Source organism: Ranitomeya variabilis, chromosome 1, assembly GCF_051348905.1.
Source record: "Ranitomeya variabilis isolate aRanVar5 chromosome 1, aRanVar5.hap1, whole genome shotgun sequence".
NCBI classification, from domain to species: Eukaryota; Metazoa; Chordata; class Amphibia; order Anura; family Dendrobatidae; genus Ranitomeya; species Ranitomeya variabilis.
This window is the reverse complement of record NC_135232.1, coordinates 550259610-550403788: the sequence shown is the minus strand read 5'-3', so window position 1 is coordinate 550403788 and position 144179 is coordinate 550259610. Positions and strand designations below refer to the sequence as shown.

The following is a 144179-nucleotide window of genomic DNA, read 5'->3' as shown; positions in this document are numbered from 1 at the left end:
ACTAAGTCTTGGACCTGCGGAACGCTGAGCCCCCCAGCTTCCACAAGCGACCTTCGACCTGGTAAATTGACCTCCAGCTTTATACCTCTACGCCTTGTCTTACGATTGTTATATTTTACTCTGACTGTAACTCTTGATATATTTTGACTGTATATTTCTTGTAATTACCTAGTGCGCCCTTAAGGCAATTAAATCATAAATTAATTTTGGGCTGATCCTTTTACTCTGATTGCGAATCTTAGAATACCCAGCGTGGGTAACAGGGCAGTCTCCCCGGCGGCCATTTGCTCTAGGTGCAGTTCCCTTACTGACCTGAGAGATAAAGGGGGAGCCGGAGAGCTTTGCCTGTGTAGTGACGTCACGGATTGGTGACGTGGGAGGAACTGGGCTTCCTTCACATTGGTGGCAGCGGTGGGATCAGAGTAATAGTGTGCGTGGGACCCCTACTCCCAGACACTAAAGACTACCAGTGGTAACTTTCACTGCTGGGGTCTTAAGGTCAGCCCAGCACTAGACGGTCAGAGTGTAGATATAATAAGTTGTGTGCAAGGTCAGGGTTACAGCTGTGTCAGTAACCAGAGGTTCCAAAGATGGCGGATGGCACCAGGACTGCAGTGAGGGCGCAGGCCAGTGCTATGGTTGATGAGGTGGTGGTGGTGGACGGTACTGTTCAATGCGAGGGGGAGCTCAGCCCAGACTCCCCAAGGAGCCAGCCACCCGTGCTTAGTCCAGCAAGGGACTACCCACCACCTACCCGCCCCAGCCTGTCCACATCAGAGGCCCTTGTTGCAGCGGCAGTGGCACGTCTCGAGGCGGGTAATGAAGACGCCTAATGAGACTCATGGCAGCCGCAGAGAAAGCAGCGGAGGCCAAGCGTGCAGAACGGCGTGAGGCAGCGGAGCGGGCCGAGAAAGCTGCAGAGCGGGCAGCGGAACAAGCAGCAGCAGAGAGCAGCGAAGCACCGGAGCCGACTGGAGATGGCTCAACATGGGCTCCCGCTGGATGCCCCAGCACCACCAGAGTCCAGGGCTTCCAAAGTCCGGGCCGAGGACTTCCCTCTGCTTGAGAAGGATGGAGACCTGGATTCCTTCTTGCTGGCCTTTGAAAGGACCTGCCTTCAACACCATCTGGCTCCGGCTCAGTGGGCAAGATACCTGACCCCCTGTTTGAGGGGTAAGTCCCTGGAAGTTTGGGGGGACTTACCTGCCGGGGCGGAGCAGGACTACAGCAGCATCAAGCGGGTCCTGATCCAGCACTACAACCTCACCCCGGAGTCCTACCGCAAGAAGTTCTGGAGCCTGCATCGGAGCCCAAAGGACACCTTGACCGACCACATGCGGGCGTTGCTGAGAGCTGCAGAGCACTGGACCTCGGGTCTAGCGCTCACCACCCGCCAGGAGGTCCAGGAACTGTTCGTCACGGAGCAGTTCTTGTGGAACTGCCCAGAGGACCTCCAGCAGTTCCTCCGTGACCGGAAACCGAAGGGGGCTTCTGCTACAGCCGCCCTGGCAGACAAGTATGCCAATAACAGGGCGCCTGAGCCGAAGAAGCCTGCCAGCAGCTCCTGGAGAGGGGGTAAGCCCAATCCTGCCCCGGTTTCCCCAGCCCCCAGAGTGCAAGGGGTGTACCCCCCTGCTGCCCTCTCCAGGCCAGGCGCAGAACCCAGACGTTGTCATCACTGCAACCAGCTGGGACACTTCAAGGCTGTATGTCCCCAGCGTCTTAAGGCCCCATCCCCATCCCCAAAACCGTCCACTGTTTTATGTGTGGGAGGGGGTGGTGGGAGGTCCCTGGACAATTACCAACCCATCACTATCGGCCGCTCAGCGGTCATGGGACTGCGGGACACAGGCGCTGAACGAACCCTAGTACGTCCTGAGGTGGTGTCCCCTCAAGACTTGGTACCGAGGAAAACCCTTTCCATCTCCAGAATTGGAGGCGTGGAACCGGCGCTGCCTGTCGCCAAGGTGTTTTTGGACTAGGGCGCTGGGAGGGGAGTGCAGGAGGTGGGAGTAATGTCAAATATTCCTGCTAATGTATTACTTGGGACCGATTTGGGGCGGCTATTGTCTCAGTATGTGGCCACTGAACCCCCAAGTTTGGCTCCCCAAGAATGTCATGACTCTACTGTGAATGTTGATGTGTTGAATGTGCCTCCAACAGTGGGGGAGGGAGTGGAACCTGAAGGTAATCCATACACTGACACCACACACACAGGGCTCACAGTGAGGACAGGTGAGGAGACTGTAGGGGAGAGCTCAGAGGTGGAGGGAGGGGCTGCTATGGGCAGTGTAGGGCCCCTAAGTGAATCCAGCCTGCTGAGTCTAGGGCCCCTGCAGGAAGAGGAACAGGCCATGGGGGGAGGAGGCGTCCCGGGAGAGGAGCCACCAGGTAAGACCCCAGGGCAAGAGTTCCCCACACCCGGGATGTCAGGAGTGCAGGGAAGTCTGCCTGACCCAGCGACTTGGTCAGGGGCCGGGGGGAAGCAGGCGCTACCCATGGGCACAGGGGTCATGGCCGCTGTCACCCGGAGTGGGAGCGCCGGAGCCCAAGGAGCCTTGCAGAGGTCCGACGGCTTCCCCCTCTCTGACCAAGTGGCTGCCGAGTCAGACAGCGGCCAGGAGACAGATCCCGGGGAGCTGACAGCGGATGTGGAAGTGTCGTCCATTCTCGCCACATCGAGTCAGGGATTTCAGGCAGCGTTAAAAGCTGACGCTAGCCTGAAAGCTCTCAAGGAGCAGGCGGCACAGCCTCCCGGGGAGTCAGACCGCGAGCGGGTGGTCTGGGACCAGGGACAGCTGTACCAGGTATCGGTCCAGCAGGGTTCACCGGAGGCGTGGCCCAGGGACCGACCAGTTAGAGGTACCCTATCCGTTCAGGGCGGAATTGTTGCGGATAGCACACGAGATTCCCATGGCCGGACACCTAGGGATCGCTAAAACCAAGGCCAGGCTAGCGCAGCATTTCTACTGACCTGGAATGAGGACCGAGGTAATTGCCTACTGCCATTCGTGTGACACCTGTCAGAGGGTGGGGAAGGCGGGGCGGCGCCCCAAAGCCCCACTGGTAACTCTGCCCATCATTGAAGAGCCTTTCTCGAGGGTGGCTGTGGATCTTATTGGACCTCTGTCCACTCCCAGTCGCTCCGGGAAATGCTTCATATTAACGGTAGTAGACTATGCCACTCGGTACCCGGAGGCGGTAGCTTTGTCATCCATTCGGGCTGACAAAGTGGCCACTGCCTTACTGGAGATCTTCTCCAGAGTAGGGTTTCCCCAGGAAATGCTCACCGACCGAGGGACCCAGTTCATGTCACAGCTGATGGAGTCTCTCTGTAAGCAGATACAGGTGCAACATCTGGTAGCCAGCCCGTATCATCCACAGACCAATGGCCTGTGTGAGCGGTTCAACGGCACCTTAAAGCAGATGCTTAAGATGTTGGTCGACTCCCACGGGAGAGATTGGGAGCGGTATCTCCCACACCTTCTATTTGCCTACCGGGAGGTTCCACAGGCCTCAACGGGGTTCTCCCCCTTTGAGCTCCTGTATGGGCGACGTGTACGGGGGCCCCTTGCTCTGGTGAAGGAAGCGTGGGAAGGAGATTTGGCCACCCCTGGAGTGTCGGCCATTGAGTATGCTGTGCGCTTCCGGGACAGAATGATGGCCTTGACACGGCTGGTGCATGACAATATGGCCCAGGCCCAAGCTGACCAGAAGCGGTGGTACGACCAGAATGCTTGTGAGAGGACCTACCAGGTGGGTCAAAAGGTGTGGATGCTGGTCCCTGTCCCCCAAAACAAGCTTCAGGCGGCCTGGGAGGGTCCATACCTCGTGCACCAGCAGCTCAACGCCGTCACCTATCTGGTCACCCTGGACCATGCCCGTGGAAGGAGGAAGCCCTTCCACGTGAACATGATGAAGGCACATCATGAGCAGGAGGCTTGTGCCCACCAAGTGTGCAACCTCCCGGAGGAAGGTGAAGTAGAAACCCTCCTGGATCTGCTCACCCAAGCCAAGGCGGGTGGATCCATCGAGGATGTGGGGGTTGGCCACCAGCTCTCGGAGGACCAATGTTCCCAGCTGGGGGTCACCCTACACCCCTTTCGGGAGCTGTTCAGCAGCCTGCCCGGAAGGACTGAGGCAGCCGTCCATGATGTGGACACCGGCAATCACCCCCCGATCCGGCGTTCAGCATATCGGGTCTCTCTCGAGGTGCAGCAGCACATGCGCCAAGAGATAGACGAGATGCTGAAGCTGGGGGTGATCCAAGTGTCCAACAGCGCGTGGGCTTCGCCTGTAGTCCTCGTCCCTAAAAAGGACCGAACTACGCGGTTCTGTGTGGACTACCGGGGGCTCAACACTGTGACGGTCACCGATGCGTACCCAATGCCGCACATCGATGACCTGCTCGATCAGCTGGCCGGGGCCAAGTACCTGACCATCATGGATCTGAGAAGGGATATTGGCAGATTCCCCTGACCCCTAAGGCACGGGAACGCTCTGCCTTTATCACCCCATTTGGACTGTATGAGTCCACGGTGATGCCCTTCGGCATGAAGAATGCCCCTGCCACTTTTCAGCGGATGGTCAACACGCAGCTCAAGGGACTGGAAGGGTATGCGACCGCGTACCTGGATGACATTGCCATCTTCAGTCCCACCTGGGAGGATCACCTACAGCACCTGGCGCAGGTGTTAGGGAGGATCCAGAGGGCAGGGTTGACCATTAAGCCGGAAAAGTGCCAGCTGGGTATGAGGGAGGTCCACTACCTGGGACACCGGGTAGGTGGGGGAGCTCTGAAGCTAGAGCCAGGGAAGGTGGATGCCATCACCTCCTGGCCCTCCCCCAGGACCAAGAAGCAGGTGATGTCCTTCTTGGGGACTGCCGGGTACTATAGGAGGTTTGTTCCACACTATAGCACCCTGGCCAAGCCCCTGACGGACCTCACCAAGAAGCTGCCCATCGCAGTCGACTGGACAGTCGCCTGCGAGACAGCTTTCCAGGCGCTCAAAACCGCCTTGTCTAGCTCTCCTGTACTACAGGCAGCCGACTTCACGCGGCCATTCGTAGTAGAGACCGACGCCAGTGACTTTGGCCTCGGTGCTGTGCTCAGCCAGGTCGACACTACGGGACATGAACACCCCGTTTTGTACCTGAGCCGGAAGCTCCTGCTGAGGGAAGTGGCTTATTCCACGATGGAGAAGGAATGTCTGGCAAATGTATGGGCCCTGCAGCATCTGCAGCCATACTTGTACGGACGCCACTTCACCGTGGAAACAGACCACAACCCCCTCAGCTGGTTACACTCGGTCTCTGGGACGAATGGGAGGTTGCTACGCTGGAGCCTGGCTCTCCAGCAGTATCACTTCAGCATTCGCCACAGAAGCGGCAGAGACCATGGTAATGCTGATGGGTTGTCCCGGCACCCGGCAAGGAGAAGGTGCGGACGGGCGCATGGGGGAACACAGGAATGTGATGCCCCCTAGCACCATCTAAAGCAGGGAGGTGTGATGAGGGAACAGCCGCCATCTTGGACGGGCATACTAACAGAGATTGGCGTGACTCCATTTTGTCTCCTGGTCACAGGTCTGCAGAGAGGAGTGCTCCTGGCCCCCACCTTTTCTAATGAATAAAGTTCCTTTTAGTATGGTAATGGGCTGGGTACCATGTAGCAGGCAATTGGCATTTCAAAGCCTGAGTGAGGAAGCCACACCAGCAGGGGACATAGAGGTGCCTGAGGGGCTTAATTAAAGCACGCATGTCAAGTGGCCACAGGATACACATCTATTATGGCCATCCAGTCAGACCGTCTCCAACATGGAATCGTGAATTATGGACGCATTGACCGAGGTACCGGCTCATAAAAAATATCCCCCTCGCCCTAAAGAAATTGCGCATCTGACAGTGCGACTCCCAGGCCCGTGGGAGCTCTGAAACCTGAGATATAAAGATCAGCCTCCCACAGCGACCGAATGGGTCCAGGTTTGAACCGGCAGAACAAACCACATGCGCTGGTACTGCCCGTGTACTGATCCGATCATCCTGAGAGAAGTTATCCCATTTATCAGATATTGGAATAAATCTTGCAGGGAGGCAGAGGGGTGGAGATTGCTAAGCCCACCCAGCTACAGGGGGAGGGACGCAGCAGGGTTAAGAGCTAGGACACTTGGAGAGTGGGGGAGAACAAAGGAACATGACTAACTAAGGAACTAAGGAACAGGGCATATGCCAGCCAGAGGAGGCAAGCACACGCTTTCTGGGGGCTGCCCGGCAACTAAGTCTTGGACCTGCGGAACGCTGAGCCCCCCAGCTTCCACAAGTGACCTTCGACCTGGTAAATTGGCCTCCAGCTTTATACCTCTAAGCCTTGTCTTATGATTGTTATATTTTACTCTGACTGTAACTCTTGATATATTTTAACTGTATATTTCTTGTAATTACCTAGTGCGCCCTTAAGGCAATTAAATCATAAATTAATTTTGGGCTGATCCTTTTACTCTGATTGTGAATCTTAGAATACCCAGCGTGGGTAACAGGGCAGTCTCCCCGGCGGCCATTTGCTCTAGGTGCAGTTCCCTTACTGACCTGAGAGACAAAGGGGGCACCGGAGAGCTGTGCCTGTGTAGTGACGTCACGGATTGGTGACGTGGGAGGAACTGGGCTTCCTTCACAGTACCTCATTAATCGGTAAAGCATTGTCAGGTAACCCATGCAATATCCCATTGCTATCATCAGCATTCGATCGGGAAGGGGAGTCAGGGACATAGTATGCAACCATCCTCCCCAAATCAGTCCCTAATAATAGAATTAGTTCTTACCGGTAATTCGGTTTCTAGGAACCTTCCACGACAGCCACTTCGGAGGTGGTCTTCCCCGCCCTAATAGGGGACAGGAACACAAAGAGGTTATATACCCCTCCCCAGGGGCTGGCTGGCATTTTTCAGCCTGGGGGGCAATCACAAGGCAGTGGCCCTTCAGTTGCGGTGGCCCTACTTTTCCCTAATAATCTCTGGCCACTGCATAAAAGTAGCAGATATAACAGGCTTTAAAAACAGACTGGTTCATAGATATGGGAACAGAACGGAGCTTGCTGCATAGATATGGTAGCAGAACCAAGCTTGCTCCAGAGATATGGGAGCAGAACCGAGCTTACTCCAGAGATATGGGAGCAGAACCGAGCTTACTCCGGAGATATGGGAGCAGAACCGAGCTTACTACTGAGATATGGGAGCAGATACGAGCTTACTCCAGAGATATGGGAGCAGAACCGAGCTTATTCCGGAGATATAGGAGCAGAACCGAGCTTACTACAGAGATATGGGTGCAAAACAGAGCTTACTACAGAAATATGGGAGCAGAACGGAGCTTACTACAGCAGTATGGGAGCAGAACCGAGCTTACTAGAGATATGGGAGCAGAACGGAGCTTTCTACAGAGATATGGGAGCAGAGCTTACTGCAGAGATATGGGAGCAAAACAGAGCTTACTACAGAGATATGGGAGCAGAACCGAGCTTACTACAGAGATATGGGAGCAGAGTGGAGCTTACTGCAGAGATATGGGAGCAGAACTGAGCTTACTACAGAGATAATGGAGCAGAACCGAGCTTACTGCAGAGATATGGGAGCAGAACGGAGCTTACTACAGAGATATGGGAGCAGAACCGAGCTTACTACAGAAATAAGGGAGCAGAACCGAGTTTAATAAGTCTACTACATGGAACCAAGCCTGCTACATAGAAACTGGAGCAGAACCGAGATTATGGCATACATACGGTACCATAATCTAGATTACTACATTGATACAGTTCTAGAACCAAGTTTACTGCTTAGATATGGTGCCATAACGGAGCTTACTTACAAACATACATACATACAATAATACGGCTACACAGTGCCTACTACTGTCACCACTACATAGCGAATACATAATATTATAATATCACCATTACCTCTATATGAAACTACATTCTATACAAAAACCAATGATACTACCATACACCCTTTACTATGACTGAATTACATTTAGCTGCTACTAAATTTAAAAAAAAAGTTACCTAAAAAGAGCAATATTACAACCTAACAGTAACCGTATATTGGTAGATACCAGTTCCGCAGAACAAGTGATTACAGTACAGTTATATATATAGTAACTTACACATGACGTTCTTTCTGATTCAGATCGTTCACTTTTCTATCTGGCCCAGACCGACATGACAACTTCTCCAGCCAGGACTCGTCTGCACAGATTACAACAAAGGCACATTTGACTTCTCACATTTCTAGCGCCGTCCCCATCTATTCCCAACCTACAAAAACTCCCCACTCTGTGTGCACCTGCAGTGTGGACCACTGACCCCAATATTTAATCAATTGTGTCATTGCTAGGATTACTCCCACCCCCCAAAATTAAAGTATCCCACAGAAAGTAGTAATGCCCCTACTGTGCAACGACATGTATGGGCCTTTGAAGGATATAATATCCAAAGTGCCCCCTTCCAGCAATAAATACCCTTGAGTGCTCACTTAAAGTAACACTGTCCCCCCAAAAAAAAGGATCCCGAGTGCCCCTATCAAAACTAATAATGTCATAATAATGTAATAATGTCATTCATAACAAATAATGTCCTCTGAGCACCCACACAGCTCTGTATATACAGAATGATGGTCCTACAGCCCCCAATACCCCTTTATTATACATTGAGGACCCCAAAACTCCCTATATATAGTAAAATGGCTACGTAGCCCCCTATATACAATATGATGTATCATCATAACTGCCTCCTATATATAGTATGAGGCTTTAAAGTTTCCTATATATACTATAGCTCCCCACAAATTGTATGTCACCAAAACCCCTTATATATAGTATGATGGTCCCCTACAGCTCTCTAATTGCGATGTTATGTACCTCACAGCTTCCTATAGATAGTATGATGATCCTGCGTCCCCTCTATATATAGTATCATGTCCCTATAGCCCCCTATATAGAATATGGTGGCCCCACAGCCCCATATGATGTATGATGATATATATAGTATGAAGGTATCCCACTGCCCCACATATATAGTATGATGGTCCCCACAGCCCAACATATATAGTATGTATATATATATATATATATATATATATATATATATATATATATATATATATATATATATATATAATGATGGCCCCAGTTCGACCCAAATATCTAGAATGATGACCCCAGTTCTCCCCATATATATAGTAGGATGGCCCCAGTTCTCCCCCATATTTTTCTCTTCCGGTCCGCAGAGTGGCATGAGGCAATAATGTCATCGCGCCGCCTGAGTGAGCACACTGAAGTCTCCACCTCCACTGTCCCACTGCTCATTCTTGGAAAAACTCAACTTCTCCACCACATCCTCACCGATCAGATATTAACAGTTCCCATCAAACACCAGATCACATTAATAACCAGCAGCTTTTGTTCTGGCGAAAATAATTTTTAAGTTGACAGCATGACATGGTAGACTCTTTCGGCAGGGCCCTACTCTACTCTAAACTATTAAAAATAAATATATTTTTATGGATTTTTCTTTAAGGGAATGAGTGACATACATTTACATTTTGTTTTAAACAACCATAAATACCACATACAGTACAAGGGACAAATATCATCACCCCATGACCAGACCACACATTACCAGCACATAGTGACTGAATAATACCACTTACAAGGAACAAATATAGCGATGAGCGTATATACTCGTTATTCAAGATTTCCCGAGCACGCTCGGGGGTCCTCCGAGTATTTTTTAGTGCTCAGAGATTTAGTTTTCAGCGCCGCAGCTGAATGATTAACATCTGTTAGCCAGCATAAGTACATGTGGGGGTTGCCTGGTTGCTAGGGAATCCCCACATGTACTTTTGCTGGCTAACAGATGTAAATCATTCAGCTGCGGCGCTGAAAACTAAATCTCCGAGCACTGAAAAATACTCAGAGGACACCCGAGTGTACTTGGGAAGTCTCGAGTAACGAGTATATTCACTCATCACTAAACAAATACGAACGCACCATGTCCAGACCACATATTACCACCACATGATGACCAATAATACCACATACAATGAACAAATACCGCCACACCATGACCAGACCACATATTACCACCACACAGTGACTGAATACTACAATACTGATCATTAATAAAAAAAAAAAACACAATACTAAGTGCTATTTACACGAACTCTGTATTTACTGTCAGTGTACATGTAACACAGTGATCACTGGTGACATTATACACAGGAGCTCTGTATATAGTGTCAGTGTACAGGTAATACAGGGATCACCAGTGACATTATACACAGGAGCTCTGTAAAAAGTGCCAGTGTACAAGTAATACAGTGATCACCACTGCCAGTGACATTATATACAGGAGCTCTGTATATAGTATACAGTGTATAGTGTCAGTGCACAGGTAATACACTGACTCACCAGTGACGTCTCTAGCTGAAGTCCTTCATCTTTGCTTTTCTCATTCATGCAGCACAGACCGCCATCGCTTCTTCCAGCCAGGACTCGCCTCTGCATAAAAAAAACACAGTTATCTAGAGCACCGCTTTCAGAGCACATTCCCCACTTTTTCCCTTTCTTCTACACTACACATCTGAATACAGAGGTCCACCCACAATCAATATATAATTGGTTATTATGCAACCTCATAGATTGCAAGCTTACGAGTCCCCCATCATGTGCAGTCCCCCTTACCTCCCACTTCATGTGCAGTCCCCCTTACCCCCACTTCATCATGTTCAGCCCAACTCCCCCACTTCATCATGTGCAGTCCTCCTTAACCCCCAAATTCCATCATGTGCAGCCTCCTTTAACCCCCTAATTCCATCATGTGCAGCCTCCTTTAACCCCCTAATTCCATCATGTGCAGCCTCCTTTACCCCCCCAAATTCCATCATGTGCAGCCTCCTTTAACCCCCTAATTCCATCATGTGCAGCCTCCTTTACCCCCCAAATTCCATCATGTGCAGCCTCCTTTAACCCCCAAATTTCATCATGTGCAGCCTCCTTTAACCCCCAAATTCCATCATGTGTAGCCTCCTTTAACCCCCCCAAATTCCATCATGTGCAGCCTCCTTTATCCCCCCAAATTCCATCATGTGCAGCCTCCTTTAACCCCCCAAATTCCATCATGTGCAGCCTCCTTTAACCCCCAAATTCCATCATGTGCAGCCTCCTTTAACCCCCAAATTCCATCATGTGTAGCCTCCTTTAACCCCCCAAATTCCATCATGTGCAGCCTCCTTTATCCCCCCAAATTCCATCATGTGCAGCCTCCTTTAACCCCCCAAATTCCATCATGTGCAGCCTCCTTTAACCCCCCAAATTCCATCATGTGCAGCCTCCTTTAACCCCCCAAATTCCATCATGTGCAGCCTCCTTTAACCCCCCAAATTCCATCATGTGCAGCCTCCTTTAACCCCCAAATTCCATCATGTGCAGCCTCCTTTATCCACCCAAATTCCATCATGTGCAGCCTCCTTTACCCCCCAAATTCCATCATGTGCAGCCTCCTTTAACCCCCAAATTCCATCATGTGCATCCTCCTTTAACCCCCCCAAATTCCATCATGTGCATCCTCCTTTAACCCCCCCAAATTCCATCATGTGCATCCTCCTTTAACCCCCCCCAAATTCCATCATGTGCAGCCTCCTTTATCCACCCAAATTCCATCATGTGCAGCCTCCTTTACCCCCCAAATTCCATCATGTGCAGCCTCCTTTAACCCCCAAATTCCATCATGTGCATCCTCCTTTAACCCCCCCAAATTCCATCATGTGCAGCCTCCTTTAACCCCCCAAATTCCATCATGTGCATCCTCCTTTAACCCCCCCAAATTCCATCATGTGCAGCCTCCTTTAACCCCCCAAATTCCATCATGTGCAGCCTCCTTTAATCCCCCCAAATTCCATCATGTGCAGCCTCCTTTAACCCCCCAAATTCCGTCATGTGCAGCCTCCTTTAACCTCCCAAATTCCATCATGTGCAGCCTCCTTTATCCCCCCAAATTCCATCATGTGCAGCCTCCTTTAACCCCCCCAAATTCCGTCATGTGCAGCCTCCTTTAACCCCCAAAATTCCATCATGTGCAGCCTCCTTTCACCCCTCCCCACTTCTTCATTTGCAGTTACCCACCATTTAATTAAAAAAAAAAAAAAAAAAAAAAAGTTTTTTTCATACTTACATCACCACTCGCTCCCTTGCAGCGCCTCTCTGCTAGCGTCCTGGCCGGGACATGTCGGCACGTGCGCGATGACGTCATCGCGCACGCCCGACACCTGACCCGGAAGCATAGAGAGATATCATGGAGGGAGCAGGAGCTGTGCAGCCGTCAAACTGACAGCCGCGCACACAGCTCCTGGACCCGGCGCGGACGTGTGCGCCGACTGTGACTGCTGCCGGCCGCTTCACAGTGCAGCGGCCACGTCACAGTGCAGCGCACACGGCCGCGCACAATTTGATGTACGGCTCTACAGCCACCACCAGGCGGCCGGCCCTGATCAGCTGCAGGAGGAGCGGCCCGGGGGGCATTTGCATCTTTGCCACCCGGCCCAGTCCGCCTCTGCCCCTCCCCTTCCTGCACCGCCAGTGTTTTCCTGGACACAGTAGCATGTATAATTACCACAAAAGTGCAGGAATCATCCCATAAAATATTAGGTAGGGAGGGAAATTAGTGCTGTCGTGGAAGGTTCCTAGAAACCGAATTACCGGTAAGAACTAATTCTATTTTCTCTAGTCACCTTCCACGACAGCCACTTCGGAGTAGTACCAACAGCTAATTTCTCTAGGGAGGGATCACGGCCTGCAGAACACGTCTGCCAAATGTTAAATCCTTATTGAAATTTAGCTGGTAATGTCTGGTGAACGTATGGATGGACGACCAGGTAGCGGCTCTGCATATCTGCTCTGATGAAGCATTTCCCCTCTCTGCCCATGATGTTGCCATCGCTTGGGTAGAATGTGCTTTCAGAGAGGCAGGAGTATCCAGTCCCTGTGATGAATATGCCAAACAAATAGACTGCTTGATCCAGTTTGCTATAGTGTTTTTTGCCGCTTTCTTTCCTTTGTTTCGTCCTGAGAACTGGGTGAATAAATTTTGATCAATTCGCCAGGCTTCAGTCTGTTGCAAGTAAGATAGGACCACCCTGCGAACATCCAAGGTGTGGAAGGTCTGTTCTTTAGGGTTGGAGGGGTTCGGGCAGAATGAAGGTAGTACAATGTCCTGATCTCTGTGGAAATTCGAGACCACCTTAGGTAAAAAGAACGAGTCTAGTTTTAGTATAATGCTATCCGTAGTGAACATTAGATAAGGTTCCTGTATTGACAGGGCCTGTAATTCTCCAATACGTCTAGCCGTAGTGATTGCGACTGGAAAGACTGTTTTAAGAGTTAAGTTCTTTATGGTTACAGCATCCAGGGGTTCAAATGGATCCTGGGTTAGACCGTTAAGTACTGTATTCAGGTCCCAGGAAGGCACTTTACTGCGGAGTGTAGGACGAATCCTGGATGCTGCTGTCATAAATCGCCTAACCCAGCGGTGGTTGGCTAAATTTAAATCAAAAAAGCTACTAAGGGCCGATACTTGCACTTTGAGTGTGCTAGGGGTAAGGCCCATTTCCAAGCCCTTCTGTAAAAATTCTAAGATTCTCGCTACATTAGGATTGAAGGGGTCTGGAATTTCCGGGGAGCACCAGGACGTAAATTTTTTCCAGACCTTATTATAGATGGCATTGGTTACCGCCTTTCTGCTTTTTTGGAGGGTCTGGATTAAGTCATCCGAGAGTCCTCTGGCTTTTAAAATTGTGGCTTCAGTAGCCATGCTGCCAAGTTCAATCTGCTTTGGTCCGGATGTAGTAGGGGACCCTGGTGTAGGAGATCGAGTTTTTGAGGTAGAAGGTAGGGACCTTCCAGGGCCACATCTAATAGGGCACCGTACCAACTCCTCCCGGGCCACAATAGAGCAATCAAGATTGTGGTAACTGTCTGTTCTGATCTTTTGTAGAGTTTTCGCCAGCATGGGAATGGGTGGAAAGGCGTATGCAAGGTTGAACCTCTACTGTTGTGAAAAGGCATCTATCCCCTGCGCCTTGTCTCTGTGATGAAGGGAGAAAAATGTTTCTACCTTCGCATTCTGCCTGGTGGCGAATAGATCCACCTCTGGAGTACCCCATTTTGCGGTTAGGGACTGAAACACTGTTTGGTCTAGGGACCACTCTCCTGTATGAACGTCTTTCCTGCTGAGGAAATCCGCCTGAGTGTTGTCCAACCCTCTCAGATGTACCGCTGTGATCGACAGATTTTTCTCTGCCCAGAAAAATATTCTTGCAGCTACCTCTTTTAGAGAGGCATACTTTGTTCCCCCGATGTCGTAGATAGGCTACCGTTGTCATATTGTCCGAGTAAATACGAACGTGGTGATCTTTGATCAGTGTAGATGACGCCTTTAGGGCTTCTTCTACAGCTTTTAGCTCTCTTAGATTCGAGGAGCTGCTGCTGATATTTGATGCCCATTGCCCCTGAAAGTGGAAACCCTCTACCACTGCACCCCAGCCTCTTTTGCTGGCATCTGAATGGAGTGTCTTTAGGGGAAGATGATCCCAGCTAACTCCTCTCTGGAGATTTTGGTAATCTAGCCACCATTTTAGAGCTGATTTTACATGGCCAGGGAGAAGAATCCTCTGATTCAATGGAGTCTGTCGTCTCCTGGAATGTAGCAGCACGTACGTCTGGAGTGCTCATGTGTGAGCCTGAGCCTAGGAAACTGCTTGGATACATGCAGTCAGGGATCCTAGTACAGACATTGACTCTCTGAGGGTCGGTGCCTGCTGGCCTCTGAACTTGGCTACCTTGCGAACAAGGTTGATCTGATGATCTCTGGGTAGAAACGATGTTCTTTCTTCCGAATCTAGTAGCACCCCTAGAAATTTCCTCCTTGTGGAGTGATGGATCTCTGATTTTTCCAGATTTGGGATCCAACCCAGGGTTTGCAATATTTCCAGGGTCTTTGATACGCATGTTTCCAGACAGGGGGCAGATGGAGCCATAATCAGGAAATCGTCCAAGTACGGGGCGATGCATCTTGTTGACGGATGAAGATTATTGCTTCCGCCATAATTTTTGTGAAAACTCATGGGGCCGATGAGATGCCGAAGGGAGGACATTGAACTGGAAATGTTCGATCTGGTGTCCCTTGGAGACTGCGAATCTGAGGAATTTCCTGTGTTCTGGGTGGATTGGCACATGGTAATACGCATCCCTCAGATCCACAGTCGCCATCATCCAATTTTGACCGATGAGGGGGATTACTGTTTTGATTGTCTCCATTTTGAATCTCCTGTACCGGACTGATTCGTTTAAGGGTTTCAAATTTATAATAATCCTGTTCTTTCCCGACGCCTTGGTTATCAGAAAGAGGCGTGAATAATGACCACGTCCTTCTTCCAGTTTCGGTACCTGCGAGATCACATTTGATTGCAGTAGTTTTTGTAGATCTTATAACAAGGAGTTTTGGAGGTCTGGAGTTTGAAGAGTGGTTATCCTTAGGCATTGAGGGGGTGGTCTCACGAATTCTATTTTTAGTCCTTCTTGTACGGTACGAAGGACCCACTGATTTGTGGAGATGGTCTGCCACTTGGTGAAAAAGAGAGTCGACCCCCGACCGAAGCTCCGTCATTGCTTATCTGGGGTTTGCTGGGCCTGAGGGGCCAGGATATTTTTGCCCCTACCTCCCTTAGGATAACTCCATCTTCCCGTTTTGCCTTTTCCCCTCTGTGAAGACTGGTCACGGGAGGGGCGAAAAAAGCGTTTTTTAGGAATTTTCTGCTCAGGGAGAGATTTCTTTTTATCTGCTGCCTTATCCAGAATATCATCTAGAACAGGTCCAAACACATTATGACCCTGGAAGGGTATGCTACCTAATTTTGACTTGGAGACGAAATCGCCTCCCCAGGACTTTATCCAAAGTGCTCTCCTGGATGAGTTAGAGAGGATGGCAGCTTTCGCGGCTACTGGGACCGATTCAGCAGAAGCATCAGCTAGGAACGCCGTTGCCTTCTGTAGCAGGGGGAGGGAGTCCAAAATGTCCTCTCTTGGGGTGCCCTGTGTTAAGTGATCCTCAAGCTTGCGTAACCAGATAAAAAGAGATCTGGCCACGCAAGTGGAGGCTATATTAGACTATAGCAAATTTGTGGAGGTGTCCCAGGACTTTTTTTATAAACTCTCTATCTTACGGTCCATCGGATCCTTGAGTTGAGAAGAGTCCTCAAAGGGAAGGGCTGTTTTCTTAGCCAACCTGGACACCTGTACATCCACTTTCGGGGTTTTCCATAAGGAGTTATCCCCGTCTAATGGACACCGGTTCTTTAGTTCTGATGGAACAGTCAGACCTTTTTCAGGGAGGTCCCATTCATGTAGAATTAAATCTCGTATATTCTGATGTACTGGAAACCCTTTTTTATCTTTGGGTTTTAGGCCCTCAAACATCTCATCTTGTACTGTGAGTGTAACTTCTTCATCCTCCATCCCCATGGTGCCTCTTACTACACTTATTAGGTCACTCATGTCCTCAGAATTAAAATAATATTTTTAGTTTTCTGGTTTAATGGTGGGGGTAGAAGTAGAGCCTTCATTTTCCCAATCATCCTCCGAACCCGAGGACTGGATTTCTCCCGAGTCTGGGTCAGATTCTACTGGGGCTTTTTTCCTCTTTTTTGGAGGGGGTGGCTGAGGCTCCAACATCTGAGAGAAAGTAGCCATAGAAGAATGGACCTCATCTTTAATGAGGGATCTGATGCTATCCAGCAGAGAGGGTTGCTCAGCACATAGGACCTCATCCGTACAGGACTGGCAAAGCTTTTTCCCGTATGTTGATGGGAGTCTGGCCGTACACACTTTACAGTTGCGGCTTGACCTTTTAGGATCAGAAACCTTTTCTCCCTATAAGAGAGAGAAAAAGGGTTTGCTAAGCCACTTAGGGGTATGTGTACATAGACATATACACATGCATGCATATACGTATATACAGGATAGCTGGGCCTAGCACCTGCTACTTACGGTAGGAGGGGGAACGCTGGCATCTGCAGATGCAGAGCAAGGGGGTCTGTCACCGTCCATGTCCGTCACATAGAGTACTGTCAGACAGCTTACCTTGCTACCCGGATCCTTAAATAGGATCGATCGCCCAGCGTCATGGTGCTCCTCCTCCCCACGTTGCACAATTGGGGGAGGGTCCAAACAGAACGGCCCTGTAATGCTGCCTGTTGCCACCATTGAGCACACTGGCTGGTGTGCGCTCCATTGTGGAACGCACCTGAACGACCCGGAAGTGCCACGCGTTCACCCGGAAGTAACTCCGCCATTTACGGCCGGAGCCCACACCGAGACGCGCGCCACCTCCAGTGCTGCAGCCATGGGAGGAGGAAACCGGGGGGGCTACAGGAGGCCCCCCGGTACGCACGTCACCGCCCCACTTTACCCCCAGAGGAGGCGCAGGAGAGGCGGGATGATCCCGAGTCCTGAGGCCAGGAGAAGCACACGAGGAGGAGAGGCAGGCCCCCGACCTCTGCTGCCCGGCTAGTAAAAGGTAAATCGTGGAGCTCTGATCACCGGCTACGGCAGCCCCTTCAGATCTCTTCATGCCCCATAGGAGACAGGCAAACACTGGCGGTGCAGGAAGGGGAGGGGTTATTTAACCTGTGTTCCTGTCCCCTATTGGGGCGGGGAAGACAACCTCTGAAGTGGCTGTCGTGGAAGGTGACTAGAAAAAAAAACGGTTATCAGACAGCCCCACTTCCTTCACCCCACTCCTGGCACACCATTCTATAAACACCCAGGCCATTGCCAAGGGACAGCGGATGCCCCTAATCCCAGTGACAGACAGGGTTTTCCCCAGAATAACCTCTTCAGGGGCCGCCAGTTCGGGTCGGATGATGGTTAGTTCAGTCCCGGTGTCCTTGAGGCCTGTAGCAACATGGCCCCCCACAGTGATGTGCTGCACGTTGTCACAGACCCGCCCCACCCACAAAAAGAACTGCTGCATTAGGCAATGGGGCCTTGGCTGGGGGGGTTCCTCTGCTTTTCCGGACAAATGGCGCTGATATGACAAGTCCGTTAGTAGGAAAAATACTGGCGAAGGTCAGTGGAAGGTCTGGTGCTGTTGGCAACGGGGACAGGGCCTCTGGTGAGTTGGCTGGCAGGGGCTCCGATGTTGGTTGCAGGCTTACCCCCTCCCAGCTGGTGGTGACTGGCTTTCGCGCTTCTGATTTACGGTTGGCCTCATAGGCATCGGCAATCTGCGCTGCTTTAGTCATGTCTTTGGGCTCTCTGTACATCACGAACTGTCGCACCTCAGATGGACAAAGATGTAAGAACTGGCCTTTGATCATCAGGTCTCCCAGCTGCTCAAAGGTGGTCACTGACAGTCCTTGGATCCACTGGTTAAAGTGAGTCCTGAGTCCATGTGTCACATCGCCATAGCTGTCGTGTGGACCACGTTGGGAGGTTCCGGAACTTTCTACGGTAAACCTCAGATGTAAGCTGGTACTTCGTTATCAGGGCTTGCTTGATAGCCTCATAGCCTTCATCTTGGTCTAGAGGGAGAGCAGCAAACACCTCCAGAGCTTTGCCTCTTAGCCCTGGGGTCAGGTATTGGGCCCATTCGTTCCCAGGCAGGCGATACTGTCTGCAGGCTTTCTCAAATGCCCCCAAAAAAGTGTCCAAGTCCCCGTCTTTTTCCATCAAAGGAAAGTGCTCTGGCCGGGGTTTAGGGGTCTGAGTGCTGTTGGGATCGCCACTGGACTGGGATGACCTTGGCCCCTAGAGTCGGGCTAACTGCAGCTGGCACTCCAACTCTGCTGGCCGCTCGGCTCTCTCCACCTTCCGCTCTGCTCTCTCATGGTATTGCTGGATCAGCTGCAGACGTCCATCACGGTCGTCGGTGGGGAGTTGTTCCAAGGCCACCAGCAGGTTGGAGTCCAATCTGCCCTGGTTGCAAGTAGGGCCAGTATTCAGTGAGGGAGGGGGTAATCGCATTGTCTCAGGACTAGTAAACACTGAGCTTGTTCTCCAAAACTTTTTTGCTCCAAGTCCTCGCAAGAACTGTGCAAGTTTTTAGTGAGAGGAATGCTTGGTCAAATCCAATCACTGATGCTCTATTATCCCACCGCTGCCACCAATGTCAGGAATCCCAGAGTGCTGAAACCAATATGTCACGGTTCACGGGGAAGATACCTTTATCATCCCCACCACTCACACCAATTTATCATGAACCGGGGTTGTTTGGTTGCCCCTGGTTCTTTCTGAAGGGGATTTATCTATATCCCACTTCCCAGTTCCGGTTTGGAACTTGCAGCTCTCTGGCGCCCCTTTACCCTCAGGTCAGATTAGGTACTGCACCTAGGGTAATTAGTCACCAGAAAGGCTGCCTGCTATGTACTGGCTATTGGGTATGCTGCAGCGAGGGAACAATAATTATCAATGCCGCTGGTCGCTGCAAAGACTCCCAATTGCACAGGACAAATTATGCTGACACCAGCTCCAATTATTAACGGGTCCGGAGCCAACCCAGATTAGTAGTGTAATTCATTTCAAGAGGACAGGACAGTTCGTTAAAGAGCAAGGAGAGACAAGCTAGTAATTTTATATTTTACTCCAAAAAAGGTAGGCAGTGTTTACAGAGGTATAAAAAAATATTATAAAGACGACAAATATCATATGTACGGGGGCGTGGCTATGTAATCAAGGAGAGAGGATGCACCTCGTGGGAGCTCCGGTCATCCTGATCCTAATCCTGCCATAAATCCCCCTGACTCACCGACTGCACCGGCTGGAACGGTGCCCTTGGGACCTCGGGAGACCGGCGATCCCCTGAAGCGGCAGTTTTGGAGTCCTGGGACGTCGGGCGGTGAAGGGGCCTGGATGGGTGGCAGAATCCCTGGGCTGCGGCGGCCATCTTTGAGCGCGCGCTCCAACGAGCAGGACACAGCGCCAGCGGTTACCAGAGCCGGGTGCATTCCCCTGGGAGCAGCAGATACCTGCACTGAAGCGGGAGCGCTGTGGAACACTGAAGTACAGGTGCTGGGTCTGGAGCGGCGGGCGGAGCCTGGGGAGACGGCAGCCATCACTGCAGCGCGCTCTCCAGCAGTAAGGATAGCGGCGCTTTACAGCATAACTGCGGTGCAGCTCAGGAGATGAGCACATAGCTGAGATAGTAGAGGGGTGGTGCGGCGTGTGCCCTGGAAGATTGGGTCCTGCACCCCCCTTACCAGGCAAACTCCTGTCGGTACCATAACTCTGGAGGGATTAACCCCCCCTCCCTGCTGCTCGGCCTGTGGAAGCTGTGGGCTGCTCGAAGGCGCAGTGCCTGGGTGAATCCTAAGTTGCTGCTTCTATAAATATCTGACAATCCCTTTATCTGGCTGGCAATCTTCCTGGGATCTACTCCAGTGTTTAACTTTGCCGGGTCTGCTGTTGGGGAGTAGACCAGCTATAACTATAAGTGTGATCCTTCTGTGGGGTCCTTCTGCTGATCGCCATGCAGCATTCCAAAGGAGCGGGGGCTGCTGACAAATTAAAGAAATATGCCAGAGACGACGCCTCTGATAATGTACGCACTCTCAGAAATAATCCCACGCAGAACCAACGCAAAAATCGTCTTTCTGACAGTAATGAGGAGGGAGAACAAGGCAAACTGTCTCTTAAACAAGTGTCTGAGCAATTGATGCAGGCCATATCCCTCACTAGATCTTCTCTTACTGAGAAAAGAGAAGACGTACATACTGAAGTGGGTCGTCTGCGACACGATATGCAAGCTATGGGAGGGCGTATCTCAGAGGTTGAAACAAGTGTCTCAGATAGAGGACACCATCACCCCTATGGAAACTAAGCTGTCAAAGGCCGCCAGTTCCGTGAATGCCTGGAAACAAAAAGCAGACGACCTGGAAAACAGATTGCGCCGTAATAACATTCGTATTATTAACCTGTCAGAACGCTCGGAGGGTCAGCAACCTGAGCAATTTCTGGAGGATTGGCTTAAAACCTCCCTGGGAGATGGATTCTCCTCAACATTTTCTGTGGAAAGGGCCTATAGGGTTCCAACGAGGCCTCTTCCCCCCGGAACTCCACCCCGGCCCTTTTTGGCGCGTCTTCTCAACTGCAGAGACAGAGATGCGATACTTCGCCTGGCAAGGCAGAAGGGCCCTATTAAATTCAACAACACTACTATATCAATTTTCCCGGATTTCTCCATGGAGCTCCAAAAACAGCGAGTTCGATTTATGGAAGTTAAGAAGCAGCACAGGGATAAAAACATCATTTATTCCATGCTTTACCCAGCTCGACTCCGCATTGTCCATGAAGGCTCTTCCTTGATCTTTACAGATCCGGCGGAGGCAGCCGAATGGTTACAGTCATACAAGGTGTCTAGTGTGCCGGACTCCTAAGTAGTTCTTATCTAATGGCAACACAAATTGGAGTACAGGTGCTGAGCTTATCAACAATACCGAACGCGGATTCCAGTGATGGTATCCCCTTTTCTATTTGACTGTAGGAGTGTAGGATTATACTCCTACACTGTTCAAGCTGTTTTGTTTGAGTTTTTACACCAGTTTTGATTGTTTGATATGTTCGTTAGTCACCATTGATAATTCTGTGCTCTGCGTGATGTCCCTGATCTCTACTCAGGCTATGGTGTATATTATTCTTTTTCTTAAAGGGAACCTGTCACCCCGTTTTTTCCGTATGAGATAAAAATACCGTTAAATAGGGCCTGAGCTGTGCATTACAATAGTGTATTTTGTGGACCCTGATTCCCCACCTATGCTGCCGAAATACGTTACCAAAGTCGCCGTTTTCGCCTGTCAATCAGGCTGGTCTGGTCGGATGGGCGTGGTGACATCGCTGTTTCTTCCCCCAGATCTTGCTCATCTTTCCGTTGGTGGCGCAGTGGTTTGCGCATGCCCAAGTGCCGAATCCACTGCACAGGTGAGGAAAAAGAGCGCGATCTGCGCTATTCCCCTGGTGATCGGTGGGGGCGGCCATCTTCCTGTGGCCGCGCGTGCGCAGATGGAGCGCTCTGCTGCCCGGGGCTTCAGGAAAATAGCCGCGGGATGCCGCGCGTGCGCAGATGGAGATCGCGGCGGCCATTTTCCTGAAGCCGAGATGCGAACTCGGCTTCAGGAAAATGGCCGCCGCGATCTCCATCTGCGCACGCGCGGCATCCCGCGGCCATTTTCCTGAAGCCCCGGGCAGCAGAGCGCTCCATCTGCGCACGTGCGGCCTCAGGAAGAAGACCGCGCCCACCGATAAACCGCTGAATAGCGCAGATCGCGCTCTTTTCCTTCAGCTGCGCAGTGAATTCGCCTGTTGGGCATGCGCACACCACTACGCCACCAACGGAAAGATGAGCAGGATCTGGGGGAGAAACAGCGATGTCACCACGCCCATATGACCAGACCAGCGTTGAGTGACAGCCCAAAACGGCGACTTTAGGCTACGTTCACATTTGCGTTGTGCGACGCAACGCACAACGCAGGAACAACGCATGCACAACGCTGCGTTTTGCGACGCATGCGTCCTTTTTTTGCTTGATTTTGGATGCACAAAAAATGCAACTTGCTGCGTCCTCTGCGCCGTGACGCATGCGTCGCAAAACGCAAGTGCAATGCATGTCCATGCGCCCCCATGTTAAATATAGGGGTGCATGACGCATGCGGCGATGCTGCAGAACCCGACGCTGCGGCGCAGAACGCTAATATGAACGTAGCCTTACAAAGGTATTTCGGCAGCATAGGTGGGGAATAAAGGCACAAAAAATACACTAATGTAAAGCATAGCTCTGCCCCTATTTAACGCTATTTTTATCTCATCTTGAAAAAACGGGGTGACAGGTTCCCTTTAAGTGTGGATATGGGGTCTGAGATTATATGCATGATGTGGAATATACGGGGTATTAAGACTCCCCGAAAGAAAATCAAGGTATTTTCACAGATTAAACGGTATCATCCCCATGTTGTAGCACTTGTAGAGACACATCTGACCAGAGACACAGCTAAGTGTACACAAAAGCCATGGGTGAAGTGATACTGATACATAGAAGTGTTAGATGGGAGGCCAAGGATGCACGACGAGATCCCGAAGGTCGCTTTGTTTTTGTACACGCCTTTATTAACACGCGGGAATTCGTGATACTATGCGTTTATAACCCACCCCTGGCTAACATATCGGTTCTCCGCCTGGCAATGCGTTTCTCCCTAAATTATCCTGATGCTAGTGTTATTTGTATGGGAGATTTTAACTTAGTCAATGGATAATTCCATAGATCGATTGAGACTAGACGACGAGATGTCTGGGGGGCCTCCTCCTCAATCCCTCTCAATTGGCACTGTTTATGAGTGGTAGCGGATGGCTGGACCTGTGGAGAATACGTCACCCTGAGATAAGGGATTACACTTGCCACTCATCAACTAGGCGGTCTCTATCTCGTATAGACCACATATTTGGATCTAGTGACCTGGCATTATGGGTGGATAGTGTTGAGCATGGCAATAGGGGGATATCGGACCACAGTCCAGTTATTCTTAAATTTAAATACGGTCAGTCAAATAATAATATACCCTGGAAATTGAATCCCTTCTGGTTGAAATTAATAGACTCTAGCGATAGAACGGTTGATCAGCTGAACTGCTTTATCTTTACCCATCCAGACCCCTCAAACTTTAGTCTGTTTTGGGATACTTTAAAAGCATATCTAAGGGGATGCTTGTCCTCCACAATTTCTTATATCAATGATGAGATGGAGCGACGGCTGAGGGAATCGGAGGCCGCCTATGTAACTAATCAAACTAGTGGCAACAGGGTGGAATGGCTTACTTCCCAAAGGTTATATACTCAACATATAGACACTAAATCAAAACGCAAATTATTCTTTACCCGTCAATCCTATTTCAAATTGGGGAATCAGGCCAGTAAACTTCTGGCTTTTTTAGAACGCCAACATAACACCTCTAATACAGTACTACAGATGCGGGCACTTGATGGTTCATTGGTATCCTCTACTGAGGAGATTCTCCAGTGTCTTCATGATTACTATAAATCATTATACAAATCTGGTAGTGGTCTTGGTGTCCCTGAATGTGTAGACTATTTATCGGATATAACATTCCCCTCACTGAGTCCAACCCAGCAAGCCGTTATGGAGGCTGAGTTTACTCTGGAGGAAGTGGAGCACGCTATAATGGATATGGCCACCGGGAAGGCCCCTGGACCCGACGGGTTTCCTATTGAGCTGTATAGGAAATATCGAGGTCACCTGGCACCACTTTTATTGAAGGTACTCCGGAATATATATGGGAGGGAGAATCCATGCCTGAAACATTTTACGATGCAAATATTATTGTACTTAAAAAGGAGGGGAAAGATCCTTTGGAATGTGGATCGTATCGCCCCATATCACTGGTAAACGTAGATTACAAAATTTTCACCAAAATATTGGCTACTAGACTGAATACGATCATATTAGACCTTATACACCCAGATCAAACCGGCTTTATGCCTGGGAAAAGTACTTCTATCAATATCAGGCGGGTCCAATCGGTGATTCAATATAGCTCTCTAGAGTCGGATAATAATTGGGCACTAGCATCGCTAGACACGGCCAAGGCGTTCGACTCTCTCGAGTGGCCTTTCCTCTCTGCGTGTCTACAGAAATACGGTTTTGGGGATAAATTTATTAGAGGGATAGACACACTATATAGGAATCCCAAGGCGCGTGTAATTGTAAATAACTCTATCTCTGATTTTTACCTTGCACAGGGGAACCCGTCAGGGATGTCCTCTGTCCCCGGCTCTCTTTGCCCTTGCGATAGAGGCTTTGGCAATACGCATAAGGTCCTCCACGGATATCAAGGGAATAAATATTGCGGACCGTGTGGATACCATTGGCCTTTATGCTGATGACATGATAATATTTATGGATAAAATAGAAGAAACACTACCACAAGTAATAGTGACCATAGATAAATTTAGTAAATTCTCCGGTCTTTATATAAATTGGGATAAATCTGCCCTGATGCCTCTGTCTCATGCTTCGATGCCCTGTCTCGAGACTCTCTCATCGCTACCTGTAGTCTCCAATTTCAAATATCTAGGTATCCATAAGTCTCAATATAGTCGGCTAGATCTACAACTTAACATCTATCCACTACTGGATTTGGTCAAATCTAAATTTATAACCTGGAGCAAACTCTCCCTCTCTGTTGCAGGCCGCATTAATCTAATTAAAATGATATTGCTTCCCAAACTTAATTATTGCTTTCAACATAGTGCTGTACCAATACCCAAGTCATTCTTTGCGAATTTAAACTCCTTAATCACATCCTTTATATGGGGGAAGACCAGGCCCAAACTTAAGCTGTCTACTCTACAGAGACCAAAAAAGGGGGGTGGGGCGGCCCTACCAGACTTTTATCTATACTACCTTGCTGGGCAAGCTAAGGCGATAAACAAATGGATGCCTAATAACTCCCTACCTAATTCTGAGAGTCATTTAATTCATTCTGCCCGGATTGATTGTCCACTGGGATTCTTGGAGATGGAAAAAGTTAGTGCTTGTCGTCTGCTGCCTTTACTCCGACTGGCGAGATTAATATGGAGACAAATTAAAAGAGTAATTAAATTTGTAGATATAATAGCCGAAATTCCAGTGTGGAATAATAGTTGTTTCCCAGAACTACTAAACCACCCATCCACTGATTTTTGGATCTCGTGTGGTGTTCTCTCAATGGGCGATGTACATGACCAGGGGGTTTTTGTATCCTTCGAACAACTACAGAATACTTACAACATCCCGAGATCTCAATTCTTTCGTTATTTACAGCTAAGGTCAGCTTTCCAATCGCACATACGAAATGTAGGTACAGGTCGGGCGATCTCATCTTTACCTTTGATAGGCATCCTCAACTCACAGGGTCCTCAAGGACTCATTTCTTTATATACATATTTATTATCCGTGGGAGATGGGTCTACCATCAATTCTATCAAAGGGAGGTGGGAGGAACTTCTTCCCGATGTACTGGGAGAGGAATGGGAAGATATTCTAGAATCTCCAACTAAAGTTTCTCCTTCAGTCAATAACAGGATGACCCAGTTATATATTATATATCAGACCTATTTGACCCCGACACGACTCTTTAAAATGGGCCGCCTCCACTCGTCAGATTGCTTACGGTGTCATACACATGATGCAGATTTTATCCATATGATTTAGAGGTGCCCGGTAGTTCTTCATTACTGGAAAGAGGTCACGACATTAGTAACGTCTTTACTGTCGATCCCTGTCCCACTCGAGCCATTGACCTGCTTATTCGGGGTGTGGGATACGGAGACCTGGGATCATTATACTGGGATTTTTCTCCGAGAGACGCTCTTTTTGGCACAGAAGGTATTGGCGTTGAGGTGGATGGGTGGTTCCCCCCCGACTCTCAGAGTTTGGATTGATCTGGTGAATTCGATTATCCCATATGAAAGAACAATGTACCAAAATAGAGGATGTCCAGGTAAATTCGAAAAGATATGGGGCAGATGGAATTCCTCTTATCATACTCTATAGTCTACACTGACTAGACATTTACACAGGAAGGTGGGTTTGTGGTTTTTGGGGGCATCACTTACAGAGCAGGATTTAAGTCTGTTTTTCCTTTTGGCGACTTACTACTAATGGTTAAAGTTGTTAAAGTTGTATAATAGGTATTTTATAAGGTACTAATGATTTAACATGCACAGTTTATTACCCCTGTAAACTTTGGAAATGACGTTATTCTGCAATTATTTGTATTCCATGGTATAATTAATAATGATAACTGCAAATGTGTGCAATGTTTGTTTTATTCTGGAACTAATAAACAAATTTTTAAAAAAAAGATATACAGTTAGGTCCATATATATTTGGACAGAGACGACATTTTTCTAATTTTGGTTATAGACATTACCACAATGAATTTTAAACAAAACAATTCAGATACAGTTGAAGTTCAGGCTTTCAGCTTTCATTTGAGGGTATCCACATTAAAATTGGATGAAGGGTTTATGAGTTTCAGCTCCTTAACATGTGCCACCCTGTTTTTAAAGGGACCAAAAGTAATTGGACAATTGACTCCAAGGCTATTTCATGGACAGGTGTGGGCAATCCCTTCGTTATGTCATTCTCAATTATTCAGATAAAAGGCCTGGAGTTGATTTGAGGTGTAGTGCTTGCATTTGGAAGGTTTTGCTGTGAAGTAAACATGCGGTCAAAGGAGCTCTCCATGCAGGTGAAACAAGCCATCCTTAAGCTGCGAAAACAGAAAAAAACCCATCCGAGAAATTGCTACAATATTAGGAGTGGCAAAATCTATAGTTTGTTACATCCTGAGAAAGAAAGAAAGCACTGGTGAACTCATCAATGCAAAAAGACCTGGGCGCCCACGGAAGACAACAGTGGTGGATAATCGCAGAATAATCTCCATGGTGAAGAGAAACCCCTTCACAACAGCCAACCAAGTGACCAATACTCTCCAGGAGGTCGGCGTATCAATATCCAAATCTACCATAAAGAGAAGACTGCATGAAAGTAAATACAGAGGGTTCACTGCACGGTGCAAGCCACTCATAAGCATCAAGAGGAAAAAGGCTAGACTGGACTTTGCTAAAAAATATCTAAAAAGGCCAGCACAGTTCTGGAATAACATTCTTTGGACAGATGAAACCAAGATCAATCTCTACCAGAATGATGGAAAGCGAAAAGTATGGCGAAGGCTTGGTACAGCTCATGATCCAAAGCATACCATATCATCTGTAAAACCCGGCGGAGGCAGTGTGATGGCTTGGGCATGCATGGCTGCCAGTGGCACTGGGTCACTAGTGTTTATTGATGATGTGACACAGGAATGAATTCTGAGGTATTCAGAGCCATACTGTGTGCTCAGATCCAGCCAAATGCAGCCAAACTGATTGGTCGTCGTTTCATACTACAAATGGACAATGACTCAAAACATAAAGCCAAAGCAACCCAGGAGTTTATTAAAGCAAAGAAGTGGAATATTCTTGAATGGCCAAGTCAGTCTCCTGATCTCAACCCAATTGAGCAGCATTTCACTTGTTAAAGACTAAACTTCAGACAGAAAGGCCCACAAACAAACAGCAACTGAAAACCACTGCAGTGAAGGCCTGGCCGAGCATCAAAAAGGAGGAAACACAGCGTCTGGTGATGTCCATGAGTTCAAGACTTCAGGCAGTCATTGCCAACAAAGCGTTTTCAACCAAGTACTAGAAATGAACATTTTATTTAAAATTATTGAATCAGTCCAATTACTTTTGGTCTTTTTAAAAACAGGGTGGCACATGTTAAGGAGCTGGAACTCCTAAACCCTTCATCCAATTTTAATGTGGATACCCTCAAATGAAAGCTGAAAGTCTGAACTTTAACTGCATCTGAATTGTTTTGCTTAAAATTCATTGTGGCAATGTCTATAACCAAAATTAGAAAAATATTGTCTCTGTCCAAATATATATGGACCTAACTGTATATACAATAAAATTACAAATAATATGGATTAAGGTTGAAAATAAACACTTACATTTCGTTATGTCATCTTATCTCATGGCTGACCGTGTGCTGTGGAGGAGGGTACACATCTAGACGCATAGCAAATCTGTATAGCAGCTAGACCCCAAAGACACTTAAGATTGCTTGCTTCCCTTACTTATTTCCTAGCCTAAACCCAAGGCACCTCCCCTGTGGTGACCTCACTTAGTGGCTGAAACCTTCCCTTTTTACTTAGTGTTATGGCAACCATTTTTCTACCTAGCTAGCTGTATGAATCTCATATACAAAAGGCACCAGGATCCGGAGGTGCACCACGTTGGGACGATTCTTTTAAGTGTAAACACGGCGTACTTACATGACCAGCTTACGGAGAAACACGCACTTTTTGGGTTTAGCTTCTAGCGAGTTCAGGGAGTTATAGATCCCTCGATGGACATCCGAAATATATAGTTTTTATATCTCTAGCCCTGATTGGTGCCAATATATATAACTAAGGACAACATCTGCAAGGAGTTTGTATGTTCTCTCCGTGCTTGCGTGGGTTTCCTCCGGGTACTCCGGTTTCCTCCCACATTCCAAAGACATACGGATAGGGAATTTAGATTGTGAGCCCCAACGGGGACAGCGACGATAATGTGTGCAAACTGTAAAGCGCTGCGGAATATGTTAGCGCTATATAAAAATAAAGATTATTATTATTATAACCTTGAAAGATCAATAGAAGCTCAGGCTTTCTATACCAGTTGTAACCAGTACCAGATGGGTGGCGGGAATGAGTAGGGTAGGGAGACTTGTCTGCCTGCAGCATAGAGCCATATAGATTGAGGGAGGGGTGAAATTAGTGGTTTAGGATTTACACACACACAGGCAGAGTGAGAAGAGGGGGGGTTGGAAAGGCCCACAGCGTGTGTCTGGAAGCCATGAAACTTTTAAGGTGATACTCAAACACGGTGTCACGATATGGTATGAAATATCATATAAGTTTAGTTCTGTTGCTAGCAAGCTGTGGGCTAAAAAACCCCCCCTTCCCTTTCACTCAGCCAAGAGCTGCCTTGTCAATGTACATGGGGGAAGAGAGTTTTATTGACGAAAGGTATTTACGACCGGCATTTCCTGTAGTAGAAAGTGCTCAGCTTTAACTGGATTAGAAACTTCTAGAATCTTGCAAGTCCTCTGTTCCATTTTTGTAAGATATTAGGCAGACGATGTAAGATAGGAAAATGGTAGATATATCTTCTTATTCTCCATCGGTGGATCTACGCATCACTCTAGACACGGGCGTCTAACTCCATCGGGTGAAGAAGTAGGGATTGCTCTGTACATAATAGGACATATTTGATCTCATTAGAAAGCCCACGGTAATCTGAGATGAATGCTGGGTATGATATGATTCTGACATGTTCTGTAGCGAAGATACCAGCATTAGATATCTTTAGGGGACATTTAGTTACACTGAAGAAAGAGGCGGGTGATCTCAACACAGCCCTGTCTGTGAGGTCACAGGCTGTAGGTTATAAAGTTGCTGGCAGGCTTCCAGGGGGGAGTTGTGAGTTTTTACCTGAAGCGGCCAGACTGCGAGTGCAAATGCACTGGGATAGATGGAAAGTTCTCCTAGCCTGTTGCCTGCAATGCAATGATCTGAGAATATGTGAGTGTTACCTTTTCTTCATTTAATCCTTTTATTTTTATAATTACCTTGTACATATTTGCAATTGTCTCATTTGTAACATCTTTGTAAAATATTTTGATAAAGCACTGCCTAACCTTTCTGGAGTATAATATTTAATACTAGTTCGTTCTTTATGCTCTAAAAACGTACCCTGTCTCTTGAAGGGAAATTACGCTACTGTTTGGGGTTAGCTTCGGACCCGTTTAATCAGAGCTGGTGGCAGCGACCGTGTGCAGGCTTTTGGGTGTTGATTCAGCGACTGCGGCTTGATAATTATTGTTCCTGCCTGAGTGGGAGTAGTTATCGCGTCGCTGCAGCGCGCCCAATAGCCAGTACATAGCAGGCAGCGTTTCTGGCGACTAATCACCCTAGGTGCAGTACCTAATCTGACCTGACAGAAAGGGGGGCGCCAGAGAGCTGCAAGGTTTAAGTGGAACTGTAAGCAGGATACACAAATCCCTGCAGTTCATGGTATATTGAAGAGCAGTGGGATACCTAAAATAAGCCCCTGCTGTAAACTAAGAGGTCAATAGCCTCGTGTGTGTTTTTTCATCACATTGTGGCAGTGGAGGGATAACTAGGATAAGCCCCCTGCACATGTGAGAGCCGTCTGTTGGTCTAAAGTCACCCCAATCCGTGACATATTGCGGGCAGCGGCTAAGGGATCTTGACAGTCACGGTGTGAATCGTGACACACGGCATATTCCCATTATCAGAACAGGGGGCATTAATAATATGTACATAGGGTACGGAAAGTATTCAGACCTCTATAATATTCAGACCTCTTTCATTGCGGCCTTTGTAAATTCAAAATAGTTCATTTTTTTCGAATTAATGTAGACTCTGCACCCCATCTTGACTGAAAAAAAACAGATGTAGAAATTTTTGCAAATTTAATAAAAAAGAAATACCTGAAATATCATAAGCTCAGACCCTTTGCTCAGACACTCGTATTTAAGTCACATGCTGTCCATTTCCTTGTGATCCTCCTTGAGATGGTTCTACTCCTTCGTTGGAGTCCAGCTGTGTTTAATTAAACTGATAGGACTTGATTCGGAAAGGCACACACCTGCCTATATAAGACCTCACAGCTCACAGTGCATGTCAGACCAAATGAGAATCATGAGGTCAAAAGGAACTGGCCAAGGGGCTCAGAGACAATTGTGGCAAGGCTCAGATCTGGCCATGGTTACAACAGAATTTCCTCAGTACTCAAGATTCTTAAGAGCACAGTGGCCTCCATAATCCTTAAATGGAAGAATTTTGGGACCACCAGAAGTCTTCCTAGACCTGGCCGTCCAGCCAAACTGAGCAATCATGGGAGAAGAGCCTTGGTGAGAGAGGTAAAGAAGAACCCCAAGATCACTGTGGCTGAGCTCCAGAGATGCAGTATGAAGATGGGAGAAAGTTCCACAAGGTCAACTATCAAAGTCAACTATCACTGCAGCCCTCCACCAGTCGGGCCTTTATGGCAGAGTGGCCTGATGGAAGTCTCTCCTCAGTGAAAAATAAGATTCTCTGGTTTGTTGAGATGAAGATAGACCTTTTTGGTGATAATTCTAAGTGGTATGTGTGGAGAAAACTAGGCACTGCTCATCACCTGCCCAATGCAATCCCAACAGTGAAACATGGTGTTGGTAGCATCATGCTATGGGGGTGTTTTTCAACTGCAGGGACAGGACGACTGATTGTCATTGAAGAAAACATGCATGCAGGAAAGTACAGAGATATCCTGGATGAAATCCTCTTCCAGAGTGCTCTGGACCTCAGACTTGACTGAAGGTTCACCTTCCAACAACACAATGACCCCAAACACACAGCTAAAATAACAAAGGAGTAGCTTCAGAACAACTCTGTGACCATTCTTGAGTGGCCCAACCAGAGCCCTAAACCCAATTGAGCATCTCTGGAGACCTGAAAATGGCTGTCCACCAACAATCACCATCCAACCTGACGGAACTGGAGAGGATCTGCAAGGAAGAATGGCAGAGGATCCCCAAACCCATGGGTGAAAAACTTGTTGCATCATTCCCTAGACTCATGGCTGTACTAGCTCAAAAGGATGCTTCTACTCAATACTGAGCAACGGGTCTGAATACTTATGACCATGTGATAGTTCAGTTTTTAATTTTTAAATAAATTTAGAAAAATTACTACATTTCTGTTTTTCAGTCAAGATGGGGTACAGAGTGTACAGTAATGAGAAAAATGATCTTTTTTGAATTTACCAAATGGCTGCAAGGAAACCAAGAGTGAATTTAAAGGGATCCGAATACTTTCAGCACCCACTGTAGAAGAGCATTATACTGTGTAGAGGGGAACTGTACAGTGGGAGACTCAGGACATTATTAAAATGTTAAGTTGGCATTTATTGTTATAAGGGAACTCACCGTCCCCCACTGATAGTGTCCACACACCTGCTTCCCCCCCCCTCGCTACTGGTGTTAACGTACCCCCTTTCCCATCCCTATGCCAATGGTGTCCAAGTACCCCCTTTCCCCCGGCTAATGGTTCATGTTCGATAGTAGCTTATAAAGCACAGGACGCCATATTGGTTCCAGTCTTTAATCCCGAGTGGTACAGATGAGGCTTGATAATTCCGTGCCCTCGGAGCAGATGCCGACCGTCTCCACCCCGCCTGTATTACTGGTCTCGGACCACCATCACCTCCTCTCAGGAGGCCATGCAGACTCTCCGTCCTGTGCACTCGCTGCTTCTTGTCACTGATCCTGCAGCTGGCGGGTCCACGTCTCCCGAATGTCCCACACCTCTCACACTGGGGTCAGCCTGCTGAGGATAAAGGCCTGCAGTCCATGAAGCTGCTCATCCAGTGACGCCTGACACCCGTCATTAGTGATGGTCCAATCGTACATCACCCCAGTGTCCAACCCACACTCAGACTCCGCATCATCCACTCCTGGAAATGAAGAGCTCAGGTTAGTGCTCGTGGTACAGGGGGATGAAGACTTACAGGGGAATACATAGCTCATGGGGGACTCACCCGCGGTGTACACCCATCCCCGAGATCTCCGTGCCTCTGGAGAGGCCACCACACGGACTGTCTGCACTGCACCACCATACGTAGTCATGAACCAGTCTACGTCTGTCCGTCGCCGCGTGTCGCTGACAATCTGGGGGGAATCACACACCTCAATATTTTGTGCCATTCAGCCCACTTCTGTAACAATGTGCCACATCACCATGAAGCAGCAGCTGTAGGTGACACGGCGATGGAGAACTCCCTGACCATCATCTCTTACCCACACCGGTTGTGTCACCCCCTCCACTATGAGCCGGCAGAAGAATCCAGGGTCTGTGTTTCTCTTCTCCTCCCCCCAGCGGATCATGTCCGCCCGGTACCTCTCCTTATACTCGCTGGCGTCCAGCAGACGCTCGAAGTCCAGTGCCCGCTCCTGTGAAATGGGGGAGACTGTGGTCACAGCGGTGGCTGGATGGTGCAGGGTGATTACTGATGTACCCCCCATGCATGTGAGTGGCCTTCAGCCTGACCCTCAGGCAGTAACTGCAGTCAAACGGACCCAATGTGTCGGGGCCCCTAAGCATACTGATAGGGTAAGTGCAGGGGCCACATGATGCTGGAGGCTCATCAGGACAGGACAAGACTTACCAAGGCAAACTGTTGCTTTAGGGGTCCGGATAGGCGCAGGATGGCACAGACGTCCCTACCCAAACTTAAACCAGAAAAAAAGGGTCACAAGTCACCCCACAAGTATGATTAATAGAGGGATCAGACACTCTGCAAAGTGCCACCAGTACAACGCCACCACAACTACACTGCTGCCTTCACCACCACCATCACTACTACTAAACCGCCTTCACAACCACTATAGGGCCACACTACCACCACAGTCACCAGCAGTACGCCATCACCACTATAGCGCCACAATACCACCAGCAGTACGCCATCACCACTATAGCGCCACACTACCACCAGCAGTACGCCATCACCACTATAGCGCCACACTACCACCAGCAGTACGCGATCACCACTATAGCGCCACACTACCACCAGCAGTACGCCATCACCACTATAGTGCCACACTACCACCAGCAGTACGCCATCACCACTATAGCGCCACACTACCACCACACTGTCACCAGCAGTACGCCATCACCACTATAGCGCCACACTACCACCAGCAGTACGCCATCACCACTATAGCGCCACACTACCACCAGCAGTACGCCATCACCACTATAGCGCCACACTACCACCAGCAGTACGCCATCACCACTATAGCGCCACACTACCACCACACTGTCACCAGCAGTACGCCATCACCACTATAGCGCCACACTACCACCACTGTCACGTCAGTACGCCATCACCACTATAGCGCCACACTACCACCACACTGTCACATCAGTACGCCATCACCACTATAGCGCCACACTACCACACTGTCACCAGCAGTACGCCATCACCACTATAGCGCCACACTATCACCAGCAGTATGCCATCATCACTATAGCGCCACACTACCACCACACTGTCACATCAGTACGCTATTACCACTATAGCGCCACACTACCACCAAACTGTCAACAGCAGTACGCCATCACCACTATAGCGCCACACTACCACAAGCAGTACGCCATCGCAACTATAGCGCCACACTATCACCAGCAGTACGCCATCACCACTATAGCGCCACACTACCACCACACTGTCACATGAGTACGCCATCACCACTATAGCGCCACACTACTACCACACTGTCACCAGCAGTACGCCATCACCACTATAGCGCCACACTACCACCAGCAGTACGCCATCACCACTATAGCGCCACACTACCACCACACTGTCACCAGCAGTACGCCATCACCACTATAGCGCCACACTACCACCACACTGTCACATCAGTACGCCATCACCACTATAGCGCCACACTACCGCCACACTGTCACATCAGTACGCCATCACCACTATAGCGCCACACTACCACCACACTGTCACCAGCAGTACGCCATCACCACTATAGCGCCACACTATCACCAGCAGTACGCCATCACCACTATAGCGCCTCACTACTACCACACTGACCAGCAGTACGCCATCACCACTATAGCGCCACACTACTACCACACTCTCACCAGCAGTACGCCATCACCACTATAGCGCCACACTACCACCAGCAGTACGCCATCACCACTATAGCGCCACACTGTCATCAGCAGTACGCCATCACCACTATAGCGCCACACTACCACCAGCAGTACGCCATAACCACTATAGCGCCACACTGACCAGCAGTACGCCATCACCACTATAGCGCCACACTACCACCAGCAGTACGCCATCACCACTATAGCGCCACACTCTCACCAGCAGTACGCCATCACCACTATAGCGCCACACTACCACCAGCAGTACGCCATCACCACTATAGCGCCACACTACCACCACACTGTCACCAGCAGTACGCCATCACCACTGTAGCGCCACACTATCACCAGCAGTACGCCATCACCACTATAGCGCCACACTACCACAAGCAGTACGCAATCACCACTATAGCGCCACACTACCACCAGCAGTACGCAATCACCATTATAGCGCCACACTATCACCAGCAGTACGCCATCACCACTATAGTGCCTCACTACTACCACACTGACCAGAAGTACGCCATCACCACTATAGCGCTACACTACTACCACACTCTCACCAGCAGTACGCCATCACCACTATAGCGCCACACTACCACCAGCAGTACGCCATCACCACTATAGCGCCACAGTACCACCAGCAGTACGCCATCAAAACTATAGCGCCACACTACCACCACACTGTCACCAGCAGTACGCCATCACCACTATAGCGCCACACTACCACCACACTGTCACCAGCAGTACACCATCACCACTATAGCGCCACACTATCACCAGCAGTACGCCATCACCACTATAGCGCCACACACTCACCAGCAGTACGCCATCACCACTAAAGCGCCACACTCTCACCATCAGTACGCCATCACCACTATAGCGCCACACTACCACCAGTACGCCATCACCACTATAGCGCCACACTATCACCAGCAGTACGCCATCACCACTATAGCGCCACACTCACCAGCAGTACGCCATCACCACTATAGCGCCACACTACCACCAGCAGTACGCCATCACCACTATAGCGCCACACTACCACCAGCAATACGCAATCACCACTATAGCGCCTCACTACTACCACACTCTCACCAGCAGTACGCCATCACCACTATAGCGCCACACTACTACCACACTCTCACCAGCAGTATGCCATCACCACTATAGCGCCACACTACCACCAGCAGTACGCCATCACCACTATAGCACCACAGTACCACCAGCAGTACGCCATCACCACTATAGCGCCACACTACCACCACACTGTCACCAGCAGTACGCCATCACCACTATAGCGCCACACTACCACCACACTGTCACCAGCAGTACGCCATCACCACTATAGCGCCACACTACCACCACACTGTCACCAGCAGTACGCCATCACCACTATAGCGCCACACTACCACCACACTGTCACCAGCAGTACACCATCACCACTATAGCGCCACACTACCACCAGCAGTACGCCATCACCACTATAGCGCCACACTACCACCAGCAGTACGCCATCACCACTATAGCGCCACACTCTCACCAGCAGTACGCCATCACCACTATAGCGCCACGCTACCACCACACTGTCACCAGCAGTACGCCATCACCACTATAGCGCCACACTACCACCAGCAGTACGCCATCACCACTATAGCGCCACACTACCACCACACTCTCACCAGCAGTACGCCATCACCACTATAGCGCCACACTACCACCAGCAGTACGCCATCACCACTATAGCGCCACAGTACCACCAGCAGTACGCCATCAAAACTATAGCGCCACACTACCACCACACTGTCACCAGCAGTACGCCATCACCACTATAGCGCCACACTACCACCACACTGTCACCAGCAGTACACCATCACCACTATAGCGCCACACTATCACCAGCAGTACGCCATCACCACTATAGCGCCACACAAGCCAGCAGTACGCCATCACCACTATAGCGCCACACTACCACCAGCAGTACGCCATCACCACTATAGCGCCACACTACCACCAGCAATACGCAATCACCACTATAGCGCCACACTACTACCACACTCTCACCAGCAGTACGCCATCACCACTATAGCGCCACACTACCACCAGCAGTACGCCATCACCACTATAGCGCCACACTCTCACCAGCAGTACGCCATCACCACTATAGCGCCACGCTACCACCACACTGTCACCAGCAGTACGCCATCACCACTATAGCGCCACACTACCACCAGCAGTACGCCATCACCACTATAGCGCCACACTACCACCAGTACGCCATCACCACTATAGCGCCACACTATCACCAGCAGTACGCCATCACCACTATAGCGCCACACTCTCACCAGCAGTACGCCATCACCACTATAGCGCCACACTACCACCAGCAGTACGCCATCACCACTATAGCGCCACACTACCACCAGCAATACGCAATCACCACTTTAGCGCCACACTACCACCAGCAGTACGCCATCACCACTATAGCGCCACACTACCACCACACTGTCACCAGCAGTACGCCATCACCACTATAGCGCCACACTACCACCAGCAGTACGCCATCACCACTATAGCGCCACACTACCACCAGCAGTACGCCATCACCACTATAGCGCCACACTACCACCAGCAGTACGCCATCACCACTATAGCGCCACACTACCACCAGCAGTACGCCATCACCACTATAGCGCCACACTACCACCAGCAGTACGCCATCACCACTATAGCGCCACACTACCACCACACTGTCACCAGCAGTACGCCATCACCACTATAGCGCCACACTCTCACCAGCAGTACGCCATCACCACTATAGCGCCACACTACCACCAGCAGTACGCCATCACCATTATAGCGCCACACTACCACCACACTGTCACCAGCAGTACGCCATCACCACTATAGCGCCACACTACCACCAGCAGTACGCCATCACCACTATAGCGCCACACTACCACCAGCAGTACGCCATCACCACTATAGCGCCACTGTCACCAGCAGTACGCCATCACCACTATAGCGCCACACTCTCACCAGCAGTCAGCCATCACCACTATAGCGCCACAATACCACCAGCAGTACGCCATCACCACTATAGCACCACACTACCACCAGCAGTACGCCATCACCACTATAGCGCCACACTACCACCAGCAGTACGCCATCACCACTATAGCGCCACACTACCACCAGCAGTACGCCATCACCACTATAGCGCCACACTACCACCACACTGTCACCAGCAGTACGCCATCACCACTATAGCGCCACACAACCACCAGCAGTACGCCATCACCACTATAGCGCCACACTACCACCAGCAGTACGCCATCACCACTATAGCGCCACACTACCAGCAGCAGTACGCCATCACCACTATAGCGCCACACTACCACCAGCAGTACGCCATCACCACTATAGCGCCACACTACCACCAGCAGTACGCCATCACCACTATAGCGCCACACTACCACCACACTGTCACCAGCAGTACGCCATCACCACTATAGCGCCACACTCTCACCAGCAGTACGCCATCACCACTATAGCGCCACACTACCACCAGCAGTACGCCATCACCACTATAGCGCCACACTACCACCACACTGTCACCAGCAGTACGCCATCACCACTATAGCGCCACACTACCACCAGCAGTACGCCATCACCACTATAGCGCCACACTCTCACCAGCAGTACGCCATCACCACTATAGCGCCACACTCTCACCAGCAGTACGCCATCACCACTATAGTGCCACACTCTCACCAGCTGTACGCCATCACCACTATAGCGCCACACTACCACCAGCAGTACGCCATCACCACTATAGCGCCACACTACCACCAGCAGTACGCCATCACCACTATAGCGCCACACTACCACCAGCAGTACGCCATCACCACTATAGCGCCACACTACCACCAGCAGTACGCCATCACCACTATAGCGCCACACTATCACCAGCAGTACGCCATCACCACTATAGCGCCACACTACCACCAGCAGTACGCCATCACCACTATAGCGCCACACTACCACCAGCAGTACGCCATCACCACTATAGCGCCACACTACCACCAGCAGTACGCCATCACCACTATAGCGCCACACTACCACCAGCAGTACGCCATCACCACTATAGCGCCACACTACCACCAGCAGTACGCCATCACCACTATAGCGCCACACTACCACCAGCAGTACGCCATCACCACTATAGCGCCACACTACCACCAGCAGTACGCCATCACCACTATAGCGCCACACTACCACCAGCAGTACGCCATCACCACTATAGCGTCACACTACCACCAGCAGTACGCCATCACCACTATAGCGCCACACTACCACCAGCAGTACGCCATCACCACTATAGTGCCACACTACCACCAGCAGTACGCCATCACCACTATAGCGCCACACTACCACCACACTGTCACCAGCAGTACGCCATCACCACTATAGCGCCACACTCTCACCAGCAGTACGCCATCACCACTATAGCGCCACACTACCACCAGCAGTACGCCATCACCACTATAGCGCCACACTACCACCAGCAGTACGCCAACACCACTATAGCGCCACACTACCACCAGCAGTACGCCATCACCACTATAGCGCCACACTACCACCAGCAGTACGCCATCACCACTATAGCGCCACACTACCACCAGCAGTACGCCATTACCACTATAGCGCCACACTACCACCAGCAGTACGCCATCACCACTATAGCGCCACACTATCACCAGCAGTACGCCATCACCACTATAGCGCCACACTACCACCAGCAGTACGCCATCACCACTATAGCGCCACACTACCACCAGCAGTACGCCATCACCACTATAGCGCCACACTACCACCAGCAGTACGCCATCACCACTATAGCGCCACACTACCACCAGCAGTACGCCATCACCACTATAGCGCCACAGTACCACCAGCAGTAAGCCATCAAAACTATAGCGCCACACTACCACCACACTGTCACCAGCAGTACGCCATCACCACTATAGCGCCACACTCTCACCAGCAGTACGCCATCACTATAGCGCCACACTACCACCAGCAGTACGCCATCACCACTATAGCGCCACACTATCACCAGCAGTACGCCATCACCACTATAGCGCCACACTACCACCAGCAGTACGCCATCACCACTATAGCGCCACAGTACCACCAGCAGTAAGCCATCAAAACTATAGCGCCACACTACCACCACACTGTCACCAGCAGTACGCCATCACCACTATAGCGCGACACTACCACCACACTGTCACCAGCAGTACACCATCACCACTACAGCGCCACACACTCACCAGCAGTACGCCATCACCACTATAGCGCGACACTACCACCACACTGTCACCAGCAGTACGCCATCACCACTATAGCGCCACACTCACCAGCAGTACGCCATCACCACTAAAGCGCCACACTCTCACCATCAGTACGCCATCACCACTATAGAGCCACACTACCACCAGTACGCCATCACCACTATAGCGCCACAGTCTCACCAGCAGTACGCCATCACCACTATAGCGCCACACTACCACCAGCAGTACGCCATCACCACTATAGCGCCACACTACCACCAGCAATACGCAATCACCACTATAGCGCCACACTATCACCAGCAGTACGCCATCACCACTATAGCGCCTCACTACTACCACACTCTCACCAGCAGTACGCCATCACCACTATAGCGCCACACTACTACCACACTCTCACCAGCAGTACGCCATCACCACTATAGCGCCACACTACCACCAGCAGTACGCCATCACCACTATAGCGCCACAGTACCACCAGCAGTACGCCATCACCACTATAGCGCCACACTACCACCACACTGTCACCAGCAGTACGCCATCACCACTATAGCGCCACACTACCACCACACTGTCACCAGCAGTACGCCATCACCACTATAGCGCCACACTACCACCACACTGTCACCAGCAGTACGCCATCACCACTATAGCGCCACACTACCACCACACTGTCACCAGCAGTACACCATCACCACTATAGTGCCACACACTCACCAGCAGTACGCCATCACCACTATAGCGCCACACTACCACCAGCAGTACGCCATCACCACTATAGCGCCACACTACCACCAGCAGTACGCCATCACCACTATAGCGCCACACTACCACCAGCAGTACGCCATCACCACTATAGCGCCACACTACCACCAGCAGTACGCCATCACCACTATAGCGCCACACTACCACCAGCAGTACGCCATCACCACTATAGCGCCACACTACCACCACTCTGTCACCAGCAGTACGCCACCACTATAGCGCCACACTCTCACCAGCAGAACGCCATCACCACTATAGCGCCACACTACCACCAGCAGTACGCCATCACCACTATAGCGCCACACTACCACCACACTGTCACCAGCAGTACGCCATCACTATAGCGCCACACTACCACCAGCAGTACGCCATCACCACTATAGCGCCACACTCTCATCAGCAGTACGCCATCACCACTATAGCGCCACACTACCACCAGCAGTACGCCATCACCACTATAGCGCCACACTACCACCAGCAGTACGCCATCACCACTATAGCGCCACACTACCACCAGCAGTACGCCATCACCACTATAGCGCCACACTACCACCAGCAGTACGCCATCACCACTATAGCGCCACACTACCACCAGCAGTACGCCATCACCACTATAGCGCCACACTACCACCAGCAGTACGCCATCACCACTATAGCGCCACACTACCACCACTCTGTCACCAGCAGTACGCCATCACCACTATAGCGCCACACTCTCACCAGCAGAACGCCATCACCACTATAGCGCCACACTACCACCAGCAGTACGCCATCACCACTATAGCGCCACACTACCACCAGCAGTACGCCATCACCACTATAGCGCCACACTACCACCAGCAGTACGCCATCACCACTATAGCGCCACACTACCACCAGCAGTACGCCATCACCACTATAGCGCCACACTACCACCAGCAGTATGCCATCACCACTATAGCGCCACACTACCACCAGCAGTACGCCATCACCACTATAGCGCCACACTACCACCAGCAGTACGCCATCACCACTATAGCGCCACACTACCACCACACTGTCACCAGCAGTACGCCATCACCACTATAGCGCCACACTACCACCACACTGTCACCAGCAGTACGCCATCACCACTATAGCGCGACACTACCACCACACTGTCACCAGCAGTACACCATCACCACTATAGCGCCACACTATCACCAGCAGTACGCCATCACCACTATAGCGCCACACTACCACCAGCAGTACGCCATCACCACTAAAGCGCCACACTCTCACCATCAGTACGCCATCACCACTATAGCGCCACACTACCACCAGTACGCCATCACCACTATAGCGCCACACTACCACCACACTGTCACCAGCAGTACACCATCACCACTATAGCGCCACACTACCACCACACTGTCACCAGCAGTACACCATCACCACTATAGCGCCACACTACCACCACACTGTCACCAGCAGTACGCCATCACCACTATAGCGCCACACTACCACCACACTGTCACCAGCAGTACACCATCACCACTATAGCGCCACACACTCACCAGCAGTACGCCATCACCACTATAGCGCCACACTACCACCAGCAGTACGCCATCACCACTATAGCGCCACACTACCACCAGCAGTACGCCATCACCACTATAGCGCCACACTACCACCACACTGTCACCAGCAGTACGCCATCACTATAGCGCCACACTACCACCAGCAGTACGCCATCACCACTATAGCGCCACACTCTCATCAGCAGTACGCCATCACCACTATAGCGCCACACTACCACCAGCAGTACGCCATCACCACTATAGCGCCACACTACCACCACACTACCACCAGCAGTACGCCATCACCACTATAGCGCCACACTACCTCTACACTACCACCAGCAGTACGCCATCACCACTATAGCGCCACACTACCACCAGCAGTACGCCATCACCACTATAGCGCCACACTACCACCACACTACCACCAGCAGTACGCCATCACCACTATAGCGCCACACTACCACCAGCAGTACGCCATCACCACTATAGCGCCACACTACCACCAGCAGTACGCCATCACCACTATAGCGCCACACTACCACCAGCAGTACGCCATCACCACTATAGCGCCACACTACCACCAGCAGTACGCCATCACCACTATAGCGCCACACTACCACCAGCAGTACGCCATCACCACTATAGCGCCACACTACCACCAGCAGTACGCCATCACCACTATAGCGCCACACTACCACCAGCAGTACGCCATCACCACTATAGCGCCACACTACCACCAGCAGTACGCCATCACCACTATAGCGCCACACTACCACCACACTACCACCAGCACGCCATCACCACTATAGCGCCACACTACCACCAGCAGTCCGCCATCACCACTATAGCGCCACACTACCACCAGCAGTACGCCATCACCACTATAGCGCCACACTACCACCACACTACCACCAGCAGTACGCCATCACCACTATAGCGCCACACTACCACCAGCAGTACGCCATCACCACTATAGCGCCACACTACCACCAGCAGTACGCCATCACCACTATAGCGCCACACTACCACCACACTACCACCAGCAGTACGCCATCACCACTATAGCGCCACACTACCAGCAGTACGCCATCGCCACACTACCACCAGCAGTACGCCATCACCACTATAGCGCCACACTACCACCACTGTCACCAGCAGTACGCCATCACCACTATAGCGCCACACTACCACCAGCAGTACGCCATCACCACTATAGCGCCACACTACCACCAGCAGTACGCCATCACCACTATAGCGCCACACTACCACCAGCAGTACGCCATCACCACTATAGCGCCACACTATCACCAGCAGTATGCCATCACCACTATAGCGCCACACTACCACCAGCAGTACGCCATCACCACTATAGCGCCACACTACCACCAGCAGTACGCCATCACCACTATAGCGCCACACTACCACCAGCAGTACGCCATCACCACTATAGCGCCACACTACCACCAGCAGTATGCCATCACCACTATAGCGCCACACTACCACCAGCAGTACGCCATCACCACTATAGCGCCACACTACCACCAGCAGTACGCCATCACCACTATAGCGCCACACTACCACCAGCAGTACGCCATCACCACTATAGCGCCACACTCTCACCAGCAGTACGCCATCACTATAGCGCCACACTACCACCAGCAGTACGCCATCACCACTATAGCGCCACACTATCACCAGCAGTACGCCATCACCACTATAGCGCCACACTACCACCAGCAGTACGCCATCACCACTATAGCGCCACAGTACCACCAGCAGTACGCCATCAAAACTATAGCGCCACACTACCACCACACTGTCACCAGCAGTACGCCATCACCACTATAGCGCGACACTACCACCACACTGTCACCAGCAGTACACCACCACCACTATAGCGCCACACTATCACCAGCAGTACGCCATCACCACTATAGCGCCACACTACCACCACACTGTCACCAGCAGTACGCCATCTCCACTAAAGCGCCACACTCTCACCATCAGTACGCCATCACCACTATAGCGCCACACTACCACCAGTACGCCATCACCACTATAGCGCCACACTACCACCACACTACCACCAGCAGTACGCCATCACCACTATAGCGCCACACTACCACCAGCAGTACGCCATCACCACTATAGCGCCACACTACCACCAGCAGTACGCCATCACCACTATAGCGCCACACTACCACCACACTACCACCAGCAGTACGCCATCACCACTATAGCGCCACACTACCAGCAGTACGCCATCGCCACACTACCACCAGCAGTACGCCATCACCACTATAGCGCCACACTACCACCAGCAGTACGCCATCACCACTATAGCGCCACACTACCACCACTGTCACCAGCAGTACGCCATCACCACTATAGTGCCACACTACCACCAGCAGTACGCCATCACCACTATAGCGCCACACTACCACCAGCAGTACGCCATCACCACTATAGCGCCACACTACCACCAGCAGTACGCCATCACCACTATAGCGCCACACTACCACCAGCAGTATGCCTTCACTACTATAGCGCCACACTACCACCAGCAGTACGCCATCACCACTATAGCGCCACACTACCACCAGCAGTACGCCATCACCACTATAGCGCCACACTACCACCAGCAGTACGCCATCACCACTATAGCGCCACACTCTCACCAGCAGTACACCATCACTATAGCGCCACACTACCACCAGCAGTACGCCATCACCACTATAGCGCCACACTATCACCAGCAGTACGCCATCACCACTATAGCGCCACACTACCACCAGCCGTACGCCATCACCACTATAGCGCCACAGTACCACCAGCAGTACGCCATCAAAACTATAGCGCCACACTACCACCACACTGTCACCAGCAGTACGCCATCACCACTATAGCGCGACACTACCACCACACTGTCACCAGCAGTACACCATCACCACTATAGCGCCACACTATCACCAGCAGTACGCCATCACCACTATAGCGCCACACTACCACCACACTGTCACCAGCAGTACGCCATCTCCACTAAAGCGCCACACTCACCATCAGTACGCCATCACCACTATAGCGCCACACTACCACCAGTACGCCATCACCACTATAGCGCCACACTATCACCAGCAGTACGCCATCACCACTATAGCGCCACACTCACCAGCAGTACGCCATCACCACTATAGCGCCACACTACCACCAGCAGTACGCCATCACCACTATAGCGCCACACTACCACCAGCAATACGCAATCACCACTATAGCGCCACACTATCACCAGCAGTACGCCATCACCACTATAGCGCCTCACTACTACCACACTCTCACCAGCAGTACGCCATCACCACTATAGCGCCACACTACTACCACACTCTCACCAGCAGTACGCCATCACCACTATAGCGCCACACTACCACCAGCAGTACGCCATCACCACTATAGCGCCACAGTACCACCAGCACGCCATCACCACTATAGCGCCACACTACCACCACACTGTCACCAGCAGTACGCCATCATCACTATAGCGCCACACTACCACCACACTGTCACCAGCAGTACGCCATCACCACTATAGCGCCACACTACCACCACACTGTCACCAGCAGTACGCCATCACCACTATAGCGCCACACTACCACCACACTGTCACCAGCAGTACACCATCACCACTATAGCGCCACACACTCACCAGCAGTACGCCATCACCACTATAGCGCCACACTACCACCAGCAGTACGCCATCACCACTATAGCGCCACACTACCACCAGCAGTACGCCATCACCACTACAGCGCCACACTACCACCACACTGTCACCAGCAGTACGCCATCACTATAGCGCCACACTACCACCAGCAGTACGCCATCACCACTATAGCGCCACACTCATCAGCAGTACGCCATCACCATTATAGTGCCACACCATCACCAGCAGTACGCAATCACCACTATAGCGCCACACTCTCACCAGCAGTACGCCATCACCACTATAGCGCCACACTACCACCAGCAGTACGCCATCACCACTATAGCGCCACACTACCACCAGCAGTACGCCATCACCACTATAGCGCCACACTACCACCAGCAGTACGCCATCACCACTATAGCGCCACACTACCACCAGCAGTACGCCATCACCACTATAGCGCCACACTACCACCAGCAGTACGCCATCACCACTATAGCGCCACACTACCACCACACTGTCACCAGCAGTACGCCACCACTATAGCGCCACACTACCACCAGCAGTACGCCATCACCACTATAGCGCCACACTACCACCACACTACCACCAGCAGTACGCCATCACCACTATAGCGCCACACTACCACCAGCAGTACGCCATCACCACTATAGCGCCACACTACCACCACACTACCACCAGCAGTACGCCATCACCACTATAGCGCCACACTACCACCAGCAGTACGCCATCACCACTATAGCGCCACACTACCACCACACTACCACCAGCAGTACGCCATCACCACTATAGCGCCACACTACCACCAGCAGTACGCCATCACCACTATAGCGCCACACTACCACCAGCAGTACGCCATCACCACTATAGCGCCACACTACCACCACACTACCACCAGCAGTACGCCATCACCACTATAGCGCCACACTACCACCAGCAGTACGCCATCACCACTATAGCGCCACACTACCACCAGCAGTACGCCATCACCACTATAGCGCCACACTACCACCACACTACCACCAGCAGTACGCCATCACCACTATAGCGCCACACTACCAGCAGTACGCCATCGCCACACTACCACCAGCAGTACGCCATCACCACTATAGCGCCACACCACCACCACTGTCACCAGCAGTACGCCATCACCACTATAGCGCCACACTACCACCAGCAGTACGCCATCACCACTATAGCGCCACACTACCACCAGCAGTACGCCATCACCACTATAGCGCCACACTACCACCAGCAGTACGCCATCACCACTATAGCGCCACACTATCACCAGCAGTACGCCATCACCACTATAGCGCCACACTACCACCAGCAGTACGCCATCACCACTATAGCGCCACACTACCACCAGCAGTACGCCATCACCACTATAGCGCCACACTACCACCAGCAGTACGCCATCACCACTATAGCGTCACACTACCACCAGCAGTATGCCATCACCACTATAGCGCCACACTACCACCAGCAGTACGCCATCACCACTATTGCGCCACACTACCACCAGCAGTACGCCATCACCACTATAGCGCCACACTACCACCAGCAGTACGCCATCACCACTATAGCGCCACACTCTCACCAGCAGTACGCCATCACTATAGCGCCACACTACCACCAGCAGTACGCCATCACCACTATAGCGCCACACTATCACCAGCAGTACGCCATCACCACTATAGCGCCACACTACCACCAGCAGTACGCCATCACCACTATAGCGCCACAGTACCACCAGCAGTACGCCATCAAAACTATAGCGCCACACTACCACCACACTGTCACCAGCAGTACGCCATCACCACTATAGCGCGACACTACCACCACACTGTCACCAGCAGTACACCATCACCACTATAGCGCCACAGTACCACCAGCAGTACGCCATCAAAACTATAGCGCCACACTACCACCACACTGTCACCAGCAGTACGCCATCACCACTATAGCGCGACACTACCACCACACTGTCACCAGCAGTACACCATCACCACTATAGCGCCACACTATCACCAGCAGTACGCCATCACCACTATAGCGCCACACTACCACCACACTGTCACCAGCAGTACGCCATCTCCACTAAAGCGCCACACTCACCATCAGTACGCCATCACCACTATAGCGCCACACTACCACCACACTGTCACCAGCAGTACGCCATCTCCACTAAAGCGCCACTCTCACCATCAGTACGCCATCACCACTATAGCGCCACACTACCACCAGTACGCCATCACCACTATAGCGCCACACTACCACCACACTACCACCAGCAGTACGCCATCACCACTATAGCGCCACACTACCACCAGCAGTACGCCATCACCACTATAGCGCCACACTACCACCAGCAGTACGCCATCACCACTATAGCGCCACACTACCACCACACTACCACCAGCAGTACGCCATCACCACTATAGCGCCACACTACCAGCAGTACGCCATCGCCACACTACCACCAGCAGTACGCCATCACCACTATAGCGCCACACTACCACCAGCAGTACGCCATCACCACTATAGCGCCACACTACCACCACTGTCACCAGCAGTACGCCATCACCACTATAGCGCCACACTACCACCAGCAGTACGCCATCACCACTATAGCGCCACACTACCACCAGCAGTACGCCATCACCACTATAGCGCCACACTACCACCAGCAGTACGCCATCACCACTATAGCGCCACACTACCACCAGCAGTATGCCATCACTACTATAGCGCCACACTACCACCAGCAGTACGCCATCACCACTATAGCGCCACACTACCACCAGCAGTACGCCATCACCACTATAGCGCCACACTACCACCAGCAGTACGCCATCACCACTATAGCGCCACACTACCACCAGCAGTACGCCATCACCACTATAGCGCCACACTACCACCACTCTGTCACCAGCAGTACGCCACCACTATAGCGCCACACTCTCACCAGCAGAACGCCATCACCACTATAGCGCCACACTACCACCAGCAGTACGCCATCACCACTATAGCGCCACACTACCACCACACTGTCACCAGCAGTACGCCATCACTATAGCGCCACACTACCACCAGCAGTACGCCATCACCACTATAGCGCCACACTCTCATCAGCAGTACGCCATCACCACTATAGCGCCACACTACCACCAGCAGTACGCCATCACCACTATAGCGCCACACTACCACCAGCAGTACGCCATCACCACTATAGCGCCACACTACCACCAGCAGTACGCCATCACCACTATAGCGCCACACTACCACCAGCAGTACGCCATCACCACTATAGCGCCACACTACCACCAGCAGTACGCCATCACCACTATAGCGCCACACTACCACCAGCAGTACGCCATCACCACTATAGCGCCACACTACCACCACTCTGTCACCAGCAGTACGCCATCACCACTATAGCGCCACACTCTCACCAGCAGAACGCCATCACCACTATAGCGCCACACTACCACCAGCAGTACGCCATCACCACTATAGCGCCACACTACCACCAGCAGTACGCCATCACCACTATAGCGCCACACTACCACCAGCAGTACGCCATCACCACTATAGCGCCACACTACCACCAGCAGTACGCCATCACCACTATAGCGCCACACTACCACCAGCAGTATGCCATCACCACTATAGCGCCACACTACCACCAGCAGTACGCCATCACCACTATAGCGCCACACTACCACCAGCAGTACGCCATCACCACTATAGCGCCACACTACCACCACACTGTCACCAGCAGTACGCCATCACCACTATAGCGCCACACTACCACCACACTGTCACCAGCAGTACGCCATCACCACTATAGCGCGACACTACCACCACACTGTCACCAGCAGTACACCATCACCACTATAGCGCCACACTATCACCAGCAGTACGCCATCACCACTATAGCGCCACACTACCACCAGCAGTACGCCATCACCACTAAAGCGCCACACTCTCACCATCAGTACGCCATCACCACTATAGCGCCACACTACCACCAGTACGCCATCACCACTATAGCGCCACACTATCACCAGCAGTACGCCATCACCACAATAGCGCCAGTCTCACCAGCAGTACGCCATCACCACTATAGCGCCACACTACCACCAGCAGTACGCCATCACCACTATAGCGCCACACTACCACCAGCAATACGCAATCACCACTATAGCGCCTCACTACTACCACACTCTCACCAGCAGTACGCCATCACCACTATAGCGCCACACTACTACCACACTCTCACCAGCAGTACGCCATCACCACTATAGCGCCACACTACCACCAGCAGTACGCCATCACCACTATAGCGCCACAGTACCACCAGCAGTACGCCATCACCACTATAGCGCCACACTACCACCACACTGTCACCAGCAGTACGCCATCACCACTATAGCGCCACACTACCACCACACTGTCACCAGCAGTACACCATCACCACTATAGCGCCACACTACCACCACACTGTCACCAGCAGTACGCCATCACCACTATAGCGCCACACTACCACCACACTGTCACCAGCAGTACACCATCACCACTATAGCGCCACACACTCACCAGCAGTACGCCATCACCACTATAGCGCCACACTACCACCAGCAGTACGCCATCACCACTATAGCGCCACACTACCACCAGCAGTACGCCATCACCACTATAGCGCCACACTACCACCACACTGTCACCAGCAGTACGCCATCACTATAGCGCCACACTACCACCAGCAGTACGCCATCACCACTATAGCGCCACACTCTCATCAGCAGTACGCCATCACCACTATAGCGCCACACTACCACCAGCAGTACGCCATCACCACTATAGCGCCACACTACCACCACACTACCACCAGCAGTACGCCATCACCACTATAGCGCCACACTACCTCTACACTACCACCAGCAGTACGCCATCACCACTATAGCGCCACACTACCACCAGCAGTACGCCATCACCACTATAGCGCCACACTACCACCACACTACCACCAGCAGTACGCCATCACCACTATAGCGCCACACTACCACCAGCAGTACGCCATCACCACTATAGCGCCACACTACCACCAGCAGTACGCCATCACCACTATAGCGCCACACTACCACCAGCAGTACGCCATCACCACTATAGCGCCACACTACCACCAGCAGTACGCCATCACCACTATAGCGCCACACTACCACCAGCAGTACGCCATCACCACTATAGCGCCACACTACCACCAGCAGTACGCCATCACCACTATAGCGCCACACTACCACCAGCAGTACGCCATCACCACTATAGCGCCACACTACCACCAGCAGTACGCCATCACCACTATAGCGCCACACTACCACCACACTACCACCAGCACGCCATCACCACTATAGCGCCACACTACCACCAGCAGTCCGCCATCACCACTATAGCGCCACACTACCACCAGCAGTACGCCATCACCACTATAGCGCCACACTACCACCACACTACCACCAGCAGTACGCCATCACCACTATAGCGCCACACTACCACCAGCAGTACGCCATCACCACTATAGCGCCACACTACCACCAGCAGTACGCCATCACCACTATAGCGCCACACTACCACCACACTACCACCAGCAGTACGCCATCACCACTATAGCGCCACACTACCAGCAGTACGCCATCGCCACACTACCACCAGCAGTACGCCATCACCACTATAGCGCCACACTACCACCACTGTCACCAGCAGTACGCCATCACCACTATAGCGCCACACTACCACCAGCAGTACGCCATCACCACTATAGCGCCACACTACCACCAGCAGTACGCCATCACCACTATAGCGCCACACTACCACCAGCAGTACGCCATCACCACTATAGCGCCACACTATCACCAGCAGTATGCCATCACCACTATAGCGCCACACTACCACCAGCAGTACGCCATCACCACTATAGCGCCACACTACCACCAGCAGTACGCCATCACCACTATAGCGCCACACTACCACCAGCAGTACGCCATCACCACTATAGCGCCACACTACCACCAGCAGTATGCCATCACCACTATAGCGCCACACTACCACCAGCAGTACGCCATCACCACTATAGCGCCACACTACCACCAGCAGTACGCCATCACCACTATAGCGCCACACTACCACCAGCAGTACGCCATCACCACTATAGCGCCACACTCTCACCAGCAGTACGCCATCACTATAGCGCCACACTACCACCAGCAGTACGCCATCACCACTATAGCGCCACACTATCACCAGCAGTACGCCATCACCACTATAGCGCCACACTACCACCAGCAGTACGCCATCACCACTATAGCGCCACAGTACCACCAGCAGTACGCCATCAAAACTATAGCGCCACACTACCACCACACTGTCACCAGCAGTACGCCATCACCACTATAGCGCGACACTACCACCACACTGTCACCAGCAGTACACCATCACCACTATAGCGCCACACTATCACCAGCAGTACGCCATCACCACTATAGCGCCACACTACCACCACACTGTCACCAGCAGTACGCCATCTCCACTAAAGCGCCACACTCTCACCATCAGTACGCCATCACCACTATAGCGCCACACTACCACCAGTACGCCATCACCACTATAGCGCCACACTACCACCACACTACCACCAGCAGTACGCCATCACCACTATAGCGCCACACTACCACCAGCAGTACGCCATCACCACTATAGCGCCACACTACCACCAGCAGTACGCCATCACCACTATAGCGCCACACTACCACCACACTACCACCAGCAGTACGCCATCACCACTATAGCGCCACACTACCAGCAGTACGCCATCGCCACACTACCACCAGCAGTACGCCATCACCACTATAGCGCCACACTACCACCAGCAGTACGCCATCACCACTATAGCGCCACACTACCACCACTGTCACCAGCAGTACGCCATCACCACTATAGTGCCACACTACCACCAGCAGTACGCCATCACCACTATAGCGCCACACTACCACCAGCAGTACGCCATCACCACTATAGCGCCACACTACCACCAGCAGTACGCCATCACCACTATAGCGCCACACTACCACCAGCAGTATGCCATCACTACTATAGCGCCACACTACCACCAGCAGTACGCCATCACCACTATAGCGCCACACTACCACCAGCAGTACGCCATCACCACTATAGCGCCACACTACCACCAGCAGTACGCCATCACCACTATAGCGCCACACTCTCACCAGCAGTACACCATCACTATAGCGCCACACTACCACCAGCAGTACGCCATCACCACTATAGCGCCACACTATCACCAGCAGTACGCCATCACCACTATAGCGCCACACTACCACCAGCCGTACGCCATCACCACTATAGCGCCACAGTACCACCAGCAGTACGCCATCAAAACTATAGCGCCACACTACCACCACACTGTCACCAGCAGTACGCCATCACCACTATAGCGCGACACTACCACCACACTGTCACCAGCAGTACACCATCACCACTATAGCGCCACACTATCACCAGCAGTACGCCATCACCACTATAGCGCCACACTACCACCACACTGTCACCAGCAGTACGCCATCTCCACTAAAGCGCCACACTCACCATCAGTACGCCATCACCACTATAGCGCCACACTACCACCAGTACGCCATCACCACTATAGCGCCACACTATCACCAGCAGTACGCCATCACCACTATAGCGCCACACTCACCAGCAGTACGCCATCACCACTATAGCGCCACACTACCACCAGCAGTACGCCATCACCACTATAGCGCCACACTACCACCAGCAATACGCAATCACCACTATAGCGCCACACTATCACCAGCAGTACGCCATCACCACTATAGCGCCTCACTACTACCACACTCTCACCAGCAGTACGCCATCACCACTATAGCGCCACACTACTACCACACTCTCACCAGCAGTACGCCATCACCACTATAGCGCCACACTACCACCAGCAGTACGCCATCACCACTATAGCGCCACAGTACCACCAGCACGCCATCACCACTATAGCGCCACACTACCACCACACTGTCACCAGCAGTACGCCATCATCACTATAGCGCCACACTACCACCACACTGTCACCAGCAGTACGCCATCACCACTATAGCGCCACACTACCACCACACTGTCACCAGCAGTACGCCATCACCACTATAGCGCCACACTACCACCACACTGTCACCAGCAGTACACCATCACCACTATAGCGCCACACACTCACCAGCAGTACGCCATCACCACTATAGCGCCACACTACCACCAGCAGTACGCCATCACCACTATAGCGCCACACTACCACCAGCAGTACGCCATCACCACTACAGCGCCACACTACCACCACACTGTCACCAGCAGTACGCCATCACTATAGCGCCACACTACCACCAGCAGTACGCCATCACCACTATAGCGCCACACTCATCAGCAGTACGCCATCACCATTATAGTGCCACACCATCACCAGCAGTACGCAATCACCACTATAGCGCCACACTCTCACCAGCAGTACGCCATCACCACTATAGCGCCACACTACCACCAGCAGTACGCCATCACCACTATAGCGCCACACTACCACCAGCAGTACGCCATCACCACTATAGCGCCACACTACCACCAGCAGTACGCCATCACCACTATAGCGCCACACTACCACCAGCAGTACGCCATCACCACTATAGCGCCACACTACCACCAGCAGTACGCCATCACCACTATAGCGCCACACTACCACCACACTGTCACCAGCAGTACGCCACCACTATAGCGCCACACTACCACCAGCAGTACGCCATCACCACTATAGCGCCACACTACCACCACACTACCACCAGCAGTACGCCATCACCACTATAGCGCCACACTACCACCAGCAGTACGCCATCACCACTATAGCGCCACACTACCACCACACTACCACCAGCAGTACGCCATCACCACTATAGCGCCACACTACCACCAGCAGTACGCCATCACCACTATAGCGCCACACTACCACCACACTACCACCAGCAGTACGCCATCACCACTATAGCGCCACACTACCACCAGCAGTACGCCATCACCACTATAGCGCCACACTACCACCAGCAGTACGCCATCACCACTATAGCGCCACACTACCACCACACTACCACCAGCAGTACGCCATCACCACTATAGCGCCACACTACCACCAGCAGTACGCCATCACCACTATAGCGCCACACTACCACCAGCAGTACGCCATCACCACTATAGCGCCACACTACCACCACACTACCACCAGCAGTACGCCATCACCACTATAGCGCCACACTACCAGCAGTACGCCATCGCCACACTACCACCAGCAGTACGCCATCACCACTATAGCGCCACACCACCACCACTGTCACCAGCAGTACGCCATCACCACTATAGCGCCACACTACCACCAGCAGTACGCCATCACCACTATAGCGCCACACTACCACCAGCAGTACGCCATCACCACTATAGCGCCACACTACCACCAGCAGTACGCCATCACCACTATAGCGCCACACTATCACCAGCAGTACGCCATCACCACTATAGCGCCACACTACCACCAGCAGTACGCCATCACCACTATAGCGCCACACTACCACCAGCAGTACGCCATCACCACTATAGCGCCACACTACCACCAGCAGTACGCCATCACCACTATAGCGTCACACTACCACCAGCAGTATGCCATCACCACTATAGCGCCACACTACCACCAGCAGTACGCCATCACCACTATTGCGCCACACTACCACCAGCAGTACGCCATCACCACTATAGCGCCACACTACCACCAGCAGTACGCCATCACCACTATAGCGCCACACTCTCACCAGCAGTACGCCATCACTATAGCGCCACACTACCACCAGCAGTACGCCATCACCACTATAGCGCCACACTATCACCAGCAGTACGCCATCACCACTATAGCGCCACACTACCACCAGCAGTACGCCATCACCACTATAGCGCCACAGTACCACCAGCAGTACGCCATCAAAACTATAGCGCCACACTACCACCACACTGTCACCAGCAGTACGCCATCACCACTATAGCGCGACACTACCACCACACTGTCACCAGCAGTACACCATCACCACTATAGCGCCACAGTACCACCAGCAGTACGCCATCAAAACTATAGCGCCACACTACCACCACACTGTCACCAGCAGTACGCCATCACCACTATAGCGCGACACTACCACCACACTGTCACCAGCAGTACACCATCACCACTATAGCGCCACACTATCACCAGCAGTACGCCATCACCACTATAGCGCCACACTACCACCACACTGTCACCAGCAGTACGCCATCTCCACTAAAGCGCCACACTCACCATCAGTACGCCATCACCACTATAGCGCCACACTACCACCACACTGTCACCAGCAGTACGCCATCTCCACTAAAGCGCCACACTCTCACCATCAGTACGCCATCACCACTATAGCGCCACACTACCACCAGTACGCCATCACCACTATAGCGCCACACTACCACCACACTACCACCAGCAGTACGCCATCACCACTATAGCGCCACACTACCACCAGCAGTACGCCATCACCACTATAGCGCCACACTACCACCAGCAGTACGCCATCACCACTATAGCGCCACACTACCACCACACTACCACCAGCAGTACGCCATCACCACTATAGCGCCACACTACCAGCAGTACGCCATCGCCACACTACCACCAGCAGTACGCCATCACCACTATAGCGCCACACTACCACCAGCAGTACGCCATCACCACTATAGCGCCACACTACCACCACTGTCACCAGCAGTACGCCATCACCACTATAGCGCCACACTACCACCAGCAGTACGCCATCACCACTATAGCGCCACACTACCACCAGCAGTACGCCATCACCACTATAGCGCCACACTACCACCAGCAGTACGCCATCACCACTATAGCGCCACACTACCACCAGCAGTATGCCATCACTACTATAGCGCCACACTACCACCAGCAGTACGCCATCACCACTATAGCGCCACACTACCACCAGCAGTACGCCATCACCACTATAGCGCCACACTATCACCAGCAGTACGCCATCACCACTAAAGCGCCACACTACCACCAGCAGTACGCCATCACCACTATAGCGCCACAGTACCACCAGCAGTACGCCATCAAAACTATAGCGCCACACTACCACCACACTGTCACCAGCAGTACGCCATCACCACTATAGCGCGACACTACCACCACACTGTCACCAGCAGTACACCATCACCACTATAGCGCCACACTATCACCAGCAGTACGCCATCACCACTATAGCGCCACACTACCACCACACTGTCACCAGCAGTACGCCATCTCCACTAAAGCGCCACACTCACCATCAGTACGCCATCACCACTATAGCGCCACACTACCACCAGTACGCCATCACCACTATAGCGCCACACTATCACCAGCAGTACGCCATCACCACTATAGCGCCACACTACCACCAGCAGTACGCCATCACCACTATAGCGCCACACTACCACCAGCAATACGCAATCACCACTATAGCGCCACACTATCACCAGCAGTACGCCATCACCACTATAGCGCCTCACTACTACCACACTCTCACCAGCAGTACGCCATCACCACTATAGCGCCACACTACTACCACACTCTCACCAGCAGTACGCCATCACCACTATAGCGCCACACTACCACCAGCAGTACGCCATCACCACTATAGCGCCACAGTACCACCAGCACGCCATCACCACTATAGCGCCACACTACCACCACACTGTCACCAGCAGTACGCCATCATCACTATAGCGCCACACTACCACCACACTGTCACCAGCAGTACGCCATCACCACTATAGCGCCACACTACCACCACACTGTCACCAGCAGTACGCCATCACCACTATAGCGCCACACTACCACCACACTGTCACCAGCAGTACACCATCACCACTATAGCGCCACACACTCACCAGCAGTACGCCATCACCACTATAGCGCCACACTACCACCAGCAGTACGCCATCACCACTATAGCGCCACACTACCACCACCAGTACGCCATCACCACTATAGCGCCACACTACCACCACACTGTCACCAGCAGTACGCCATCACTATAGCGCCACACTACCACCAGCAGTACGCCATCACCACTATAGCGCCACACTCTCATCAGCAGTACGCCATCACCATTATAGTGCCACACCATCACCAGCAGTACGCAATCACCACTATAGCGCCACACTCTCACCAGCAGTACGCCATCACCACTATAGCGCCACACTACCACCAGCAGTACGCCATCACCACTATAGCGCCACACTACCACCAGCAGTACGCCATCACCACTATAGCGCCACACTACCACCACACTGTCACCAGCAGTACGCCATCACCACTATAGCGCCACACTACCACCACACTGTCACCAGCAGTACGCCATCACCACTATAGCGCCACACTACCACCAGCAGTACGCCATCACCACTATAGCGCCACACTACCACCAGCAGTACGCCATCACCACTATAGCGCCACACTCTCACCAGCAGTACGCCATCACCACTATAGCGCCACGCTACCACCACACTGTCACCAGCAGTACGCCATCACCACTATAGAGCCACACTACCACCAGCAGTACGCCATCACCACTATAGCGCCACACTACCACCAGTACGCCATCACCACTATAGCGCCACACTATCACCAGCAGTACGCCATCACCACTATAGCGCCACACTCTCACCAGCAGTACGCCATCACCACTATAGCGCCACACTACCACCAGCAGTACGCCATCACCACTATAGCGCCACACTACCACCAGCAATACGCAATCACCACTTTAGCGCCACACTACCACCAGCAGTACGCCATCACCACTATAGCGCCACACTACCACCACACTGTCACCAGCAGTACGCCATCACCACTATAGCGCCACACTACCACCAGCAGTACGCCATCACCACTATAGCGCCACACTACCACCAGCAGTACGCCATCACCACTATAGCGCCACACTACCACCAGCAGTACGCCATCACCACTATAGCGCCACACTACCACCAGCAGTACGCCATCACCACTATAGCGCCACACTACCACCAGCAGTACGCCATCACCACTATAGCGCCACACTACCACCACACTGTCACCAGCAGTACGCCATCACCACTATAGCGCCACTCTCACCAGCAGTACGCCATCACCACTATAGCGCCACACTACCACCAGCAGTACGCCATCACCACTATAGCGCCACACTACCACCACACTGTCACCAGCAGTACGCCATCACCACTACAGCGCCACACTACCACCAGCAGTACGCCATCACCACTATAGCGCCACACTACCACCAGCAGTACGCCATCACCACTATAGCGCCACTGTCACCAGCAGTACGCCATCACCACTATAGCGCCACACTCTCACCAGCAGTACGCCATCACCACTATAGCGCCACACTCACCAGCAGTACGCCATCACCACTATAGCGCCACAATACCACCAGCAGTACGCCAACACCACTATAGCGCCACACTACCACCAGCAGTACGCCATCACCACTATAGCGCCACACTACCACCAGCAGTACGCCATCACCACTATAGCGCCACACTACCACCAGCAGTACGCCATCACCACTATAGCGCCACACTACCACCAGCAGTACGCCATCACCACTATAGCGCCACACTACCACCACACTGTCACCAGCAGTACGCCATCACCACTATAGCGCCACACAACCACCAGCAGTACGCCATCACCACTATAGCGCCACACTACCACCAGCAGTACGCCATCACCACTATAGCGCCACACTACCACCAGCAGTACGCCATCACCACTATAGCGCCACACTACCAACAGCAGTACGCCATCACCACTATAGCGCCACACTACCACCAGCAGTACGCCATCACCACTATAGCGCCACACTACCACCACACTGTCACCAGCAGTACGCCATCACCACTATAGCGCCACACTCTCACCAGCAGTACGCCATCACCACTATAGCGCCACACTACCACCAGCAGTACGCCATCACCACTATAGCGCCACACTACCACCACACTGTCACCAGCAGTACGCCATCACCACTATAGCGCCACACTACCACCAGCAGTACGCCATCACCACTATAGCGCCACACTCTCACCAGCAGTACGCCATCACCACTATAGCGCCACACTCTCACCAGCAGTACGCCATCACTATAGTGCCACACTCTCACCAGCTGTACGCCATCACCACTATAGCGCCACACTACCACCAGCAGTACGCCATCACCACTATAGCGCCACACTACCACCAGCAGTACGCCATCACCACTATAGCGCCACACTACCACCAGCAGTACGCCATCACCACTATAGCGCCACACTACCACCAGCAGTACGCCATCACCACTATAGCGCCACACTATCACCAGCAGTACGCCATCACCACTATAGCGCCACACTACCACCAGCAGTACGCCATCACCACTATAGCGCCACACTACCACCAGCAGTACGCCATCACCACTATAGCGCCACACTACCACCAGCAGTACGCCATCACCACTATAGCGCCACACTACCACCAGCAGTACGCCATCACCACTATAGCGCCACACTACCACCAGCAGTACGCCATCACCACTATAGCGCCACACTACCACCAGCAGTACGCCATCACCACTATAGCGCCACACTACCACCAGCAGTACGCCATCACCACTATAGCGCCACACTACCACCAGCAGTACGCCATCACCACTATAGCGTCACACTACCACCAGCAGTACGCCATCACCACTATAGCGCCACACTACCACCAGCAGTACGCCATCACCACTATAGTGCCACACTACCACCAGCAGTACGCCATCACCACTATAGCGCCACACTACCACCACACTGTCACCAGCAGTACGCCATCACCACTATAGCGCCACACTCTCACCAGCAGTACGCCATCACCACTATAGCGCCACACTACCACCAGCAGTACGCCATCACCACTATAGCGCCACACTACCACCAGCAGTACGCCAACACCACTATAGCGCCACACTACCACCAGCAGTACGCCATCACCACTATAGCGCCACACTACCACCAGCAGTACGCCATCACCACTATAGCGCCACACTACCACCAGCAGTACGCCATCACCACTATAGCGCCACACTACCACCAGCAGTACGCCATCACCACTATAGCGCCACACTACCACCACACTGTCACCAGCAGTACGCCATCACCACTATAGCGCCACACTCTCACCAGCAGTACGCCATCACTATAGCGCCACACTACCACCAGTACGCCATCACCACTATAGCGCCACACTATCACCAGCAGTACGCCATCACCACTATAGCGCCACACTGTCACCAGCAGTACGCCATCACCACTATAGCGCCACACTACCACCAGCAGTACGCCATCACCACTATAGCGCCACACTCTCATCAGCAGTACGCCATCACCATTATAGTGCCACACTATCACCAGCAGTACGCAATCACCACTATAGCGCCACACTCTCACCAGCAGTACGCCATCACCACTATAGCGCCACACTACCACCAGCAGTACGCCATCACCACTATAGCGCCACACTACCACCAGCAGTACGCCATCACCACTATAGCGCCACACTACCACCAGCAGTACGCCATCACCACTATAGCGCCTCACTACTACCACACTCACACCAGCAGTACGCCATCACCACTATAGCGCCACACTACCACCACACTGTCACCAGCAGTACGCCATCACCACTATAGCGCCACACTACCACCACACTGTCACCAGCAGTACGCCATCACCACTATAGCGCCACACTACCACCACACTGTCACCAGCAGTACACCATCACCACTATAGCGCCACACACTCACCAGCAGTACGCCATCACCACTATAGCGCCACACTACCACCAGCAGTACGCCATCACCACTATAGCGCCACACTCTCATCAGCAGTACGCCATCACCATTATAGTGCCACACTATCACCAGCAGTACGCAATCACCACTATAGCGCCACACTCTCACCAGCAGTACGCCATCACCACTATAGCGCCACACTACCACCAGCAGTACGCCATCACCACTATAGCGCCACACTACCACCACACTACCACCAGCACCACTATAGCGCCACACTATCACCAGCAGTACGCCATCACCACTATAGCGCCACACTACCACCAGCAGTACGCCATCACCACTATAGCGCCACACTACCACCAGCAGCACGCCATCACCACTATAGCGCCACACTACCACCAGCAGTACGCCATCACCACTATAGCGCCACACTACCACCAGCAGTACGCCATCACCACTATAGCGCCACACTACCACCACACTGTCACCAGCAGTATGCCATCACCACTATAGCGCCACACTACCACCAGCAGTACGCCATCACCACTATAGCGCCACACTACCACCAGCAGTACGCCATCACCACTATAGCGCCACACTACCACCACACTACCACCAGCAGTACGCCATCACCACTATAGCGCCACACTACCACCAGCAGTACGCCATCACCACTATAGCGCCACACTACCACCACACTGTCACCAGCAGTACGCCATCACCACTATAGCGCCACACTACCACCACACTGTCAACAGCAGTACGCCATCACCACTATAGCGCCACACTACCACCAGCAGTACGCCATCACCACTATAGCGCCACACTACCACCACACTGTCACATGAGTACGCCATCACCACTATAGCGCCACACTACTACCACACTGTCACCAGCAGTACGCCATCACCACTATAGCGCCACACTACCACCAGCAGTACGCCATCACCACTATAGCGCCACACTACCACCACACTGTCACCAGCAGTACGCCATCACCACTATAGCGCCACACTACCACCACACTGTCACATCAGTACGCCATCACCACTATAGCGCCACACTACCACCACACTGTCACATCAGTACGCCATCACCACTATAGCGCCACACTACCGCCACACTGTCACATCAGTACGCCATCACCACTATAGCGCCACACTACCACCACACTGTCACCAGCAGTACGCCATCACCACTATAGCGCCACACTATCACCAGCAGTACGCCATAACCACTATAGCGCCTCACTACTACCACACTGACCAGCAGTACGCCATCACCACTATAGCGCCACACTACTACCACACTCTCACCAGCAGTACGCCATCAACACTATAGCGCCACACTACCACCAGCAGTACGCCATCACCACTATAGCGCCACACTGTCACCAGCAGTACGCCATCACCACTATAGCGCCACACTACCACCAGCAGTACGCCATCACCACTATAGCGCCACACTCTCACCAGCAGTACGCCATCACCACTATAGCGCCACACTACCACCAGCAGTACGCCATCACCACTATAGCGCCACAGTACCACCAGCAGTACGCCATCACCACTATAGCGCCACACTACCACCACACTGTCACCAGCAGTACGCCATCACCACTATAGCGCCACACTACCACCACACTGTCACCAGCAGTACGCCATCACCACTATAGCGCCACACTACCACCACACTGTCACCAGCAGTACACCATCACCACTATAGCGCCACACTACCACCAGCAGTACGCCATCACCACTATAGTGCCACACTACCACCAGCAGTACGCCATCACCACTATAGCGCCACACTACCACCAGCAATACGCAATCACCACTATAGCGCCACACTATCACCAGCAGTACGCCATCACCAATATAGCGCCTCACTACTACCACACTCTCACCAGCAGTACGTCATCACCACTATAGCGCCACACTACTACCACACACTCACCAGCAGTATGCCATCACCACTATAGCGCCACACTACCACCAGCAGTACGCCATCACCACTATAGCGCCACAGTACCACCAGCAGTACGCCATCACCACTATAGCGCCACACTACCACCACACTGTCACCAGCAGTACGCCATCACCACTATAGCGCCACACTACCACCACACTGTCACCAGCAGTACGCCATCACCACTATAGCGCCACACTACCACCACACTGTCACCAGCAGTACACCATCACCACTATAGCGCCACACTACCACCAGCAGTACGCCATCACCACTATAGCGCCACACTACCACCAGCAGTACGCCATCACCACTATAGCGCCACACTACCACCAGTACGCCATCACCACTATAGCGCCACACTATCACCAGCAGTACGCCATCACCACTATAGCGCCACACTATCACCACACTGTCACCAGCAGTACACCATCACCACTATAGCGCCACACTGTCACCAGCAGTACGCCATCACCACTATAGCGCCACTCTCACCAGCAGTACGCCATCACCACTATAGCGCCACACTACCACCAGCAGTACGCCATCACCACTATAGCGCCACACTACCACCAGCAATACGCAATCACCACTTTAGCGCCACACTACCACCAGCAGTACGCCATCACCACTATAGCGCCACACTACCACCACACTGTCACCAGCAGTACGCCATCACCACTATAGCGCCACACTACCACCAGCAGTACGCCATCACCACTGTAGCGCCACACTACCACCAGCAGTACGCCATCACCACTATAGCGCCACACTACCACCAGCAGTACGCCATCACCACTATAGCGCCACACTACCACCAGCAGTACGCCATCACCACTATAGCGCCACACTACCACCAGCAGTACGCCATCACCACTATAGCGCCACACTACCACCACACTGTCACCAGCAGTACGCCATCACCACTATAGCGCCACACTCTCACCAGCAGTACGCCATCACCACTATAGCGCCACACTACCACCAGCAGTACGCCATCACCACTATAGCGCCACACTACCACCACACTGTCACCAGCAGTACGCCATCACCACTATAGCGCCACACTACCACCAGCAGTACGCCATCACCACTATAGCGCCACACTACCACCAGCAGTACGCCATCACCACTATAGCGCCACACTCTCACCAGCAGTACGCCATCACCACTATAGCGCCACACTCTCACCAGCAGTACGCCATCACCACTATAGCGCCACAATACCACCAGCAGTACGCCAACACCACTATAGCGCCACACTACCACCAGCAGTACGCCATCACCACTATAGCGCCACACTACCACCAGCAGTACGCCATCACCACTATAGCGCCACACTACCACCAGCAGTACGCCATCACCACTATAGCGCCACACTACCACCAGCAGTACGCCATCACCACTATAGCGCCACACTACCACCACACTGTCACCAGCAGTACGCCATCACCACTATAGCGCCACACAACCACCAGCAGTACGCCATCACCACTATAGCGCCACACTACCACCAGCAGTACGCCATCACCACTATAGCGCCACACTACCACCAGCAGTACGCCATCACCACTATAGCGCCACACTACCACCAGCAGTACGCCATCACCACTATAGCGCCACACTACCACCAGCAGTACGCCATCACCACTATAGCGCCATACTACCACCACACTGTCACCAGCAGTACGCCATCACTATAGCGCCACACTCTCACCAGCAGTACGCCATCACCACTATAGCGCCACACTACCACCAGCAATACGCCATCACCACTATAGCGCCACACTACCACCACACTGTCACCAGCAGTACGCCATCACCACTATAGCGCCACACTACCACCAGCAGTACGCCATCACCACTATAGCGCCACACTCTCACCAGCAGTACGCCATCACCACTATAGCGCCACACTCTCACCAGCAGTACGCCATCACCACTATAGTGCCACACTCTCACCAGCTGTACGCCATCACCACTATAGCGCCACACTACCACCAGCAGTACGCCATCACCACTATAGCGCCACACTACCACCAGCAGTACGCCATCACCACTATAGCGCCACACTACCACCAGCAGTACGCCATCACCACTATAGCGCCACACTATCACCAGCAGTACGCCATCACCACTATAGCGCCACACTACCACCAGCAGTACGCCATCACCACTATAGCGCCACACTACCACCAGCAGTACGCCATCACCACTATAGCGCCACACTACCACCAGCAGTACGCCATCACCACTATAGCGCCACACTACCACCAGCAGTACGCCATCACCACTATAGCGCCACACTACCACCAGCAGTACGCCATCACCACTATAGCGCCACACTACCACCAGCAGTACGCCATCACCACTATAGCGCCACACTAACACCAGCAGTACGCCATCACCACTATAGCGCCACACTACCACCAGCAGTACGCCATCACCACTATAGCGCCACACTACCACCAGCAGTACGCCATCACCACTATAGCGCCACACTACCACCAGCAGTACGCCATCACCACTATAGCGCCACACTACCACCAGCAGTACGCCATCACCACTATAGCGCCACACTACCACCAGCAGTACGCCATCACCACTATAGCGCCACACTACCACCAGCAGTACGCCATCACCACTATAGCGCCACACTACCACCACACTGTCACCAGCAGTACGCCATCACCACTATAGCGCCACACTCTCACCAGCAGTACGCCATCACCACTATAGCGCCACACACTCACCAGCAGTACGCCATCACCACTAAAGCGCCACTCTCACCATCAGTACGCCATCACCACTATAGCGCCACACTACCACCAGTACGCCATCACCACTATAGCGCCACACTACCACCAGCAGTACGCCATCACCACTATAGCGCCACACTACCACCAGCAGTACGCCATCACCACTATAGCGCCACACTACCACCAGCACTACGCCATCACCACTATAGCGCCACACTACCACCAGCAATACGCAATCACCACTATAGCGCCACACTATCACCAGCAGTACGCCATCACCACTATAGCGCCACACTACCACCAGCAGTACGCCATCACCACTATAGCGCCACACTAACACCAGCAGTACGCCATCACCACTATAGCGCCACACTACCACCAGCAGTACGCCATCACCACTATAGCGCCACACTACCACCAGCAGTACGCCATCACCACTATAGCGCCACACTACCACCAGCAGTACGCCATCACCACTATAGCGCCACACTACCACCAGCAGTACGCCATCACCACTATAGCGCCACACTACCAGCAGCAGTACGCCATCACCACTATAGCGCCACACTACCACCAGCAGTACGCCATCACCACTAAAGCGCCACACTACCACCACACTGTCACCAGCAGTACGCCATCACCACTATAGCGCCACACTCTCACCAGCAGTACGCCATCACCACTATAGCGCCACACTACCACCAGCAGTACGCCATCACCACTATAGCGCCACACTACCACCACTCTGTCACCAGCAGTACGCCATCACCACTATAGCGCCACACTCTCACCAGCAGAACGCCATCACCACTATAGCGCCACATTACCACCAGCAGTACGCCATCACCACTATAGCGCCACACTACCACCAGCAGTACGCCAACACCACTATAGCGCCACACTACCACCAGCAGTACGCCATCACCACTATAGCGCCACACTACCACCAGCAGTACGCCATCACCACTATAGCGCCACACTACCACCAGCAGTACGCCATCACCACTATAGCGCCACACTACCACCAGCAGTACGCCATCACCACTATAGCGCCACACTATCACCAGCAGTACGCCATCACCACTATAGCGCCACACTACCACCAGCAGTACGCCATCACCACTATAGCGCCACACTACCACCAGCAGTACGCCATCACCACTATAGCGCCACACTACCACCAGCAGTACGCCATCACCACTATAGCGCCACACTACCACCAGCAGTATGCCATCACCACTATAGCGCCACACTACCACCACACTGTCACCAGCAGTACGCCATCACCACTATAGCGCCACACTCTCACCAGCAGTACGCCATCACTATAGCGCCACACTACCACCAGCAGTACGCCATCACCACTATAGCGCCACACTATCACCAGCAGTACGCCATCACCACTATAGCGCCACACTACCACCAGCAGTACGCCATCACCACTATAGCGCCACAGTACCACCAGCAGTAAGCCATCAAAACTATAGCGCCACACTACCACCACACTGTCACCAGCAGTACGCCATCACCACTATAGCGCGACACTACCACCACACTGTCACCAGCAGTACACCATCACCACTACAGCGCCACACACTCACCAGCAGTACGCCATCACCACTATAGCGCGACACTACCACCACACTGTCACCAGCAGTACGCCATCACCACTATAGCGCCACACTCACCAGCAGTACGCCATCACCACTAAAGCGCCACACTCTCACCATCAGTACGCCATCACCACTATAGAGCCACACTACCACCAGTACGCCATCACCACTATAGCGCCACAGTCTCACCAGCAGTACGCCATCACCACTATAGCGCCACACTACCACCAGCAGTACGCCATCACCACTATAGCGCCACACTACCACCAGCAATACGCAATCACCACTATAGCGCCACACTATCACCAGCAGTACGCCATCACCACTATAGCGCCTCACTACTACCACACTCTCACCAGCAGTACGCCATCACCACTATAGCGCCACACTACTACCACACTCTCACCAGCAGTACGCCATCACCACTATAGCGCCACACTACCACCAGCAGTACGCCATCACCACTATAGCGCCACAGTACCACCAGCAGTACGCCATCACCACTATAGCGCCACACTACCACCACACTGTCACCAGCAGTACGCCATCACCACTATAGCGCCACACTACCACCACACTGTCACCAGCAGTACGCCATCACCACTATAGCGCCACACTACCACCACACTGTCACCAGCAGTACGCCATCACCACTATAGCGCCACACTACCACCACACTGTCACCAGCAGTACACCATCACCACTATAGTGCCACACACTCACCAGCAGTACGCCATCACCACTATAGCGCCACACTACCACCAGCAGTACGCCATCACCACTATAGCGCCACACTACCACCAGCAGTACGCCATCACCACTATAGCGCCACACTACCACCACACTGTCACCAGCAGTACGCCATCACTATAGCGCCACACTACCACCAGCAGTACGCCATCACCACTATAGCGCCACACTCTCATCAGCAGTACGCCATCACCACTATAGCGCCACACTACCACCAGCAGTACGCCATCACCACTATAGCGCCACACTACCACCACACTACCACCAGCAGTACGTCATCACCACTATAGCGCCACACTACCACCAGCAGTACGCCATCACCACTATAGTGCCACACTACCACCACCAGTACGCCATCACCACTATAGCGCCACACTACCACCACACTACCACCAGCAGTACGCCATCACCACTATAGCGCCACACTACCACCAGCAGTACGCCATCACCACTATAGCGCGACACTACCACCAGCAGTACGCCATCACCACTATAGCGCCACACTACCACCAGCAGTACGCCATCACCACTATAGCGCCACACTACCACCAGCAGTACGCCATCACCACTATAGCGCCACACTACCACCAGCAGTACGCCATCACCACTATAGCGCCACACTACCACCAGCAGTACGCCATCACCACTATAGCGCCACACTACCACCACTCTGTCACCAGCAGTACGCCACCACTATAGCGCCACACTCTCACCAGCAGAACGCCATCACCACTATAGCGCCACACTACCACCAGCAGTACGCCATCACCACTATAGCGCCACACTACCACCACACTGTCACCAGCAGTACGCCATCACTATAGCGCCACACTACCACCAGCAGTACGCCATCACCACTATAGCGCCACACTACCACCAGCAGTACGCCATCACCACTATAGCGCCACACTACCACCAGCAGTACGCCATCACCACTATAGCGCCACACTACCACCAGCAGTACGCCATCACCACTATAGCGCCACACTACCACCAGCAGTACGCCATCACCACTATAGCGCCACACTACCACCAGCAGTACGCCATCACCACTATAGCGCCACACTACCACCAGCAGTACGCCATCACCACTATAGCGCCACACTACCACCAGCAGTACGCCATCACCACTATAGCGCCACACTACCACCAGCAGTACGCCATCACCACTATGGCGCCACACTACCACCACTTTGTCACCAGCAGTACGCCATCACCACTATAGCGCCACACTCTCACCAGCAGAACGCCATCACCACTATAGCGCCACACTACCACCAGCAGTACGCCATCACCACTATAGCGCCACACTACCACCAGCAGTACGCCAACACCACTATAGCGCCACACTACCACCAGCAGTACGCCATCACCACTATAGCGCCACACTACCACCAGCAGTACGCCATCACCACTATAGCACCACAATACCACCAGCAGTACGCCATCACCACTATAGCGCCACACTACCACCAGCAGTACGCCATCACCACTATAGCGCCACACTATCACCAGCAGTACGCCATCACCACTATAGCGCCACACTACCACCAGCAGTACGCCATCACCACTATAGCGCCACACTACCACCAGCAGTACGCCATCACCACTATAGCGCCACACTACCACCAGCAGTACGCCATCACCACTATAGCGCCACACTACCACCAGCAGTATGCCATCACCACTATAGCGCCACACTACCACCAGCAGTACGCCATCACCACTATAGCGCCACACTACCACCAGCAGTACGCCATCACCACTATAGCGCCACACTACCACCACACTGTCACCAGCAGTACGCCATCACCACTATAGCGCCACACTACCACCACACTGTCACCAGCAGTACGCCATCACCACTATAGCGCGACACTACCACCACACTGTCACCAGCAGTACACCATCACCACTATAGCGCCACACTATCACCAGCAGTACGCCATCACCACTATAGCGCCACACTACCACCAGCAGTACGCCATCACCACTAAAGCGCCACACTCTCACCATCAGTACGCCATCACCACTATAGCGCCACACTACCACCAGTACGCCATCACCACTATAGCGCCACACTATCACCAGCAGTACGCCATCACCACTATAGCGCCACAGTCTCACCAGCAGTACGCCATCACCACTATAGCGCCACACTACCACCAGCAGTACGCCATCACCACTATAGCGCCACACTACCACCAGCAATACGCAATCACCACTATAGCGCCACACTATCACCAGCAGTACGCCATCACCACTATAGCGCCTCACTACTACCACACTCTCACCAGCAGTACGCCATCACCACTATAGCGCCACACAACTACCACACTCTCACCAGCAGTACGCCATCACCACTATAGCGCCACACTACCACCAGCAGTACGCCATCACCACTATAGCGCCACAGTACCACCAGCAGTACGCCATCACCACTATAGCGCCACACTACCACCACTCTGTCACCAGCAGTACGCCACCACTATAGCGCCACACTCTCACCAGCAGAACGCCATCACCACTATAGCGCCACACTACCACCACACTGTCACCAGCAGTACGCCATCACCACTATAGCGCCACACTACCACCACACTGTCACCAGCAGTACACCATCACCACTATAGCGCCACACTACCACCACACTGTCACCAGCAGTACGCCATCACCACTATAGCGCCACACTACCACCACACTGTCACCAGCAGTACACCATCACCACTATAGCGCCACACACTCACCAGCAGTACGCCATCACCACTATAGCGCCACACTACCACCAGCAGTACGCCATCACCACTATAGCGCCACACTACCACCAGCAATACGCAATCACCACTTTAGCGCCACACTACCACCAGCAGTACGCCATCACCACTATAGCGCCACACTACCACCACACTGTCACCAGCAGTACGCCATCACCACTATAGCGCCACACTACCACCAGCAGTACGCCATCACCACTGTAGCGCCACACTACCACCAGCAGTACGCCATCACCACTATAGCGCCACACTACCACCAGCAGTACGCCATCACCACTATAGCGCCACACTACCACCAGCAGTACGCCATCACCACTATAGCGCCACACTACCACCAGCAGTACGCCATCACCACTATAGCGCCACACTACCACCACACTGTCACCAGCAGTACGCCATCACCACTATAGCGCCACACTCTCACCAGCAGTACGCCATCACCACTATAGCGCCACACTACCACCAGCAGTACGCCATCACCACTATAGCGCCACACTACCACCACACTGTCACCAGCAGTACGCCATCACCACTATAGCGCCACACTACCACCAGCAGTACGCCATCACCACTATAGCGCCACACTACCACCAGCAGTACGCCATCACCACTATAGCGCCACACTCTCACCAGCAGTACGCCATCACCACTATAGCGCCACACTCTCACCAGCAGTACGCCATCACCACTATAGCGCCACAATACCACCAGCAGTACGCCAACACCACTATAGCGCCACACTACCACCAGCAGTACGCCATCACCACTATAGCGCCACACTACCACCAGCAGTACGCCATCACCACTATAGCGCCACACTACCACCAGCAGTACGCCATCACCACTATAGCGCCACACTACCACCAGCAGTACGCCATCACCACTATAGCGCCACACTACCACCACACTGTCACCAGCAGTACGCCATCACCACTATAGCGCCACACAACCACCAGCAGTACGCCATCACCACTATAGCGCCACACTACCACCAGCAGTACGCCATCACCACTATAGCGCCACACTACCACCAGCAGTACGCCATCACCACTATAGCGCCACACTACCACCAGCAGTACGCCATCACCACTATAGCGCCACACTACCACCAGCAGTACGCCATCACCACTATAGCGCCATACTACCACCACACTGTCACCAGCAGTACGCCATCACTATAGCGCCACACTCTCACCAGCAGTACGCCATCACCACTATAGCGCCACACTACCACCAGCAATACGCCATCACCACTATAGCGCCACACTACCACCACACTGTCACCAGCAGTACGCCATCACCACTATAGCGCCACACTACCACCAGCAGTACGCCATCACCACTATAGCGCCACACTCTCACCAGCAGTACGCCATCACCACTATAGCGCCACACTCTCACCAGCAGTACGCCATCACCACTATAGTGCCACACTCTCACCAGCTGTACGCCATCACCACTATAGCGCCACACTACCACCAGCAGTACGCCATCACCACTATAGCGCCACACTACCACCAGCAGTACGCCATCACCACTATAGCGCCACACTACCACCAGCAGTACGCCATCACCACTATAGCGCCACACTACCACCAGCAGTACGCCATCACCACTATAGCGCCACACTATCACCAGCAGTACGCCATCACCACTATAGCGCCACACTACCACCAGCAGTACGCCATCACCACTATAGCGCCACACTACCACCAGCAGTACGCCATCACCACTATAGCGCCACACTACCACCAGCAGTACGCCATCACCACTATAGCGCCACACTACCACCAGCAGTACGCCATCACCACTATAGCGCCACACTACCACCAGCAGTACGCCATCACCACTATAGCGCCACACTACCACCAGCAGTACGCCATCACCACTATAGCGCCACACTAACACCAGCAGTACGCCATCACCACTATAGCGCCACACTACCACCAGCAGTACGCCATCACCACTATAGCGCCACACTACCACCAGCAGTACGCCATCACCACTATAGCGCCACACTACCACCAGCAGTACGCCATCACCACTATAGCGCCACACTACCACCAGCAGTACGCCATCACCACTATAGCGCCACACTACCACCAGCAGTACGCCATCACCACTATAGCGCCACACTACCACCAGCAGTACGCCATCACCACTATAGCGCCACACTACCACCACACTGTCACCAGCAGTACGCCATCACCACTATAGCGCCACACTCTCACCAGCAGTACGCCATCACCACTATAGCGCCACACACTCACCAGCAGTACGCCATCACCACTAAAGCGCCACACTCTCACCATCAGTACGCCATCACCACTATAGCGCCACACTACCACCAGTACGCCATCACCACTATAGCGCCACACTACCACCAGCAGTACGCCATCACCACTATAGCGCCACACTACCACCAGCAGTACGCCATCACCACTATAGCGCCACACTACCACCAGCACTACGCCATCACCACTATAGCGCCACACTACCACCAGCAATACGCAATCACCACTATAGCGCCACACTATCACCAGCAGTACGCCATCACCACTATAGCGCCACACTACCACCAGCAGTACGCCATCACCACTATAGCGCCACACTAACACCAGCAGTACGCCATCACCACTATAGCGCCACACTACCACCAGCAGTACGCCATCACCACTATAGCGCCACACTACCACCAGCAGTACGCCATCACCACTATAGCGCCACACTACCACCAGCAGTACGCCATCACCACTATAGCGCCACACTACCACCAGCAGTACGCCATCACCACTATAGCGCCACACTACCACCAGCAGTACGCCATCACCACTATAGCGCCACACTACCACCAGCAGTACGCCATCACCACTAAAGCGCCACACTACCACCACACTGTCACCAGCAGTACGCCATCACCACTATAGCGCCACACTCTCACCAGCAGTACGCCATCACCACTATAGCGCCACACACTCACCAGCAGTACGCCATCACCACTAAAGCGCCACACTCTCACCATCAGTACGCCATCACCACTATAGCGCCACACTACCACCAGTACGCCATCACCACTATAGCGCCACACTCTCACCAGCAGTACGCCATCACCACTATAGCGCCACACTACCACCAGCAGTACGCCATCACCACTATAGCGCCACACTACCACCAGCAGTACGCCATCACCACTATAGCGCCACACTACCACCACTCTGTCACCAGCAGTACGCCATCACCACTATAGCGCCACACTCTCACCAGCAGAACGCCATCACCACTATAGCGCCACATTACCACCAGCAGTACGCCATCACCACTATAGCGCCACACTACCACCAGCAGTACGCCAACACCACTATAGCGCCACACTACCACCAGCAGTACGCCATCACCACTATAGCGCCACACTACCACCAGCAGTACGCCATCACCACTATAGCGCCACACTACCACCAGCAGTACGCCATCACCACTATAGCGCCACACTACCACCAGCAGTACGCCATCACCACTATAGCGCCACACTATCACCAGCAGTACGCCATCACCACTATAGCGCCACACTACCACCAGCAGTACGCCATCACCACTATAGCGCCACACTACCACCAGCAGTACGCCATCACCACTATAGCGCCACACTACCACCAGCAGTACGCCATCACCACTATAGCGCCACACTACCACCAGCAGTATGCCATCACCACTATAGCGCCACACTACCACCACACTGTCACCAGCAGTACGCCATCACCACTATAGCGCCACACTCTCACCAGCAGTACGCCATCACTATAGCGCCACACTACCACCAGCAGTACGCCATCACCACTATAGCGCCACACTATCACCAGCAGTACGCCATCACCACTATAGCGCCACACTACCACCAGCAGTACGCCATCACCACTATAGCGCCACAGTACCACCAGCAGTAAGCCATCAAAACTATAGCGCCACACTACCACCACACTGTCACCAGCAGTACGCCATCACCACTATAGCGCGACACTACCACCACACTGTCACCAGCAGTACACCATCACCACTACAGCGCCACACACTCACCAGCAGTACGCCATCACCACTATAGCGCGACACTACCACCACACTGTCACCAGCAGTACGCCATCACCACTATAGCGCCACACTCACCAGCAGTACGCCATCACCACTAAAGCGCCACACTCTCACCATCAGTACGCCATCACCACTATAGAGCCACACTACCACCAGTACGCCATCACCACTATAGCGCCACAGTCTCACCAGCAGTACGCCATCACCACTATAGCGCCACACTACCACCAGCAGTACGCCATCACCACTATAGCGCCACACTACCACCAGCAATACGCAATCACCACTATAGCGCCACACTATCACCAGCAGTACGCCATCACCACTATAGCGCCTCACTACTACCACACTCTCACCAGCAGTACGCCATCACCACTATAGCGCCACACTACTACCACACTCTCACCAGCAGTACGCCATCACCACTATAGCGCCACACTACCACCAGCAGTACGCCATCACCACTATAGCGCCACAGTACCACCAGCAGTACGCCATCACCACTATAGCGCCACACTACCACCACACTGTCACCAGCAGTACGCCATCACCACTATAGCGCCACACTACCACCACACTGTCACCAGCAGTACGCCATCACCACTATAGCGCCACACTACCACCACACTGTCACCAGCAGTACGCCATCACCACTATAGCGCCACACTACCACCACACTGTCACCAGCAGTACACCATCACCACTATAGTGCCACACACTCACCAGCAGTACGCCATCACCACTATAGCGCCACACTACCACCAGCAGTACGCCATCACCACTATAGCGCCACACTACCACCAGCAGTACGCCATCACCACTATAGCGCCACACTACCACCACACTGTCACCAGCAGTACGCCATCACTATAGCGCCACACTACCACCAGCAGTACGCCATCACCACTATAGCGCCACACTCTCATCAGCAGTACGCCATCACCACTATAGCGCCACACTACCACCAGCAGTACGCCATCACCACTATAGCGCCACACTACCACCACACTACCACCAGCAGTACGTCATCACCACTATAGCGCCACACTACCACCAGCAGTACGCCATCACCACTATAGTGCCACACTACCACCACCAGTACGCCATCACCACTATAGCGCCACACTACCACCACACTACCACCAGCAGTACGCCATCACCACTATAGCGCCACACTACCACCAGCAGTACGCCATCACCACTATAGCGCGACACTACCACCAGCAGTACGCCATCACCACTATAGCGCCACACTACCACCAGCAGTACGCCATCACCACTATAGCGCCACACTACCACCAGCAGTACGCCATCACCACTATAGCGCCACACTACCACCAGCAGTACGCCATCACCACTATAGCGCCACACTACCACCAGCAGTACGCCATCACCACTATAGCGCCACACTACCACCACTCTGTCACCAGCAGTACGCCACCACTATAGCGCCACACTCTCACCAGCAGAACGCCATCACCACTATAGCGCCACACTACCACCAGCAGTACGCCATCACCACTATAGCGCCACACTACCACCACACTGTCACCAGCAGTACGCCATCACTATAGCGCCACACTACCACCAGCAGTACGCCATCACCACTATAGCGCCACACTACCACCAGCAGTACGCCATCACCACTATAGCGCCACACTACCACCAGCAGTACGCCATCACCACTATAGCGCCACACTACCACCAGCAGTACGCCATCACCACTATAGCGCCACACTACCACCAGCAGTACGCCATCACCACTATAGCGCCACACTACCACCAGCAGTACGCCATCACCACTATAGCGCCACACTACCACCAGCAGTACGCCATCACCACTATAGCGCCACACTACCACCAGCAGTACGCCATCACCACTATAGCGCCACACTACCACCAGCAGTACGCCATCACCACTATGGCGCCACACTACCACCACTTTGTCACCAGCAGTACGCCATCACCACTATAGCGCCACACTCTCACCAGCAGAACGCCATCACCACTATAGCGCCACACTACCACCAGCAGTACGCCATCACCACTATAGCGCCACACTACCACCAGCAGTACGCCAACACCACTATAGCGCCACACTACCACCAGCAGTACGCCATCACCACTATAGCGCCACACTACCACCAGCAGTACGCCATCACCACTATAGCACCACAATACCACCAGCAGTACGCCATCACCACTATAGCGCCACACTACCACCAGCAGTACGCCATCACCACTATAGCGCCACACTATCACCAGCAGTACGCCATCACCACTATAGCGCCACACTACCACCAGCAGTACGCCATCACCACTATAGCGCCACACTACCACCAGCAGTACGCCATCACCACTATAGCGCCACACTACCACCAGCAGTACGCCATCACCACTATAGCGCCACACTACCACCAGCAGTATGCCATCACCACTATAGCGCCACACTACCACCAGCAGTACGCCATCACCACTATAGCGCCACACTACCACCAGCAGTACGCCATCACCACTATAGCGCCACACTACCACCACACTGTCACCAGCAGTACGCCATCACCACTATAGCGCCACACTACCACCACACTGTCACCAGCAGTACGCCATCACCACTATAGCGCGACACTACCACCACACTGTCACCAGCAGTACACCATCACCACTATAGCGCCACACTATCACCAGCAGTACGCCATCACCACTATAGCGCCACACTACCACCAGCAGTACGCCATCACCACTAAAGCGCCACACTCTCACCATCAGTACGCCATCACCACTATAGCGCCACACTACCACCAGTACGCCATCACCACTATAGCGCCACACTATCACCAGCAGTACGCCATCACCACTATAGCGCCACAGTCTCACCAGCAGTACGCCATCACCACTATAGCGCCACACTACCACCAGCAGTACGCCATCACCACTATAGCGCCACACTACCACCAGCAATACGCAATCACCACTATAGCGCCACACTATCACCAGCAGTACGCCATCACCACTATAGCGCCTCACTACTACCACACTCTCACCAGCAGTACGCCATCACCACTATAGCGCCACACAACTACCACACTCTCACCAGCAGTACGCCATCACCACTATAGCGCCACACTACCACCAGCAGTACGCCATCACCACTATAGCGCCACAGTACCACCAGCAGTACGCCATCACCACTATAGCGCCACACTACCACCACTCTGTCACCAGCAGTACGCCACCACTATAGCGCCACACTCTCACCAGCAGAACGCCATCACCACTATAGCGCCACACTACCACCACACTGTCACCAGCAGTACGCCATCACCACTATAGCGCCACACTACCACCACACTGTCACCAGCAGTACACCATCACCACTATAGCGCCACACTACCACCACACTGTCACCAGCAGTACGCCATCACCACTATAGCGCCACACTACCACCACACTGTCACCAGCAGTACACCATCACCACTATAGCGCCACACACTCACCAGCAGTACGCCATCACCACTATAGCGCCACACTACCACCAGCAGTACGCCATCACCACTATAGCGCCACACTACCACCAGCAGTACGCCATCACCACTATAGCGCCACACTACCACCACTGTCACCAGCAGTACGCCATCACTATAGCGCCACACTACCACCAGCAGTACGCCATCACCACTATAGCGCCACACTCTCATCAGCAGTACGCCATCACCACTATAGCGCCACACTACCACCAGCAGTACGCCATCACCACTATAGCGCCACACTACCACCACACTACCACCAGCAGTACGCCATCACCACTATAGCGCCACACTACCACCACACTACCACCAGCAGTACGCCATCACCACTATAGCGCCACACTACCACCAGCAGTACGCCATCACCACTATAGCGCCACACTACCACCACACTACCACCAGCAGTACGCCATCACCACTATAGCGCCACACTACCACCAGCAGTACGCCATCACCACTATAGCGCCACACTACCACCAGCAGTACGCCATCACCACTATAGCGCCACACTACCACCAGCAGTACGCCATCACCACTATAGCGCCACACTACCACCAGCAGTACGCCATCACCACTATAGCGCCACACTACCACCAGCAGTACGCAATCACCACTATAGCGCCACACTACCACCAGCAGTACGCCATCACCACTATAGCGCCACACTACCACCAGCAGTACGCCATCACCACTATAGCGCCACACTACCACCAGCAGTACGCCATCACCACTATAGCGCCACACTACCACCAGCAGTACGCCATCACCACTATAGCGCCACACTACCACCAGCAGTACGCCATCACCACTATAGCGCCACACTACCACCACACTACCACCAGCAGTACGCCATCACCACTATAGCGCCACACTACCACCAGCAGTACGCCATCACCACTATAGCGCCACACTACCATCAGCAGTACGCCATCACCACTATAGCGCCACACTACCACCACACTACCACCAGCAGTACGCCATCACCACTATAGCGCCACACTACCACCAGCAGTACGCCATCACCACTATAGCGCCACACTACCACCAGCAGTACGCCATCACCAATATAGCGCCACACTACCACCACACTACCACCAGCAGTACGCCATCACCACTATAGCGCCACACTACCAGCAGTACGCCATCGCCACACTACCACCAGCAGTACGCCATCACCACTATAGCGCCACACTACCACCACTGTCACCAGCAGTACGCCATCACCACTATAGCGCCACACTACCACCAGCAGTACGCCATCACCACTATAGCGCCACACTACCACCAGCAGTACGCCATCACCACTATAGCGCCACACTACCACCAGCAGTACGCCATCACCACTATAGCGCCACACTATCACCAGCAGTATGCCATCACCACTATAGCGCCACACTACCACCAGCAGTACGCCATCACCACTATAGCGCCACACTACCACCAGCAGTACGCCATCACCACTATAGCGCCACACTACCACCAGCAGTACGCCATCACTATAGCGCCACACTACCACCAGCAGTATGCCATCACCACTATAGCGCCACACTACCACCAGCAGTACGCCATCACCACTATAGCGCCACACTACCACCAGCAGTACGCCATCACCACTATAGCGCCACACTACCACCAGCAGTACGCCATCACCACTATAGCGCCACTCTCACCAGCAGTACGCCATCACTATAGCGCCACACTACCACCAGCAGTACGCCATCACCACTATAGCGCCACACTATCACCAGCAGTACGCCATCACCACTATAGCGCCACACTACCACCAGCAGTACGCCATCACCACTATAGCGCCACAGTACCACCAGCAGTACGCCATCAAAACTATAGCGCCACACTACCACCACACTGTCACCAGCAGTACGCCATCACCACTATAGCGCGACACTACCACCACACTGTCACCAGCAGTACACCATCACCACTATAGCGCCACACTATCACCAGCAGTACGCCATCACCACTATAGCGCCACACTACCACCACACTGTCACCAGCAGTACGCCATCTCCACTAAAGCGCCACACTCTCACCATCAGTACGCCATCACCACTATAGCGCCACACTACCACCAGTACGCCATCACCACTATAGCGCCACACTACCACCACACTACCACCAGCAGTACGCCATCACCACTATAGCGCCACACTACCACCAGCAGTACGCCATCACCACTATAGCGCCACACTACCACCAGCAGTACGCCATCACCACTATAGCGCCACACTACCACCAGCAGTACGCCATCACCACTATAGCGCCACACTACCAGCAGTACGCCATCGCCACACTACCACCAGCAGTACGCCATCACCACTATAGCGCCACACCACCACCAGCAGTACGCCATCACCACTATAGCGCCACACTACCACCACTGTCACCAGCAGTACGCCATCACCACTATAGCGCCACACTACCACCAGCAGTACGCCATCACCACTATAGCGCCACACTACCACCAGCAGTACGCCATCACCACTATAGCGCCACACTACCACCAGCAGTACGCCATCACCACTATAGCGCCACACTACCACCAGCAGTATGCCATCACTACTATAGCGCCACACTACCACCAGCAGTACGCCATCACCACTATAGCGCCACACTACCACCAGCAGTACGCCATCACCACTATAGCGCCACACTACCACCAGCAGTACGCCATCACCACTATAGCGCCACACTCTCACCAGCAGTACACCATCACTATAGCGCCACACTACCACCAGCAGTACGCCATCACCACTATAGCGCCACACTATCACCAGCAGTACGCCATCACCACTATAGCGCCACACTACCACCAGCAGTACGCCATCACCACTATAGCGCCACAGTACCACCAGCAGTACGCCATCAAAACTATAGCGCCACACTACCACCACACTGTCACCAGCAGTACGCCATCACCACTATAGCGCGACACTACCACCACACTGTCACCAGCAGTACACCATCACCACTATAGCGCCACACTATCACCAGCAGTACGCCATCACCACTATAGCGCCACACTACCACCACACTGTCACCAGCAGTACGCCATCTCCACTAAAGCGCGACACTCACCATCAGTACACCATCACCACTATAGCGCCACACTACCACCAGTACGCCATCACCACTATAGCGCCACACTATCACCAGCAGTACGCCATCACCACTATAGCGCCACACTCTCACCAGCAGTACGCCATCACCACTATAGCGCCACACTACCACCAGCAGTACGCCATCACCACTATAGCGCCACACTACCACCAGCAATACGCAATCACCACTATAGCGCCACACTATCACCAGCAGTACGCCATCACCACTATAGCGCCTCACTACTACCACACTCTCACCAGCAGTACGCCATCACCACTATAGCGCCACACTACTACCACACTCTCACCAGCAGTACGCCATCACCACTATAGCGCCACACTACCACCAGCAGTACGCCATCACCACTATAGCGCCACAGTACCACCAGCACGCCATCACCACTATAGCGCCACACTACCACCACACTGTCACCAGCAGTACGCCATCACCACTATAGCGCCACACTACCACCACACTGTCACCAGCAGTATGCCATCACCACTATAGCGCCACACTACCACCACACTGTCACCAGCAGTACACCATCACCACTATAGCGCCACACACTCACCAGCAGTACGCCATCACCACTATAGCGCCACACTATCACCAGCAGTACGCCATCACCACTATAGCGCCACACTACCACCAGCAGTACGCCATCACCACTATAGCGCCACACTACCACCACACTGTCACCAGCAGTACGCCATCACTATAGCGCCACACTACCACCAGCAGTACGCCATCACCACTATAGCGCCACACTCTCATCAGCAGTACGCCATCACCATTATAGTGCCACACCATCACCAGCAGTACGCAATCACCACTATAGCGCCACACTCTCACCAGCAGTACGCCATCACCACTATAGCGCCACACTACCACCAGCAGTACGCCATCACCACTATAGCGCCACACTACCACCAGCAGTACGCCATCACCACTATAGCGCCACGCTACCACCAGCAGTACGCCATCACCACTATAGCGCCACGCTACCACCAGCAGTACGCCATCACCACTATAGCGCCACACTACCACCAGCAGTACGCCATCACCACTATAGCGCCACACTACCACCACACTGTCACCAGCAGTACGCCACCACTATAGCGCCACACTACCACCAGCAGTACGCCATCACCACTATAGCGCCACACTACCACCACACTACCACCAGCAGTACGCCATCACCACTATAGCGCCACACTACCACCAGCAGTACGCCATCACCACTATAGCGCCACACTACCACCAGCAGTACGCCATCACCACTATAGCGCCACACTACCACCAGCAGTACGCCATCACCACTATAGCGCCACACTACCACCACACTACCACCAGCAGTACGCCATCACCACTATAGCGCCACACTACCACCAGCAGTACGCCATCACCACTATAGCGCCACACTACCACCAGCAGTACGCCATCACCACTATAGCGCCACACTACCACCACACTACCACCAGCAGTACGCCATCACCACTATAGCGCCACACTACCACCAGCAGTACGCCATCACCACTATAGCGCCACACTACCACCAGCAGTACGCCATCACCACTATAGCGCCACACTACCACCACACTACCACCAGCAGTACGCCATCACCACTATAGCGCCACACTACCAGCAGTACGCCATCGCCACACTACCACCAGCAGTACGCCATCACCACTATAGCGCCACACTACCACCACTGTCACCAGCAGTACGCCATCACCACTATAGCGCCACACTACCACCAGCAGTACGCCATCACCACTATAGCGCCACACTACCACCAGCAGTACGCCATCACCACTATAGCGCCACACTACCACCAGCAGTACGCCATCACCACTATAGCGCCACACTATCACCAGCAGTATGCCATCACCACTATAGCGCCACACTACCACCAGCAGTACGCCATCACCACTATAGCGCCACACTACCACCAGCAGTACGCCATCACCACTATAGCGCCACACTACCACCAGCAGTACGCCATCACCACTATAGCGCCACACTACCACCAGCAGTATGCCATCACTATAGCGCCACACTACCACCAGCAGTACGCCATCACCACTATAGCGCCACACTACCACCAGCAGTACGCCATCACCACTATAGCGCCACACTACCACCAGCAGTACGCCATCACCACTATAGCGCCACACTCTCACCAGCAGTACGCCATCACCACTATAGCGCCACACTACCACCAGCAGTACGCCATCACCACTATAGCGCCACAGTACCACCAGCAGTACGCCATCAAAACTATAGCGCCACACTACCACCACACTGTCACCAGCAGTACGCCATCACCACTATAGCGCGACACTACCACCACACTGTCACCAGCTGTACACCATCACCACTATAGCGCCACACTATCACCAGCAGTACGCCATCACCACTATAGCGCCACACTACCACCACACTGTCACCAGCAGTACGCCATCACCACTATAGCGCCACACTACCACCAGTACGCCATCACCACTATAGCGCCACACTACCACCACACTACCACCAGCAGTACGCCATCACCACTATAGCGCCACACTACCACCAGCAGTACGCCATCACCACTATAGCGCCACACTACCACCAGCAGTACGCCATCACCACTATAGCGCCACACTACCACCACACTACCACCAGCAGTACGCCATCACCACTATAGCGCCACACTACCAGCAGTACGCCATCGCCACACTACCACCAGCAGTACGCCATCACCACTATAGCGCCACACTACCACCACTGTCACCAGCAGTACGCCATCACCACTATAGCGCCACACTACCACCAGCAGTACGCCATCACCACTATAGCGCCACACTACCACCAGCAGTACGCCATCACCACTATAGCGCCACACTACCACCAGCAGTACGCCATCACCACTATAGCGCCACACTACCACCAGCAGTATGCCATCACTACTATAGCGCCACACTACCACCAGCAGTACGCCATCACCACTATAGCGCCACACTACCACCAGCAGTACGCCATCACCACTATAGCGCCACACTACCACCAGCAGTACGCCATCACCACTATAGCGCCACACTCTCACCAGCAGTACACCATCACTATAACGCCACACTACCACCAGCAGTACGCCATCACCACTATAGCGCCACACTATCACCAGCAGTACGCCATCACCACTATAGCGCCACACTACCACCAGCAGTACGCCATCACCACTATAGCGCCACAGTACCACCAGCAGTACGCCATCAAAACTATAGCGCCACACTACCACCACACTGTCACCAGCAGTACGCCATCACCACTATAGCGCGACACTACCACCACACTGTCACCAGCAGTACACCATCACCACTATAGCGCCACACTATCACCAGCAGTACGCCATCACCACTATAGCGCCACACTACCACCACACTGTCACCAGCAGTACGCCATCTCCACTAAAGCGCCACACTCTCACCATCAGTACGCCATCACCACTATAGCGCCACACTACCACCAGTACGCCATCACCACTATAGCGCCACACTACCACCACACTACCACCAGCAGTACGCCATCACCACTATAGCGCCACACTACCACCAGCAGTACGCCATCACCACTATAGCGCCACACTACCTCCAGCAGTACGCCATCACCACTATAGCGCCACACTACCACCAGCAGTACGCCATCACCACTATAGCGCCACACTACCACCAGCAGTACGCCATCACCACTATAGCGCCACACTACCACCAGCAGTACGCCATCACCACTATAGCGCGACACTACCACCACACTGTCACCAGCAGTACACCATCACCACTATAGCGCCACACTATCACCAGCAGTACGCCATCACCACTATAGCGCCACACTACCACCACACTGTCACCAGCAGTACGCCATCTCCACTAAAGCGCCACACTCACCATCAGTACGCCATCACCACTATAGCGCCACACTACCACCAGTACGCCATCACCACTATAGCGCCACACTATCACCAGCAGTACGCCATCACCACTATAGCGCCACACTCTCACCAGCAGTACGCCATCACCACTATAGCGCCACACTACCACCAGCAGTACGCCATCACCACTATAGCGCCACACTACCACCAGCAATACGCAATCACCACTATAGCGCCACACTATCACCAGCAGTACGCCATCACCACTATAGCGCCTCACTACTACCACACTCTCACCAGCAGTACGCCATCACCACTATAGCGCCACACTACTACCACACTCTCACCAGCAGTACGCCATCACCACTATAGCGCCACACTACCACCAGCAGTACGCCATCACCACTATAGCGCCACAGTACCACCAGCACGCCATCACCACTATAGCGCCACACTACCACCACACTGTCACCAGCAGTACGCCATCATCACTATAGCGCCACACTACCACCACACTGTCACCAGCAGTACGCCATCACCACTATAGCGCCACACTACCACCACACTGTCACCAGCAGTACGCCATCACCACTATAGCGCCACACTACCACCACACTGTCACCAGCAGTACACCATCACCACTATAGCGCCACACACTCACCAGCAGTACGCCATCACCACTATAGCGCCACACTACCACCAGCAGTACGCCATCACCACTATAGCGCCACACTACCACCAGCAGTACGCCATCACCACTATAGCGCCACACTACCACCACACTGTCACCAGCAGTACGCCATCACTATAGCGCCACACTACCACCAGCAGTACGCCATCACCACTATAGCGCCACACTCTCATCAGCAGTACGCCATCACCATTATAGTGCCACACCATCACCAGCAGTACGCAATCACCACTATAGCGCCACACTCTCACCAGCAGTACGCCATCACCACTATAGCGCCACACTACCACCAGCAGTACGCCATCACCACTATAGCGCCACACTACCACCAGCAGTACGCCATCACCACTATAGCGCCACACTACCACCAGCAGTACGCCATCACCACTATAGCGCCACACTACCACCAGCAGTACGCCATCACCACTATAGCGCCACACTACCACCAGCAGTACGCCATCACCACTATAGCGCCACACTACCACCACACTGTCACCAGCAGTACGCCACCACTATAGCGCCACGCTACCACCAGCAGTACGCCATCACCACTATAGCGCCACACTACCACCACACTACCACCAGCAGTACGCCATCACCACTATAGCGCCACACTACCACCAGCAGTACGCCATCACCACTATAGCGCCACACTACCACCACACTACCACCAGCAGTACGCCATCACCACTATAGCGCCACACTACCACCAGCAGTACGCCATCACCACTATAGCGCCACACTACCACCAGCAGTACGCCATCACCACTATAGCGCCACACTACCACCAGCAGTACGCCATCACCACTATAGCGCCACACTACCACCAGCAGTACGCCATCACCACTATAGCACCACTACCACCAGCAGTACGCCATCACCACTATAGCGCCACACTACCACCAGCAGTACGCCATCACCACTATAGCGCCACACTACCACCAGCAGTACGCCATCACCACTATAGCGCCACACTACCACCAGCAGTACGCCATCACCACTATAGCGCCACACTACCACCAGCAGTACGCCATCACCACTGTAGCGCCACACTACCACCAGCAGTACGCCATCACCACTATAGCGCCACACTACCACCAGCAGTACGCCATCACCACTATAGCGCCACACTACCACCAGCAGTACGCCATCACCACTATAGCGCCACACTACCACCAGCAGTACGCCATCACCACTATAGCGCCACACTACCACCAGCAGTACGCCATCACCACTATAGCGCCACACTACCACCAGCAGTACGCCATCACCACTATAGCGCCACACTACCACCAGCAGTACGCCATCACCACTATAGCGCCACACTATCACCAGCAGTACGCCATCACCACTATAGCGCCACACTACCACCAGCAGTACGCCATCACCACTATAGCGCCACACTACCACCACACTGTCACCAGCAGTACGCCATCACCACTATAGCGCCACACTACCACCAGCAGTACGCCATCACCACTATAGCGCCACACTACCACCAGCAGTACGCCATCACCACTATAGCGCCACACTACCACCAGCAGTACGCCATCACCACTATAGCGCCACACTACCACCAGCAGTACGCCATCACCACTATAGCGCCACACTATCACCAGCAGTACGCCATCACCACTATAGCGCCACACTACCACCAGCAGTACGCCATCACCACTATAGCGCCACACTACCACCACACTGTCACCAGCAGTACGCCATCACCACTATAGCGCCACACTACCACCACACTACCACCAGCAGTACGCCATCACCACTATAGCGCCACACTACCACCAGCAGTACGCCATCACCACTATAGCGCCACACTCTCACCAGCAGTACGCCATCACCACTATAGCGCCACACTCTCACCAGCAGTACGCCATCACCACTATAGCGCCACACTACCACCAGCAACACGCAATCACCACTATAGCGCCACACTCTCACCAGCAGTACGCCATCACCACTATAGCGCCACACTACCACCAGCAGTACGCCATCACCACTATAGCGCCACACTACCACCACACTGTCACATCAGTACGCCATCACCACTATAGCGCCACACTATCACCAGCAGTACGCCATCACCACTATAGCGCCACACTACCACCAGCAGTACACCATCACCACTATAGCGCCACACTACCACCAGCAGTACACCATCACCACTATAGCGCCACACTCTCACCAGCAGTACGCCATCACCACTATAGCGCCACACTACCACCAGCAGTACGCCATCACCACTATAGCGCCACACTATCACCAGCAGTACGCCATCACCACTATAGCGCCACACTACCACCACACTGTCACCAGCAGTACGCCATCACCACTATAGCGCCTCACTACTACCACACTGACCAGCAGTACGCCATCACCACTATAGCGCCACACTACCACCAGCAGTACGCCATCACCACTATAGCGCCACACTACCACCAGCAGTACGCCATCACCACTATAGCGCCACACTACCACCAGCAGTACGCCATCACCACTATAGCGCCACACTACCACGAGCAGTACGCCATCACCACTATAGCGCCACACTACCACCAGCAGTACGCCATCACCACTATAGCGCCACACTACCACCAGCAGTACGCCATCACCACTATAGCGCCACACTACCACCAGCAGTACGCCATCACCACTATAGCGCCACACTACCACCAGCAGTACGCCATCACCACTATAGCGCCACACTACCACCAGCAGTACGCCATCACCACTATAGCGCCACACTACCACCAGCAGTACGCCATCACCACTATAGCGCCACACTACCACCAGCAGTACGCCATCACCACTATAGCGCCACACTACCACCACACTGTCACCAGCAGTACGCCATCACCAGTATAGCGCCACACTACCACCAGCAGTACGCCATCACCACTATAGCGCCACACTACCACCAGCAGTACGCCATCACCACTATAGCGCCACACTATCACCAGCAGTACGCCATCACCACTATAGCGCCACACTACCACCAGCAGTACGCCATCACCACTATAGCGCCACACTACCACCACACTGTCACCAGCAGTACGCCATCACCACTATAGCGCCACACTACCACCAGCAGTACGCCATCACCACTATAGCGCCACACTACCACCAGCAGTACGCCATCACCACTATAGCGCCACACTACCACCAGCAGTACGCCATCACCACTATAGCGCCACACTATCACCAGCAGTACGCCATCACCACTATAGCGCCACACTACCACCAGCAGTACGCCATCACCACTATAGCGCCACACTACCACCACACTGTCACCAGCAGTACGCCATCACCACTATAGCGCCACACTACCACCGCACTACCACCAGCAGTACGCCATCACCACTATAGCGCCACACTACCACCAGCAGTACGCCATCACCACTATAGCGCCACACTACCACCAGCAGTACGCCATCACCACTATAGCGCCACACTCTCACCAGCAGTACGCCATCACCACTATAGCGCCACACTACCACCAGCAATACGCAATCACCACTATAGCGCCACACTCTCACCAGCAGTACGCCATCACCACTATAGCGCCACACTACCACCAGCAGTACGCCATCACCACTATAGCGCCACACTACCACCACACTGTCACATCAGTACGCCATCACCACTATAGCGCCACACTATCACCAGCAGTACGCCATCACCACTATAGCGCCACACTACCACCAGCAGTACACCATCACCACTATAGCGCCACACTACCACCAGCAGTACACCATCACCACTATAGCGCCACACTCTCACCAGCAGTACGCCATCACCACTATAGCGCCACACTACCACCAGCAGTACGCCATCACCACTATAGCGCCACACTCTCACCAGCAGTACGCCATCACCACTATAGCGCCACACTCTCACCAGCAGTACGCCATCACCACTATAGCGCCACACTACCACCACACTGTCACCAGCAGTACGCCATCACCACTATAGCGCCACACTACCACCACACTACCACCAGCAGTACGCCATCACCACTATAGCGCCACACTACCACCAGCAGTACGCCATCACCACTATAGCGCCACACTCTCACCAGCAGTACGCCATCACCACTATAGCGCCACACTCTCACCAGCAGTACGCCATCACCACTATAGCGCCACACTACCACCAGCAATACGCAATCACCACTATAGCGCCACACTCTCACCATCAGTACGCCATCACCACTATAGCGCCACACTACCACCAGCAGTACGCCATCACCACTATAGCGCCACACTACCACCACACTGTCACATCAGTACGCCATCACCACTATAGCGCCACACTACCACCAGCAGTACACCATCACCACTATAGCGCCACACTATCACCAGCAGTACGCCATCACCACTATAGCGCCACACTACCACCACACTGTCACCAGCAGTACGCCATCACCACTATAGCGCCTCACTACTACCACACTGACCAGCAGTACGCCATCACCACTATAGCGCCACACTACCACCAGCAGTACGCCATCACCACTATAGCGCCACACTACCACCAGCAGTACGCCATCACCACTATAGCGCCACACTACCACCAGCAGTACGCCATCACCACTATAGCACCACACTACCACCAGCAGTACGCCATCACCACTATAGCGCCACACTACCACCAGCAGTACGCCATCAACACTATAGCGCCACACTACCACCAGCAGTACGCCATCACCACTATAGCGCCACACTACCACCAGCAGTACGCCATCACCACTATAGCGCCACACTACCACCAGCAGTACGCCATCACCACTATAGCGCCACACTACCACCACACTGTCACCAGCAGTACGCCATCACCACTATAGCGCCACACTACCACCAGCAGTACGCCATCACCACTATAGCGCCACACTACCACCAGCAGTACGCCATCACCACTATAGCGCCACACTATCACCAGCAGTACGCCATCACCACTATAGCGCCACACTACCACCAGCAGTACGCCATCACCACTATAGCGCCACACTACCACCACACTGTCACCAGCAGTACGCCATCACCACTATAGCGCCACACTACCACCAGCAGTACGCCATCACCACTATAGCGCCACACTACCACCAGCAGTACGCCATCACCACTATAGCGCCACACTATCACCAGCAGTACGCCATCACCACTATAGCGCCACACTACCACCAGCAGTACGCCATCACCACTATAGCGCCACACTACCACCACACTGTCACCAGCAGTACGCCATCACCACTATAGCGCCACACTACCACCAGCAGTACGCCATCACCACTATAGCGCCACACTACCACCAGCAGTACGCCATCACCACTATAGCGCCACACTACCACCAGCAGTACGCCATCACCACTATAGCGCCACACTACCACCACACTGTCACCAGCAGTACGCCATCACCACTATAGCGCCACACTACCACCAGCAGTACGCCATCACCACTATAGCGCCACACTATCACCAGCAGTACGCCATCACCACTATAGCGCCACACTACCACCAGCAGTACGCCATCACCACTATAGCGCCACACTATCACCAGCAGTACGCCATCACCACTATAGCGCCACACTACCACCAGCAGTACGCCATCACCACTATAGCGCCACACTACCACCAGCAGTACGCCATCACCACTATAGCGCCACACTACCACCAGCAGTACGCCATCACCACTATAGCGCCACACTACCACCAGCAGTACGCCATCACCACTATAGCGCCACACTACCACCAGCAGTACGCCATCACCACTATAGCGCCACACTACCACCAGCAGTACGCCATCACCACTATAGCGCCACACTACCACCACACTGTCACCAGCAGTACGCCATCACCACTATAGCGCCACACTACCACCAGCAGTACGCCATCACCACTATAGCGCCACACTACCACCAGCAGTACGCCGTCACCACTATAGCGCCACACTACCACCAGCAGTACGCCATCACCACTATAGCGCCACACTATCACCAGCAGTACGCCATCACCACTATAGCGCCACACTACCACCAGCAGTACGCCATCACCACTATAGCGCCACACTACCACCACACTGTCACCAGCAGTACGCCATCACCACTATAGCGCCACACTACCACCAGCAGTACGCCATCACCACTATAGCGCCACACTACCACCAGCAGTACGCCATCACCACTATAGCGCCACACTACCACCAGCAGTACGCCATCACCACTATAGCGCCACACTATCACCAGCAGTACGCCATCACCACTATAGCGCCACACTACCACCAGCAGTACGCCATCACCACTATAGCGCCACACTACCACCACACTGTCACCAGCAGTACGCCATCACCACTATAGCGCCACACTACCACCACACTACCACCAGCAGTACGCCATCACCACTATAGCGCCACACTACCACCAGCAGTACGCCATCACCACTATAGCGCCACACTACCACCAGCAGTACGCCATCACCACTATAGCGCCACACTACCACCAGCAGTACGCCATCACCACTATAGCGCCACACTACCACCAGCAGTACGCCATCACCACTATAGCGCCACACTACCACCAGCAGTACGCCATCACCACTATAGCGCCACACTACCACCAGCAGTACGCCATCACCACTATAGCGCCACACTACCACCAGCAGTACGCCATCACCACTATAGCGCCACACTACCACCACACTGTCACCAGCAGTACGCCATCACCACTATAGCGCCACACTACCACCAGCAGTACGCCATCACCACTATAGCGCCACACTATCACCAGCAGTACGCCATCACCACTATAGCGCCACACTACCAGCAGTACGCCATCACCACTATAGCGCCACACTACCACCACACTGTCACCAGCAGTACGCCATCACCACTATAGCGCCACACTACCACCAGCAGTACGCCATCACCACTATAGCGCCACACTACCACCAGCAGTACGCCATCACCACTATAGCGCCACACTACCACCACACTACCACCAGCAGTACGCCATCACCACTATAGCGCCACACTACCACCACACTGTCACCAGCAGTACGCCATCACCACTATAGCGCCACACTACCACCAGCAGTACGCCATCACCACTATAGCGCCACACTACCACCAGCAGTACGCCATCACCACTATAGCGCCACACTACCACCAGCAGTACGCCATCACCACTATAGCGCCACACTACCACCAGCAGTACGCCATCACCACTATAGCGCCACACTACCACCACACTGTCACCAGCAGTACGCCATCACCACTATAGCGCCACACTACCACCAGCAGTACGCCATCACCACTATAGCGCCACACTACCACCACACTGTCACCAGCAGTACGCCATCACCACTATAGCGCCACACTACCACCAGCAGTACGCCATCACCACTATAGCGCCACACTACCACCAGCAGTACGCCATCACCACTATAGCGCCACACTATCACCAGCAGTACGCCATCACCACTATAGCGCCACACTACCACCAGCAGTACGCCATCACCACTATAGCGCCACACTACCACCACACTGTCACCAGCAGTACGCCATCACCACTATAGCGCCACACTACCACCAGCAGTACGCCATCACCACTATAGCGCCACACTACCACCAGCAGTACGCCATCACCACTATAGCGCCACACTACCACCAGCAGTACGCCATCACCACTATAGCGCCACACTACCACCAGCAGTACGCCATCACCACTATAGCGCCACACTACCACCACACTGTCACCAGCAGTACGCCATCACCACTATAGCGCCACACTACCACCAGCAGTACGCCATCACCACTATAGCGCCACACTACCACCACACTGTCACCAGCAGTACGCCATCACCACTATAGCGCCACACTACCACCAGCAGTACGCCATCACCACTATAGCGCCACACTACCACCAGCAGTACGCCATCACCACTATAGCGCCACACTATCACCAGCAGTACGCCATCACCACTATAGCGCCACACTACCACCAGCAGTACGCCATCACCACTATAGCGCCACACTACCACCACACTGTCACCAGCAGTACGCCATCACCACTATAGCGCCACACTACCACCAGCAGTACGCCATCACCACTATAGCGCCACACTACCACCAGCAGTACGCCATCACCACTATAGCGCCACACTATCACCAGCAGTACGCCATCACCACTATAGCGCCACACTACCACCAGCAGTACGCCATCACCACTATAGCGCCACACTACCACCACACTACCACCAGCAGTACGCCATCACCACTATAGCGCCACACTACCACCACACTGTCACCAGCAGTACGCCATCACCACTATAGCGCCACACTACCACCAGCAGTACGCCATCACCACTATAGCGCCACACTACCACCAGCAGTACGCCATCACCACTATAGCGCCACACTACCACCAGCAGTACGTCATCACCACTATAGCGCCACACTACCACCAGCAGTACGCCATCACCACTATAGCGCCACACTACCACCACACTGTCACCAGCAGTACGCCATCACCACTATAGCGCCACACTACCACCAGCAGTACGCCATCACCACTATAGCGCCACACTACCACCACACTGTCACCAGCAGTACGCCATCACCACTATAGCGCCACACTACCACCAGCAGTACGCCATCACCACTATAGCGCCACACTACCACCAGCAGTACGCCATCACCACTATAGCGCCACACTATCACCAGCAGTACGCCATCACCACTATAGCGCCACACTACCACCAGCAGTACGCCATCACCACTATAGCGCCACACTACCACCACACTGTCACCAGCAGTACGCCATCACCACTATAGCGCCACACTACCACCAGCAGTACGCCATCACCACTATAGCGCCACACTACCACCAGCAGTACGCCATCACCACTATAGCGCCACACTACCACCACACTACCACCAGCAGTACGCCATCACCACTATAGCGCCACACTACCACCACACTACCACCAGCAGTACGCCATCACCACTATAGCGCCACACTACCACCACACTACCACCAGCAGTACGCCATCACCACTATAGCGCCACACTACCACCACACTACCACCAGCAGAACGCCATCACCACTATAGCGCCACACTACCACCAGCAGTACGCCATCACCACTATAGCGCCACACTACCACCAGCAGTACGCCATCACCACTATAGCGCCACACTACCACCACACTACCACCAGCAGTACGCCATCACCACTATAGCGCCACACTACCACCACACTACCACCAGCAGAACGCCATCACCACTATAGCGCCACACTACCACCAGCAGTACGCCATCACCACTATAGCGCCACACTACCACCAGCAGTACGCCATCACCACTATAGCGCCACACTACCACCACACTGTCACCAGCAGTACGCCATCACCACTATAGCGCCACACTATCACCAGCAGTACGCCATCACCACTATAGCGCCACACTACCACCAGCAGTACGCCATCACCACTATAGCGCCACACTACCACCACACTGTCACCAGCAGTACGCCATCACCACTATAGCGCCACACTACCACCAGCAGTACGCCATCACCACTATAGCGCCACACTACCACCACACTGTCACCAGCAGTACGCCATCACCACTATAGCGCCACACTACCACCAGCAGTACGCCATCACCACTATAGCGCCACACTACCACCAGCAGTACGCCATCACCACTATAGCGCCACACTATCACCAGCAGTACGCCATCACCACTATAGCGCCACACTACCACCAGCAGTACGCCATAACCACTATAGCGCCACACTACCACCACACTGTCACCAGCAGTACGCCATCACCACTATAGCGCCACACTACCACCAGCAGTACGCCATCACCACTATAGCGCCACACTACCACCAGCAGTACGCCATCACCACTATAGCGCCACACTACCACCACACTACCACCAGCAGTACGCCATCACCACTATAGCGCCACACTACCACCACACTACCACCAGCAGTACGCCATCACCACTATAGCGCCACACTACCACCACACTACCACCAGCAGTACGCCATCACCACTATAGCGCCACACTACCACCACACTACCACCAGCAGAACGCCATCACCACTATAGCGCCACACTACCACCAGCAGTACGCCATCACCACTATAGCGCCACACTACCACCAGCAGTACGCCATCACCACTATAGCGCCACACTACCACCACACTACCACCAGCAGTACGCCATCACCACTATAGCGCCACACTACCACCACACTACCACCAGCAGAACGCCATCACCACTATAGCGCCACACTACCACCAGCAGTACGCCATCACCACTATAGCGCCACACTACCACCAGCAGTACGCCATCACCACTATAGCGCCACACTACCACCAGCAGTACGCCATCACCACTATAGCGCCACACTACCACCACACTGTCACCAGCAGTACGCCATCACCACTATAGCGCCACACTACCACCAGCAGTACGCCATCACCACTATAGCGCCACACTACCACCAGCAGTACGCCATCACCACTATAGCGCCACACTACCACCAGCAGTACGCCATCACCACTATAGCGCCACACTATCACCAGCAGTACGCCATCACCACTATAGCGCCACACTACCACCAGCAGTACGCCATCACCACTATAGCGCCACACTACCACCACACTGTCACCAGCAGTACGCCATCACCACTATAGCGCCACACTACCACCACACTACCACCAGCAGTACGCCATCACCACTATAGCGCCACACTACCACCAGCAGTACGCCATCACAACTATAGCGCCACACTCTCACCAGCAGTACGCCATCACCACTATAGCGCCACACTCTCACCAGCAGTACGCCATCACCACTATAGCGCCACACTACCACCAGCAATACGCAATCACCACTATAGCGCCACACTCTCACCAGCAGTACGCCATCACCACTATAGCGCCACACTACCACCAGCAGTACGCCATCACCACTATAGCGCCACACTACCACCACACTGTCACATCAGTACGCCATCACCACTATAGCGCCACACTACCACCAGCAGTACACCATCACCACTATAGCGCCACACTATCACCAGCAGTACACCATCACCACTATAGCGCCACACTATCACCAGCAGTACGCCATCACCACTATAGCGCCACACTACCACCACACTGTCACCAGCAGTACGCCATCACCACTATAGCGCCTCACTACTACCACACTGACCAGCAGTACGCCATCACCACTATAGCGCCACACTACCACCAGCAGTACGCCATCACCACTATAGCGCCACACTACCACCAGCAGTACGCCATCACCACTATAGCGCCACACTACCACCAGCAGTACGCCATCACCACTATAGCGCCACACTACCACCAGCAGTACGCCATCACCACTATAGCGCCACACTACCACCAGCAGTACGCCATCACCACTATAGCGCCACACTACCACCAGCAGTACGCCATCACCACTATAGCGCCACACTACCACCACACTGTCACCAGCAGTACGCCATCACCACTATAGCGCCACACTACCACCAGCAGTACGCCATCACCACTATAGCGCCACACTATCACCAGCAGTACGCCATCACCACTATAGCGCCACACTACCAGCAGTACGCCATCACCACTATAGCGCCACACTACCACCACACTGTCACCAGCAGTACGCCATCACCACTATAGCGCCACACTACCACCAGCAGTACGCCATCACCACTATAGCGCCACACTACCACCAGCAGTACGCCATCACCACTATAGCGCCACACTACCACCACACTACCACCAGCAGTACGCCATCACCACTATAGCGCCACACTACCACCACACTGTCACCAGCAGTACGCCATCACCACTATAGCGCCACACTACCACCAGCAGTACGCCATCACCACTATAGCGCCACACTACCACCAGCAGTACGCCATCACCACTATAGCGCCACACTACCACCAGCAGTACGCCATCACCACTATAGCGCCACACTACCACCAGCAGTACGCCATCACCACTATAGCGCCACACTACCACCACACTGTCACCAGCAGTACGCCATCACCACTATAGCGCCACACTACCACCAGCAGTACGCCATCACCACTATAGCGCCACACTACCACCACACTGTCACCAGCAGTACGCCATCACCACTATAGCGCCACACTACCACCAGCAGTACGCCATCACCACTATAGCGCCACACTACCACCAGCAGTACGCCATCACCACTATAGCGCCACACTATCACCAGCAGTACGCCATCACCACTATAGCGCCACACTACCACCAGCAGTACGCCATCACCACTATAGCGCCACACTACCACCACACTGTCACCAGCAGTACGCCATCACCACTATAGCGCCACACTACCACCAGCAGTACGCCATCACCACTATAGCGCCACACTACCACCAGCAGTACGCCATCACCACTATAGCGCCACACTATCACCAGCAGTACGCCATCACCACTATAGCGCCACACTACCACCAGCAGTACGCCATCACCACTATAGCGCCACACTACCACCACACTACCACCAGCAGTACGCCATCACCACTATAGCGCCACACTACCACCACACTGTCACCAGCAGTACGCCATCACCACTATAGCGCCACACTACCACCAGCAGTACGCCATCACCACTATAGCGCCACACTACCACCAGCAGTACGCCATCACCACTATAGCGCCACACTACCACCAGCAGTACGTCATCACCACTATAGCGCCACACTACCACCAGCAGTACGTCATCACCACTATAGCGCCACACTACCACCAGCAGTACGCCATCACCACTATAGCGCCACACTACCACCACACTGTCACCAGCAGTACGCCATCACCACTATAGCGCCACACTACCACCAGCAGTACGCCATCACCACTATAGCGCCACACTACCACCACACTGTCACCAGCAGTACGCCATCACCACTATAGCGCCACACTACCACCAGCAGTACGCCATCACCACTATAGCGCCACACTACCACCAGCAGTACGCCATCACCACTATAGCGCCACACTATCACCAGCAGTACGCCATCACCACTATAGCGCCACACTACCACCAGCAGTACGCCATCACCACTATAGCGCCACACTACCACCACACTGTCACCAGCAGTACGCCATCACCACTATAGCGCCACACTACCACCAGCAGTACGCCATCACCACTATAGCGCCACACTACCACCAGCAGTACGCCATCACCACTATAGCGCCACACTACCACCACACTACCACCAGCAGTACGCCATCACCACTATAGCGCCACACTACCACCACACTACCACCAGCAGTACGCCATCACCACTATAGCGCCACACTACCACCACACTACCACCAGCAGTACGCCATCACCACTATAGCGCCACACTACCACCACACTACCACCAGCAGAACGCCATCACCACTATAGCGCCACACTACCACCAGCAGTACGCCATCACCACTATAGCGCCACACTACCACCAGCAGTACGCCATCACCACTATAGCGCCACACTACCACCACACTACCACCAGCAGTACGCCATCACCACTATAGCGCCACACTACCACCACACTACCACCAGCAGAACGCCATCACCACTATAGCGCCACACTACCACCAGCAGTACGCCATCACCACTATAGCGCCACACTACCACCACACTGTCACCAGCAGTACGCCATCACCACTATAGCGCCACACTATCACCAGGAGTACGCCATCACCACTATAGCGCCACACTACCACCAGCAGTACGCCATCACCACTATAGCGCCACACTACCACCACACTGTCACCAGCAGTACGCCATCACCACTATAGCGCCACACTACCACCAGCAGTACGCCATCACCACTATAGCGCCACACTACCACCACACTGTCACCAGCAGTACGCCATCACCACTATAGCGCCACACTACCACCAGCAGTACGCCATCACCACTATAGCGCCACACTACCACCAGCAGTACGCCATCACCACTATAGCGCCACACTATCACCAGCAGTACGCCATCACCACTATAGCGCCACACTACCACCAGCAGTACGCCATCACCACTATAGCGCCACACTACCACCACACTGTCACCAGCAGTACGCCATCACCACTATAGCGCCACACTACCACCAGCAGTACGCCATCACCACTATAGCGCCACACTACCACCAGCAGTACGCCATCACCACTATAGCGCCACACTACCACCACACTACCACCAGCAGTACGCCATCACCACTATAGCGCCACACTACCACCACACTACCACCAGCAGTACGCCATCACCACTATAGCGCCACACTACCACCACACTACCACCAGCAGTACGCCATCACCACTATAGCGCCACACTACCACCACACTACCACCAGCAGAACGCCATCACCACTATAGCGCCACACTACCACCAGCAGTACGCCATCACCACTATAGCGCCACACTACCACCAGCAGTACGCCATCACCACTATAGCGCCACACTACCACCACACTACCACCAGCAGTACGCCATCACCACTATAGCGCCACACTACCACCACACTACCACCAGCAGAACGCCATCACCACTATAGCGCCACACTACCACCAGCAGTACGCCATCACCACTATAGCGCCACACTACCACCAGCAGTACGCCATCACCACTATAGCGCCACACTACCACCAGCAGTACGCCATCACCACTATAGCGCCACACTACCACCACACTGTCACCAGCAGTACGCCATCACCACTATAGCGCCACACTATCACCAGCAGTACGCCATCACCACTATAGCGCCACACTACCACCACACTACCACCAGCAGTACGCCATCACCACTATAGCGCCACACTACCACCAGCAGTACGCCATCACCACTATAGCGCCACACTACCACCACACTACCACCAGCAGAACGCCATCACCACTATAGCGCCACACTACCACCAGCAGTACGCCATCACCACTATAGCGCCACACTACCACCACACTACCACCAGCAGAACGCCATCACCACTATAGCGCCACACTACCACCAGCAGTACGCCATCACCACTATAGCGCCACACTACCACCAGCAGTACGCCATCACCACTATAGCGCCACACTACCACCACACTACCACCAGCAGTACGCCATCACCACTATAGCGCCACACTACCACCACACTACCACCAGCAGAACGCCATCACCACTATAGCGCCACACTACCACCAGCAGTACGCCATCACCACTATAGCGCCACACTACCACCAGCAGTACGCCATCACCACTATAGCGCCACACTACCACCAGCAGTACGCCATCACCACTATAGCGCCACACTACCACCAGCAGTACGCCATCACCACTATAGCGCCACACTACCACCAGCAGTACGCCATCACCACTATAGCGCCACACTACCACCAGCAGTACGCCATCACCACTATAGCGCCACACTACCACCACACTACCACCAGCAGTACGCCATCACCACTATAGCGCCACACTACCACCACACTACCACCAGCAGTACGCCATCACCACTATAGCGCCACACTACCACCACACTACCACCAGCAGTACGCCATCACCACTATAGCGCCACACTACCACCACACTACCACCAGCAGAACGCCATCACCACTATAGCGCCACACTACCACCAGCAGTACGCCATCACCACTATAGCGCCACACTACCACCAGCAGTACGCCATCACCACTATAGCGCCACACTACCACCACACTACCACCAGCAGTACGCCATCACCACTATAGCGCCACACTACCACCACACTACCACCAGCAGAACGCCATCACCACTATAGCGCCACACTACCACCAGCAGTACGCCATCACCACTATAGCGCCACACTACCACCACACTGTCACCAGCAGTACGCCATCACCACTATAGCGCCACACTATCACCAGGAGTACGCCATCACCACTATAGCGCCACACTACCACCAGCAGTACGCCATCACCACTATAGCGCCACACTACCACCACACTGTCACCAGCAGTACGCCATCACCACTATAGCGCCACACTACCACCAGCAGTACGCCATCACCACTATAGCGCCACACTACCACCACACTGTCACCAGCAGTACGCCATCACCACTATAGCGCCACACTACCACCAGCAGTACGCCATCACCACTATAGCGCCACACTACCACCAGCAGTACGCCATCACCACTATAGCGCCACACTATCACCAGCAGTACGCCATCACCACTATAGCGCCACACTACCACCAGCAGTACGCCATCACCACTATAGCGCCACACTACCACCACACTGTCACCAGCAGTACGCCATCACCACTATAGCGCCACACTACCACCAGCAGTACGCCATCACCACTATAGCGCCACACTACCACCAGCAGTACGCCATCACCACTATAGCGCCACACTACCACCACACTACCACCAGCAGTACGCCATCACCACTATAGCGCCACACTACCACCACACTACCACCAGCAGTACGCCATCACCACTATAGCGCCACACTACCACCACACTACCACCAGCAGTACGCCATCACCACTATAGCGCCACACTACCACCACACTACCACCAGCAGAACGCCATCACCACTATAGCGCCACACTACCACCAGCAGTACGCCATCACCACTATAGCGCCACACTACCACCAGCAGTACGCCATCACCACTATAGCGCCACACTACCACCACACTACCACCAGCAGTACGCCATCACCACTATAGCGCCACACTACCACCACACTACCACCAGCAGAACGCCATCACCACTATAGCGCCACACTACCACCAGCAGTACGCCATCACCACTATAGCGCCACACTACCACCAGCAGTACGCCATCACCACTATAGCGCCACACTACCACCAGCAGTACGCCATCACCACTATAGCGCCACACTACCACCACACTGTCACCAGCAGTACGCCATCACCACTATAGCGCCACACTATCACCAGCAGTACGCCATCACCACTATAGCGCCACACTACCACCACACTACCACCAGCAGTACGCCATCACCACTATAGCGCCACACTACCACCAGCAGTACGCCATCACCACTATAGCGCCACACTACCACCACACTACCACCAGCAGAACGCCATCACCACTATAGCGCCACACTACCACCAGCAGTACGCCATCACCACTATAGCGCCACACTACCACCACACTACCACCAGCAGAACGCCATCACCACTATAGCGCCACACTACCACCAGCAGTACGCCATCACCACTATAGCGCCACACTACCACCAGCAGTACGCCATCACCACTATAGCGCCACACTACCACCACACTACCACCAGCAGTACGCCATCACCACTATAGCGCCACACTACCACCACACTACCACCAGCAGAACGCCATCACCACTATAGCGCCACACTACCACCAGCAGTACGCCATCACCACTATAGCGCCACACTACCACCAGCAGTACGCCATCACCACTATAGCGCCACACTACCACCAGCAGTACGCCATCACCACTATAGCGCCACACTACCACCAGCAGTACGCCATCACCACTATAGCGCCACACTACCACCAGCAGTACGCCATCACCACTATAGCGCCACACTACCACCAGCAGTACGCCATCACCACTATAGCGCCACACTACCACCACACTACCACCAGCAGTACGCCATCACCACTATAGCGCCACACTACCACCACACTACCACCAGCAGTACGCCATCACCACTATAGCGCCACACTACCACCACACTACCACCAGCAGTACGCCATCACCACTATAGCGCCACACTACCACCACACTACCACCAGCAGAACGCCATCACCACTATAGCGCCACACTACCACCAGCAGTACGCCATCACCACTATAGCGCCACACTACCACCAGCAGTACGCCATCACCACTATAGCGCCACACTACCACCACACTACCACCAGCAGTACGCCATCACCACTATAGCGCCACACTACCACCACACTACCACCAGCAGAACGCCATCACCACTATAGCGCCACACTACCACCAGCAGTACGCCATCACCACTATAGCGCCACACTACCACCACACTGTCACCAGCAGTACGCCATCACCACTATAGCGCCACACTATCACCAGGAGTACGCCATCACCACTATAGCGCCACACTACCACCAGCAGTACGCCATCACCACTATAGCGCCACACTACCACCACACTGTCACCAGCAGTACGCCATCACCACTATAGCGCCACACTACCACCAGCAGTACGCCATCACCACTATAGCGCCACACTACCACCACACTGTCACCAGCAGTACGCCATCACCACTATAGCGCCACACTACCACCAGCAGTACGCCATCACCACTATAGCGCCACACTACCACCAGCAGTACGCCATCACCACTATAGCGCCACACTATCACCAGCAGTACGCCATCACCACTATAGCGCCACACTACCACCAGCAGTACGCCATCACCACTATAGCGCCACACTACCACCACACTGTCACCAGCAGTACGCCATCACCACTATAGCGCCACACTACCACCAGCAGTACGCCATCACCACTATAGCGCCACACTACCACCAGCAGTACGCCATCACCACTATAGCGCCACACTACCACCACACTACCACCAGCAGTACGCCATCACCACTATAGCGCCACACTACCACCACACTACCACCAGCAGTACGCCATCACCACTATAGCGCCACACTACCACCACACTACCACCAGCAGTACGCCATCACCACTATAGCGCCACACTACCACCACACTACCACCAGCAGAACGCCATCACCACTATAGCGCCACACTACCACCAGCAGTACGCCATCACCACTATAGCGCCACACTACCACCAGCAGTACGCCATCACCACTATAGCGCCACACTACCACCACACTACCACCAGCAGTACGCCATCACCACTATAGCGCCACACTACCACCACACTACCACCAGCAGAACGCCATCACCACTATAGCGCCACACTACCACCAGCAGTACGCCATCACCACTATAGCGCCACACTACCACCAGCAGTACGCCATCACCACTATAGCGCCACACTACCACCAGCAGTACGCCATCACCACTATAGCGCCACACTACCACCACACTGTCACCAGCAGTACGCCATCACCACTATAGCGCCACACTATCACCAGCAGTACGCCATCACCACTATAGCGCCACACTACCACCACACTACCACCAGCAGTACGCCATCACCACTATAGCGCCACACTACCACCAGCAGTACGCCATCACCACTATAGCGCCACACTACCACCACACTACCACCAGCAGAACGCCATCACCACTATAGCGCCACACTACCACCAGCAGTACGCCATCACCACTATAGCGCCACACTACCACCACACTACCACCAGCAGAACGCCATCACCACTATAGCGCCACACTACCACCAGCAGTACGCCATCACCACTATAGCGCCACACTACCACCAGCAGTACGCCATCACCACTATAGCGCCACACTACCACCAGCAGTACGCCATCACCACTATAGCGCCACACTACCACCAGCAGTACGCCATCACCACTATAGCGCCTCACTACCACCAGCAGTACACGCCATCACCTCTATAGCGCCACACTACCACCAGAAGCAGCACAACGCCGCCACCGCCACAACAAGCAGCAGCACAACACCACCACTATACCTCCGCCATCATCACTACACCGCCACCAGATCATTCACCGCCAGTACACCCACCACCACTGTCAGCACCAGTAAGCCGCCGCTGGAACCCAAAAGCCACCATCGGTGTCACCAGCACACTGCCTGGTCTCCCTCCCTCTCCGTGTGCCCGGTGTCACCTCTCTCGGAGCCGCTCTGTGATATAATCCTTCCCAGATTTCCTCTTTCCGTTAACTAGAAGCAACAGCCTGGGAGCCGCCATCACTGCCGACACCTGGGCTGGGCTCCGTCCGTCCACTCCCACTGTGCAGTGCACACGTCCCCAACACTGTCTCCATGGCACCTGGCTCCGCCCACACAGTGTAGCACGCCCCTTAAACGACTCGTCTCCGCCCAGTCTCCAGTTACACAGCTCATTGTCACACCACCCAATCAAGAATATCGGAAAGACGGAGCAGCCAATCACAGCGCAGAACGGACAGCGGTATGACTCTACCGCCTCTCCTGACTCCTTCTGCTCCATCCGCACTGGCTCATTTTTTTCTCGGCGGATACGTTACCCAGGGCTGCCACTAGGAATTTCGGGGCCCCATACTAGCAAAATTTTCGGGGCCCCCTTGAGACTCCGCCCAGGCTCCACCCCTCTTACTGTCCACAGTCCCACCGCTCTCTCTTGGAAAATCTCCACTTCTAAGTTCTCACCTATCACACATTAAGGCTGGTTTCACACTAGCGTCGGTACGGGGCCGTCGCGCTGCGTCGGTGCGACGTACCGACGCATACTGTGAAAAAAATGCCCGACGTGGGCAGCGGAAGCAGTCTTACGACACTTCCGCTGCCCCATTGCAAGGTCCAGGGAGGAGGGGGCGGAGTTTCGGCCACGCATGCACGGTCGAAAATGGCGGACTCGACGCACAAAAAGTTACATGTCCGCCAAAACACGACGCAACTGTCGCACGACGGTTTCGACGTGTGGCACTGCGTCGCTAATAAAAGTCTATGAAGAAAAAACGCATCCTGTGGGCAGGGCCGGACTGGGACTAAAATTCAGCCCTGGCATTTGAAGTCACACAGGCCCACTTGTCACATGGTGACTGTATAATATCTTTGTACACTTGTAGGTTACAAGAAGTGAGGGGAGTGTAACACGACTATATAACATATAATTACAGCTGTATCCAGCATTACAGCTCAGTCCCCATAGAATGTAATACAGCACAGCCCCCATAGAATGTAATACAGCCAGCCCCCATAGACTATAATACAGCACAGCCCCATAGAATGTAATGCTGCACAGCCCCCATAGAATGTAATGCAGCACAGCCCCCATAGAATGTAATGCAGCCAGCCCCCATAGAATGTAATGCAGCACAGCCCCCATAGAATGTAATGCAGCCAGCCACCATAGAATGTAATGCAGCCAGCCACCATACAATATAATGCAGCACAGCCCCATAGAATGTAATGCAGCACAGGCCCATAGAATGTAATGCAGCACAGGCCCATAGAATATAATGCAGCACAGGCCCATAGAATATAATGCAGCACAGGCCCATAGAATGGAATGCAGCACAGGCCCATAGAATGGAATGCAGCACAGGCCCATAGAATACAATGCAGCACAGGCCCATAGAATATAATGCAGCACAGGCCCATAGAATGGAATGCAGCACAGCCCCATAGAATATAATGCAGCACAGGCCCATAGAATATAATGCAGCACAGGCCCATAGAATACAATGCAGCACAGGCCCTTAGAATATAATGCAGCACAGGCCATAGAATATAATGCAGCACAGGCCCATAGAATATAATGCAGCAGAGGCCCATAGAATGGAATGCAGCACAGCCCCCCCCCCCCCCCAATAGCTCCACAATCCAGTCATCACTCATTGATAAAAAAAAAACCCAAAACACTCTACTCACCTTTCCTCCTGCCCCGCGCTGCTCTGGCTCTGGTCTCAGCAGTCGCAGTCTGCCCGCCCGGTCACACAGCAGGTGCGCGATGATATGACGTCATCGCGCACCCGCAGTGTCAGCGCCAGGCAGAGCGGGGAATGATGGGAGAGGAAGCGTCAGCAAACGCTCTCTCCTCCATCATTGCATTCAACTGTACCTGCGTCTATGACGCCGGTATAGTTGAATGCGGGGCCGGGAGTGCGCCAACAGCGTGGGGAGTGTGCCGACAGCGGCACACTCGAGCGGCCCACTACTGCCACCGGCCCTTCTGGCATTTGCCAGAACTGCCCTATGGCCAGTCCGGCCCTGCCTGTGGGCAACTTTGCAGGATGCGTTTTTCTCCACAGCGACACATTGCGACGTGCAGTGCACGACGCTAGTGTGAAAGTAGCCTAAGGCTACGTGCACACGCTGTGGATTTTGCTGCGGATCCACAGCGGATTTGATGCTGCAGATCCGCAGCAGTTTTCCATACGGTGTACAGTACAATGTAACCCTATGGAAAACAAAATCCGCAGTGCCCACGTGGATTCTCTGCAGAAAAAAAGAAGGAGCATGTCACTTCTTTCTGCGGATTCCGCTGCGTATTTCAACTTGCACCAATAGGAAAGTGCAGTTAAAAACCCGCAGAGGAATCCGCAGAAGAAACCGCACAAAAATCCGCAGTGAAAACCGCAGTGGTTTTGCACTGCGGATTTTGCAAAACCGCTGCGGAAAATTCCGCAGCAAAATCCGCAACGTGTGCACGTAGCCTTACAGTTCCCATCACCAGATCACACATATAGCCAGCAACTTTTGATTTGGCCAAAAGATTTTTCTAATCTGCCACCACGACAAGGTAGACTCTTTTGGCCGGTCCCTACTACCCTATTAAACATTTGTTAAAATTTGCCATACAATTTAGGTATATTTTTATTTATTTTTCAATTTTTAAAATGACCAAAAATATCACATACGAGGGACGAATAGCACTGCACCATGACCAGACCACATACTACCACCACATAATGGCCTATAATACCACATACAAGGAACAAATACCACCGCACCATGTTCAGATCACATATTACCACCACATGGTGACTAATAATACCACATACAGGGAACAAATGCCGCCACACCATGACTAGACAACGTATTACCACCACAGTGACCAAATAATAGCACATACAAGGGACAAATACCACCACACCATGACCAGATCACATATTACCACCACATAGTGACTGCATACTGCAATACTGATCATTAATAACAAAAAAAACAATGCTAATATCACCATAAGTGCCATTATACACAGAAGATCTGTGCATAGTATGCAGTGTCTGTGTACAGGTAACTGTTGTGAATTCCGTTCTCGAACTCCGTCCTGTGGTCATGAATGGTACTTCGGCGAGTTCTGTCCGTGGACTCCCTCTGGTGGCTGTGAGTGGAACTGCTGGTTCTGAGGTTGTTTCCTCAGCTGCCCTCGTTTGCGGCTAGGCTGGCTTTTCTATTTAACTCCACTCAGATCGTTACTTCATGCCAGCTGTCAATGTATCGGTACTGGTTCAGATCCCTCTCGGATCTTTCTGATGACCTGTCTACTCCAGCAGAAGCTAAGTCCCTGCTAGTTCATTTGTTGTTCATTGTGTACTAAATATATTTATTAGTACTTGCTAAGTTCTAGTCCAGCTTGCTAACATGATATTGCCTTGCTAGCTGGAAGCTCTGGGGTGCAGAGTGGCACCACCGCACCGTTAGTCGGTGCGGGGGTCTTTTTGCACACTCTGCGTGGCTTTTTGTAGTTTTTTGTGCTGATCACATAGATCCCTTTCCTATCCTCAGTCTATTTAGTAAGTCTGGCCTCCTTTGCTGAAAACCTGTTTCATTCCTGTGTTTGTGACTTTCCTCTTAACTCACAGTCAATATTTGTGGGGGCTGCCTTTTCCTTTGGGGAATTTCTCTGAGGCAAGGTAAGGCTTTATTTTCTATCTTTAGGGGTAGTTAGCTCTTAGGCTGTGAAGAGGTGTCTAGGGAGAGTTAGGTACGCTCCACGGCTATTTCTAGTGTGTGCGATAGGATTAGAGTTTGCGGTCAGCAGAGATCCCACTCCCCAGAGCTAGTCCTGTCTTCTAGTTTAACCATCAGGTCATTCCAGGTGCTCCTAACCACCAGGTCATAACAGGTAACACACTGACTCGCCAGTGACGTCTCTAGATAAAGTCCTTCAGCCTCGCTTTCCATCTTCATCCAGCACAGACCGCCATCACGTCTTGCAGCCAGGACTTGTCTCTGCAGGAAATAACAGTTATCTAGAGCACCGCTTGCAGAACACATTACTTAATTTTTTTCCAACTTCTACACCACACCAGATGAAGAAAAAAAGGCGACATAGTGTCCACATAAACAGGACCGCCTCCCCCCATTTAAAACAGTATCCTCAAAAAATAAAATAAATGCATCACTGCAGTAATAATATCCCTTAATTAGCCTCTATGGTAATAATATCCCCATCCTGGCCCCATGTATCTCATTCCTGGCTCCAGCCATATGTTCTCACATCCTGCCCTCATGAGTATCCATTCTGCCCCCATATGATCAGCCCATCCTGCCCCATCTGTCCCATGATCCTGCCCCATCTGTCCCATGATCCTGACCTATCTGTCCCATGATACTGACCCATCTGTCTCCATCGTATCCATCCTGCACCATGATCCTGCCCCATCTGTCTCCATCCTGCCCCATTTGTCTCCATCCTGCCCCGTGTCTCACATCCTGCCCCGTCTCACATTCAGCCCCATGTCTCACATCCTGCCCCCCCTGTCTCACATTCTGCCCGATCTCACATTCTGCTTCGTGTCTCACATTCTCCCCTGTCACGATATGGTATGAAATATCATATAAGTTTAGTTCTGTTGCTAGCAAGCTATGGGCTAAAAACCCCCCCTTCCCTTTCACTCAGCCAAGAGCTGCGTTGTCAATGTACATGGGGGAAGAGAGTTTTATTGACGAAAGGTATTTACGACCGGCATTTCCTGTAGTAGAAAGTGCTCAGCTTTAACTGGATTAGAAACTTCTAGAATCTTGCAAGTCCTTTGTTCCATTTTTGTAAGATATTAGGCAGACGATGTAAGATAGGAAAATGGTAGATATATCTTCTTATTCTCCATCGGTGGATCTACGCATCACTCTAGACACGGGCGTCTAACTCCATCAGGTGAAGAAGTAGGGATTTCTCTGTAAATATGTATCCCAGACAGGGCATATTTGATCTCACTAAAATGCCAGCGATAATACGAGATGACTGCTGGGTATGGTACGACTATGATATGTTCAGTAGCGGAATTACAAGTCTTAGAAAGATTTAGCTTATACTTAGTCAGAAGGTAAAGAGAGGAGGGTCTGGATAAGCCAGCCTTTCTGTGATGTCACTAGCTGCAGGTTTTAAGTTTGTGGCAGGATCCCCAGCTCAGTCTTCTTGTGATTTCCTGAGAGCCCTCAGCACGTCCAATGAGCTGGGATGTATGGTTGCCTGCAATGCAATGATCTGAGAAATGTGAGTGTTATCTTTTCTTCATTTAATCCTTTTATTTTCATAATTACCTTGTACATATTTGCAATTGTCTCATTTGTAACATCTTTGTAAAATATTTTGATAAAGCACTGCCTAACCTTTCTGGAGTATAATATTTAATACTAGTTTGTTCTTTATGCTCTAAAAACGTACCCTGTCTCTTGAAGGGAAATTACACTACTGTTTGGGGTTAGCTTCGGACCCGTTTAATCGGAGCTGGTGGCAGCGACCGTGTGCAGGCTTTTGGGGGTTGTTTCAGCGACTGCGGCTTGATAATTATTGTTCCTGCCTGAGTGGGAGTAGTTATCGCGTCGCTGCAGCGCGCCCAATAGCCAGTACATAGCAGGCAGCGTTTCTGGTGACTAATCACCCTAGGTGCAGTATCTAATCTGACCTGACAGAAAGGGGGGCGCCAGAGAGCTGCAAGGTTTAAGTGGAACTGTAAGCGGGATACACAAATCCCTGCAGTTCCTGGTATATTGAAGAGCAGTGGGATACCTAAAATAAGCCCCTGCTGTAAACTAAGAGGTCAATAGCCTCGTGTGTGTTTTTTCATCACATTGTGGCAGTGGAGGGATAACTAGGATAAGCCCCCTGCACATGTGAGAGCCGTCTGTTGGTCTAAAGTCACCCCAATCCGTGACATATTGTGGGCAGCGGCTAAGGGATCTTGACAGTCACGGTGTCAATCGTGACAATTGGTGGCAAGGCGGTGGGATATTAGAGCATTAGTGATTTGGTTTGAGCAATCATTCCTCTCACTAAAAACTTGCAGAAAGTTCTTGCGAGAACTCTGCGCAAATAAGTTTGGGAGAACGAACTCAGTGCTTATTAGTTGTGAGACAATTGTGTGTACTGGTAATTATCCCCTCCCTTTCTCTTCGTTTTTCTATCCTATCTTTTATTTGGCAACCATGGCTGCGAAAGGAGAAGCCTGGTACGCCCAGCAGAAGAGGGACGCTCTTGCTGGGATATGCACGTATCATGGCCTGAACCCCCACAGCATGACCAAGACTCAAATGGTCGCTGAACTGGTGCAACTCGAAGTAGACCAAGCCAGGCCACAGAGCGCAGAGGCCGCAGAAGCCGGCACAAGCGAACATTGTGCTGCAGCAGAGGTCCAACCACTGAATACGGGCCCTACTGGCAACCAAGGGGGCGCAGACCTCCTCCTGCAGCTGGCTCTGCAACAATGCTCCGCAGATGACCTGGACCGACGTCTGCAGCTGATCCAGCAATACCAAGAGAGAGCCGAGCGAGAGGCCCGAGCCGAGCGAGAGGCCCAGCGAGCCGAGCGAGAGGCCCAAGCGCAGCGGGAGTACCAGCTGCAGATGGCCCAACTGCAAATGCAGGGGTCGTCCCAGTCCAGCCGTGAGCCCAGCAGCGCTCAGATACCAAAGCCCCGGCCCGACCACTTTCCTGTTATGGAAAAGGATGGGGACTTGGAAACTTTTCTGCGGGCCTTTGAGAAAGCCTGCAGACAGTACCAGCTGCCTAAACAAGAATGGGCACGATACCTGACACCAGGGCTGAGAGGCAAAGCTCTGGAGGCGTTTGCTGCCCTCCCTCAAGAACAAGATGGTGACTATGAGGCCATCAAGCAGGCTCTGATAGCCAAGTACCAGCTTACACCCGAGGTGTAGCGTAAAAAGTTTCGGACCCTCCAACGTGGCCCACACGACAGTTACAGTGATGTGGTGCATGGACTGGGGACCCACTTTGACCAGTGGACCCAAGGACTGTCAGTGACCACCTTTGCACAGCTGCGAGACCTGATGATCAAAGACCAGTTCTTCCATCTTTGCCCAACTGAGTTGCGAAAGTTCGTGATGGACAGAGAACCCAAAGACGTGACGAAAGCAGAGCAGATTGCTGATGCCTATGAGGCCAACCGTAGATCGGAAGTGCGGAAGCCAGTCGCCTCCAGCTGGAGAGGGGGTAAGCCTGCATCCACCGCCAGTACCCCTACCAGCCAACACTCCAGAGGTCCTGTCCCCGTGGCCAACAGCACCAGACCTACCACCGAACTTCGCCAGTGGTACCACTGCAGGCAGCCTGGTCATATCAGTACCTTCTGTCCAACCAAGCAGAAGAACCCCCCAGCCAAGGCCCCAGGGCCGAATGCAGCAGTTCTTTTGGTGGGTGGTGTGGTTGTGAGGGTGTGTGACAACGTACAGCCCGTCACTGTGGGAGGTCGTGTTGCTACAGGCCTCAAAGACACCGGGGCTGAACGAACCCTCATCCGACCCGAACTGGCGGCCCCTGAAGAAATCATTCCGGGGAAAACCCTAACTGTCACTGGGATTGGGGGCATCAGCTGTCCCTTACCGATGGCCCGGGTTTTTATTGATTGGGGTGCCGGGAGCGGGGTGAAGGAAGTGGGGCTGTCTGATAATTTGCCCACTGATGTGTTGTTGGGGACTGATTTGGGGAGGTTGGTGGCACACTTCGTCATTGACACCCCTCCCCAATCTACTAATGAGGGTAAAGTTAACCCTGATGATGATGATGATGATGATGATGATGGGAAATCGCATGTGTTACCTGACCATGCTTTATCTTGTAATGTTGCATCTGATAACCATTTTTTCCCTAGGATTGATGGTGAAAATGTTGTACCTGTGCCAACTGAATCTGATAATGATGTTTCTGTGCAAGTTGATGTGTCCATAGGTACAGGAGGGCTCAGCCACGTTGCTCTGCGGAGTGAGACGGCTGAGGAACCCCTAGCAGGGGCAAGTGTCGGTGCTACAGGAAATGGGGAGATACATGGGAACCATGAGCAAGGTGATGCCATGCAATTGACCAGTGCCACAGAGGAAGGTAACTGGCCCATAAGTAGCAATGCTCCTGAGGTAATGGGGGTGGATGGGGAGGTAGAGCCCATAGCAGCGTCGGCTGATGGGTCTGTAGAAACCCCCGGGGAGACAGCCTACGTAGCTGCTGTCACCCGCAGTCAGAGTGCCCGGAACGCAGATAACTGTCTGTGCAGCGCCCCAGAGTCCTGGTCGTTGCAGTACTGTGGCTCCGCCACTAAGGGGAGCTATGGAACGTCTGATGGCACTGAAGGAGTTCATCTGGTCAGGTATCACAGACACCAATACATTTCACAGTCGGGCCTCCGGGGGGAGCTAAGGGTTCTATTCACTAGGCCACTCCCCACCATAGTGGGTAAACTGGGGGTCAGGCAGGAAGTTAGATCAGAAAGCTGACTGGGTTGGAACCAGGCAACACCTTGTGGCAGAGGGTGTTGTGGGGGAAGATACAGTAGGGTCTCTGTCAGGGGTGGGATCCTGACAGAGGCTTGGCAACTAGAGCGAACGTAACGGGACCGTGCCTGCTCAGGATAGCGGCGGTGCCCAAGGAAAGATCAGAAGCGAGATAGATTGTGCTGAGTGAGAAACGAGATCAAGCAATAAGGAGAATACCAGTAGGAGTCGTGCTGTAAGACCGAGGCAACATCCTACTGAGGCGCAAAACCGGTGGCCGGAATGCCGAGGGAGTATTACAATATTCAGCTTCAAGCAATACTCTAAACAGCGGCAGGACAGTCAGTCTAAGGCGGGCTGTCTCACTTAAATCACCTATGTAGTCTTGGGGGGCAACTTGTGGAGAGGGGCGACTCTAGGGTCCCGGAAGAGCTCCGAGCCTACCCGTCAAACGGGTGCCGTCCTAACCGTAACATCAGGGAGGGACGGAGGATTAGCAGAACATCATCTAATCGAGTTGTGAGGGAACTTAAGAAACAGACACAACAGTTGTGGGGACTTTCCGTAAGCACAGCAGGGAAGGACCGCAACACATAGCACTAGAGGGAAGGCACAGATTTCCACCTGTGAAGAGAACTCTGGAGGTGCCATTGGACCGGCCGGACTTGCGCAGCCTGGTGAACCGTATTCCGGACTGAGGACCCAGAGATCTTCAGTAAAGAGGTAAAGAGACTGCAACCTGGTGTCCTCGTTATTTACTGCACCGCACCACTACAGCCTCACCACCACCATCATCCGTTATACCTATCACTGTACGCCCCTCGGCAGGGTCACGGACCGGGCCTAGCCACCGTGACAACCCCAGAGCAGAGACTCAGAGGCCCGGTACCGGGTACCCCTCGGCCCTGCGGCTGTGGGGGCGTTGCAAACTTGGCGTCACGAACAGGATCTACTTAAGCCTGAAGAATCAGGTCATGTGTGCCTTGGAACTGTGATTTATTGTGCTTGGACTGTACTTTATTGTAAAAGACTGTGCTGCGCCATTTACCGCCAAAAGTTCCCGCCAAAAGCCGCCGCCATTGCAGCGTCACAGGGGGCGCAGAGGAAGAAGAAGGGCGTGCCATGGGAGGAGACTACCAAAGCGGCGCCAGAAGTAGCGACCGCCCCCTCCAACTCCTGCTGCGAGAGGACGATCTACCCAACAGCAGAGGAGAACCGCCCCCTGACTTGCAACGGCGGGAACGAGGTGAAGGAGGAGCTCGACCTTGGAGAAATGGCGGAGCCAGGTGCATGAGTTGCCGCCGAATGCCCGACAGCGATGAGCAGCAAGTGCCCGAGCCACAGCGAGGTGATCCTGGCCTGCCCCTGTCCATCAGAGACGGACTTGCGTCCACCGCCGGTGAAGGACCTGAACTCCTCGGAGCCGCCGGTGGGGGAGCCGAGCTTACCTATCCCAGCCACGGAGTCATGGAGGGCGGAGCCACATCCAGAGACCACTCCGGAAGATCCGCGGTCCGGGCTGCAGCCGATTCCAGTGTCCTTGTCAACGGACCGGAGCGACATCGGTGGAATCACATCAGGCGCAGGTATGGACGGCACCCCTACTCCCCTGGCCGATTCTGCTCTCCCGACCGATCCGGCTCCACTGACCGATCCCGCTCCTGTGACCGCTCCTCACCCCAACAATAATCGTTCCTTCTTGGTGGAGCGGGTGATCCTCACCTCTAACGCGATGGGGAAGCTAGTACCTCCGCTACCAACCAAGATGGGAGAACCCATAGATGTGGGCCTAGATGGGGTGATCCTCCGGTGGGACACCCCCTGGACCGGGCCAGATGGAACCCGGGAGGATGGCCTCACCCTTGCCGTGCTTACTTGGGAGCAATATAAGCAATGTCTAATCCACCACTGGAAGGATCGAGACGAGGCCGAACAACATGATACACAACGTAGAAAGTCTGCGCACGGCAGGAAAGACGTGGTAAAACGGGGAACTGTGCTGGCCTACCACCCGAAGAGGGGATGGGGCTCCATACAGGAACCGGGACTACCAACTGATGTCTTTGTTACTAGTTATAACGTGAAAACCCCCTGCTGCAGTCGAGATGGTGACCCATTACAAAGGGGGGATCAGGTGACCTACACCCGTCATCGGAATGCACAAGGATGGTGCGCCCGGAACGTTCGACGGTGTGAACCTGAGAGAGCGCCCCCTGTTGCCCCGATCATGACTGATCCCGATTTGCCAGACCTTGTTCCTATCACCACTGTACGCCTTGTAGCGGCTACTGAACTCGCAAGCAGGATTAGCCTTCAAATCCAGACACCGGCTGATCTGATGGCGCCTGAGAGACCAACTACCAGCATGGGTGCTGCCCCAGCCAAAGGTGGGGAACCACCTTCTGTACCGAAAGATGAGTAAGCAGGAATGCTTAAATATGTGTACATAGTTGCTGTTTTACTGTTTTGCTGCTAAACCCGTCTAGGGTTAACTTTTAAAGGGGTCCCTTCGTTGACCCGGGATCCCTATTGCTCGTTGGTTTGTTTTTTTCACTTTTTGTTTCCTGTTGAAAAGAACTGCCGCAATCAGGAACAGTGCATGATACAAACTTTTTGTAAATAGTTTGCACCTTATTAAAGGTGCTCCCTACTGGTTTTACTTCAAAAAGGACTCTTTGTGAAGATACCACACTGGAACCTTTGCTGAGTACGGACTGGTAGCTTGAGAAGATGTGCTACCTCATAGAGACTTGGTCCCCTCTTAAAGGGGATGTTCATTTGTTGCACTTAGAGAATAGTATTGCTTTAAGACTGATAGATAGCAATGATGTTTTGATAAAGAGAACGTGATGATAATGTTTATGTGAGAAAGTTATATGTATCCAACTAGTTAATTGTAAAGAAATGCTGATGATGTTCCCTGAAAGAAAGTGAAAGCTAGAAGAAGGATGCAGTGGGCCCGTAGGGGTGGACGTAGTGCCCAGCATACATGTTAGTAAGACAAATAATGAGAAGGTTTAATGTTCTATAGAAAATGTTTGATAATGTTGATAGACAACGAGGACAGAAGGTGAACCCTGAGTCCTCCTAGGAGTCATGTAGAGATGGCTCGGTGCTCTTAAACTGAAAGTAAAGTTATGTTCTATACTGTGTATAGTAGTTGAAAAGACAGAAGGCTCGGGCTGAAAGGAGCGGTCCTGTAAGAAAGGAGAGGCAGTAGGTCTGGTGCCGTTAGGACAGGCGGTCCTGCAGATTTAAAGAAGGAGAATGTAAAAGTTAAATTGCCTTATAATGTGATTATGAGAAGGTCTTTAGCGGATTCAGAGTGTACATCCTTAAAGGCAATGTTAAATTATTGTTCAAAATTTTGTACTAGTAGAATACCCGGTTGGGTAAGAAAAGTTATTTATAGCATGTTGCTATGATATTTAACCATGTTTGTAACGTTCAAGTGTCCTCACCTCCCATAAAGGGAAGCTCTGTTTAAATATACTTATTGTTATTGCACTCAACAAAACTGTATGTCTTTTTGCTAACTTGTATTGTCGTTTTCTTCTCAGTCCCGGAGTACTGTGTTTAACCAGGGGGGAGTGCAGCGCCCCAGAGTCCTGGTCGTTGCAGTACTGTGGCTCCGCCACTAAGGGGAGCTATGGAACGTCTGATGGCACTGAAGGAGTTCATCTGATCAGGTATCACAGACACCAATACATTTCACAGTCGGGCCTCCGGGGGGAGCTAAGGGTTCTATTCACTAGGCCACTCCCCACCATAGTGGGTAAACTGGGGGTCAGGCAGGAAGTTAGATCAGAAAGCTGACTGGGTTGGAACCAGGCAACACCTTGTGGCAGAGGGTGTTGTGGGGGAAGATACAGTAGGGTCTCTGTCAGGGGTGGGATCCTGACAGAGGCTTGGCAACTAGAGCGAACGTAACGGGACCGTGCCTGCTCAGGATAGCGGCGGTGCCCAAGGAAGGATCAGAAGCGAGATAGATTGTGCTGAGTGAGAAACGAGATCAAGCAATAAGGAGAATACCAGTAGGAGTCGTGCTGTAAGACCGAGGCAACATCCTACTGAGGCGCAAAACCGGTGGCCGGAACGCCGAGGGAGTATTACAATATTCAGCTTCAAGCAATACTCTAAACAGCGGCAGGACAGTCAGTCTAAGGCGGGCTGTCTCACTTAAATCACCTATGTAGTCTTGGGGGGCAACTTGGGGAGAGGGGCGACTCTAGGGTCCCGGAAGAGCTCCAAGCCTACCCGTCAAACGGGTGCCGTCCTAACCGTAACATCAGGGAGGGACGGAGGATTAGCAGAACATCATCTAATCGAGTTGTGAGGGAACTTAAGAAACAGACACAACAGTTGTGGGGACTTTCCGTAAGCACAGCAGGGAAGGACCGCAACACATAGCGCTAGGGAAGGCACAGATTTCCACCTGTGAAGAGAACTCTGGAGGTGCCATTGGACCGGCCGGACTTGCGCAGCCTGGTGAACCGTATTCCGGACTGAGGACCCAGAGATCTTCAGTAAAGAGGTAAAGAGACTGCAACCTGGTGTCCTCATTATTTACTGCTCCGCACCACTACAGCCCCACCACCACCATCATCCGTTATACCTATCACTGTACGCCCCTCGGCAGGGTCACGGACCGGGCCTAGCCACCGTGACAACCCCAGAGCAGAGACTCAGAGGCCCGGTACCGGGTACCCCTCGGCCCTGCGGCTGTGGGGGCGTTGCATCTGCCTCCCGGACCCTCCTCAGTCATCAGTATGACTGAACCAGAGGTGGACCCAGTGCAGGTCCCAGAGGGCTCCCGTGGGGAAGGGACCCTGACGTCGCTTCTGGCTTCCCCTAGCCAGGAGTTTCAGGCTGCTCTGCACACAGATGCGAGCCTAGAGAGTTTGAGACAACTCGCCGGGACGCCATCCTCCGAGACTTATAAGGAGAAGGTGTTCTGGGAAGAAGGAAGATTGTACCGGGAGACAGTACCCGGAGAATCACAAAAGGAGTGGTTGAGGGAAAGACAGCTGGTCGTCCCGCAGCAATTCCGGGGTGAGTTGTTGCAGATTGCCCATGAGATCCCGCTAGCTGGACACTTGGGGATCAGCAAAACTAAGGCCCGGCTGTCTAAACACTTCTATTGGCCTAAGATGGGGACAGATGTGTCAAACTACTGCCGCTCCTGTGTCACCTGTCAAAGAGTGGGGAAGGCGGGGCCTGCTCTTAAGGCTCACCTGATCCCTTTGCCAGTGATAGAGGAGCCTTTCCAGAGGATTGCGGTGGACATTGTGGGCCCGCTGGCCGTCCCCAGCAGCTCTGGAAAGCGATATATTCTTACTGTGGTAGACTACGCTACCCGGTACCCAGAGGCAGTAGCTCTGTCGTCAACTAGGGCAGATAAGGTGGCGGATGCCCTGTTGGCCATCTTTGCACGGGTAGGATTTCCCAGAGAAATGCTTACTGATCAAGGGACCCAATTTATGTCTCACCTAATGGAGGCTCTCTATAAGAAAATGCAGGTGAAGACGAAGCCGCTGTGGCGGCGATACGCGTGGGGTTCTCTCCACACACCCTTTTCTGATTCCATGCCAGTCACTTAGGGCATGGATAGCTGCATGGCATTTTAGAGCCAGTTTATCTGTGGGCTTCGGCTTATTTTCTTCCACATTCAGCTGAGTATATACGGCATTATATCGCTTTCATTGTTTGCATGGGCTATCAATCTTGTTGACTGTTTTCTACCCTGGTTGATGGTCTTTTGGTGAGCTTTTGGACATATACATATAATTTTTTTTTTTTTTTTCTTAGGCTCACTATGCTGATACATCTATAGGGAGTGCAGCACATAGGGTTCGGTTTTCCTTATCTACAGGTCTTTTGCATGTTATAGAGACCTCTCCCTTTTCAGCTATTATATATATATATGCTTCTTTGCAAACATGTGGTGATTTATACTGCCAGCCCTATTTATCTTACTATATTAAATATTTCTTGCAGACATATTATGTGTGATTAGGGGTGTTTTGTACACACTTGTTGTATTTTTAATGTTTTTAGATGTTTTTTGCTGTGGTGTTTAATAAACTATTTGGTATTTTTCTATTCCTTGTGGTTGTGCTGGCCTGTTTGTAGTCCAATCTTTTTTTCTTTTCTTTGCCAAGATGCAGACCTTGACGCAGTTGGTGCATGACAACATGACGCAGGCTCAGGCTGATCAGAAGCACTGGTACGACCAGAACGCCCGGGAGCGGACCTACCACGTGGGTCAAAAGGTGTGGGTGCTGGTTCCTGTACCAACGGATAAGCTTCAGGCAGCCTGGGAGGGCCCGTACGTCGTCCACCAACAGCTCAACCCGGTCACCTACGTGGTCACGCTTGACCACACTCGGGGTAGGCGAAAGGCCTTTCACGTCAACATGATGAAGGCTCATCACGAACGTGAACCTTTCGTCCTACCGGTCTGCAGCGCACCCGAAGAAGGGGAGGAAGACACCCTCCTGGACATGCTGGCCCAAGCCAAGGCCCGTGGGTCCATTGAGGACGTGGAGGTGAGCGCCTCGCTAGATGAACCACAGCGGTTGCAGTTGCAAACCACCCTGGAACCCTTCCGGGTCGTGTTCTCCAACCGGCCGGGAAGGACTGAGTTAGCCGTCCACGAGGTGGACACCGGGAATCACGCCCCACTACGGCGAACACCCTATCGAATCTCTGACCAGGTGCAGCAGATTATGCGCCAGGAGATCGATGAGATGTTACAGCTGGGGGTGATTCGACGGTCAAAGAGCGCGTGGGCCTCACCTGTAGTTCTTGTGCCAAAGAAGGACCGGACCACCCGGTCCTGCGTGGACTACAGGGGGCTCAATGCCATTACAGCCTCTAATGCGCACCCAATGCCGCGCATCGAGGAGCTGCTTGAGAAGTTAGCTGGCGCAAAATACCTGACAATAATGGATCTGAGTTGCGGATACTGGCAGATTCCCCTGAGCCCCGAGGCTCAGGAGAAGTCCGCCTTTATCACACCCTTTGGACTGTACAAGTCCACGGTCATGCCCTTCGGCATGAAGAATGCCCCTGCCACTTTCCAGCGGATGGTCAATCTCCTGCTTCAGGGACTGGAGAAGTTCGCCGTGGCGTACTTAGATGACATTGCCATCTTCAGTCCCTCCTGGGATGAACACCTGCAGCATCTCGAGGAGGTGCTCAGGCGAATTTATCAAGCAGGACTGACTATCAAGCCCGGAAAGTGCCAGATGGGCATGAGGGAGGTTCACTACCTGGGGCACCGGGTAGGTGGAAACACCCTAAAGCCGGAGCCTGACAAAGTGGGCGTGATCGTGAACTGGCCCACTCTCAGAACCAAAAAACAGGTGATGTCCTTCCTGGGCACTGCAGGGTACTATAGGCGCTTCGTGCAGCACTATAGTAGCCTGGCAAAACCTTTGACGGACCTCATCAGGAAGAAGCTACCCCACATCGTCATCTGGACAGATGGCTGTGAGGGGGGCCTTCCAGGCGTTGAAAACCGCACTGTTCAACGCCCCTGTGTTGAAAGCAGTCGACAGCAGTCGACCGTTCTTGGTACAGACCGACGCCAGTGAGTTTGGCCTTGGTGCTGTGCTCAGCCAGGTCGACTCGGAGGATCAAGAGCACCCCGTGCTGTACCTGAGCCGGTAACTTTTGCCGAGGGAAGTGGCCTACTCCACCATTGAGAAGGAGTGCCTGGCCATAGTCTGGGCCCTGCAGCGCTTGCAGCCCTACTTGTACGGTCGCACCTTCACCGTGGTGACCGACCACGACCCTCTGCGCTGGCTAAGCACCATGTGTGGAACCAATGGCAGGTTGCTACGCTGGAGCCTTGCCCTTCAGCAATTTGACTTCACCATTAAACACAAAGCAGGCAAAGAGCATGGGAATGCAGATGGACTCTCCCGCCAGGGTGAACCCACGGAGGTGCGCATGGAGGCATACCGAGAGGTTCTGCCGCCGTAGCGCACGCTAAAAGGGAGAGGTGTCACGATATGGTATGAAATATCATATAAGTTTAGTTCTGTTGCTAGCAAGCTGTGGGATAAAAAAAACCCTTCCCTTTCACTCAGCCAAGAGCTGCCTTGTCAATGTACATGGGGGAAGAGAGTTTTATTGACGAAAGGTATTTACGACCGGCATTTCCTGTAGTAGAAAGTGCTCAGCTTTAACTGGATTAGAAACTTCTAGAATCTTGCAAGTCCTTTGTTCCATTTTTGTAAGATATTAGGCAGACGATGTAAGATAGGAAAATGGTAGATATATCTTCTTATTCTCCATCGGTGGATCTACGCATCACTCTAGACACGGGCGTCTAACTCCATCAGGTGAAGAAGTAGGGATTTCTCTGTAAATATGTATCCCAGACAGGGCATATTTGATCTCACTAGAATGCCAGCGATAATACGAGATGAATGCTGGGTATGGTACGACTATGATATGTTCAGTAGCGGAATTACAAGTCTTAGAAAGATTTAGCTTATACTTAGTCAGAAGGTAAAGAGAGGAGGGTCTGGATAAGCCAGCCTTTCTGTGATTTCACTAGCTGCAGGTTTTAAGTTTGTGGCAGGATCCCCAGCTCAGTCTTCTTGTGATTTCCTGAGAGCCCTCAGCACGTCCAATGAGCTGGGACGTATGGTTGCCTGCAATGCAATGATCTGAGAAATGTGAGTGTTATCTTTTCTTCATTTAATCCTTTTATTTTCATAATTACCTTGTACATATTTGCAATTGTCTCATTTGTAACATCTTTGTAAAATATTTTGATAAAGCACTGCCTAACCTTTCTGGAGTATAATATTTTATACTAGTTCGTTCTTTATGCTCTAAAAACGTACCCTGTCTCTTGAAGGGAAATTACGCTACTGTTTGGGGTTAGCTTCGGACCCGTTTAATCGGAGCTGGTGGCAGCGACCGTGTGCAGGCTTTTGGGGGTTGTTTCAGCGACTGCAGCTTGATAATTATTGTTCCTGCCTGAGTGGGAGTAGTTATCGCGTCGCTGCAGCACGCCCAATAGCCAGTACATAGCAGGCAGCGTTTCTGGCGACTAATCACCCTAGGTGCAGTACCTAATCTGACCTGACAGAAAGGGGGGCGCCAGAGAGCTGCAAGGTTTAAGTGGAACTGTAAGCGGGATACACAAATCCCTGCAGTTCCTGGTATATTGAAGAGCAGTGGGATACCTAAAATAAGCCCCTGCTGTAAACTAAGAGGTCAATAGCCTCGTGTGTGTTTTTTCATCACATTGTGGCAGTGGAGGGATAACTAGGATAAGCCCCCTCCACATGTGAGAGCCGTCTGTTGGTCTAAAGTCACCCCAATCCGTGACATATTGTGGGCAGCGGCTAAGGGATCTTGACAGTCACGGTGTGAATTGTGACATCCCCGAGTCTCACATTCTGCCCCCTGAGTCTCACATTCTGCCCCCTGAGTCTCACATTCTGCCTCCTGAGTCTCACGTTCTGCCTCCTGAGTCTCACATTCTGCCTCCTGAGTCTCATATTCTGCCGTGTCTCACATTCTTCCCCCTTGTCACACATTCTGCCCCGTGTTGTTTCTATTCCTGCCCCATGTCTTACATTCTTGCCCCCTGTGTTGTTTTCATTCCTGCCCCCTCTGTTTTCATTCCTGCCCCCTGTGTTTTCATTTCTGCCCCGTGTTTATTCCTGCCCAGTGTGTTTATTCCTGCCCCGTGTCTCAAATTCCTGCCACGTGTCTCACATTCCTGCCCCGTGTCTCACATTCCTGCCCCATTTTCCATCCTGCCCCGTGTCTCACATTCCTGCCCCGTGTCTCACAATCCTGCCCCGTTTTCATTCCTGCCCCGTCTCTCACATTCCTGCCCCCTGTGTTTTCATTCCTGCCCCGTGTCTCACATTCCTGCCCCGTGTCTCACATTCCTGCCCCATGTCTCACATTCCTGTCTCGTGTCTCACATTCCTGCCCCGTGTTTTCATTCCTGTCCCGTGTCTCACATTCCTGCCACGTGTTTTCATTCCTGTCCCATGTCTCACATTCCTGCCCTGTGTTTTTATTCCTGCCCCGTGTCTCACATTCCTGCCCCGTGTCTCACATTCCTGCCCCGTTTTTTCATTCCTGTCTCGTTTTTTCATTCCTGTCCCGTGTCTCACATTCCTGCCCCGTTTTCATTCCTGTCCCGTGTCTCACATTCCTGCCCCATTTTCATTCCTGCCCCGTGTCTCACATTCCTGCCCCCTGTGTTTTCATTCCTGCCCCGTGTCTCACATTCCAGCCCCATTTTTTTTTAATTCCTGCCCCGTGTCTCACATTCCTGCCCCGTGTCTCACATTCCTGCCCCGTGTCTCACATTCCTGTCCCGTGTCTCACATTCCTGCCCCGTGTTTTCATTCCTGTCCCGTGTCTCACATTCCTGCCCCGTGTTTTTATTCCTGCCCCGTGTCTCACATTCCTGTCCCGTTTCTTACATTCCTGCCCCGTGTTTTCATTCCTGTCCCGTGTCTCACATTCCTTCCCCGTGTTTTCATTCCTGCCCCTTGTCTCACATTCCTGCCCCGTGTCTCACATTCCTGCCCCGTGTTTTCATTCCTGTCCCAAGACTCACATTCTTCCTCCTGAGTCTCATATTCTGCAGTGTCTCACATTCTTCCCCCTTGTCACACATTCTGCCCCGTGTTGTTTCCATTCCTGCCCTGTGCCTTACATTCCTTCCCCCTGTGTTGTTTTCATTCCTGCCCCCTTTGTTTTCATTCCTGCCCCCTGTGTTTTCATTCCGGCTCCCTGTGTTTTTATTTCTGCCCCGTGTCTCACATTCCTGCCCGTGTCTCACATTCCTGCCCCGTTTTTTCATTCCTGCCCCTTGTCTCACATTCCTGCTCCGTTTTCATTCCTATCCCATGTCTCACATTCCTGACCTGAGTCTCACACTCCTGCCCCCTGTGTTTTCATTCCTGCCCCGTGTCTCACATTCCTGTCCCGTGTCTCACATTCCTGCCCCGTGTCTCACATTCCTGTCCCGTGTCTCACATTCCAGACCCGTTTTCATTCCTGCCCCGTGTCTCACATTCTTGCCCCCGGTGTTTTCATTCCTGCCCCATGTCTCAAATTCCTGCCCCGTGTCTCACATTCCTGCCCCGTGTCTCATATTCCTGTCCTGTGTCTCACATTCCTGCACCGTGTTTTTATTCCTGCCCCGTGTCTCACATTCCTGTCCCGTGTCTCACATTCCTGCCCCGTGTTTTCACTCCTGTCCTGTGTCTCACATTCCTGCCCGTGTTTTCATTCCTGCCCCGTGTCTCACATTCCTGCCCCGTGTCTCACATTCCTGTCCCGTGTCTCACATTCCTGCCCCGTGTTTTCATTCCTGTCCAATGTCTCCCCTTCCAGCCCCGTGTTTTCATTCCTGTCTCGTGTCTCACATTCCTGCCCCGTGTTTTCATTCCTGTCCCGTGTCTCACATTCCTGCCCCATGTTTTCATTTCTGCCCCGTGTCTCACATTCCTGCCACGTGTTTTCATTCCTGTCCCGTGTCTCACATTCCTGCCCTGTGTTTTCATTCCTGTCCCGTGTCTCACATTCCTGCCCCGTGTTTTTATTCCTGCCCCGTGTCTCACATTCCTGCCCCGTGTCTCACATTCTTGCCTCGTGTCTCACATTCCTGTCCCGTGTCTCTCATTCCTGCCCCCTGTTTTCATTTCTGTCCCGTTTCTCACATTCCTGCCCCGTTTTTTCATTCCTGTCCCGTGTCTCACATTCCTGCCCCGTGTCTCACATTCCTGTCCCGTGTCTCACATTCCTGCCCGGTGTTTTCATTCCTGTCCCATGTCTCACATTCCTGCCCTGTGTTTTAATTCCTGCCCCTTGTCTCACATTCCTGCCCCGTGTTTTCATTCCTGTCCCGTGTCTCACATTCCTGCCCCGTGTCTCACATTCCTGCCCCGTGTCTCACATTCCTGTCCCGTGTCTCACATTCCTGCCCCGTGTTTTCATTCCTGTTCCATGTCTCACATTCCTGTCCCGTGTCTCACAATCCTGCCCCGTGTTTTCATTCCTGTCCCGTGTCTCACATTCCTGTCCCGTGTCTCACATTCCTGCCCCGTGATTTCATTCCTGTCCCATGTCTCACATTCCTGTCCCGTGTCTCACATTCCTGCCCCGTGTTTTCATTCCTGTCCCATGTCTCACATTCCTGCCCCGTGTTTTTATTCCTGCCCCGTGTCTCACATTCCTGCCCCGTGTTTTCATTCCTGTCCCATGTCTCACATTCCTGCCCGTGTCTCACATTCCTGCCCCGTGTCTCACATTCCTGTCCCGTGTCTCACATTCCTGTCCTGTGTCTCACATTCCTGCCCCGTGTTTTCATTCCTGTCCCATGTCTCACATTCCTGTCCCATGTCTCACATTCCTGCCCCGTGTTTTCATTCCTCTCCCATGTCTCACATTCCTGCCCCGTGTTTTCATTCCTGTCCCATGTTTCACATTCCTGTCCCGTGTCTCACATTCCTGCCCCGTGTTTTCATTCCTTTCCTGTGTCTCACATTCCTGCCCCGCGTCTCACATTCCTGTCCCGTGTCTCACATTCCTGTCCCGTATCTCATATTCCTTCCCCGTGTTTTTATTCCTGCCCCATGTCTCACATTCCTGCCCCGTGTCTCACATTCCTGTCCCGTGTCTCACATTCCTGCCACTTGTTTTCATTCCTGGCCCGTGTCTCACATTCCTGCCCCATGTTTTTATTCCTGCCCCGCGTTTCACATTCCTGTCCCGTGTCTCACATTCCTGCCACGTGTTTTCATTCCTGTCCCGTGTCTCACATTCCTGTCCTGTGTCTCACATTCCTGCCCCGTGTTTTCATTACTGTCCCATGTCTCACATTCCTGCCCCGTGTTTTTATTCCTGCCCCGTGTCTCACATTCCTGCCCCATGTTTTCATTCATGTCCCGTGTCTCACATTCCTACCCCGTGTCTCACATTCCTGGCCCGTGTCTCACATTCCTGCCCCGTGTCTCACATTCCTGTCCCGTGCCTCACATTCCTGTCCCGTGTCTCACATTCCTGCCCTGTGTTTTCATTCCTGTCCCGTATCTCACATTCCTGTCCCGTATCCCACATTCCTGCCCCGTGTTTTTATTCCTGCCCTGTGTCTCACATTCCTGCCCTGTGTCTCACATTCCTGTCCCGTGTCTCACATTCCTGCCACGTGTTTTCATTCCTGTCCCGTGTCTCACATTCCTGCCCCGTGTTTTTATTCCTGCCCCGTGTCTCACATTCCTGCCCCGTGTTTTCATTCCTGTCCCGTGTCTCACATTCCTGCCCCGTGTTTTCATTCCTGTCCCATGTCTCACATTCATGCCCCGTGTTTTTATTCCTGTCCCGTGTCTCACATTCCTGCCCTGTGTTTTCATTCCTGTCCCGTGTCTCACATTCCTCCCCTTGTTTTTATTCCTGCCCCGTGTCTCACATTCCTGTCCCGTGTCTCGCATTCCTGCCCCGTGTTTTCATTCCTGCCCCGTGTTTTCATTCCTGTCCCGTGTCTCACATTCCTGTCCCGTGTCTCACATTCCTGCCCTGTGTTTTCATTCCTGTCCCGTGTCTCACATTCCTGCCACGTGTTTTTATTCCTGCCCCGTGTCTCACATTCCTGCCCCGTGTCTCACATTCCTGCCTCGTGTCTCACATTCCTGTCCCGTGTCTCACATTCCTGCCCCCTGTTTTCATTTCTGTCCCGTTTCTCACATTCCTGCCCTGTTTTTTCATTCCTGTCCCGTGTCTCACATTCCTGCCCCGTGTCTCACATTCCTGTCCCGTGTCTCACATTCCTGCCCGGTGTTTTCATTCCTGTCCCATGTCTCACATTCCTGCCCTGTGTTTTAATTCCTGCCCCTTGTCTCACATTCCTGCCCCGTGTTTTCATTCCTGTCCCGTGTCTCACATTCCTGCCCCGTGTCTCACATTCCTGCCCCGTGTCTCACATTCCTGTCCCGTGTCTCACATTCCTGCCCCGTGTTTTCATTCCTGTCCCATGTCTCACATTCCTGTCCCGTGTCTCACATTCCTGCCCCGTGTTTTCATTCCTGTCCCGTGTCTCACATTCCTGTCCCGTGTCTCACATTCCTGCCCCGTGTTTTCACTCCTGTCCTGTGTCTCACATTCCTGCCCGTGTTTTCATTCCTGCCCCGTGTCTCACATTCCTGCCCCGTGTCTCACATTCCTGTCCCGTGTCTCACATTCCTGCCCCGTGTTTTCATTCCTGTCCAATGTCTCCCCTTCCAGCCCCGTGTTTTCATTCCTGTCTCGTGTCTCACATTCCTGCCCCGTGTTTTCATTCCTGTCCCCTGTCTCACATTCCTGCCCCATGTTTTCATTTCTGCCCCGTGTCTCACATTCCTGCCACGTGTTTTCATTCCTGTCCCGTGTCTCACATTCCTGCCCTGTGTTTTCATTCCTGTCCCGTGTCTCACATTCCTGCCCCGTGTTTTTATTCCTGCCCCGTGTCTCACATTCCTGCCCCGTGTCTCACATTCTTGCCTCGTGTCTCACATTCCTGTCCCGTGTCTCTCATTCCTGCCCCCTGTTTTCATTTCTGTCCCGTTTCTCACATTCCTGCCCCGTTTTTTCATTCCTGTCCCGTGTCTCACATTCCTGCCCAGTGTCTCACATTCCTGTCCCGTGTCTCACATTCCTGCCCGGTGTTTTCATTCCTGTCCCATGTCTCACATTCCTGCCCTGTGTTTTAATTCCTGCCCCTTGTCTCACATTCCTGCCCCGTGTTTTCATTCCTGTCCCGTGTCTCACATTCCTGCCCCGTGTCTCACATTCCTGCCCCGTGTCTCACATTCCTGTCCCGTGTCTCACATTCCTGCCCCGTGTTTTCATTCCTGTTCCATGTCTCACATTCCTGTCCCGTGTCTCACATTCCTGCCCCGTGTTTTCATTCCTGTCCCGTGTCTCACATTCCTGTCCCGTGTCTCACATTCCTGCCCCGTGATTTCATTCCTGTCCCGTGTCTCACATTCCTGTCCCGTGTCTCACATTCCTGCCCCGTGTTTTCATTCCTGTCCCATGTCTCACATTCCTGCCCCGTGTTTTTATTCCTGCCCCGTGTCTCACATTCCTGCCCCGTGTTTTCATTCCTGTCCCATGTCTCACATTCCTTCCCGTCTCTCACATTCCTGCCCTGTGTCTCACATTCCTGTCCCGTGTCTCACATTCCTGCCCCCTGTTTTCATTTCTGTCCCGTTTCTCACATTCCTGCCCTGTTTTTTCATTCCTGTCCCGTGTCTCACATTCCTGCCCCGTGTCTCACATTCCTGTCCCGTGTCTCACATTCCTGCCCGGTGTTTTCATTCCTGTCCCATGTCTCACATTCCTGCCCTGTGTTTTAATTCCTGCCCCTTGTCTCACATTCCTGCCCCGTGTTTTCATTCCTGTCCCGTGTCTCACATTCCTGCCCCGTGTCTCACATTCCTGCCCCGTGTCTCACATTCCTGTCCCGTGTCTCACATTCCTGCCCCGTGTTTTCATTCCTGTCCCATGTCTCACATTCCTGTCCCGTGTCTCACATTCCTGCCCCGTGTTTTCATTCCTGTCCCGTGTCTCACATTCCTGTCCCGTGTCTCACATTCCTGCCCCGTGTTTTCACTCCTGTCCTGTGTCTCACATTCCTGCCCGTGTTTTCATTCCTGCCCCGTGTCTCACATTCCTGCCCCGTGTCTCACATTCCTGTCCCGTGTCTCACATTCCTGCCCCGTGTTTTCATTCCTGTCCAATGTCTCCCCTTCCAGCCCCGTGTTTTCATTCCTGTCTCGTGTCTCACATTCCTGCCCCGTGTTTTCATTCCTGTCCCCTGTCTCACATTCCTGCCCCATGTTTTCATTTCTGCCCCGTGTCTCACATTCCTGCCACGTGTTTTCATTCCTGTCCCGTGTCTCACATTCCTGCCCTGCGTTTTCATTCCTGTCCCGTGTCTCACATTCCTGCCCCGTGTTTTTATTCCTGCCCCGTGTCTCACATTCCTGCCCCGTGTCTCACATTCTTGCCTCGTGTCTCACATTCCTGTCCCGTGTCTCTCATTCCTGCCCCCTGTTTTCATTTCTGTCCCGTTTCTCACATTCCTGCCCCGTTTTTTCATTCCTGTCCCGTGTCTCACATTCCTGCCCAGTGTCTCACATTCCTGTCCCGTGTCTCACATTCCTGCCCGGTGTTTTCATTCCTGTCCCATGTCTCACATTCCTGCCCTGTGTTTTAATTCCTGCCCCTTGTCTCACATTCCTGCCCCGTGTTTTCATTCCTGTCCCGTGTCTCACATTCCTGCCCCGTGTCTCACATTCCTGCCCCGTGTCTCACATTCCTGTCCCGTGTCTCACATTCCTGCCCCGTGTTTTCATTCCTGTTCCATGTCTCACATTCCTGTCCCGTGTCTCACATTCCTGCCCCGTGTTTTCATTCCTGTCCCGTGTCTCACATTCCTGTCCCGTGTCTCACATTCCTGCCCCGTGATTTCATTCCTGTCCCGTGTCTCACATTCCTGTCCCGTGTCTCACATTCCTGCCCCGTGTTTTCATTCCTGTCCCATGTCTCACATTCCTGCCCCGTGTTTTTATTCCTGCCCCGTGTCTCACATTCCTGCCCCGTGTTTTCATTCCTGTCCCATGTCTCACATTCCTTCCCGTCTCTCACATTCCTGCCCTGTGTCTCACATTCCTGTCCCGTGTCTCACATTCCTGTCCTGTGTCTCACATTCCTGCCCCGTGTTTTCATTCCTGTCCCATGTCTCACATTCCTGTCCCATGTCTCACATTCCTGCCCCGTGTTTTCATTCCTCTCCCATGTCTCACATTCCTGACCCATGTTTTCATTCCTGTCCCATGTTTCACATTCCTGTCCCGTGTCTCACATTCCTGCCCCGTGTTTTCATTCCTTTCCTGTGTCTCACATTCCTGCCCCGCGTCTCACATTCCTGTCCCGTGTCTCACATTCCTGTCCCGTATCTCATATTCCTTCCCCGTGTTTTTATTCCTGCCCCATGTCTCACATTCCTGCCCCGTGTCTCACATTCCTGTCCCGTGTCTCACATTCCTGCCACTTGTTTTCATTCCTGGCCCGTGTCTCACATTCCTGCCCCATGTTTTTATTCCTGCCCCGCGTTTCACATTCCTGTCCCGTGTCTCACATTCCTGCCACGTGTTTTCATTCCTGTCCCGTGTCTCACATTCCTGTCCTGTGTCTCACATTCCTGCCCCGTGTTTTCATTACTGTCCCATGTCTCACATTCCTGCCCCGTGTTTTTATTCCTGCCCCGTGTCTCACATTCCTGCCCCATGTTTTCATTCCTGTCCCGTGTCTCACATTCCTACCCCGTGTCTCACATTCCTGCCCCGTGTCTCACATTCCTGTCCCGTGCCTCACATTCCTGTCCCGTGTCTCACATTCCTGCCCTGTGTTTTCATTCCTGTCCCGTATCTCACATTCCTGTCCCGTATCCCACATTCCTGCCCCGTGTTTTTATTCCTGCCCTGTGTCTCACATTCCTGCCCTGTGTCTCACATTCCTGTCCCGTGTCTCACATTCCTGCCACGTGTTTTCATTCCTGTCCCGTGTCTCACATTCCTGCCCCGTGTTTTTATTCCTGCCCCGTGTCTCACATTCCTGCCCCGTGTTTTCATTCCTGTCCCGTGTCTCACATTCCTGCCCCGTGTTTTCATTCCTGTCCCATGTCTCACATTCATGCCCCGTGTTTTTATTCCTGTCCCGTGTCTCACATTCCTGCCCTGTGTTTTCATTCCTGTCCCGTGTCTCACATTCCTCCCCTTGTTTTTATTCCTGCCCCGTGTCTCACATTCCTGTCCCGTGTCTCGCATTCCTGCCCCGTGTTTTCATTCCTGCCCCGTGTTTTCATTCCTGTCCCGTGTCTCACATTCCTGTCCCGTGTCTCACATTCCTGCCCTGTGTTTTCATTCCTGTCCCGTGTCTCACATTCCTGCCTCGTGTTTTTATTCCTGCCCCGTGTCTCACATTCCTGCCCCGTGTCTCACATTCCTGCCTCGTGTCTCACATTCCTGTCCCGTGTCTCACATTCCTGCCCCCTGTTTTCATTTCTGTCCCGTTTCTCACATTCCTGCCCCGTTTTTTCATTCCTGTCCCGTGTCTCACATTCCTGCCCCGTGTCTCACATTCCTGTCCCGTGTCTCACATTCCTGCCCGGTGTTTTCATTCCTGTCCCATGTCTCACATTCCTGCCCTGTGTTTTAATTCCTGCCCCTTGTCTCACATTCCTGCCCCGTGTTTTCATTCCTGTCCCGTGTCTCACATTCCTGCCCCGTGTCTCACATTCCTGCCCCGTGTCTCACATTCCTGTCCCGTGTCTCACATTCCTGCCCCGTGTTTTCATTCCTGTCCCATGTCTCACATTCCTGTCCCGTGTCTCTCATTCCTGCCCCGTGTTTTCATTCCTGTCCCGTGTCTCACATTCCTGTCCCGTGTCTCACATTCCTGCCCCGTGTTTTCATTCCTGTCCCGTGTCTCACATTGTTGTCCCGTGTCTCACATTCCTGCCCCGTGTTTTCATTCCTGTCCCATGTCTCACATTCCTGCCCCGTGTTTTTATTCCTGCCCTGTGTCTCACATTCCTGCCCCGTGTTTTCATTCCTGTCCCATGTCTCACATTCCTGCCCGTGTCTCACATTCCTGCCCCGTGTCTCACATTCCTGTCCCGTGTCTCACATTCCTGTCCTGTGTCTCACATTCCTGCCCCGTGTTTTCATTCCTGTCCCATGTCTCACATTCCTGTCTCATGTCTCACATTCCTGCCCCGTGTTTTCATTCCTGTCCCATGTCTCACATTCCTGCCCCGTGTTTTCATTCCTGTCCCATGTCTCACATTCCTGTCCCGTGTCTCACATTCCTGCCCCGTGTTTTCATTCCTTTCCTGTGTCTCACATTCCTGCCCCGCGTCTCACATTCCTGTCCCGTGTCTCACATTCCTGTCCCGTATCTCACATTCCTTCCCCGTGTTTTTATTCCTGCCCCATGTCTCACATTCCTGCCCCATGTCTCACATTCCTGTCCCGTGTCTCACATTCCTGCCACGTGTTTTCATTCCTGGCCCGTGTCTCACATTCCTGCCCCGTGTTTTTATTCCTGCCCCGCGTCTCACATTCCTGTCCCGTGTCTCACATTCCTGCCACGTGTTTTCATTCCTGTCCCGTGTCTCACATTCCTGTCCTGTGTCTCACATTTCTGCCCCGTGTTTTCATTACTGTCCCATGTCTCACATTCCTGCCCCGTGTTTTTATTCCTGCCCCGTGTCTCACATTCCTGCCCCATGTTTTCATTCCTGTCCCGTGTCTCACATTCCTACCCCGTGTCTCACATTCCTGCCCCATGTCTCACATTCCTGCCCCGTGTCTCACATTCCTGTCCCGTGCCTCACATTCCTGTCCCATGTCTCACATTCCTGCCCCCTGTTTTCATTTCTGTCCCGTGTCTCACATTCCTGCCCCGTGTTTTCATTCCTGTCCCATGTCTCACATTCCTGCCCCGTGTTTTTATTCCTGCCCCGTGTCTCACATTCCTGCCCCGTGTTTTCATTCCTGTCCCATGTCTCACATTCCTGCCCGTGTCTCACATTCCTGCCCCATGTCTCACATTCCTGTCCCGTGTCTCACATTCCTGTCCTGTGTCTCACATTCCTGCCCCGTGTTTTCATTCCTGTCCCATGTCTCACATTCCTGTCCCATGTCTCACATTCCTGCCCCGTGTTTTCATTCCTGTCCCATGTCTCACATTCCTGCCCCGTGTTTTCATTCCTGTCCCATGTCTCACATTCCTGTCCCGTGTCTCACAATCCTGCCCCGTGTTTTCGTTCCTTTCCTGTGTCTCACATTCCTGCCCCGCGTCTCACATTCCTGTCCCGTGTCTCACATTCCTGTCCCGTATCTCACATTCCTTCCCCGTTTTTTTATTCCTGCCCCATGTCTCACATTTCTGCCCTGTGTCTCACATTCCTGTCCCGTGTCTCACATTCCTGCCACGTGTTTTCATTCCTGGCCCGTGTCTCATATTCCTGCCCCGTGTTTTTATTCCTGCCCCGCGTCTCACATTCCTGTCCCGTGTCTCACATTCCTGCCACGTGTTTTCATTCCTGTCCCGTGTCTCACATTCCTGTCCTGTGTCTCACATTCCTGCCCCGTGTTTTCATTACTGTCCCATGTCTCACATTCCTGCCCCGTGTTTTTATTCCTGCCCCGTGTCTCACATTCCTGCCCCATGTTTTCATTCCTGTCCCGTGTCTCACATTCCTACCCCGTGTCTCACATTCCTGCCCCGTGTCTCACATTCCTGCCCCGTGTCTCACATTCCTGTCCCGTGCCTCACATTCCTGTCCCATGTCTCACATTCCTGCCCTGTGTTTTCATTCCTGTCCCGTATCTCACATTCCTGTCCCGTATCCCACATTCCTGCCCCATGTTTTTATTCCTGCCCTGTGTCTCACATTCCTGCCCTGTGTCTCACATTCCTGTCCCGTGTCTCACATTCCTGCCACGTGTTTTCATTCCTGTCCTGTGTCTCACATTCCTGCCCCATGTTTTCATTCCTGTCCCATGTCTCACATTCATGCCCCGTGTTTTTATTCCTGTCCCGTGTCTCACATTCCTGCGCTGTGTTTTCATTCCTGTCCCGTGTCTCACATTCCTGCCCCTTGTTTTTATTCCTGCCCCGTGTCTCACATTCCTGTCCCGTGTCTCACATTCCTGCCCCGTGTTTTCATTCCTGCCCCTTGTTTTCATTACTGTCCCGTGTCTCACATTCCTGTCCCGTGTCTCACATTCCTGCCCCGTGTTTTCATTCCTGTCCCGTGTCTCACATTCCTGCCCCGTGTTTTCATTCCTGTCCCGTTTCTCACATTCATGCCCCATGTTTTCATTCCTGTTCTGTGTCTCACATTCCTGCCCTGTGTTTTCATTCCTGTCCCGTGTCTCACATTCCTGCCCCGTGTTATCATTCCTGCCCCGTGTCTCACATTCCTGTCCCGTGTCCCACATTCCTGCCACGTGTTTTCATTCCTGCCCCGTGTCTCACATTCCTATCCCGTGTCTCACATTCCTACCCCGTGTCTCACATTCCTGTCCCGTGTCTCACATTCCTGCCCCGTGTTTTCATTCCTGTCCCAAGACTCACATTCTGCCTCCTGAGTCTCATATTCTGCCGTGTCTCACATTCTTCCCCCTTCACACATTCTGCCCCGTGTTGTTTCCATTCCTGCCCTGTGTCTTACATTCCTTCCCCCTGTGTTGTTTTCATTCCTGCCCCCTTTGTTTTCATTCCTGCCCCCTGTGTTTTCATTCCGGCCCCCTGTGTTTTAATTTCTGCCCCGTGTCTCACATTCCTGCCCCGTGTCTCACATTCCAGCCCCGTTTTTTCATTCCTGCCCCTTGTCTCACATTCCTGCTCCGTTTTCATTCCTGTCCCGTGTCTCACATTTCTGACCCACGTCTCACACTCCTGCCCCCTGTGTTTTCATTCCTGCCCCTTGTCTCTCATTCCTGTCCCGTGTCTCACATTCCTGCCCCGTGTTTTCATTCCTGTCCTGTGTCTCACATTCCTGCCCCGTGTCTCACATTCCTGTCCCGTGTCTCACATTCCTGTCCCGTATCTCACATTCCTGCCCCGTGTTTTTATTCCTGCCCCGTGTCTCACATTCCTGCCCCGTGTCTCACATTCCTGTCCCGTGTCTCACATTCCTGCCACGTATTTTCATTCCTGTCCCGTGTCTCACATTCCTGCCCCGTGTTTTTATTCCTGCCCCGCGTCTCACATTCCTGTCCCGTGTCTCACATTCCTGCCACGTGTTTTCATTCCTGTCCCGTGTCTCACATTCCTGTCCTGTGTCTCACATTCCTGCCCCGTGTTTTCATTACTGTCCCATGTCCCACATTCCTGCCCCGTGTTTTTATTCCTGCCCCGTGTCTCACATTCCTGCCCCGTGTTTTCATTCCTGTCCCGTGTCTCACATTCCTGCCCCGTGTCTCACATTCCTGCCCCGTGTCTCACATTCCTGTCCCGTGTCTCACATACCTGTCCCATGTCTCACATTCCTGCCCTGTGTTTTCATTCCTGCCCCGTGTCTAACATTCCTGTCTCGTATCTCACATTCCTGCCCCGTGTTTTTATTCCTGCCCCGTGTCTCACATTCCTGCCCCGTGTCTCACATTCCTGTCCCATGTCTCACATTCCTGCCACATATTTTCATTCCTGTCCCGTGTCTCACATTCCTGCCCCGTGTTTTTATTCCTGCCCCGCGTCTCACATTCCTGTCCCGTGTCTCACATTCCTGCCACGTGTTTTCATTCCTGTCCCGTGTCTCACATTCCTGTCCTGTGTCTCACATTCCTGCCCCGTGTTTTCATTCCTGTCCCATGTCTCACATTCATGCCCCGTGTTTTTATTCCTGTCCCGTGTCTCACATTCCTGCCCTGTGTTTTCATTCCTGTCCCGTGTCTCACATTCCTCCCCTTGTTTTTATTCCTGCCCCGTGTCTCACATTCCTGTCCCGTGTCTCGCATTCCTGCCCCGTGTTTTCATTCCTGCCCCGTGTTTTCATTCCTGTCCCGTGTCTCACATTCCTGTCCCGTGTCTCACATTCCTGCCCTGTGTTTTCATTCCTGTCCCGTGTCTCACATTCCTGCCCCGTGTTTTTATTCCTGCCCCGTGTCTCACATTCCTGCCCCGTGTCTCACATTCCTGCCTCGTGTCTCACATTCCTGTCCCGTGTCTCACATTCCTGCCCCCTGTTTTCATTTCTGTCCCGTTTCTCACATTCCTGCCCCGTTTTTTCATTCCTGTCCCGTGTCTCACATTCCTGCCCCGTGTCTCACATTCCTGTCCCGTGTCTCACATTCCTGCCCGGTGTTTTCATTCCTGTCCCATGTCTCACATTCCTGCCCTGTGTTTTAATTCCTGCCCCTTGTCTCACATTCCTGCCCCGTGTTTTCATTCCTGTCCCGTGTCTCACATTCCTGCCCCGTGTCTCACATTCCTGCCCCGTGTCTCACATTCCTGTCCCGTGTCTCACATTCCTGCCCCGTGTTTTCATTCCTGTCCCATGTCTCACATTCCTGTCCCGTGTCTCACATTCCTGCCCCGTGTTTTCATTCCTGTCCCGTGTCTCACATTCCTGTCCCGTGTCTCACATTCCTTCCCCGTGTTTTCATTCCTGTCCCGTGTCTCACATTGTTGTCCCGTGTCTCACATTCCTGCCCCGAGTTTTCATTCCTGTCCCATGTCTCACATTCCTGCCCCGTGTTTTTATTCCTGCCCCGTGTCTCACATTCCTACCCCGTGTTTTCATTCCTGTCCCATGTCTCACATTCCTGCCCGTGTCTCACATTCCTGCCCCGTGTCTCACATTCCTGTCCCGTGTCTCACATTCCTGTCCTGTGTCTCACATTCCTGCCCCGTGTTTTCATTCCTCTCCCATGTCTCACATTCCTGTCCCATGTCTCACATTCCTGCCCCGTGTTTTCATTCCTGTCCCATGTCTCACATTCCTGCCCCGTGTTTTCATTCCTGTCCCATGTCTCACATTCCTGTCCCGTGTCTCACATTCCTGCCCCGTGTCTTACATTCCTGTCCCGTGTCTCACATTCCTGTCCCGTATCTCACATTCCTTCCCCGTGTTTTTATTCCTGCCCCATGTCTCACATTCCTGCCCCATGTCTCACATTCCTGTCCCGTGTCTCACATTCCTGCCACGTGTTTTCATTCCTGGCCCGTGTCTCACATTCCTGCCCCGTGTTTTTATTCCTGCCCCGCGTCTCACATTCCTGTCCCGTGTCTCACATTCCTGCCACGTGTTTTCATTCCTGTCCCGTGTCTCACATTCCTGTCCTGTGTCTCACATTCCTGCCCCGTGTTTTCATTACTGTCCCATGTCTCACATTCCTGCCCCGTGTTTTTATTCCTGCCCCGTGTCTCACATTCCTGCCCCATGTTTTCATTCCTGTCCCGTGTCTCACATTCCTACCCCGTGTCTCACATTCCTGCCCCATGTCTCACATTCCTGCCCCGTGTCTCACATTCCTGTCCCGTGCCTCACATTCCTGTCCCATGTCTCACATTCCTGCCCCCTGTTTTCATTTCTGTCCCGTGTCTCACATTCCTGCCCCGTGTTTTCATTCCTGTCCCATGTCTCACATTCCTGCCCCGTGTTTTTATTCCTGCCCCGTGTCTCACATTCCTGCCCCGTGTTTTCATTCCTGTCCCATGTCTCACATTCCTGCCCGTGTCTCACATTCCTGCCCCATGTCTCACATTCCTGTCCCGTGTCTCACATTCCTGTCCTGTGTCTCACATTCCTACCCCGTGTTTTCATTCCTGTCCCATGTCTCACATTCCTGTCCCATGTCTCACATTCCTGCCCCGTGTTTTCATTCCTGTCCCATGTCTCACATTCCTGCTCTGTGTTTTCATTCCTGTCTCATGTCTCACATTCCTGTCCCGTGTCTCACAATCCTGCCCCGTGTATTCATTCCTTTCCTGTGTCTCACATTCCTGCCCCGCTTCTCACATTCCTGTCCCGTGTCTCACATTCCTGTCCCGTATCTCACATTCCTTCCCCGTGTTTTTATTCCTGCCCCATGTCTCACATTCCTGCCCCGTGTCTCACATTCCTGTCCCGTGTCTCACATTCCTGCCACGTGTTTTCATTCCTGGCCCGTGTCTCATATTCCTGCCCCGTGTTTTTATTCCTGCCCCGCGTCTCACATTCCTGTCCCGTGTCTCACATTCCTGTCCCGTGTCTCACATTCCTGCCACGTGTTTTCATTCCTGGCCCGTGTCTCACATTCCTGCCCCGTGTTTTTATTCCTGCCCCGCGTCTCACATTCCTGTCCCGTGTCTCACATTCCTGCCACGTGTTTTCATTCCTGTCCCGTGTCTCACATTCCTGTCCTGTGTCTCACATTCCTGCCCCGTGTTTTCATTACTGTCCCATGTCTCACATTCCTGCCCCGTGTTTTTATTCCTGCCCCGTGTCTCACATTCCTGCCCCATGTTTTCATTCCTGTCCCGTGTCTCACATTGCTACCCCGTGTCTCACATTCCTGCCCCATGTCTCACATTCCTGCCCCGTGTCTCACATTCCTGTCCCGTGCCTCACATTCCTGTCCCATGTCTCACATTCCTGCCCCCTGTTTTCATTTCTGTCCCGTGTCTCACATTCCTGCCCCGTGTTTTCATTCCTGTCCCATGTCTCACATTCCTGCCCCGTGTTTTTATTCCTGCCCCGTGTCTCACATTCCTGCCCCGTGATTTCATTCCTGTCCCATGTCTCACATTCCTGCCCGTGTCTCACATTCCTGCCCCATGTCTCACATTCCTGTCCCGTGTCTCACATTCCTGTCCTGTGTCTCACATTCCTGCCCCGTGTTTTCATTCGTGTCCCATGTCTCACATTCCTGTCCCATGTCTCACATTCCTGCCCCGTGTTTTCATTCCTGTCCCATGTCTCACATTCCTGCCCCGTGTTTTCATTCCTGTCCCATGTCTCACATTCCTGTCCCGTGTCTCACAATCCTGCCCCGTGTATTCATTCCTTTCCTGTGTCTCACATTCCTGCCCCGCGTCTCACATTCCTGTCCCGTGTCTCACATTCCTGTCCCGTATCTCACATTCCTTCCCCGTGTTTTTATTCCTGCCCCATGTCTCACATTCCTGCCCCGTGTCTCACATTCCTGTCCCGTGTCTCACATTCCTGCCACGTGTTTTCATTCCTGGCCCGTGTCTCATATTCCTGCCCCGTGTTTTTATTCCTGCCCCGCGTCTCACATTCCTGTCCCGTGTCTCACATTCCTGCCACGTGTTTTCATTCCTGTCCCGTGTCTCACATTCCTGTCCTGTGTCTCACATTCCTGCCCCGTGTTTTCATTACTGTCCCATGTCTCACATTCCTGCCCCGTGTTTTTATTCCTTCCCCGTGTCTCACATTCCTGCCCCATGTTTTCATTCCTGTCCCGTGTCTCACATTCCTACCCCGTGTCTCACATTCCTGCCCCGTGTCTCACATTCCTTCCCCGTGTCTCACATTCCTGTCCCGTGCCTCACATTCCTGTCCCATGTCTCACATTCCTGCCCTGTGTTTTCATTCCTGTCCCGTATCTCACATTCCTGTCCCGTATCCCACATTCCTGCCCCGTGTTTTTATCCCTGCCCTGTGTCTCACATTCCTGCCCTGTGTCTCACATTCCTGTCCCGTGTCTCACATTCCTGCCACGTGTTTTCATTCCTGTCCTGTGTCTCACATTCCTGCCCCGTGTTTTCATTCCTGTCCCATGTCTCACATTCATGCCCCGTGTTTTTATTCCTGTCCCGTGTCTCACATTCCTGCCCTGTGTTTTCATTCCTGTCCCGTGTCTCACATTCCTGCCCCTTGTTTTTATTCCTGCCCCGTGTCTCACATTCCTGTCCCGTGTCTCACATTCCTGCCCCGTGTTTTCATTCCTGCCCCTTGTTTTCATTCCTGTCCCGTGTCTCACATTCCTGCCCCTTGTTTTCATTCCTGTCCCGTGTCTCACATTCCTGCCCCGTGTTTTCATTCCTGTCCCGTTTCTCACATTCATGCCCCATGTTTTCATTCCTGTCCTGTGTCTCACATTCCTGCCCTGTGTTTTCATTCCTGTCCCGTGTCTCACATTCCTGCCCCGTGTTATCATTCCTGCCCCGTGTCTCACATTCCTGTCCCGTGTCCCACATTCCTGCCACGTGTTTTCATTCCTGCCCCGTGTCTCACATTCCTATCCCGTGTCTCACATTCCTACCCCGTGTCTCACATTCCTGTCCCGTGTCTCACATTCCTGCCCCGTGTTTTCATTCCTGTCCCAAGACTCACATTCTGCCTCCTGAGTCTCATATTCTGCCGTGTCTCACATTCTTTCCCCTTCACACATTCTGCCCCGTGTTGTTTCCATTCCTGCCCTGTGTCTTACATTCCTTCCCCCTGTGTTGTTTTCATTCCTGCCCCCTTTGTTTTCATTCCTGCCCCCTGTGTTTTCATTCCGGCCCCCTGTGTTTTAATTTCTGCCCCGTGTCTCACATTCCTGCCCCGTGTCTCACATTCCAGCCCCGTTTTTTCATTCCTGCCCCTTGTCTCACATTCCTGCTCCGTTTTCATTCCTGTCCCGTGTCTCACATTTCTGACCCACGTCTCACACTCCTGCCCCCTGTGTTTTCATTCCTGCCCCTTGTCTCTCATTCCTGTCCCGTGTCTCACATTCCTGCCCCGTGTTTTCATTCCTGTCCTGTGTCTCACATTCCTGCCCCGTGTCTCACATTCCTGTCCCGTGTCTCACATTCCTGTCCCGTATCTCACATTCCTGCCCCGTGTTTTTATTCCTGCCCCGTGTCTCACATTCCTGCCCCGTGTCTCACATTCCTGTCCCGTGTCTCACATTCCTGCCACGTATTTTCATTCCAGTCCCGTGTCTCACATTCCTGCCCCGTGTTTTTATTCCTGCCCCGCGTCTCACATTCCTGTCCCGTGTCTCACATTCCTGCCACGTGTTTTCATTCCTGTCCCGTGTCTCACATTCCTGTCCTGTGTCTCACATTCCTGCCCCGTGTTTTCATTACTGTCCCATGTCTCACATTCCTGCCCCGTGTTTTTATTCCTGCCCCGTGTCTCACATTCCTGCCCCGTGTTTTCATTCCTGTCCCGTGTCTCACATTCCTGCCCCGTGTCTCACATTCCTGCCCCGTGTCTCACATTCCTGTCCCGTG

At 53.0% G+C, this 144179-nt stretch overlaps 1 protein-coding gene and 1 pseudogene across 1 annotated transcript; one reads left to right on the top strand and one right to left on the bottom strand.

The window, feature by feature from the left end:
• Nucleotides 1–32835: 32835 nt before the first annotated feature.
• On the bottom strand, nt 32836–108045 carry PMVK (phosphomevalonate kinase). Its single transcript, XM_077255604.1, has 5 exons — nt 107861–108045; nt 33913–33976; nt 33545–33697; nt 33286–33415; nt 32836–33201 (listed from the first exon to the last, which is right to left on the bottom strand). The coding sequence occupies exons 1-5, from the start codon at nt 107941–107943 to the stop codon at nt 33056–33058; spliced, it is 576 nt and encodes a 191-aa protein (XP_077111719.1). The 5' UTR covers nt 107944–108045; the 3' UTR covers nt 32836–33055.
• LOC143793837 (uncharacterized) lies at nt 34017–106453 on the top strand (annotated as a pseudogene).
• Nucleotides 108046–144179: the final 36134 nt, after the last annotated feature.

Bases quoted from the DNA above. Each gene is read 5' to 3' on its own strand.
- PMVK (XM_077255604.1), bottom strand. From the start codon at position 107,943: ATGGCGGCTCCCAGGCTGTTGCTTCTAGTTAACGGAAAGAGGAAATCT. The intron at 33,698-33,912 runs GTAAGTCTTGTC...CCCATTTCACAG, and splicing joins TAAAGCAACAGTTTGCCTTG to GAGCGGGCACTGGACTTCGA. The intron at 33,202-33,285 runs GTGAGTCCCCCA...CTTCATTTCCAG, and splicing joins GGGATGGGTGTACACCGCGG to GAGTGGATGATGCGGAGTCT.